Genomic DNA, 144,179 nt, shown 5'->3' with positions numbered 1-144,179 from the left:
ATATTGTATAATGTATAAGTTTTGATATAAAAAGATTTTCTAAAGTTTGTATAAACTAAATGAAAAAAAAAAAAAAAATAGGTGGGAGGATTGACTATTGCCAAGATTCGGGGATTTGTCACTCCTCACATACTCTACCAAACAATAAATGAAGAAATTGCACCCACCCATTTGGGTTCTCTTTTAGTACTATACTAGCAAGGCCATGACTGCCCAAGGCTCAAGATCCCTTGAGGTTCTTAACAATGTGCTGAATGGACTCTATTGTAAACATCAATAGCCGGTCAAGTGGCACAGCGAGTAGAGCGCTCGCTTTGACATCCGTGCAGAGCCTGCTAACTCAGGTTTGAATCCCGGCAGGGCCAAACTCAGCCTTTCATCCTTCCGAGGTCGATAAATGAGCACCACACACCGTGGGTAATAATAAGCAGCGCTCAGATACCTGAGGGTTCGTAGCGCTATATAAATGCCAAATTATTATTATTATTATTATCAGTGGCCACTCACCAGCATCATAACTTTCCCATGATTGAGTTCTGTCTTTTCCTACTTTGTCCCCCAAATAGAGTAGCCAATATTTTTCCTGAATAGGCTTTACAAATTGGCTCGATCTATCCTCTTTTGCTCAAGATAAAATCTTAAATATATGGCCACTCTTTTTACTCGGCAATGCGCTGATCATGTCTTGCCAATGCATATTTTTAACTGAGGTACGCCAATGTTTTAGCCATCCTCGATATTCATCTTTTATTACTTTGGCCTGATATTTTTTGTCACTCAGATCACAACCCCCAAATGGAGTTGTCTTCATTTGCTTCTCATTAGGCATCTGGCGTCACAAATTACTATATCAACTTTGTTAATATGGTTTTCAATTATAAAAGGGTTTTCACTCTGTCCTTTCCGGCAAAAGACGCCAAGCTTTTCATTTAGCTTTCTATTTCGTTTCCATTTGCCTCTGCCAACCAACCTTTATCTTTCGCAATAGCCTTATTAAAAAGCTGGTTTGCCCTTGTAACGTGTTCAGCAGTCCAACTAGTGCGAATTCCCGCATGGCTCACGAGAATCCCACTACGACAGCTTTTATCCCATTTTTTTTTTTATGGAGAGCCAAAGTCAGTGGCATGATGGCATGATTGCTGAAGTTGTTTGGTTCATTTTTAAGTTTTCTAGTTTTCAGAAAACAGGCGTTATTGCCGAAGAAATATTCTAGGGTTGCTCTACTTTTATTTGAACACCAAGTTTACTTTCCCGGCATGTCTCTCTCTGTTCTCCCGTTTAACATGGTGAGCTCCCAGGTTCTAAGGAATTTTACCCATTGCTTCCCTTAAAGGTTGCCCTTTTTTTTGCGTCATTTGGCATTTTTCATAACATGTCTATATAAAGGGCCTTCTTGGTCATCTATGCATCTGGCATTTAGGTCCCTCCTACTAGAGTTATCTTCTCATCCGCTGGCACTGAACCTATGTTCAGTAGCTCACCCAGAGCTTCCTGTATGACTTCAAGATAGTGGGTATCGGGAGTAACATACATATTCAGGATCACCATTTTAAGTTCCTTTTCTGCCAACTGGAGGGTTAACTCGATTCCCATCATAGAGCTGCATATAGATATGAGTGCCCGATGTCGAGTACCCGTGGTATAGCTAATGCCTATATCGAGCCCCCCAAAAGGCTTGCCCATAGGGCCCCTGTTAGCGCTTACATGATATATTATATATCGCTCCACAACCAGGGGGGACTCTAGCCATGTCTCCTGTTGCAGGGAAATGTCCACACTTGAAAGTAGTTTGGCTGACCCCTCCATGCTCGCAACGTGGGCATAACCTGTTGTATTACAGCTGGCAATTTTATAACTGCAGAGGGTCATGGGGCATCGCTCAGCATGGACATGGATACAAGTCTTCTATGCTCATCCCTATGTATACCGGCTTGGTGACCCTGGCTATTGACTCCTCCGTGTGCATTACTGCGACAAATTGTGATCTTAAAATCTAGAGATCTCAAACTATCTGCGCACATGCACAACGAGACAATAGCAGGTGAAACAAAATGTATCAAAGGCCAGTTTTCCACACTTGACCATGTTGGAAGGACAATTTGGAGCATGTCTTTGCTACTAATGGAAGACAAACTAGGGATGGAAGATCAAAAGCGAAGGAGCACAGTGCAGTTCAAAAAAGGGCTATCGACAGAAGGGTTGAGCTCTTCAATTTTTATCAAAAAGCCCTGGGTCAACCATTCTTCGCGTGCATAGGTAGAGGTTGGTAGGTTAGAGGAAGGAAGAACATAGGAGGGGGGTAAGGGTGTCATAGTTGTTACTGGTTTTGGACAAATGGCAGGGATTTGGTTATGTTGATGCAGGGGTGTTGGTCTGGAAAAGACCCGGGGCTATGCTGATGTTGGAACTGTCGGAACTGGGGGCTAGCTAGCCTTTTGGTTGTAGCTCCTGAGATTCTCCTGAGGTTGTAGCTCCTGAGATTCTATCCGGGGCTACAACCAAAAGACCAGGGCCTCCCCCTAGCAACGCCTCTGTGTTGATGCATAGTAGCATATGGTCAAGCTAACAAACTACTTATCGCCACAATCCCAATTCCACATCTTTTATCACAATAGGTAAGCATTGGGTCACTAGCTTGAGTTGGTAATAGGGCATCTCTACTGAACGCCTCACAACAGCTCACAAACGGTCCCCAGCTCTTTGCTTCAACAGTGGCCTCTTGGGTGGGGACACAAGGGGTGTTTAAAGGAACAACAACAGGTAAGTTAGATTTACAGGCCCATTTGTCCAGTGGGCCAGTCAGAAAGACCTGTCTTCTAGAGTCGTCTCCCAGATCTCGACTGACAATCTTCAGGGTCATATCGTGTCTCTTCAGGCTTGTGTCTTTATTTCTGGCTGGTTTAGGTGGTGCAAGAGGCAAGTTCGGGAAAGTAAGCTGCTTTGCAGGATTCGCTGTTGCAACCTTCCTTCCCTTATCCTTTGTTTCTTATCTTTCCATCATTGATAGCTCATTATATTTTTCACAAAGATGGTCAAGGAGTCAGAGTTGGGATTAGTAGCTTGCTGAGGGGACACTGAGGGGACACTAAATCTTCCAATGACATCTCCTTTTCAGGCATCTTTTTTACATGTGGCTTCTCCAATGTTCTTTTTTGATCCATGTTCCTATCCGCCCGAGTTGGCTCTTGTGTGATTTTTATAACTTCAGGATATGAGTCTAGTATAAAATCCGCAATTTCATCACTAAGTGATTTTAACTGTAGTTGGTCAGTTGCCATATCAATACAAAGATTATGTAGACTTTCTATTTTGAATAACATAGTTGCCATTTTTTGCAATATGGTTTCCACATCTGAGTCTGTGTTATGATCTAGTAGACGGCTTGAGGTGGTCACTTCCAGCACATCACTGGTCACATCATTAGTTTCTGTCCTGTTTAACAAATCATCCATATTTGGGGTATTTGCTAGTCTGGTTGTAATAGATTTTTCATTAGAATGTGAGCTTTGCTCTACAGGATTGTGCTTAAAAAATCTGCACATTTTGTCCAGCGAGCCGTTATTATCAATTGATAGGGTTCAGAATGTGTTTGTCGAATTCTTCACAGTCGACGGGATCTGAGGTTTTACAAAGAGATTTGCCTTTACTGGGGCCAACCTTTGCACCTCTGTCTCTGTTAGCATTTCTAACGTACATGTCTCTCCTCGCAAAAGCACATTCTCCCTTTCACCAAGCAAAAACACTCCCTGCAGAGCCCATGGCACTGCCTCCCACCTTTTCTGTCTCTGCGAACACCAGCCCAAGGCTGATTAGGCCTCCTTCTCTGTGTCTCTACTAAGGCAAAGGCAAACTCTTATCAATAAAACTGTTTATGAATTCCTTTCTTTCACAGTGTACCAACATCGCACTCCACGGCGCTCTGTGTCTCCATCCAGAATTAGCTTTATAATGCCAGCTAAATGCTTTCTAGCGTGTACTCTTTCACACAAACCCAAGGTCTACATATAATGCAGACTTCATGCATGTTCTAAGTGCACACTCAATGCGTGTCTCTCTACATGCATACAAAATACATTCTACATGTGTCTTGTGTCTCTACATGGCTCTACATTGCATACCAGGCCTCATTCTATAAGCAAATGCAAATGCTACATATATGGGGCAGAATAATGTGGATAGTCTAATGTTACTACATGTACTAATAAGAATGTATGATGGATAACTAAACATAATGCAATGATTCCTAAAGGGGTAATACTGGGTAACAATGAGTAATGATTCTCTAACAATAAGTAATGATGGGTAATGGTTCTGTAATGATTCTGTAATGATAACAAATCAGGATTCTCCATTCTATCAGGTTCTACAGGCCAGTTTGTTTCCAAACAGAGATCTTAGTTTTTCATATTTAGTTCCACATTCGAATGTGAGGTACCATTCTAAGTCATTGTACAGACCCTTAATCATATTGGTGAATTCATTGTTACCTATTTTCCAAATTGTTCCCACTATCTGCTCCCACAAGGGCCTACAGTTTACTTCTGGGATTGAAGTTCACCTTTAAAAGCAATCCACCCTGGTGAGTAATTGTCTCTGCAGTGATACCAAACCCAATTCTAATCTTATATATTCTACTGATGTGATCTTCACCAACCTCAAGGCTTTTTTCCAGAAATAACCCTCTAGTAGAGCAAGCCATCTTAAATCTGTCATTACTATGGCTCCAGTCCCTATAAGACCATAGCACAAAAACTTTGCTGAGATAGTGCCAATATACCCTCCAAGGAGTATCCAGCAGTCTCACGAGCACATTTCTTTACCAGATTTGACAATCTATGTCCATTGGTCATTTTGCATCAATAATATATCTATACGATGGACTCTGGCTCATGTCGAGGCCCAAATATGAGATCAGCATAGCCTTGCTTTTTGACATATTGACGGTCAGCTCGTTTTTTGAGGCGAAATGAACTCGGATTACAAACATATTGTTTATTCCGCCTAATGTGTGACTAAAGATGACCAAGTCATCAGCATAGATCAATCCCGGGATGGTAATCCCACTTATTTTTGGGCAACAGCCGGTGGACTGAGCTAAGGCCACAGGCAAATCATTCATATAAAGGTTACACAATAGGGGAGCCACGGTACAACCTTGCTTGACTGCCCAATTCAGTCTCAATGAGGCTGAAGTCAATCCAGCATCGTTCATCCTGATTCTTCCTGTTGTACCCTCGTGGAGACTTCACAACATGTCTAAAAGCCAGCTAGGACATCTCCTAGCTAAAACCATAGTCTAGTGGGGTTGACCCCATCGAATGCTGCTCTGAAATCTATTAAAATAATTTATAAAGCTGAAGCTATCTGTCAAGTGCTCTGAAGTTGTGCTAGTCGAGCAGCCCTGTCAAAACCCAGTTTGTGTAAAGTGTAACAACTAATTTTCCTCCACCCATGACTGAAGATGCCCCAAAACCAATGAGGAGAATACCTTGCCCGTTATGTCCAGCAGTGCTAATAGCCTGTATTTTTATAGCAGCATTCTATCTCCTCTCTTTTAAATACGCATAGATATATCAACCTGTATTAAAAAATGTAGTGACTCAAGAGCAGCAGGGCCAGATGGCCTATCAAACCTGATGTTGAAACAAAACATTGATGAATGGTCCGCGTTTTGCGAAAGACTATTTCAAAACATCATACAAGAGGTTAGAATCCCTGCATCATGGAAAGAAGGCATCATAGTGCCAATATTTAAGAAAGGATGTCGCCTGAAACCAACAAACTACAGGCCAATTGCCCTGCTAGACGTACTTGGGAAGATCTTTGCAACTATGCTCTTACAGAAACTGAATACATGGCTAAAAGAAAGTAAGTCAATTGACGTCCGACAAGCAGGCTTTGTAAAGGGCGTGGGATGTAACCTAAATCTGCTAATATTGAACCTAGTAAAAATGGAAGCAATTAGATCGGGCCAGAAAGTGTATCTAGCTCTGATTGATCTGGCTCATGCGTTTGATGGGGTAGAGAGAGAAACGCTATGGCAAAACCTGAAAGATCGTGGCTGCCCATTGAGCCTTATCCTGGCTATAAAAGAATTATATTCGCAAACATCCGTAAAAATTCGATTGGACGACCAGGGAAATCACTCAAAATCAATACCAATGGCCAGAGGGATAAAACAGGGCTGTCCATTGGGCGCTACCCTATTTAACTTTTATATATCAGAAGTGGGTAGGGTGTTTGAGGAAGTGCGAAGCACGCCCCCCACGATAAACGGAAATAAAGTTAGTTGGCTCCTGTATGCAGACAATATGGTAATTTTAGATCTTACACCAATAGGGCTGCAACGCAAATTATCAGCACTTAAAGAATATACAATAAAAATGGGCTTGGAGGTCAATGCAGAGAAATCAGAGATCCTGACCCTAGAAAATCTAAAGGGTACCACATCAAGAAAACGTCAATTCCAATGGTCACTCGGAAATGGGAAACTTAAAAAAGTAAAATGCAGCAGATACCTAGGGGTGTATATCAACTCAAGCCTGCGAGATGAACCTATGGTAGTTAAGACCCTGAGTAAATGTAAACAGCTGACAGCACAAGCCCGGGTAATCCATAACAAATATGGAAAATTCTCATATAAGCCAGTGATCAATTTCTATAAAAGCAAGGTAATCCCAGCACTAATATTCGGAGCGGAATGTTTGTTCGGATGTTCCAGTGAGATCTGGCCAAGATGTGAGGGGCACATTTGGAAAAAGATTCTGCAAATACCCCAAAGTTACCCGACCGCTTGTGTAATCTATGAAGTTGGTGTAGCAACGTTAGATGCGAAGATCACATGGAACATGCTAAACCTGTATAGGAAAACAATTGAAAATTGTGTCCCCCAATTCGAAATCTTGGCAGAACGGAATAGTATACAGCCCCACTCGATCCTCCAGCAATGGAGATCAAACTGTAAAAGGATTCTGAAAGAGATAGAAGTAGACGAGAAACAGCTTGTCAACAACCCAAATGGAGTGAAAAAAAAACTAATGGATCTTGACTGGATTAAAACAATAGAAAAAAGAAATTCACACAAATGTATGAAGAACCATCCTGGAGAAGCAAAAGGGAGAATGCAGCTAACCCAATACCTTGAATTGTTTCCATGTAAAGTCCTAAGGAGGGCATATCTGCGATTCAGATTGAATCTATATGAAACTAAAGAAGCCCAAATCTATAACAGGAAATGGCCAAACGAAGAGACAACATGCCGTTTCTGTCGAATAGAGTCAGAATCACTAAAACATTTGATACTTTATTGCAGCGAACTCAAGGAATTAAGAACAAAATACCTGGCAACGGAAAGAAAATTAGTCTCCACGTATAGTGAGGAAGAATGGTGGGGAAGGCTACACTGCAGTAACAACAAAAAACTGGCGGTGGCACTCACACTGTTCTTGAAACAAATAGAAATCATGTGGGGAAAAATGGAGGAACAAACACAGACATAATTCGTATACAAAAGAACCACTGAGTATGGATTCTCCAAGTGACTGTGGCGTCGATCAAATGTTTGATAAACGAGACATTGAGAAATGAGGACGATGCATTATAAATAGAGAAATTTTAAGAGAAAAATTTGAGCCTCGGATAGAGCTGAGGAGGCAATTGGACATTGTATATTGTATAATGTATAAGTTTTGATATAAAAAGATTTTCTAAAGTTTGTATAAACTAAATGAAAACAAAAAAAAAAAATAGGTGGGAGGATTGACTATTGCCAAGATTCGGGGATTTGTCACTCCTCACATACTCTACCAAACAATAAATGAAGAAATTGCACCCACCCATTTGGGTTCTCTTTTAGTACTATACTAGCAAGGCCATGAGTGCCCGAGGCTCAAGATCCCTTGAGGTTCTTAACAATGTGCTGAATGGACTCTATTGTAAACATCAATAGCCGGTCAAGTGGCACAGCGAGTAGAGCGCTCGCTTTGACATCCGTGCAGAGCCTGCTAACTCAGGTTTGAATCCCGGCAGGGCCAAACTCAGCCTTTCATCCTTCCGAGGTCGATAAATGAGCACCACACACCGTGGGTAATAATAAGCAGCGCTCAGATACCTGAGGGTTCGTAGCGCTATATAAATGCCAAATTATTATTATTATTATTATCAGTGGCCACTCACCAGCATCATAACTTTCCCATGATTGAGTTCTGTCTTTTCCTACTTTGTCCCCCAAATAGAGTAGCCAATATTTTTCCTGAATAGGCTTTACAAATTGGCTCGATCTATCCTCTTTTGCTCAAGATAAAATCTTAAATATATGGCCACTCTTTTTACTCGGCAATGCGCTGATCATGTCTTGCCAATGCATATTTTTAACTGAGGTACGCCAATGTTTTAGCCATCCTCGATATTCATCTTTTATTACTTTGGCCTGATATTTTTTGTCACTCAGATCACAACCCCCAAATGGAGTTGTCTTCATTTGCTTCTCATTAGGCATCTGGCGTCACAAATTACTATATCAACTTTGTTAATATGGTTTTCAATTATAAAAGGGTTTTCACTCTGTCCTTTCCGGCAAAAGACGCCAAGCTTTTCATTTAGCTTTCTATTTCGTTTCCATTTGCCTCTGCCAACCAACCTTTATCTTTCGCAATAGCCTTATTAAAAAGCTGGTTTGCCCTTGTAACGTGTTCAGCAGTCCAACTAGTGCGAATTCCCGCATGGCTCACGAGAATCCCACTACGACAGCTTTTATCCCATTTTTTTTTTTATGGAGAGCCAAAGTCAGTGGCATGATGGCATGATTGCTGAAGTTGTTTGGTTCATTTTTAAGTTTTCTAGTTTTCAGAAAACAGGCGTTATTGCCGAAGAAATATTCTAGGGTTGCTCTACTTTTATTTGAACACCAAGTTTACTTTCCCGGCATGTCTCTCTCTGTTCTCCCGTTTAACATGGTGAGCTCCCAGGTTCTAAGGAATTTTACCCATTGCTTCCCTTAAAGGTTGCCCTTTTTTTTGCGTCATTTGGCATTTTTCATAACATGTCTATATAAAGGGCCTTCTTGGTCATCTATGCATCTGGCATTTAGGACCCTCCTACTAGAGTTATCTTCTCATCCGCTGGCACTGAACCTATGTTCAGTAGCTCACCCAGAGCTTCCTGTATGACTTCAAGATAGTGGGTATCGGGAGTAACATACATATTCAGGATCACCATTTTAAGTTCCTTTTCTGCCAACTGGAGGGTTAACTCGATTCCCATCATAGAGCTGCATATAGATATGAGTGCCCGATGTCGAGTACCCGTGGTATAGCTAATGCCTATATCGAGCCCCCCAAAAGGCTTGCCCATAGGGCCCCTGTTAGCGCTTACATGATATATTATATATCGCTCCACAACCAGGGGGGACTCTAGCCATGTCTCCTGTTGCAGGGAAATGTCCACACTTGAAAGTAGTTTGGCTGACCCCTCCATGCTCGCAACGTGGGCATAACCTGTTGTATTACAGCTGGCAATTTTATAACTGCAGAGGGTCATGGGGCATCGCTCAGCATGGACATGGATACAAGTCTTCTATGCTCATCCCTATGTATACCGGCTTGGTGAACTTGGCTATTGACTCCTCCGTGTGCATTACTGCGACAAATTGTGATCTTAAAATCTAGAGATCTCAAACTATCTGCGCACATGCACAACGAGACAATAGCAGGTGAAACAAAATGTATCAAAGGCCAGTTTTCCACACTTGATCATGTTGGAAGGACAATTTGGAGCATGTCTTTGCTACTAATGGAAGACAAACTAGGGATGGAAGATCAAAAGCGAAGGAGCACAGTGCAGTTCAAAAAAGGGCTATCGACAGAAGGGTTGAGCTCTTCAATTTTTATCAAAAAGCCCTGGGTCAACCATTCTTCGCGTGCATAGGTAGAGGTTGGTAGGTTAGAGGAAGGAAGAACATAGGAGGGGGGTAAGGGTGTCATAGTTGTTACTGGTTTTGGACAAATGGCAGGGATTTGGTTATGTTGATGCAGGGGTGTTGGTCTGGAAAAGACCCGGGGCTATGCTGATGTTGGAACTGTCGGAACTGGGGGCTAGCTAGCCTTTTGGTTGTAGCTCCTGAGATTCTCCTGAGGTTGTAGCTCCTGAGATTCTATCCGGGGCTACAACCAAAAGACCAGGGCCTCCCCCTAGCAACGCCTCTGTGTTGATGCATAGTAGCATATGGTCAAGCTAACAAACTACTTATCGCCACAATCCCAATTCCACATCTTTTATCACAATAGGTAAGCATTGGGTCACTAGCTTGAGTTGGTAATAGGGCATCTCTACTGAACGCCTCACAACAGCTCACAAACGGTCCCCAGCTCTTTGCTTCAACAGTGGCCTCTTGGGTGGGGACACAAGGGGTGTTTAAAGGAACAACAACAGGTAAGTTAGATTTACAGGCCCATTTGTCCAGTGGGCCAGTCAGAAAGACCTGTCTTCTAGAGTCGTCTCCCAGATCTCGACTGACAATCTTCAGGGTCATATCGTGTCTCTTCAGGCTTGTGTCTTTATTTCTGGCTGGTTTAGGTGGTGCAAGAGGCAAGTTCGGGAAAGTAAGCTGCTTTGCAGGATTCGCTGTTGCAACCTTCCTTCCCTTATCCTTTGTTTCTTATCTTTCCATCATTGATAGCTCATTATATTTTTCACAAAGATGGTCAAGGAGTCAGAGTTGGGATTAGTAGCTTGCTGAGGGGACACTTAGGGGACACTAAACCTTCCAATGACATCTCCTTTTCAGGCATCTTTTTTACATGTGGCTTCTCCAATGTTCTTTTTTGATCCATGTTCCTATCCGCCCGAGTTGGCTCTTGTGTGGTTTTTATAACTTCAGGATATGAGTCTAGTATAAAATCCGCAATTTCATCACTAAGTGATTTTAACTGTAGTTGGTCAGTTGCCATATCAATACAAAGATTATGTAGACTTTCTATTTTGAATAACATAGTTGCCATTTTTTGCAATATGGTTTCCACATCTGAGTCTGTGTTATGATCTAGTAGACGGCTTGAGGTGGTCACTTCCAGCACATCACTGGTCACATCATTAGTTTCTGTCCTGTTTAACAAATCATCCATATTTGGGGTATTTGCTAGTCTGGTTGTAATAGATTTTTCATTAGAATGTGAGCTTTGCTCTACAGGATTGTGCTTAAAAAATCTGCACATTTTGTCCAGCGAGCCGTTATTATCAATTGATAGGGTTCAGAATGTGTTTGTCGAATTCTTCACAGTCGACGGGATCTGAGGTTTTACAAAGAGATTTGCCTTTACTGGGGCCAACCTTTGCACCTCTGGTTAAGCTATATTGTAGGTAGAGAAGCAAGTTGCATGTTTGGTAGAAAGGAGGATGGTAGGCAAATGTGTCTTCTATTTACTATTTCATTGAAGCCTGTGAGTAATGGTTGTATATGGCTCAGGTTTAGCCCACTAAGCTGTGGTCTTTCCTTTAATCCCTTCTCGTTTTTTAGAGCGAAGTAGGATGCATTTCGTTGGAGTCATACGGCTGCCAATGGATTTGTCAAGGATTTTTATTCACTACAATGACCCGGTCGACGCTGATCTATAGGTTTCTCTGTGGGGCGGTGATAGCCCATATTGCAGTAATTCAAATGCAAAAATACCAACCAACAGGGAAGGAAGGTGGTGAGGAGGGGCCAAGGATGGGAAGGGTAAGCAAAGGCAAAAAATAAAAAAAAGAAGTGAAGAGAAGGGGGGAAGAAAAGAAAGGGGAGGAGAGTTAGAGGTAGCAGACCAGAGAGAAAGTTAATAAAGAGGCTCAAAGGCACCAAAGGCCGGCAGTTGGCTTCCGAGTTAGAGCACAACAAAGGTTTTTGTCCCATGTGCGCAACCGGTTTGTGTCCGAACGGCCTCCTTCACTCTCGTTAGGGGCTGGGGGAGGAGGATTCAAAGGCTCAAACAGCCCGCAGTCACCTCCCGCCAGGAGTAGTTCATAGTAGTTTACAGCTGGATCCCCTACAGACACTGACCTAGCAGGCTGTGGCATGGACTCACTGCTTCTCACTGGCTGCAAGGTTAGAGTGCAGTCAGAGAGGAGAAGAGTCTGATCTGCTTGTACTGAACAGTGTTCACTCACCCTGAGAAGAGTGGCAAGCAGCGTTGCTGTCTCCCAGCTTGACTCTCAGTCGCTTGATTTCCTGGCAGCCCTCAATCACCACAATATTTGTTTAAAGCTGCTACATGCAGGGTTTGATATAGCTGCTCCAGCACTCTCTCTTCCTTTGCTACGCTCATCATCCTGGTGCTAGAGGAAAGGACCAAGTTGTTCAAGCCATTAAGCCGCCTTCGACAACAAGAGGTTTGTATTCTATGCAAGTTTGTGAAAAGTTAAGGTTAGTTAAATGCATGCATGGAATTAGAAAGCTCATAAGGACATAAGTCAAATTTGAATGGTCTTCGGGGTGTGTAGAGGAGTTTCAGTCTGTCAAGGACCATTTGGCAGGAGCACTGCGTTGAGTGGCTTCAGAAGTAATTTCAGAACTGATGTTCACACCGATGGCAGTGAGTTTGGTATGAGGGTGGTTCTGATGCAGTAAAATTCCAGGGGGAGAGATCACAGTTGCTTTTGCATCTGGGACACTCATGGATGTAGAAAAGAGATATTTGGTGATCGAGCAAGAGGCATTGGCAGTTCTCTGGGCAGTTATAAAGTTTAAATTATATTAATATGGCACGCCATTTGCCATGAGGACTGATCACAATCCCTTAATGAACATTTTCAACAAGGGTTGCTTGGATGAAGTTTCCAGGCAGATTGTGAAGTGGGTGACCAGAGTATAAGGTTTGAATTTGTTGGTAGAACATGTATATGGGAAGAGGAATGTGGCAGCTGATGGGTTGTCACAAAATGCCTTGGTGGAGGAGGGCTCTGATGGTGTTGAGGAGTTTGATGGCAGGATTAAGGAGATTTTTGCTGTTGAAGGTTTTTTGGATGAAATTAAATACTTTGAAGCGGGTAAATATAATTATAATTGCTCTTTAATAACACACTTAACACCGAAGATCAGTTTCTAAGCACAAGACCCAGATTCAAACCTGTGTTGCTATGTGTTGTCTTGCTTCCGAGACAAACGCATTGCCCCTGAGCTATCCTCCCGGCCTAAAGTTGAAATGATGAAGCATATCAGCTAGTGAAACGCCTTATCAAAAATAAGTGGTGTAGTGATGATTTTGAGTTGGGAGGAGGTATTAACAATGACATTTAGAGGTTCAAACGCATCAAGGTTGAATTGAATGCGTGTAGGGAGAACTGGTTTGTAGAGGGGATCGACTATTAGTTCCGGAGGACATGAAAGAAGTTGTAATTCAATTAGGCCATAAGACTCACATAGGCATAAGCATATCAAGGACCAGATTGATTATAAGGGCAGTCCTGTAGAACCGAACTGACACAGAGCTCATCTTATCTCAAAATGTTACAGGTTGTATCACAGAGAAATCGCAAATTAACAATATAATGATGAGTATGACATAATCCCACCACCCTCACTGGCTACAACCTATAGACCCCTCCCACATAGTCCCTGAACCAATTGGCCACATCTAATCTAAACCCATTCCCCTAAACACATGGTCCCCTACATCGTCAATTGCAAATCCAGTAACGTGATTGGTGTCTTCTGCTTATTGATACATTCATAAAATGAGCCCATCATGTGATGTTCACCGCTCCATCCCAGATGCGATCAATGTAAACTGGGGAGGCCAGATCTGCTTTGATAAGACAATAGGCCTTCTGATTAACCCAGATGGCACAACGCACACAAGCTGCACCCCAACCTTGTACTAAATGTATTGGCATCACCTGTGCTCCTCCTATCCCATTTCATGGAATGTTCAAGAGATGGACCCCCGTGTGACCTGGGCACCGATCGTGAGTCTGAAAGTCAGGGCTTTATTTATTTTTGGTTATGCGTGTGCTTGTAATTCAAATGAGATGATCGCTTGTATGTGAGTTCAGTACTGCTCTAAATCTCCTTGCCGATTGGCATCACACAACCTCATGCCCTATTCCCATGAATGTGTCCTTCAAAGGGTGCATCCCTTCCCTTACTTCCTTAAAATAACTTTTCATTCCCACCATGTTCAGACCCTGCAGCTGGATACAATTAACACTTATCTGTGTACCATGGTTGCGTCTGACCTTGGCTTCTTTCCTGGGGAATGGGAAAGGGGATTTATTTTTGGAGCTTAGCTAAACAGAAACATAGCTCCACATCAGGTCTGTCATTCTATTTTATTAATTGTGTGTGATGCATTACCATCCCCATGCCATTGGTGGAAGCATGTGAAGCAGTCACCTCCCCATACCCCCAGCCTCTCCCTCCCACCCCTCCAGCTGTGCTGTTGGCACCTGCATGAAAGACTTGGTCCTCTAACCTGCATTGTTGGGGCATGATCTGATGCTTCGGTCCCACTGACAGCCCCGAAGGTGCTAAGGTCGGCCGAGGCCAGCGACCTGAGCTTCTGTTACCTGTCTACAGACTACTGACTATGACCCACTGGTTTAAAGCATATTACTGAGTGAAGGGAAAATAAACGAGCAAGATTCCCTCAGTAACAGCGAGTGGGGACGGAAGTGCACAGTGCAAAATTCCATCTTGCAGCAGATGCAGGGAATGTGGCTACAGCTGCTGACTGTTCAACATCGCTCAGTGGGCACAAGTCCTTTTGATCGAGGATCATCCTGCAGACAGTGATAGGCAGTTATTTATTATTATTATTATTATTATTATTATTATTATTATTATTATTATTATTATTACTGTACCCCAGTGCAGTTTTGGCAGTTTAAGTCCAGGACCCTGGATGGTGCCCTTAAGGCAGGCACAAGCTCATAGCTGCACAGCCTTCTGGTCCTTCAGCCAGGCCCAACTGCCCATCTGTCCAGGGCCACCAGTTGGCCTTAGTTTCAGCACTTTCGTCTCCCACATTTGTCTCCAGCCAGGCTCCAGGCATCCAACTTTGTGCAGCCATAACAGTCTGTGCTAAGTGTCTTCCCCTGGGGTGTGTGGCATGGGAGCCAGTGGGGCTCAACCGTGCTCTCACCAGGGTGCCAGAGCATGTGTGTGTAGCAATGGGCTTGGCTGTAGTGGGAGCGGCTAAGCAAGCTTAGTAGTTGAAGGCCCAGGTGGGACAGAGGCTCTGGTAGGAATCCCTGCGAAGAGCTACTGAGCTCTGCTAGGCAGTCAGGGTCCTCAGGCCTCCCAGGAGGGCACTGCTCTTGGGCGGCAAAGTCGGAGCACCAGATGGCCAGTGGTGCCAACCCGCACTTGCATGCTGCGATCTAGATCATAGCTGTCAAGTTGTCTTTTCCATGCTTGACTCCTCAGTCCTGTTTGGACTATTTCCCACACTGAATTTCTATGCAGGCGCACAAGGTGATATTATGCGAGCCATCCTATGGTTCTACTGAAACATGTGTCCTGGGCCACTTCCCATGGCCCTGCCTGTTGGATACACTTGGGTCACTGTGGTATTGATATGTGATGTGGATGATTTGTAGTCATGTTTTTGTGGTCACATGTCAATGTGATGGGTCACATGTGCATGTCTCGTAATTGTCACTAATAATGTTACCTACTCTTGTGTGACTGCATTCATTCTGATTGCTTGACATTGGGGTGTGTGTGTGTGTGGCAGTTGATGGTTGACTCAAGCTGAATTCATGCTACTGTTACTATTGTGTATACCACACATATATTGTCACTGTTGACTTATGTCTATGTTTTTTGTTCCCTTTTATACAATTGATGTGGCTGGCAAAGCGGGTGCAAGCTGTGCAGTGAAGATGCACCCCAGGGACAAAGGCCTCCAGAACCAGACACAGACCCCATCAATGCCCAGTTATGACCACCTCTTCAGAGGGTAATGTGTGTGGGTGAGCATCACATACATTGGGCACGGCTACTGCAGGTGAGTCCCAGGTTAACATTGTTGTTGGGGGACAACTCAGTATCACTGGGACAGGATGGTGGTGATGTAGTAATTGGGACCACAAATCACAGAGACCTTTCTTGAGGGATCTGGGTTGATGGTGGCACAGGAGTTGGAGAAAAAGTAGGAGGGGGGCTCTGCAGCCCAGCCCATAGTGTCAGGTGGGCATACATAATGGGGTTAGCAGGCTGCACACCTCACCCTGAGACAGGGGGATGTGCAGTCCACCATGGAGGGATCAACACATCATCCTGTCCCAGGGCCATCTCCTGCAGCACTACCCACCTTCAACAATGTCTCCACGCAGAACAGCTCTGCACTTCCAGCTGATGTGGCCATCCAGGATGTGGTGCTACCCATGCTGATGGGTGCCTTGAGGTGACAGGTTTTGGCATGAGCAGATGGTCCATCATTTGGCACAATTAGCAATAGCCTGAAAACCGGAAAAATCTTTCCGGTTGTCTCTCTGGTTTGGCCACTGCAATGATAACCTCCTCCTCCTCACCTATGCCCCAGTCATCATCCACAAAGGCCTCTGTGCCAGCTGCCATCATGGTCTCCTGTTCACCAGTCCTACCATTGCCCAGTCTGGATGTGCCAGAGTCCCTGGTGGAGATGGAAGGATATACAATGGCAGAGGAGATGGTCGCACAGTGTGCCCAGGATCCTACTGGTAAACAAGCAGTTTGGGGAAATATAGGTGCTCTACTCCCCCAACGCCAACTGTAATCCAGTCAGAGGGATTACCTGCACCGCACACGCAGGACCAGATAGCAGGAGATGGTGACTCTGAGGTGGCAAATCCTGCAAGGCAATGGCAGTAAGAGGAGGCATGCAGGCCCTGACATGGCACAACTGAGGCAGGTGGCCCAAATGCACCTGCAGACTCGGGTGTCAGCCCAGGTGGACTATGTGAGGCAGCAGGTGGTGGATAGTCAGTAGACACATGAAGTGACAATTGCCAGGGCCAGGACTGAGGGGCAGGAGAGGTTGGTGAGTGGGTGGGATGCCATCCTAGGGGAGTCTTGCAGGGCAGCAGAGGAGATTTAGTCTCATGTGAGGGAGACCCTACAAGTGCTCCAGGCAACAATGGAGGTCTGCTTGCAGGCATCCCAGATAGAGGGGGAATTTGCCTTAGGTGAGGCATTGTCTGAAATCACATCAGACTAGCTCGCTGCCTGATGTCAATAGTTCTTTAATTTCAGGTTTCATTTTTTACTTATATTTTTTTCCATGGACTATTTTTCCTTACCATTTTTTTGTACATAGTTTGTTTTTAATACAAGTTCATTATCATAATTCTACCACCATGATTGCTGTCTATGTGTCCATGTGCACCGTTTGCTTGGCCATGTTCTCCAAGTGAGTGTGTCCTATGTCTGTCATATGGTTTAGGGCCTTACTCTGTGTGTCATGTTGTTGTTGTGAAGTTTGCTGGGGGAAATGCGTGGATGCTTTGAGTGTGTGATGGATGTTGTATCCATGTTTGATTAGCATGAGTGCTCTATTGTAGAAGTGGGGTGGTGACATGGTTTGGGATTCACAACTTTCACACCTTTGTCTTGCATACCTGGTGCTTGCCTACTTCTGTGCTGTGTAGTAAAGGCATGTTGGTCGATTCTCTATATGATGTGCATGGGTGTGTGAAACATGTATGCTGTGGTTGACTTTGATCTGCATTTGTGAATATGTTCATGGGTGTTCAGTGATGTTGTGTATTGTTTGTGCTTGACATAGAGGTATTCCTTTCATTGACATGGGCATGTAGACATGTGTTTGACATGTAGGGGAGGGACCATTAGACAGCTGGAGGTGACAAGGGTCTGTTGTCTGATGTCATTCTGTGTGCAGAGGCACTGCATGTTTGGTGTCAGTGTTTAAGAGTGGTGGTTGAGTGACTTTTGGGATGTTTGGGTAATACTGTTAATGTCACTGTTTAGATGTTTGTTTTTTCTGGGTACTGCTCATTCACCTCTATCCATTCTCTACTGAAGGTTCAGTTCATTATACGTCGAGTTCCTTTCTGGTTCAATGATGTGCTGGTATTTCTTTGCCACTTGCTTGTCAATGTGGATGCGCTCACACTTCATTGACAGGTATGGCCCTTTGGCATTGTGGATGTTGAGGAGAGATGTGGCCTCACTGTGGATCAGTGGGCTACACCCATCTCTTGTGCACTATATCCAGTGGACAAAGTGTAGCTGGTATAACAGTATGGGGGTCTGTTGATGTGCAGCTGAGTGTGGTGCAACAGGGAGCCATGGAAGAGGCTATCATTGTGGATTCAATGGCAGTGCTCCCAGGTGTACATGTAGGGTAGGTTGGTGATCCATATTGGACTTCGGCGAGGGCAAACTTGTGGATGCTGCCTTGGGTTGTGGGGTTGGAGCAAAGGTCAGTGGGGGCGCTGGGATGAGGGACGACTTGCGGGCGCTGCCTTGGGGGATTGGTGCAGAGGTCAGTGGGGGTACTGGGATGAGAGATGTCATGCGGGTGCTGCTTTGGGATGGGCCATTGGGGCAGAGGTCAGCTGGGCTACTGGTACAAGGGATGACCTACGGGTGCTGTCCTGGTTGGGGGTGTTGAGGCAGAGGTCAGTGGGGGTACTGGTATGAGAGCAGGCTTGTGGGGGCGGTTGGGGCAAGGTCAGTGGGGGTACTGGGATAATGGTAGACATGTGGGTGCTGCCTTGCATTGGGAGGGTTGGGCAGAGGTCAGTGGGGGTACTGGGATGAAGGCGTACTTGCTGCTGCTGCTTTGGGTTGGGCCAGAGGTCAGTGGGGAACTGGGACAAGGGCGGATTTTGGGTTCCTTGCTTGGGTTTGCGGGTTGGGGCAGAAGTCAGTGAGGTTAATGGAATAAGGGATGATCTGCAGGTGTTGCCTTGGGTTGGGGAGTTGGAGCGGAGGTCAGTGGGGGTACTGGGATGAGGGACAACCTGTGGGTGCTTTCTTGGGTTGGGCGGTTGGGCCAGAGGTCTGTGGGGGTACTGGGATAAGGGATGACTTGCAGGTGCTGCCATAGTTGGGGTTTGGGGCATGGGTCAAGGGGTACTGGGATGAGGCTGGACTTGTGGTTGCTGCCTTGGGTTGGGTGGACGAGATGCAGTTTTGAGTTAGTGGGATGAGGGAATAATGGTGATTGCTAGTTAGTAATCTTTGATTACTTTTTCCATGTGTCCGGTTGTTCACTGTCGCTATGTTCCGTTTGTTATGGGGCATGTTACGGATGCTTTAGGTGCAACCCGTTATTGTTTTCACTGCAGGTTTCTTTGCACTTTAGATTTAATGAATCGGCTCCCCACACTAATCTTTCATCCGTGCAATGTTCTTTCTCATGCAAAGTAGATAGCAGGGACTTAGCGCTTTTTTGTAAATTAGGACCATAGTTCACTGTCCAATTAATTTGTTAGAATGGTAGGAGAAAATTGGATGAATGAGAGCAGCAATTCTATACAATGTCCTTGTCATATCTGTACTTACTGTTCATATATCTGTCTGCCATAGTTTATAGGGTCAAGCATCATGTTAAACAAAGGCAAAACCTCTGAGTAAGGATGTGCTGAGAGTTTAATGAGATTAAAGAAGAGGTTGGTGCAGGAGTGCACTGAAGTCCAACATGTCCCATGACTAACCCACATGTAGATGTTCAAGCAAGTATCGGGCAGCGCTGCAGAGCGGGACATGTTATGATTTTGGAGTAATTAGTAATGCAAATTCCTCCAAATGAAATCACAGTTGAAACTACACCAGGGAAGGGACTGAGTCCACAGCAAAGTGAAAGAGAGCATCAGCGGAAATCTTCCTCAGCACAGTAGTAACAAGAAAACCACTGTCCACCAGGGAAGGGTCTGGGACCCCAACAGTGTGAAAGAGAGAATCAGAGGAAATATTCCTTGGCGCAGTGGTAACAAGGAAACCACTGGACACCAGAGAAGGGTCTGGGACCACAATACTGAAAATGAATTCATCAGAGGAAATTGTCATTGGCACAGTGACAATGAGGAAACCACTGTCCACCAGAGAAGGAGCGGAACCCCAGCACCGAGAAAGAACGGTGGCAAGTAATACCAGGGTAAGGGAGTCATTCTCCTGGTACACCAACCGATAAATGTGGTAAAGATGCCAGAGGAATGGAGTCATTCCCCTGGATGTGTTGTGAACTGAAATCACTAACACCAGGAGAAGGAAGTCATTCTCCTGGTAAAGGCTCAGGACTTGTGTTGAAGACACCTAGTCCTTCCTCCTGGCCATGTGCTAACTGTATCAAAAAGCACCAGGAGAAGGGAGGTATTCTATTAGTACTTGGCTAAGAGTTGTACTGGAGACACAAGGGCAAGGGAGTCATTATCCCCAGTTTTATTGGGAACTGCAGAAATCTACAAAAGGAGAAGGGAGTCATTTTCCTGGTTTTGCATAAAGACTTGGTGAAGCCCTTAAGCCAGTGAAAAGAAGTAATTCCCCTAGCATTTCTGTTTGAAGACAACATTCTTTGGGGCTCTATTCAAGAATGAGGAGAAGGGACTCATTGGACCTCATTACAAGTTTGCCAGTCCAGAATCAATGGTACTGGTAAGCTTACCGGTACCGTTGTTTCCAGACCAGAAAACTATGAGTTCTGCAAGCGGGTGGCTTTCAGCCCACCAGGTCTGACCTGGCTGGCGGAATGGCACCCGCACCCAGACCTTGACATATGCACCAGCACCATTCATGAATGGTGCCGGTGCATCTGTCCTCCCCATTCCCAATGAGTCCAATGGGACTCAAATGAGAATGGGGAGTAATATGCTATGGCACCCAGCAATGGGGAATTACCAGGATCGGCAGGGCTGTAATGCCCCAGTACGTCCCCATTGACGATTGCCAGAAAAAAAATGACTCCGGTAGCTACCGCCAGAGTCATAATGAGGCCCATTCTCTTCAAGAAGGAACTTTCTGTTAGTTTATCCTTTATTAATACTGTGAGGGTAAGAGTAGGGTTTGACACAGGGTGGTGGAACGTTGATTTGACAGACATTCTGACAATTCCTTTAGTTTTAGTTCAAGTCATGAAACCCCCTCTTAGAGATAAGGACAGTGAGGTTTTCTATATGAGAAATAAATATGCATAACCAAAACCACAAAACCATGCTACCTTTGTGTCAGCTTCCTTCTGCAACACCCTTACACTATGTAGGCAACTACATACTGGCTTTGCTAAATCTCGCCTTCCTTTACATTTGCTCAATAGCCATGAGTGATGTAGATCAGCACTGCTGTTCATGACGTGTTAGTCTCTGAGAAAACCTTCAATAGCATGGGACGCTAACTGGACACAATTTTCCATGATCAGTACATTAGGGGAAATGTCCCTCGTGAATATGGCCTGCAGGGCTGCCCTAGTTGTTGTTGTGTAATGTAAGACACAAAATGCCACTCTGTCCATTTTAACAAATAATCTACATTCACCACATCATATCTGCTGTCTGTCTCCAGAGGACCTGTGTAAGGTTGCCATACTCTGCGATAAAGAACCCCTGGGTTTTTAACATTGTGCTAAGGAGCTTGTCTGGTCTTCAGTCTTTTTTTTAATGTCATGACATTCGTTACTTATGTTTCTATTTTATTCAGCATATTTTGGGTAAAGTACCCATAAACAAATTGAAATAACATACGTCATGATACATGTTGATAGTAAAACAGCCTCTTAAATCAGATAAATAATACAAATCTTTCATCATATAATTTACCAATGAAAGGTAAACACATGTTATTGTACAAAAACTACCCATTCAAAGAAAGAGTACGCTGCTAGACAAATATCAGTTGAAAAATAAGGCAGTCTAAAATATGCATCCCACACATTTAATTCTCAATCTGCACACTCAGAGGAGCAAATTGAATATTGTAAAGGATATTACCTCACGTTCAGTACGCCTACAAAACAGTAATGCCTTGTTTGCAGTGTAAGCCAATTGTATCACAAATACATGAAGGGGAAGAATCGATAGATGGAATTGAAATGCAAAGATGTCACTGCAGCTGGTTCCACTGTATTATGACCCCACACTCTTTTGCAAGATAAATAGCTCTGAAATATAGACCCTCCCCCACATTTGGGCATATTGTTTACAACAGCCCAACACATAAAGGCACTCTTTACCACCTCTGTACGTCTAATTCTAATAGCGAATGGGTTGTGCCTTCAGTCCTTCTCAGCCAGAGCCAAAATGGCTATGGCTGAGAAGGACTCAGGACACCAGTGGTTCAGTTGTGCGCACAGTATTGTTGCAGCTATAGTTCACTCCACAACCTCAACCATAGCATAATCATATTCAATGCAGCTTAATTGAATATCTCTACATGGCCTACTTTGACACACAAAAACACATTAAGATTATTAGGGCCTCATTATGAGTTTGGTGTTTAATGGGTGGTAAATCCACCCATTAAACACCAAACCTGATTAAAGTTACTGCCACTTGGTCCTGCATATCTACCATGGGATTACAAGTGGTGGTAGGGCAGTGTTAATCCCTGTTTTCGGAGTCCATAGGACTCAATGGGGTTTTCAGCAGAATTACAGCCTGCAGTAGTTATGCTAATAATGCCGATTTATAGCAGCACGGTTGAGAATTTAATTCTATTTTTTTGCTGGAGATAGATCCCCCAATTTATCACCAGTCTTGTAGTAGAGCAGAGTGGCAATGCAGCTGGAATGTGGTGGCAATAGAATCACTGCTACATTACCACCATTTTTACTCACACTCCTGTACTTGAAATTAGGGTCTCAGTAAAGCCAGCATGTTTTTAAAATCCTGATATCATACAATGATTGAGTTTTTAATCCCCCAGATCTTAGTGACACAGATGGCTGTCAGGATTTCCTGGGCACAAAACATGTTAAGTGTTGAGGCTGTGGCAGGTCCCTGTCACAATATCTCTAGGCAAAATCAAGTATGGGATCTGTTTTGTTTGTTTGGACTCAACTCTGTCTTTCTACTTTGGGGTTTGCATGAGGTCCAAGAAAAATGAATACACAATCCTAAAATTCAACCTCTTTAATAAAATCTTCATCAGCTCTATACTCACACTGTGTCAAGGTCTCAACCAGCAATTAAATGCCATTGCTGTTACATATGATCACAGTTAAGGATATGTCATGTTCCATCTAAGGCAACCAGGATGCTTTCCTCACTCTGGGTTTAGTCAAAGTATTTCCCACATATCCTTTGTGATTTTTGAAGATTTGTAATGGCCAGAAGCTATCAGAAGCAATGGCTTTGCCCACACCAAACAACACTATTTCTGTCAGAGATATTTCTGGCGCTACTTGCGTATACAGTTGCATTGATATTGGAACGTGTTTCTAATCTCTCATCTTTCTAATGCATATTGCCCCCTGTTTTCAATGGCCCATCATTTTCCATGGCCATTTTCTATACACTTTTGATTATGTTGCCTGCTTTCCCTCTGACCCCAATTTTCACAGAGGCTACTGCACAATCATCTTCCAACAATGCTGTTCATGTATTTTGATCACATGGTAATTGGGATACAAATTCTTCCTGTCCATTGCCACACACTGACACATGTTCAGTGGTGAAGCTATTTTGCACAGGTTTGACTTCTACTCTTCCCAGGAGATCTTTGAAGAAGCCTTTACACTAGTGGTTTGTTACAAGTCAATTGGCAGAATTCCCAAATCTACAAGTACATTCAGAAAAACGTCATGTTGTTGCCCACACACATGTAACATCTGATTTTCAATCACAGTTTAATTCCCTTCTGACTAGGACAGTATTTCGAATGCAGAGAGACACTGATTATCACCATTCTCTTCTGCATCTGGGTGGCACCTAGCCATACGCCACTTGTAAAACAGTTATCAAATTTCAGAACAAAGCTTGTAAGACAGGATACGTAAATAATGTACAATTGTATGCTAACAAATGCTGAACATTTTTCCCATCTAAATTCAGTGCCTTTCTTCTGCAGCTGATGCACCAGGGTGGTTTGTGTGTGCTTCTCTGAGAGTCCCATAAATCATTTCTGTGTTTTCTTTTATTTCCAGAGGTGGGGCATCAGCAAAATATTTCAGAGATCAAACTATGATCATATCCCTTCTCTGGAAATGGTCATCAAGTTGTTTTGCTTGAGTCACCCCGAGTGGGCTGGGTATGCCCAGATGTGGGTACTGTGCCTGCTTAGCATAGAGTCCCAATCTACTCCTCACCAATGAGGCCCAACACTGCCCAGAAATGTTGGTGGATGCTAGTGGCCTTGTGCAGAAGAGATGTGACCAAGCAGTTTGGGCAGGACTGCTCCTTTTGGGGTGGGACCAATCCTGATTTGCATATGGTTTCCCCTTTTGTAATGGCTTGGCAGGCGAAGAACAGTGGTCTGGGGGGTTGCCCAGAGCAATGCCAAACATTTAGATGTATTCTTAACCTTCCAGCCAGCATCCCTTTTGTTTTGCTATAGTCACCCCGAGTGGGGTGGGTATACCCAGATGCGGGTGTCATGCCTGCTGAGCCTAGAGACCCATGATACTCCTCACTGATGAGAAGCAATGAGGTCAAACCATGTTTTCAAGCCACCAACCCTTTTGTTTTGCTATAGTCACCCTGAGTAGGGTGGCTATGCCCAGACGTGGGTCCTGTGCCTGCTGAGCCTAGAGACCCAAGCTACCCCTCACTGATGATGCCCAACAAGGACATGTTTGGGGATGCTTGTGGTTTTGTAAAGAAAGGATGCGACCAAGCAGTTTATGCTGGACTGCCTCTTTTGGGGTGGGATCAATTCCGATTTGGAATTTCACCTTTTGTAATGGCTTGGCAGGCAAAGATCGATGATGGACTGGAGGGTAGCCCAGAGCAATGACAGAGGTTAAGATGTATTCTAAACCTTCCAGCCATCACCCCTTTTGTTTTGCTATAGTTTACCGAAAGGGACGGGTATGCCCAAAGGTGGGTCACATGCCTGCTGAGCCTAGGGACCCAAGCTACTCCTCACTGATGAGGCCCAACAAGGCTGAAACATGTTTGGTAATGCATGTGTTCTCTTGCCGAAGGGAAGTGACAAAGCAGTTTGGGCTGGACTGCAACTTTTGTGGTAGGACCAAGTCTGATTTGCATATGGTTTTTCCCCTTTTGTAATGGCTTGTCAACCGAAGAATGATGGCCTGGACGCTTGCCCAAAGCAATGGCAGAGATTAAAATGTATTTCAAACCTTCCAGCCATCAACCCTTTTGTTTTGCTATCCTCTTTTATGCTGGAATATCAGTATAAAAATGGAATCACAAGCAATTGAAGATATTGATACTGATATATTGATGTGTACATTTAAAATGTCTTTCACATTAAAAAAGTTTCTACATTTTGAATACAATAAATGTAAACAATGTATTTGTGTCAGCGCAGTAACAGCTCCACAAATTCAATATCTATATCTATTTCTGGGAACTGATCAACTATATTCTCAAAGGAGATGTTCACAACTCACATGCCATTATAATCTATAAAGGTAAAAGTGTATGTGAAAATGTATAACAGGCCTTAATGTATATTTATGGTTTTTGCTATAGAATAGGGCAGGAATTTTAAGAATAGTTTTTTAACTGCATTTTGGCCAGTCCTTGCAACACATTTGCTGATAGAGTAGTGGTGCCAGGAGGTAACAGGGTGTATTAAAATTAGGAGTTGGAAGATCCATTTGGCCTATACTTTTCAACTTCCTCTTTTAGATTAGGGTGTCTCGACACACGCCCAGGCGTTGAATTTATAATCTGGAGACTTTATTACTAATGATCTAAATACCTGGATACCTGGAAGAATCCTACATGTATGCTAAGATTCCCTGTGCATTTTTAAAATGTTGTAGAATCTCTTTTTCATTTGAACATTAGCCCTCAACCCTAGAGGCTTTGGGAAATCCCACCATTCCTAAAACTGCAACAATATAACAATAAGGTACTTAATAGAAACATGCATATATTTTTTCTTTTGCGTCATTACCTGTGATGCTGGAAATGATTTTGGAGGGACAGGGCCTCCTTGTCCAAGTCCTATCACTTCTGGGTGTTTTCTTCACAGGAGTCCAGTTTGGACCCCTGGCGGTGCAGCTCTTCACCTTTACCTTTTGGTGGACAGTACCCATGGGATACCCTTAAGGCAACCATGGGTAGGTTTACACCCTTTTACCCTTAATGTATATTTTTGGGAACATGTGTGTTGCGCACAGAGCAGGTTATCAGCTTGTGGCAGCTACATACAAAGCAAGATGGCCACTGTTGGTCACTTGATTGCCTTCGCGTTTCCCCTTGTTTTTCAAAGTCCTGAGAAGCCCTGGCTCTGTTCCCTTCCCCTGAATGGCTGTTTGGTGGAAGGACCATATATGGCTCTGGGGCTCTTCCTGCCAGATTCCTGGAGCCTTCGCAGACATTGCTTGTTTTAGCGACACCCTTGGGGAGGTGTCTGAATGAATTGAGTGAGGAGGTAATGTGCATTCTGTATTGTGGGTGTCTGGTTTTGGTTGTAAGACACAATGGCCCTCATTACGACCCTGGCGTTGGACCATGGTGCTAACCATGGTCCATGCCGGTAACTTACCGACTCCGCCATGGCGGAATGGGGAATTACTGCCCCATTTCGAGGTTGGCGGGCGGTAATTCCCCATGCCGCCATGGCCCTTCCCCATTCCCATTTTTGCCCCATAGGGCTAAATGGAAATGAGGAAAAGGCGCTAAGTACGGTGCCGCAAATTGCGGCACGGTACTTAGCACCTGTCACGATCCCTTCCACGCACACACCTATACATCATGTGGTCCCCAAGGCGCTCCCCAGCCCCCCGTCTCACTCATCCCTTTCTCCCTCCCCTCTCCGGGACTCACGTGGATACTCACACGCCTTGCGCGCGCGCCCGCGCCTGGTCTGTAACAGGACTGCTGCCAGGCTACGGCCGTTTCTTCACTGGCAGTTACCTTGGTGCCTAGGATCGCGAAGGACTAGCATTGAGCTTCCGCGTCGGGGGACTGTAAGGTCACGTGACGCTCTTGCCCGATCACGTGACTCAGCCGCGCATCACGTGATCAGAAGCACGAGTACTTAAACAAGGAAACCCAGGTACTCGTTGCTTCACAGCTGTGCTCTGCATCCTGTTTGGCGTTACGTACCTTTGGATCACTGACTGCTCACGGAATCGACCTGGCCTGCTCTACTGGACTCTTCTTAGATCTACCCTTTGGATTTGTTTGCATAGTGATACTCGGCTCTCGACCACGGACTGTTATTGGATTGCCTCCCGAATCTCCTTCTTGCACCTTGGCTCTTTGGACTTCTTGTCTCATAGCTCCACAGTTCCTGCTAACAGGCGAACAACTGAAGACTACTCCTCTTGGGGTACTTCAGTCCACGTGGGTCCCGGACCTCTCCACGAGGTTCACCACCTCTTCCTTGACCCTTATTGGTAAGACCTTTCCGTTTTTCTTAAACACTGTGGTGACTGTTTATTGCTTGGTACTTAATCTGCATTTTCTTGCAGCAGCGTGGGGTCCCAGAGGTTCGCGGTCCCGGACTTGAACATCTTCGCCTGTGGCCTCCACGGCTGCACAGAAAGTGGCTTTAGGTTCTCTCTGTGCTGCATTTGGGGACGGAGGCCTCTTCTGCCTACACGACACTCAAGTCACAACAGCACCAATGTCCCTTTGCGGGTTGGTTTTTAATGCCTGCAAAAAGCAGCCCAAACAGAAATCATATTTCTGGGGTTTTCATTATCTGATGAGAGAAGAAGACTTGCTCTGTAATTCCTAGAGAAATGTGCACACTTGCAACACCCACACATGTTTTAGCAATTGCAGTCCATACTTGGCCTTTTTTTTTAAATTTGGGTGATCATGTGTGACAGACTTTGCAGCCCAACTTCCATCCAACAGACTAGAAGGGAGAGAAAACATGCCTCCTGCACCATGTCTACCAACAGATGACTCAACATAGTCCTCTTTAGGACAATAACACAGATAAGAACTTATACATGGCACTATTTCCAGGTCCAAAAACTCTTACATATGCAGTATGTAATCATTGAGGGACAAAACTCATAGCATACCATTCACACTCCTTCCATCCATCTACTCTTTCTCGCTCTCTATGGACGTCTCCTCCAAACAGGTGCTCCACTGCTCCTCCAGAACCATAAAGGACAACATTGCCTTCCTTGTGCCATCCTTGGCTGAGTTCTGTACTCACTCCTTGGCCACTGGCTCATTTTTCTGACCCTTGAGCACTCTCTTGTTCATCCTCTCCTCACAAAGCCCTCTACTAACCCCTCCTGCCCTGCTAACTACTGCCCTATCTCCATTACCCATTTCCTGAGCAGACTCCTGGAGAAGCTAGTCATCTCCCAACTAATCCAACACACCAAACCTGTTGGTTGTCTTCACAGCTACCAATCTTCATTCAGAACAACCAGAGGCACTGAAAATGCTGTACTAAAAACCAACAAAGACTTGTTCACAAATCTCGATTCAAACTCTCCTTCTGCTCTTATCCTTCTGGATATTTCCTCTGCCTTGAACACAGTCAATCGAGCCAACCTGACAAATCGGCTCTGTGACACCGATGACATTACAGGCCTGGCACTTGACTGGTTGTCCTCCTTCTTCTCAGCCCGTCCTTCACAGGTTGAACTGGGACCGTTTCTCTCCCCTATCACACTCTTCACCTGCAGCTTCCCTCAAGACTTTATCCTCTCACCGTGGCTCTTCAACATCTACCTTGCCTCTGGCCTAACTAATCTCCTCCTTTCTCCTCACTTTGAGTGTTAGACAGATGACACTCAGCTCTCCTTCAAGCTTCCCTTTATTGCCTCCTCTTCCTCCTCTCTTATCCCTGACTGTTTGACTGCTATTCAGGCATGGTGTGTTGCCATTGATCTTTGCCTTCATACCAGTAAGCCTGAGATCCCTTCTTCCCCCTATCCTCTGGCTGCCATCTATGGGTCCCCTCTCCTCACACCTTGTGAGACAAAAACCCTTGGTGTCACATTTGACTCCTCTCTCTTCTTCTCTCCTCACATTGCGGACCTTGCCTAGAAGGCCCACTATCAGCTGCACCTTGCCAGAGGCATTCCCCCTTTCCTAACCTTCCCCCAGAAACGCAATGTCTCCAGAGCTCTGGTCCTCTTTAGGCTGGACGACTGCAACAGCCTCTTTCTCAATCTTCCTTTATTCTCCCTTTGCCCCCTTCAACTAGTCCAGAAAAGGACTGAAAGCCTTATCCTTGCCCTCAAGCCCAGGGACCACATCTCTCCAGCCTTAAAATCTCTGCACTGGCTCCCGGTTACTGTATTGATCAAATTTAACACCCTCTGCATCATAAAAAAAGGCATTCTAGGAACTGGGAACCCGCTACATCCAACTCTCTCTACCTAAATACATCCCTGCTGAACCCTTTGGTCTTCTAGCTCCAACTCTCTGTAGATCTGACACTTCTGTAAGCAGAGAGTGTGGGTATATCTCTCTGCCCAGGAACCTGCCTCTTGAATTGTCTCCCTGCCCCTCTCAGGCTTGAGCAGGATCTCCTTAAGTTCTGGAAGCTCCTCAAGACCTTCCTTTTGTATTCTTCCTTCCCCCCTCCCCTGCTAACACCTCCATCTGCTGCAGTGACTGACTGTGTGGTTCCCTTTGAGTTCTACAGGGCACCAGCCACCCTGCCCAGCCTACCCCTCCTCCTCACACTTAGCATGTAGACCCTCACCCCCTACACCCCATGCAGTTCCGAGGCACTTGCCCGCATGGCCTCCCCCTAGCATTCGCCTAGCCCCTGTTCTCCTATTCGCCCCTCCAAAATGTATGATCTGGAATGGTCTCTACATCCAGAAGCAGAAGCAACAGTGCCAGACATCCCACTTTGGATGTTTGTAAACATAATATACTGTGATGGAAGTGCTGTTCCAGCATTTGGGGCATGCTCTACCTATTCTGCTGCCTTTGCTGCTGTAAAAGGAAGATTTAACCCTAACAATGAGTTTGAAAACCAGGATACACAAACAAAACATTTAGTGGATTCAAGAGCTCAGGTTGCTGAGTTACAGGGTCTCCTACGTGTACTACAACATCATTGATCCACATAAGCACACTCTAATTGTGTTTGATTCAGACTATGTAGTAAGAGGTTATAAAATTGACCTTTGATGGTGGCAAGACAACTCATTAAGAATTTCTAAAGGCAAGCCAATGTTGTCAAAACAATTCTGGCAACAGATTTGGGACATCAAGAGGGCTAGACCGACTTTCAATACCACTTCTCCCACTAAAAAGTGACACTAAAACTCTCACAATGCAAACTCAAAAGAGCAACTGCATATATGTTACTAAAGCATGGCATGTACATGGAATGAAAAATGTCAAATGCAATGTGTTTACAAATATTTATTTCAGCACCATTTCAAGTACATTTACATTTACAGCAGTGCTGTGTGTAATTGTTAATACATAAATGAACAAAAATGGAAACAATTTCTCCAACATATTGCAATAACACTCATTGTGTGCAATGTCATTAACTTTCACACAGATGCATACTTGCTAACATTAAGCTTTCTAATCTGTACATGATTATTGGCTTCTTGATCTTCCTCTGCATTCTGGGATTTGCAGTGCAGCTTTTTCTAATGCAAATGGTGCAACCACAACTCCCACAATACAAACAAAAGAACCATCATTTAAAAAGCAACTACACATTACAATGTATCCCATTAACAAGTATGCATGTACTGACAACATAAAGAACATTCACACAAGTGCCACTTAAAAGTGTTCTACAAATATTCTCCATCTACAATTTAAGTTATGCACAGTGCTGCTATAAATCCACAAAACCATCTTTTAACTTTCATGTACAGCCTCCCAAAAAGGACAGCTTTTTAAATGGTCAGCATTTTCCATTTTGAATTGTATAAACATCTCACATTTTCTTGATATAACCCTGTTGGGTATACTTATCACACGACCACCGGCCCTATTAGCAATGCTGCCAGTGCTCCTGTGTCTCCATTCCTGTAGAGTCCTATGCCACTCCACAAAAATAGGGACTAGCATTTTCTGGCACTTGACTTTCCAGGCCAACAGGGCCTGTAATGTCCTGGTGCCACTGGGAAACTAGCTGCCGGACAATTATTAAGAATGGTGGCAACCCGTCTGCAGCCACGGTAGGGTTACCACCATAATAGTAATGAGATCCAATGTGCTAACTCTTGTTCCCAAAAACTCCTCCAACATTCCAAAATAATGACTTCTTGTACTAAAATCACTTCACCATTACCATACATACCCACACACTTTCTTCTTTGCCAATTGCAGTGATGAACAACCTCCTGGAAGATAAAAACCTGAGGAAAACTACTGTTCAGAGCATACAAAGTAAATATACAAGTTTAGTAGTATTCTTTCTGTTACTCATACAGTACAGTACAGCTGCAAAGTAGCCTACACTATTCCATTCAAACCAACTACATGTACTCCACTCTTATTCATTGCAGCTCAGCAGGTGCACTCTTTGTATTCTCATCTAAACACCATTATCATAACACCCACTATTATCGTGAAAACATTGTAATGTCCTTACCTATTAATTTACAATAGCACTCTCTTACACACAAACACAAGCCCTGCACACATCTACACACACAACTACTCTTACAACCTTCCCAACCAGAACTAGCAGCACATTGCACAATCACAAAGACCTCTATTTATATCTGCCCTCATATTCACACACTCATTTACAATGCACACAAATATATTCCACAACTTTCAAACTCACAATTTCCTTTTTTCTCCAACAGACAGAACAAAATTCCTACTAAAAAGCAACTCTGTAGAAAACAAAGACAAAATAGAGCAGATCAAAATAAATGCATGCAAAATACTCAGCCACATCTATCAGATTTTATAACAAGTAATCAAACAAAACTGCTAATACAGTCAGTCAACAAAACTGAACCAGCTAGCACTAAAACAACTAGGGTCCCTCTTTCAAAAAGTAAAAATAAAAAAAGTATAAAGAAGAATAAAACTACTAGTAACCCTACCACTATATCTACCAATGTTAACATAGCCACAGTTAGGCATTCCAAGAAATGAATTTAGAAAAAAAAATGTTCCACCATAGAGTACTTCACAATCTTATGAAAACTACATAAAAGTCACACTCAACCCTTATAATTACAGCTGAAAACTTATCCTGCAAATTCTCATTGACAGCACAATTGTTCACAAAATAAAATGGTATATAATAAGTTTAACCAGAATGAAACCACTAACAAAATTAATCACTAAACTACAAAATGTACTTCTAAACTTGCACAATGTCAACATAGATACTTTTACGACCTGCTGTGAAGGTGAATAAATTCACACTAGAGCACAGAACCATATTTCAATGAAGAGTTGTAGAAATAAGAACAGAAAAACCCAATTGCCTCACATAGTAGTGGATAAGGGTATGAAATGCTAGAAAACACTATTATGGCACAAGAAACCCTTATTGAAAAAGTGTCCCCAACAAACTTGCAATCAACTGTTGCTTCCACCCAAACAATCCATCCAGTATACAAATGGCCATGCAGCCCAATGTGTAACAATGTGTAACATACAAAAAGAATCCTTCAAATCATCCTCAATCACTATGTGAAAGTAAAAGACAAAATTAGAATTAAAACTTTACAAACCATAGACTCTTGTCCAGTGCGCAATTACACTGGACTGCAAGGACATTCATTAGCGTGCATTTAAAGACTTTCCACCACATCACAATGTTAGCAACAGGCCATTCCAATATACAGAATCTTCTCCAAAGACTGTACTATGCAAAAAGTCCTGCTTAACAACTGCAACCTTTTAATAACATTCTCCTACATGGGACAGCCAAATAACTCCTTCAACAAATAGACCACATCCAAAGTAAACATTGTGGAAGTGAAGATGATTTAGAAAATTCATTAACTTCAGCGAACATTACCGAAAAATACAAATGCCAATCTTCTAATAAACATGTACAAAAAAGAAATAGCAAAGTTTAAAAGCACATCCAAGTATGTGTGTGTTGTCGCAGAACTTTTTATAAAAAGAGCAAAAAAATTGCAGATATGACTTACAAAATAGAAGACAATGAAGAATCCCAATGCTTCCAATTAGCTCTATAGCTTAGAACAGAAAACAAATACAAAATAAGCGACCCCTCAATAATTCACACATACTGTAATACAAAGCTTGATAATAACCAAATGCCTTCACAGGCTGTCACTAATAGCTTGGAAACTCATAGTAAATGAAGCAGAATTAGCCACGCCTGAAGTAGAGAACACCATTTATCAATATGAGCAATCAGAACAAAACTTTTCAGTGCTGAAATTGCAGGTAAATGATAAGCAATTTAGCATTTTCCTAGAAATGACTGAAGAAATTGCACATGGTTTAAAGTATGAAAGTAAAACATGCAGCTGTCAGAATTATAAATGTCTACTCCTCTTTGTAAGTGGCGAATTTTGTTCTGGAAAAACATTCTTAATAAAAATCATCAGCAAATTCCTACAAAGCTTAACAAACAACAACCTTTCAGCTGATGTAACAGCCCCCACAGCTTTAGCTGCCTACAACTTAGGAGGTGTTACTTTACACTGACTACTGCTCCTTCCAGTAGAACACCAAAACAAATTAGAGTAGTACAAACTATCAACAGAAGCTGCTACTGAAGTAGGTAGAATTCTGAAACAAATTAAAATACTCCTAATAGATGAGGTAAGCATGGTCTCCAGCCTAATGTTGCTTTAATTCACCGCAGATTACAAGAAGTCCTTAAAAAGCACTACGAAGAACTTTTTGGAGGAAAACAGGTTATTGATTTTGGAGCTCTCCTACAATCAACACCTGTGAAAGGTGGACCTATTTTTAAAACCTTAGGACACAAACAGTGCAGCGACACACTTGGCAGCATAAGGAATGTAAATCTCTGGGAACATTTCAATACAGAGAACCAAATCAAAACATGCTTCAGCATGCAGACCTCACTTATGCTAACATTTGCAAAAGCATTAGGAATGGTCTTCTTTCTAAAGATGCAAAATCTATCTTAAATAGTAGACTGATCCATGAGCTGGATGGGCATGACACATCTACTGCACATGCCATTGAACAATTAGCATAAAAAACATTTATAATGTATGTCCTTAATTCCAACCCTATCAAGCTGTAAACAATTCAATGTGACATTGTTAAAAAAAGAAATGCAACCAATAGTGCATATCATCCCCACAGACAAACTGAAAGTGCACGGCATTACAGTCCCTATGTGTCAACAAGTAACATCACAACTAAATAGCTAAGAAAAAAAGAAACTCCAACACAGGTGGTTTGGAGAAAATGTTAATGTTTTTAAACTGCAGAGTATTTCTGAAACGTAACCATGATGTGGAGCAAGGTTTAGTCAATGGAGCAATTGGTACAATTGTTGGCTTCCAGGCATATCCACTTTACAATACATTCAGTTTGTCAACATCCACTTTGACACACTTTCAGAAGTTAAAAGGATATGAAGCTCAACAGCATGATTCCTTCCTTTCAAAGACAAGTATGTATGCAGAGAGCAATTCTCTCTGTCTCTTGCATATGTAGTCACTATTCACATATCTAAAGGTCTAACCCTAGATCAGGCATTGATTGACATTGGAAGCACAGTCTTTAAAGTATGTATGCGTTATGTTGCACTTTTATGTCTACATACACTCAAAGGACTATTTCTAGTCAATGTTCATGCAAATTAAGTCAAGACTGACATTCCTTGCAACCTAGAGGACAACAGACTACATGCACACTACGCACCCCATCTTGATATCTACCCAGTTCCTGAAAAAGGTAATCTTTTGTAAAGAAAATGAATGCAAACAGAACTTATAAGAGATCTCCCAACAATGCCAGCAAAAAACTAAAAACATCTGCTACATTATCAAGTAGTACAAACACAAAACTATCCAGTGCAAACACAAGTGCGCATCCATCAGTAGATATAAAGAGAAATATTTCTTATAAAAAAAACAAGGGAGATCCAGCAAATGACAGAGAGACAGAACTCTCCGGTCCATTCACATTTTCCAACACAACTGATGTAAATTGCTATGCAGATATAGCAATCAATCTTCTGTTCCAATTGCCACCAAATGTTCAAAACATTTACTAGAACGGCTCAGACCAGTTGTGTTTACAAATGCTCATCCTTCATAGAAATGCCACAAATAATCCTGACAACAGTGTCTCGGGAATAAGGCAAGCATTGGACTACTGGACAGGAATGGTAGCATTCACCATAAATACACTGGAAGATCCACAAGAATTTCTAATGTACTTACTGCAAGTACTGGAAATCAAAAACATACCTATAAATGAAATCTTACAGATTTCATACTCGTGGAAACATACATGCACTCTGTGCAAGAGCACATCCCTAATGAACGATTTGTGTATGTATCTATACCAAATTGTGACTCTGCATTTCATCAGCTGGTGCAAAATGCAAATCATGGCAATTCAGATGATCATTCCACCTTACAAATAAACTAACATAGTCAATATGTAATAGTAATGCTTTTAAGGTATAATGCAGATGGCACCAAAAACAAATGCAGGCTTAATAGCTTCACACACGGGCAAGTATCTCTTGGCAAGAACACCCTCAAAAAAGTAGGTATAATCTACTACACTAGTGCCACAACCACTGAAGGTCACTGTACTGCATACATTACAAAAAGATGGGTTTGGTTTGAATGCAACAACACTTCCATTATTCTAAAACAGAGATTAACAGCAAATCTAACAAATGCCTACTTAATATTCCTTAAACCTAAATCTAGTCACTGACCTGTGAAACTATCAAGAGTTAGTGCACTTTAGATATTCCCTTAAGTGCTGCACAATTCAAACAAACATACTGTGAAAGTTAAATTCACATAAATGTAAATGGTTTTAATGCTGTATAGTTTTTTTCCCCAATGACCGAAAGATTATGCAAACAGAAACAACAATTGTGCAAAACACACATGTTTCAACCATAGTACTTAGAATGTACTGATTATGAGGGTCTACAATGTTGAGTCACTAACTTGTAGAAGTATCAACAGTTAGAATATGCCACCTGCTATCTAACTGCAGCTTTAGTACTCCAATTCTACTTGTGAATAGCAAAATAGCTGGATACACCACCAGGTATCAAACTGCTTCAAGAATTACCCTTCAGAACTATAAAACAATCAACTGTTAGAATACGCCAACTGGTATCTAACTGCATCCATAATACTGCAATGTTTCTTTTGAATAGCAAAATAGTTAGAATACACCAACATGTAGCTGCTTCAAAAAATACCCATCAGAACTGTAAAACTATCAACAATTAGAATACGCCAACTGGTATCTAACTACATCCATACTGCTGCAATGCTGTTTTTGAAATGGAAAAGAGTTTCAATACGCCAACAGATATGATTATAGTATGTTTTTGGTAATGCTGTATAGATTTTTATCCAATGATTATGCAAACAGAAACAAAATACACTGTAATGTTGTTTCAACCATAGTACTTAAAATGTACTGATTATGGGGGTCTACAAAGTTTAATTACTGACCTGTAGAACTATCAACAGTTATAATATGCTACCTGGTATCTGCAGCCATACTCGTCCAATGCTACTTTTAAATAGAAAAATAGCTAGAATACACCAACAGGAACTGCTTCACAACATACCCTTCAAAACTATAAAACTATCAACAATTATAATACATCAACTGGTATCTAACTGCACCCATGATACTGCAATGTTACTTTGCATTAGTACACATGTTAGAATCCACCAACAGGAATCAAACTGCTTCAAAACATACCCTTCAAAACTGTAAACATATCAACAGATAAAATACACTACCTGGTACCTAAATGCAGCCATACTACTGCAATGCTAATTTCAGTAGCAAAATAGTTGGAATACATCAACAGGTATCGAACTGCTTAAATAAATACCCTTCGGAACTATGCAACTATCAGCAATTAGAATACACCAACTGCTATCTAACTAAATCTATAGTACTGCAATGCTCCTTTTGAATAAAAAAAAACAGTTTCAATATGCCAACAGATATCTAAGTTCCTTCAAATCAAAGAGTCCGTCAGCACTTTCAAAAAGCAAAACACTTACAATACAGCAACAGGTATCTAACTACTTGTAAAATACCCTTCATTTCACTTAATTGCAAACACAGCATTATGATTATTCCTACTGCAACACTGCTTGTAACAATTAATACACGTATTTGTGCACCTTAAACATTAGTTTAAGTACTGCACAATTCAAACAAACATACTGTGACACGTAACATCAAATAGATGTACTAGGTTTTGTTTAATCTTGTATGGATTTTTTTCCCATTGATCCAATAATTATGCAAACAAAAACATCAAGTGTGCAAAATGTTGTTTCAAACATAGTACTTAGAATGTACTAATTATGAAGGTCTAAAAAGTACATTAATATGGGAGATTGTATGCAATGCGTTATTGTGAACTGCCTTACCTAGCATATTATGCTATGTTTTTTCCCCTGCATTACCATGTACAACAAAGTCAACCTGTACCCCCAATCATACAGCAAACATAAGTATCATTTGCACTTCAATTGGATTGTGTCTCCATGTTACAAATACTATACACTGCCCACACACTATGTATAATTACTATACACATATTATTATAATGGTTGTTTCCAATGGCCAGATTCCATTTCTGTACACATATCATTACAATGGTTGTGGCCAGTGGCCAGATTCATGGGGGTGCATGGCCGTATTATGCTGTGGTGGTTGTGGCCAGTGCCTAGATTATTGGGTGCATGATCTATGGCCTACGCCCTTTGGTCATGCACCCAAGAATCTAGGCACTGGCCACAACAGCATAATATGGCCATGCACCCAAGAATCTGGCCACTGGCCACAACCACCACACCATAACTTGCCCTTAACTTCCCAACTCAAATGGCATCTGCAGACATCGAAATAGACGACCAACCCTATGTTTCAGCTATGCCAATATCCCCATATCATCCACATTCCACTCCCTTCTCTATCCAAGCCCTCTTGTACTCACGTAATAACCCCAAATGTGTTTCGCAAACTGCCCAGCCAAGACTTATTATTAGAATGGTTGTGACAAGATTATTGGGTGCATGGCCATATTATGCTGTTGTGGTTGTGGCCAGTGCCTAGATTCTCGGTGAAAAGCCTATTTTTCACCTATGCAAATATCCTCATATCATCTAGTTTCCACTCCCACACCCTGACAAAGCTCTCTTGCAGTCACCAAATAATCTGCCCCCCAAGATTCTGGTGTGGTGGTTGTGCCAGTGTCTAGATTCTCGGGTGCATGGCCAGTTTTTCACCCATGCAAATATCCCCATATCATCTAGATTCCACTCCTCTACCTTGACAAAGCCCTCTAGCAGTCACCAAATATGCTGGCCGCCCAAGACTCTGTCCACAGACTGCCATGGTGTCTGAAGACTGCTGCACCCCATACACTCTGCTTCCACCTAAACAAATAGTCACATATCATCTTTTTTCACTTCCCCACCTTTTCCAGCCCCTCTTTGCAACACCAAATGACCCACAATGTGTTTCCCAGACTTGATCCAAACCGCGCTGTCCGGGGATGACAGCAGCTGTGCACGGATAAACCATGGTGTGCGTTTTGGAAAAGTATGATGCCCCTCATGCTTTTTACCAACCAATCAGTTTGTGCGTTGAATGTCCGTGGACATCACGACAGCCTGTTGGCTACTCGGGTGCCCATCCTCGGAGTGAACAGGGAAGTGAGTCTGCGGACCAAACCCAGATATTACTATTTTTGTTTTACCTACTTTTAGCCCGTTTTAAAGAAAACTACTGGATGAATGTACACCAAATTTAAAACAGCACACTTTCGGGATCAAGCCACCGCTCCTGGCGCAAATTTGGTGAAAATCTGTCCAGCGGTTTGGGCTATAAGCGTTAGCAAACCTTTTTACATTATGTCTGTGGGAAAAAAATTGGGGCCCCCCTATAACTTTGGCCCCCCTTAACAAAACCACACCAAACTTGTCAAAATGATTCAGAGTGGGCGAAATACGTTCTTTGCAAAGTTTGGTTAGGATTTATCCAGGCGGAGCGAAGTTCTAAGCCACCCAAATAGTGCTCTGCCCATGGGTTTAGCAACTTGGCAGGCCGTGTAATACATCATTTCAAATCCTCTTCACAACATGAATAACAAACTGCAACTCTGTGGAAAAACAATGATTGCATGCTGTTGATCCTATAGCATACATATGTTCTTTGTGTGTATTTTCTTGGGCTCACATTAATTTGTCTTCTGGTACTTGCATGCTTTCTTTGATGAAGGGGAAAATAAAGCTACATTTGAAGCCATCTAATTTTTCTTACATTTCAGTAAGGTTTTCAAAATACAGTTGTGTTTGGTTGTCATGTTATGTGTGTACTATTCACATCAGGTTTACCAAACAGGGTCTGCTTTTAGTTTAGGAAAGTCAAACAGTCATAAATAATTGTAACTTGCTGTACTAGAATAAATTGAAAACAATATATATAATAAAGAATAATGTATGTTTGTATACATGTGCTATGTTAAAGCGTTTTGGGTCAAATAAAATACTATATAAATAACACATTATTATAGATAAAAAACATTCCCAGAACGGACTCAAGCCCTAGCTTCTACATGTAATCAAAGTGTGTGATGATGGGCTAGGCCTTGTGACTGATTGTAACTGGCAAAGAAGATGACAAGACCCATGAACGTCTGTACAAATCTAGCAACCAATCTATTATGCCACCAACATTTTCCAGACATGTTGATAACCAGTACATTTTCAGTGCAAGTAACATGTGTGCATGAACATGGCATCTGGCATCAAGCCTCTGCTGCAACCAGGACCCATGCTCACTTTACCTCTAAGACTGAACGCTCAGAAAACAATTGCTTTACAACACTACAATCAGTGCATCACATGTGCCAGTGAAAACCCTGTGTTCCCTATTCTCAATGGGGTTCTGATGCCATTTGCCCAATCTTGCTCAAATTCCGGACTGTGTGAGAGCACTTTCCGGCATTTTCCTTTGCTTTTTTTTTTTTTTTTTTTAACGTGCATTTGGTTGACAAAGAAACCTCAAGCTCAATGTATTAATACATTTACAAAAACAACATTCCAAAATAAATATTACTATATTAAAACGCACAATGTGCAATATAATGTGAGATCAATAGACTCAATAATACAATAGTATACATAATTCATATAATCAAAGTACTCACTAATGAGTAAAATACACACACAACACAGAGTACCAGACACGGTTCTAAAAAAATGTGTTTAGGTAAGCATTAATATAAAAGCATCTAAAACCAGATATTAATGCCCTATGTATAGATACAATTCATATATATTAGTCTGATGACTCTACGAGCAACATCACAGCATCTTTCCATTCATTGAGCCCCACTCTTTCAATAACCATCGAAGTGGCTCCGCACAATGTACCCCACCTTTCCTCACATAAAATGGTGGACTACATGAGGAAGGGTGGGGTAGCTTGTCTCCATTGTATATTAGTTGGATTGTTTCTTCCCTTCAAGACAGGTCCCTCATTTTCCAAAAGTGGGAAGCACCCAGGTTTTACTTTATCCGCACAATGTACTCCAGAATTGATCTCCCTGTATATTCTCAGGACGGCTAACAAATGCTTGGTAGGCCTTCAGATATTGCTCAGCTAAAGAGGTACATTGTGTTAATATGTGGCAGTTCCTCCTCTCCACCTCACAATGGCACATCCTACAGAGTCTAGTTTCATAAGGTATTACAAACCAGCTTCCAATGTATTCACAGTGGGCAAAATGTTTAGACGGAGGAAGTAAATGAACTTCCAAATTTTCCCATCACAGATTTTAAGTAGATAGGAACATGGACCACCAATATTAAAGTCTTGCAGAATGTATTCACAATAAATCCTTTCGTTACTTAGCTGGTGAATACGGTCGGCCCGTTCCCATGTCCGGGTTTTGTTTTTAAATTGAGTTAAAAAATCTGGCATGTACAGTATCCTATCCACTTGGAAGTTGATGAAAGTGTTGAAAGGGCTGTCTCTGTAAGTGCCATTTAGAAGGGATTGGGATGTTCCATGCCTAACTTAGACACGATGAGTCCCAAAAAAGTATTACTATCTGGTGTAATCATTAATAATGATAAATATAGCATGCACCATTTAATGAGCCAGTTTGATCCGAGCGAATAAAGGCCTATCTCATATCTCCACCAGGGTTGCACTTGGTACACGCAGAACAGATCTTAGGATTTTTCCTTCAATCTTGTCCAACCACCCCACAAACGGTTCTGAGAGGAGTTCAAGTCCATAGGTCAGCCCTGGGATAATGCTATTACAGTACATTTTTATTAGGTCTTCCAAATTGTTGCCACCTGAACTAGCAACACAGTGCTTTATTAGTAACGACGTCCCAAGAATATTGGATGAGATGTACTTGCGATAATAGGAGGAGGTTGGTGAGGCGCGAAAGGGGAACCCAAGTACATATATCGGTCAGCCACTTCAAGAGTAGAATCATTACATTTTCAGATAAGTGTCAACTTATGCTTGGATTAATTGCCAATCACCATGACTTTGGGTTTATGTGTATTAATGCCCAAATCATTGAGTACTGCATAAGAGGATAGGGCAATAATAGAACACTGCAATCCAACTTGTGTGTGGTCAATAAGAGCAGTATCGTCAGCATACACAACCCATTGTTGGCTCTCTACCAACCTGGGGAGGACAATTACATACCCCAGACAGGGCCACATCCAGGTCCTATACATCAAGGTTGAACAACAGGGATGCAAGGACACACCCCTGCTTGAGACCTGTATTAGTACTGATTAGACTTGAGGTCATCCCCACTTGGTCCAAAAAATAAATAGCATTGTAACACTGTGCAGAGCTTTAATGTAGTGTAAATGTGTAGGATCAAGGCCCCATTGAGACACTTTGTTCCATAGATTCTGACGTGCGACCGTAACAAATGCTTTAGAAAACCTTCGAAACACATGTAGAACTTGTGTTTACAATAAATGTCTTCAGCCTACAAGTATTGAAGCTCGCAATTACGGTGTACAGTACTGTGTGCTCTGTGCATTCCAGCACCCGTGGAGTAACCAGAGAGTACTGTTTTGGCTGTGGAGTCTGTGGGACAGACCGGTGACAAGCAGCAAGAATGAAAAGAACTGCTTTTTGGACATTAAAAGGACATTTTAAAAAGCAATGTTTTTTAATGTATTTTTTTTATCACGGACATTGTCCATGCCCCTTTTTTTACCAAAGGTGCCATAAAACAGTGTCTGACTAGCACCTGGGTGCCCACCCCTGGAGTACCTGGAAAGTATTGTTTTGGCTGTTTCGGCTTTTCAGGTATAAGCGTTCTTACAGATAGAAAGTAAGTGCTTGTGCACGGTGATAACTGTTAGGCGACAAGCTAAGCTTGGAGATGTTCTTAGTAATTAAGGTAGCGCCTGTGGTGCTCTTAAGCAAATAATCCATTGATTGATACGAGGTTATATATTTGTGGGGCCATAATATACCTTTTAAGACTGTGGAAACGTGCTTGCAACCATTGACTAAAACGGACTCGCGGAATGTGCTGTTACAAGAATCTTGGATGCCATAGCGGTGCCGTTAAGAGTTTCTGATAACAGAGGCGCTGGATTCGTTTTTAGGATCCTAGGTTATTTCCTGCTTGCGCAAACATAAATACTTAGTAAAAATTCTGCGCAGTCAACATGCCGACGAAAAATCGATGTTATCAACTGTGCAGCAAAGAGAGGATGTGTGATCGTGCACTCTCTGTGGCCAAAGTGATTGCAAAAAAATAAAACAAGAAAAGGAAATAACCCGGTAGGTGCCACAGTGGCTGGCATAATAGATGCCCTCTGAGTGGAGAAAAACATGGAAAACAATGACAGAGGAAAAATCACTGCTTTCCTAAAACCTAAACATATGTATCCACCAATTGTAAACGTTGTGAGAATGTGCTGCCCAAGGTGAAAATCCCCCTGCCCTTGATTTATCAGTGGCCAATCCCATTGATAACAATTCAGTATTAAATATGGTGCTGAATTTACAGGCAGCTTCTAGCGGAAAGGTTATAGCAGATGATCTGGACCTAGAAATTTGTAGGGAGCTTGAGTCACTTACGGACTGAACAACAAATTATCAAACAGGGCCTGGCGAGGCGGGTAAATGTGGTTCTTGCTTCACATGACGCCCTGGTGGAGAGGAAATAGAATAATAACACTTGGAATAACCTTAATGATCCCAGTGCGCCTGAAAACAGGAATGAGGGGTTGGGTCGAGCCCGCCCCTCTCCACGAGAGCAAATGTCAATTGATGCACTAAATAAAGGAAGAAAAGATAAAAATGTGAACCCTAGGAAGCCCGAAGCTGAAGTGATAATAAAAATCAGTCAAGAGGCTGTCACTTCGGATATAAATTATAGACTCACTCCTCCAAATAGGAAAAGAAAGCATATAATGAACAAGAAGAAAGAAATAGCTATTAAAAAATGGAAGTGGAGGGCCTCTTTGGCGTCCCAAACCCTTGAAATTGCTTTGTCACTGGACATGATAAGTGTGAAGACTGAGAAGGGTTTTGAAATTATTAATAAGAAAAATCTGGTGCCTGGTAAGGATGCAGAAAGTCCAGAACCAGAAAAATAAAAGGAAGGCAAATTTAGACGGAAAAATAACACAGTGGTCCAAGACTTCACTGCTGGAGATGTGCTCAGAAAGTGATGGCTACCCCGACCAAGAGAAAAAAGGCAAAGACTATGCCTATATCTCCCATGCAGAATAATTAAGTTAGAGAGAATGTGAATGATAATGATATATAGCCTCCCAATGCCTCAAAGATATTACTGAATACAAATGACCATCTCATTATGTCCCTCTTCTAGAAAGATACGGTTCCATGATTTATATGACACAAAAGGAAGCCCCTAGCTAAATAGAATGAATGCACGGGAACGTATCCATCTAGTGCATGTGTTAAAAGCCATATCCTCACATGATCTTACTATGGTGGAAATTACCCATTTAAATAGCCCATTTAAAAAAAAGGGAGGAAACCAGTATGTACAATTTATCGAAAGAGGTGATTAAATATATTGTGGCTAAGATATGTGAGGCTTTATATGACGAAAACGCTCCGAAAATAGATAAGCAAAATATGGCAAGTGGGAAAATGTTATTAATTGTATTAATTAATTTAATGTTATACTTATAAAGCGCAGAAAGCCCACAGGCATTAGGGCGCATCACATAAAACTGGTTACTACAAACAACACAATCACCTAATCACTTTTGCTGATCTATGTACCTCCCACTCCAGAATCAGAGTTTACTTAAAAGCACATGTTTTAGGGTCTTTCTAAAAACCATATAATTAGGCTCAAGCCTGAGAGTAAGAGGTAGGCTATTCCATTTCCATGCTGTACAAATGGGGAAGGATCTGCCCAACCCCTTCGCACGTCTATGAGATGCCATTATGATCTTTCCCATTGCCTCAGATCTCACTGCGTGACTGGGATGGTATGGCATCATTTTTCCTAAGATATCTAGGAGCCTGACCAAAAAGCCATTTGTGAGCTAACATCAAGGCCTTAGACTGGATCCGGTCTTCAATCCCGAGCCAATGCAATGCAATCCTGTCCTTGGAGATATGTTTGCTACTTGTTTTTCCTTTAATGATTCTAATGGCGTTATTCTTTATGAACTGACATTTTTCCAGGCAATTCTTATTGTCCCCTAACATAAAGAAATTGCCATAATCCAAACGTGACAGGATAATTGCTTTTGCCATGGTAGCAATATTTTTTTTCGCTCAGAAAAGGCCGAATGGCCCTAAGAAGAAGAAGATAGTAAGAGCTACATGTGTGCAGATACTGCACCTGGGCCTCCGAGCCCAGCAATGCTTCAATTACCATCGCAAGGGTTTTTACTTGCCCTACCACCTGTATGTGGATGTCTTTAATGAGAAAGGATTTATATTTTTGCCCCAATTTTGCTCTTGCTTGTTGGGTGCCAAAGATCATTTACTCGGTCTTCTTACTATTGAGACACATCAAATTCCTCATCATCCAATTCTCAATGATGTTGTACAGTGTTGAGATTTTTGCCCTATCCTTTAATTAGTCACCATCCAACTCTACCACTAACTGAGTATTGTTGGCGTAGTTTGTAAAAAATACACTGACTCCTTCTAATACCTCACATAGAGATCTCATAAACAAATTAATAAAGAGTGGGGACAGACTTGCCCCTTGAGGAACTCCATGCTTAATAAAATCTGCCAAGGAGAAATTACTCCCCTCAATTAATTTTTGCTTCCCTATCCACCAGAAAGGACGCCAGCCAGGTGGCTGCTTCGTGGAACAATTGGCTACTTTTTCCAAGACCTGGTGAAGCAATTGATGGTCCACCAGGTCAAATGCTGCACTCAAGTTTCTGTAATTGTGTAATTGTCCTGTCACTATTTTGTCTAAAACATTCAGGATAAAATTACAGTTCATTCTGTGGTGTAAATTCCCTGAGTCTTTGGGGTCTAGGTCAGGCTTTTTTAAAAAGAGGAGTAATAATGACGGCTCTAATGCTTTTGGGAACCCTGCATTCGCTAAAGGAGGCATTTGCTATCCTTGTTAGGATTGGTATAAAAATGTCCTTGTTCTCTAGTATTATTTTTGGAGAAATAATATTCTCAGCACAAGAGATAGATTTCATTGTGACTAGTACATTCCTCATCTCTTCCTCGCTAATAGGGAGAAAAAGACATTTCTCTTCCTCCTGCTGTCTGTATTCCCTGACCAGTGTTAACATTTCTTTATGCAAGGTTTTCCTGGCTGTTACAATAACATCTCTGGCCTTCTGTATCTTCTGTGCAAACGCCTGCTGTACTCTGTCACAGTCCTCTTGGGTGGGGTCGAAGGAATACAACAGGGCTAAGGGCTTCTCCACCGATTTTAAAATATGGAACAGTTCTCTAGTGGAGTTTGACACAGATTAAACTTGTTCATTGAAGAAGTTTTTTTTCACTTCCTTAATTTCATCTCTGTATCATTTATCAATAGCCTTCCAGAGATCTTTATTCACCTGTGTGGGATGCTTAAGCAGTCTACTCTCCTTCCCTCTTTTCTCCCTCTTACGTTTTTCTAAATCACTTTGAAACCATTTTTGATGATTCTCAATTTTTCTCATCAAATTGAGTTTCAACGGATGTGCATGACCTAAAAATCAACATCTCAGGAAGCTGAAATTCATTTCCTGGAATACCAGAGGCTATGTCTTCTTTATTTTTAACTAAGAGGGACTCAAACATCTGTTGAGCTCTCAGATTTTCTTGCTGCAAGAGACATGGCTTACAAAGCCTTTCTGCTTGGACAGCTATCATATAGTACAAACACTAGCTAAACAAAATGCTAATGGCAGGCCTTTTGGTGGGTTGATCACAGGGGTGGTTGCATCTTTAGTGGTCACAGAATTTTTAATCGAGCAAAAAAGATGATAACATGCAAGCAACGCTGATCCAACTACCTGTGGGAGGGGGTATGTATAGTAAACTGCTTTTGATTAACATTTACAATCCCCCGGGAAACTGCCTAGATTATTTCTTATGCTGAACTACTAATTATGAATTGGGAAAAGGACCATCCAGGGGAATTATTCTTCATTGTAGGAGACTTAAACCACCAACGACCATGTTTTACCAAACTCTTAGACCTGAGGAGTTACGAGGGACCTATTTGATTTAATAGGCATTGTACCAAGCAATTGGCTTTGAAGCCGTAGAATTAGAAATCCCATGAACAGCTGGTCGAATTTCATTTGCACTGCTCAGCTGATTCAATTAATAGATGTGAGTAAAGATGGCCCACTTTTCACTTGGGCCAACGGATCTAGATGCTCTTAGACAGACTTCATCCTTACGGGTGAAGGCGGCTATGATTTTATTACTAGCTTCACAAAGATTTTAATCTCATGATCACTTCAACAATATCATCTGCCTCAATACCGAGCACCCTTAAATTGTATGGGGGGGTTAGTTGCCATGGGTTGGACTTTATTCGGGTCAAAGAAATGTGACTCAATATGAATAATCCTGGTTGCCTCTGAGATAGGATTCAACTCCTGCAATGACAGTCCGGTCAATTAACACCTACATTGTGACCAGAAATTTCTATTATCGTTAGTGTGTAATAATCTGAATATATACCTCCATTTGGCACTATGCAGTGCAAATTTGTGCTGGCAACAGGGGAGTTGCTAGGTCTGGAAAAGACCCGGGGCTACGCTGATGTCGGAACTGTTGGGACTGGGGGCTAGTCTTTTGGCTGTAGTTCCTGAGATTCTATCCGGGGCTACAACCAAAAGATCAGGGGCTATAGACCCCTTAGCCCCCCCTAGCCAATTTTTGTATTTAGTGGCAATTGAGGCGAGTGGTGCAGCATGAGCAGAGCATGACAAACCAGTCAATTTAACAACAGCTGCACCATCTCTGCAATATTCTTTTTTCCCTTTGGTGAATGATTACATCAAAAGGATGCCCTACATAGCGCCTCCACCCAACCTTCACACTCTGCATCTACAATTGTTCAAAAAGTGCCATCATGGTGGAAAGCATATCCCAATCATAATAAGGCAAACAATTCTCAATCCATGTATGATCATTGATCTATGTTCATTTCTGACCAACTGATCCGATTTCCCTGGTTGTTTATCATCACGTTTGGACAGGTTCACTTGCGTTAGGATTTACCAGTAGCTAGCAATGAGCATGTCCAAGTTAACAGACAGTGATTTCTACGAGTGTTCTTAATAAGGGTCATAGGGGTAAAGTGAGACCATGATTCGTATATAATGAACACACAGTCCAAACAGGAAAAACGCTCTCCGTAGCATGTGTTCTCCAAAGGTGCATCCTTTCTCACCTTAGCATTGAGGCACGTTAAGTCATAGGCACTCAAGCAGTGGCTCCACCCATCATCTTTATCCACCCTAATGGGACAACTCAGTGGTGGATTAGTAAGGCTAACTGTGCTAGACACCAATAAGTCTCTGTGATCTTTTGGTGAAATATGCTCATTAAAATCCCGGCAATAACCACCTTACCAGAGGGATGTCAACTGTACCAATGGGTTATTAACTCATCTACTTTCCCCTGTATAGAAGTGGAGTCTTTTGCTCCAGGGGGATCATATATGGTAATAATCAGATTTGGAAGGTGAGAATGAGCCGGTTCACATAGGAATAGGATGGCTGAAAGAACATACAGTGAATCTACGTCAACAATGAAAGGGTTAATGGAGAAGTGAGCTCTTACCTCTATCACCATTCGCCCATTGGGCTACCTCTAGGATTCTGCTTGGCAGGGTTATGAATGATATTATAGCCATCACTATAAGAAATATGACTTGGCCAATTTCTTGGAGCAAAATTACAAGACATTAAAGTGGCAAGACCCAATAGATTTTGCAAGAAAGAATTGAATCCTTGTAGGTTCCAGGAGGTCCAACTGACTTCAACAATCTTCTTGGAGATTCATAATGCAGTACACTTTTGCTCGGCAGCCTACAATCAGCACCAAAGAGTGTTGATTTTGTGACCATAGCAAGAAGACTTGAGCGTTTGGAGGAAAGTATATCCTAGCAATTAGGAACTGAGGTCAATGAGTGTTTACAGTGGGAGAGGAACTCCTGGTGAGGCACACTAAGAACATGCTTTCGACAACCCGTCAGCTGGTAAGCCAGTTTATTTAGCTCCAAATGGAGCAAGCTCAGCAGTGCAGTGATGGCAGGTGAAACAAACTTCATCACAGCCTGGTTAGTGCAGCTATGGACGTCAGGGAGTACAATGCGTGCAATATCCTCACTGTTGGTGTTTCTGAGGAAGAGTATGCAGTGAAATAGTCTCATTAAGAAGCCTGTGATCATAAACGTGAGCGCCAGAAGGAGCAGCTCTTCCAATTTTCCTATTTTCCCCATTGATAACTCTCTTTCTGCAAATTGGTCAGCCTATAAATCAGCTGTCTCTACTGTCCAGACAGCTGGAATGTTAAGTCTGGAAAAGCATGACTGATTATGTAATTGCAGGAATTTGGTTTCATCATAATGCACAGTCTGGTTATTAGATAGCCGGGAAAGGCTTGGTTGTGAAGAAGTTGGAGGGTAGGAAGACCCAACTGCTTGATATACAGAGGATTCCAATTGGTCCCCTGATGGTTTATTTTGTTGACCTTGTTGCAACCATTTTTTGAGGCACCCACGAAGATCAACTTGACGAATCGTACCATCACCCAAGGTATTATTCATTGTGGTTGTAGATTTCCCATCCGGTCGGTGCATTGCAGCACAAGTGTCATGCGACAAAATGCTACAGGAGTTAGTCATAGAATTTAGTTGGTTGGGAGTAATTGACAAAGGGAGCTAACTGGATTTGTTAGTCTGATGCCCAAATGAGGTTAATTTCTTAGAAGTATGGGACAGATGACAGCCTCTCTGCTTTCTTTTCCTAATGCATTTTTTTGCGGTGGGGGAAATTGGAATACTATCATTACCACACATTGAAGTGTGTTCCTCGTTTCCATCCAACATCAGGGCAAAGTCATGGATAACAATGTTTTTAGTTGTGGAGGCATTTCATCCTTGTGAGGTTGAATCAATAATAGGACAATGGGTTTCCATGACCTGCCCATCACTCAAAGAAATAGAAAGAGTAGGGCAAGAGGCTAATGCTCCCAAATGCTATTCATTACTCAGGAACGCGAGTACAATTCCTACACTGTGTTAACCATTTGTAGGTTACTCACAAGCCTTACATATGAGTCCAGAATAACGTCCGCAACCCTAGCTGGAATAGCCTTTAATTCACATGTTCATTGTCGATGTTTCTACAGAGGATAAGGAGAGTCTCAATTGATGCAGCAGCCACATTCAGGGTGCGCTGTACTTGATCCACTGGTTCTGCCCGAATGCTGGAGAGACACAAACATTCCAACAGGGCTTCCGCATCAGTGTCAGTATCACTGTCACTGTCATGTGAGCTGGAGGAAATAGAGGGTGAAATCAGCCACTCAAGATCGGGAGTCGCCAACAATTCCCTGCCAATGATGTCGTTGAAAATAGTGGAAGAGTTCAATGTTCTATTGGCTGTCGCCAATGAGTCCGTCTGCAAACCTAAACATAGGTAAAGCTGAAAGTTGTTTTGTCAATGGACGAGGAGAGCACTGCTGATTGCTCTTTTGTCACTGCGATGGATATAATAGGCGAGACTGATGAGTTGGCCGCTGCAGGGCCCACGGACAATGGTGTCACCCCAAAGTATAACCTGTGATCTTACTTTGGACCATTAGGTTGTTGACCTGTTTATCTTTTTTGGGGCGGAGGGGGGACTTCTGATTCTATTGCCAGCAAATGGACTTGCACTGCGCAAGCCAGGTTTCCACCACCTCTTAGCCTTCATTATTACAAGAAAAACAGAGCATTCGGCAAGGTGAGTGATGTTTTAGTATAATAGATGAGGTGCCACTCACTGATGCTGATCATGCTTCGGCCTCCACACAGATACTGGCATGTGCTTTAAGGGTCGAAGAGCTCACTAATAGCGACAGATGGTCAAGCTCTGTCAGTCCCGTCCAACCACGACTAACCACTCCTGAGCCACTCGCACCCATGACCTCAACAGCAAACTACGTGCGAAGGGGCAGGGGAAGGGCAGCCCGCTCCTTTCACTACTTTGGAACACGTGGCACACTTCCTCGTTACTTCACCTTGTGTTCCACTTTCACATACAGAAACTCCAAAAACACATATAAATACATATACAAGGCCTCCCTTTCCCTGTTTCTAACATGCACAGGGGCAGGTGCATTGGACCTGTCTCGCGCTCATGATTTGCTGCTGTTCGGCACACATTTATATCCCATACACATGAATGCAAAATGCATCTTCTCCGTTTTTTAAAAATAATTCTGTACATTGGGTAAGAGTTCCATTGTATAATATATAGAGCTTTTGAGAGTGTAACATTTTAAAAGGCGTCTGAAAAAAGTCTCATCATCTACAATGTCCGAATTGCTACATATGGGGTACGTGTTTCACACAAAGGTGATACTGAGACCAACAGCGACGACCATTCCATGGTACGGTGTTGCATAACAGCAGTCCAAATAGAATGGATTAAGGTGAAGCAGACCGTTAACATCAGAATTATTATATATATATATATTTTCTGTATCAAATTCAACATTCTAAAAACAAACTGCACTTGGACACAGTTAAAAACAAGACATATCATATCATCGTCATTTAAATATTTGCTCTACACTTGTCACAATGTATGACTTCTTGAAATAGCCTCTCTCACTGCAATTGCAAACAACATCCATTCTGTATGGACTTAAATGGGCCGGAATCAGTCATAAATATGCTCCACGACAGTGTATCTCTGTCACATGCATTGTCACCCCCTTTTTTATCACCGGTCCAAATGTCATCAATCGCTCGCAAAGTGTATTTTCCTTCTCTAAATTCCTTTGTATGTGACGAATGACACAGATCCTGTGCCCTGTCATCGTGTTTCCTGGAGCAGCACTCCCCTTGCTATGTCCTTGGGAGAGCTTTTTTTCACATATGCTCTCTCTTGCTGCCTTCTGCTCCGCTCTTGTCCTGTCTCTATTCTCAGCCTATCAGTATCTTTCCCACTGTTTTGCACGATCTTAAACAATCCCTGTAGCTGGTAGCTGCTTCCATACCACTGCTATCCACCCTGTTCACAGCAATTACTCTTTCAATATGTATTGACATGCATTGCATTTGCTATTACTGTTTTGTCTACGTTTGTTGTCCACGGTACCTATCACCTCTCATTCATTTTGTAACATACGGTGTACCTTTCTCCTTACCCTTATTTTCCATGATACCGTCTGCGTGTATTTATTAATCTGAAACACCCCTGGAGATCTGCGTTCATTCACTCTGCCCTAGAACGGTCATTAGTGTTCGTTCAATATTAGCAGGTCTGCTTTCCTCTCAGGTCTTCTTTTCTCTCCCTCCAATTGAGGACACCAATAGTTTGCAAGGAATTTAGCCTGTGTTCTGCATACGGAACCTGGCGCTGGATTACAATAACTCGGGTATTGATTTCCGAACTTGCGACCGTATGCCACACAACATGGGTGCAGCAATGCAATTTCAAAATCCGAAATGTGGCAACAAAATATAGGATTTAAAACCTTAACACCTGGATCCAAAAAGTGCAAAAACGTTCTCTTCAAGCCTACGGTATTAAGCTACTTTCAAGCAAAGTCATATTTTGCTTCATATTCTTCTACTTCATAGCAACATAGCATGCATTTCATTTAAACAAAAACAAAAAACATCAGCTCAATTACCCGCTAATATTGTGTACAACACGTGCAATTAGTCCATTTAAATGTGTACCTGCATTCGACATGTTTGACATCCCATTGCTTCAAAAATAATCTTTCCTTGGTCTATAGCGGTATTAACTGCGTACTGTAGGGTATTTTGTGGAGATTTGGGGCCTGACGGTATTTTATTACCGCCGAAAAATAACTTAGCAATAATCACTCCTTGTATTCAGATTTGGCCATGTGCAACAATAATACAGTGGACATGCATTATTTCAGCACCCAGACATGCATATTTGGTGTGCGTGGTTGGTATGCGTGGTTGGTGGTATTTTGGTGAGCATAATTCCCTTGTTTTATTTGTGACCCCAATGTCCAGAATCCCTTATCTTTGCTTAGATTTTTCGTGTAATCACTAGAGAGACCTCAGACCTACATTTTAGGAATACCACATTTTCAGTGTTAGTGTGCCACCATGGGCGATCTCACTGACTTATTTACGACAGAGAGCTATATGTGGTAATTTTGTGGTAATTTCCACTACCTTATATACGGTAGGGAACTATGTTCAGAGAGTCCCTCTTCCCGTTGGCTCATGTACCTCCAACGAGCTATGCTACAAACAATCACTCTCAACTGTCCATACTGAATATGATCATGCACACATCTGTCTTAAAATGACAATTGCATTGTTTAAAAATCTCCCCTCATCATCAGCACTGTATTGGTAAATAGAAGACACACCACTCGTCTGCTTTCAAATATTTTTCTGTATTATAAAAGTTGCATTTAAACACGATCTCACTCTTTACAGAAATAAATAAAATAGCACAGTAACAGCATTGTCTGTGATACACTGAAAAAAGAGTGGCGGAGAACAGAACACAATTTGCAACATTAACCTGTGATTAAGGCACCGGAATCTCTTTTCCTACTCTGACTGAATATTCTCGTACACACTCAGCTCCCACACTTATGTAATTACCTTATCTGTTCAGAGTTTTCTTCAGCTGTTCTCTTTCTGAATGTGGCTCCCTTGAAGATTAACCCCAGTGAAAAGGAGCGCCTTTCCTTCTCAAACCGGGTTCATTGCCTGGAATTCTCAGCTTTTGCAGATAGGAATGCTCCAACCAGGAAAAAGGTCCTTCTCCCAGCTCTGCCAAATCTTGACTGCCCTTCTCTCTCCTCAAACTCCCCCCAGCAGAACTCTGATCACTCCCTCTAGCATGATACTTGCTATGACGCTGCTCCAATCAGAATCAATCATGCCATCTCCTCCTTCTCTACACAATGGCTCATTTTTATAGTAATACTTTGTAACCAACTGATTTCCTGTTCTTTCGAGCTCTTTTGCTTCCTGTAATTATGTGGACAGGGCAGCAGAGAAAAAAAAATGGATGTGCGTTTAAAAGTTCACTTTCAGAATAGGCCTAATTCTGCAGTGGAGACACATTTTTATTAGTGGATTATGTTTCATTAGTCAGGTTAGTTATAAGTAATGTTAGTTATTATTTTTAAATGTGTCTCTCGCACCATAGGCATTTCAGGTGAAAAATAGTGTGCATTTTTGAATGTGCACGTGTGCTTTTAACTTTAAAAAAAGATTTGCATCTTATATGTTAAAATCGTTTTTGACTGAATAGCCTGTCTTTCCTTGTTAATCTGGTAACACATATAGCAATGCACCGCACCCTTGTGGTGGTGCTGCATAAAAAAATTGCTACCTGTGCAGTAGTGCTGTACCCTGTGCTGTTTGCTACCTGTGCAGTAGTGCTGTACTCTGTGCTGTAACACGCCAAATATCCTTACAGTACTCATTCCCAAACCAGTACTTCCCGTGCTAGTTGCAGTGGAGTGGACTATTGGGAACTCTCCAGATTTCCTGGTAAGCCTCTTGCCCTCTTTTCTGAGTACTCTTGGCCACTCTCCTATGCACCCCTCCCCTTCCTTTCATCTCCCCCTTACCCCCCAAAATCCTTTGAATAAATAATATGTTATAAATCTTCCAGGATTTTATTTATTTATTTTATTTATTTATTTTTGTATAGCGCCGGGCGGCCGTGGGCCATCGTAGCGCTTGTTACAGTAAGCTTAGGGAATACGTTGTTAATGCATACAAGATTGCAGATGTGCAGGACACGTTACGAGCTCCTTACAATGGTTACAGTGGAACAATGCATTGGTATGGCTTGAGTACAAGTAGTTATGCGGATTGATTAATTAAATGATTAGGATGATTACTAACTCTAAACAACTGTTATGTCAGATTGTTGTGATGTTTAACTACTCTTGAATTCCTACATAGGGACACACGTGCTTTCAAATCCATTCTTTCGACCTATTTTCCCAAATGTTCTTGCATGTGGAAACCACCCTCCCCCCAAATCATAATTAGAGGGCTTGAGCTTGCTCGTAAACTGTAGAATGGAGCCCCCTTTCAAACATTTCCAGTGCCACCTTTGGTTGTCAGTCCACCCTTGTTGGACAGAAAACATTTTCTCAATGTATAGTAAATATTTGGCCTAATTTAAACAAAAACTAAATCCGCAGAGAAGCAGTTAGCGCGAGCGCGAACAATGTCCAGCCCAAATGTACAGCACTGTGAGATGATCCATGGAATTAAATGCACCCATAAACATGCAGAGCAAAGAAAAAATGAGTAGCTACCGCCACACCCACAAAACGCCCCCAGGGCAAAATGAGCATAGTGATGACCCATGGGACAGAAATACATTAAGGCAGCACCAACAAGTCCTCCCTCCTCCTTAGTACCTCCTCTAATCTGCTCCCCATCACCCTACATCCTACATCAGGACAGCGCCGACAAGACCACCCTTATCCCAGTTCCTCCACAAATTTGCATCCCAACACTCTACATTAAGGCAGCACCCACACGGCCTCCCTCATCCCAGTCCCTCAATTAATCTGGGGCCCAACACTACATTAAGGCAGCGCCCACAAGTCCTCCCTAGTTTCAGTACCTCCACTAATCTGCGATCCCAAATCTGCATCACTCTATGGCCACTTCACTTCCACACAGTACTTGTCCCAACAATGTGCAACATCACAATAATGCACCCAAAATACACATCACCCCAATGCCCACTCTTACCCGTTCAGTGCACAGTACTGAATCCAGGATTCGGATGAAATGTTAAATGTCTGAGTGAATGCCCTTGACTCAGCTTACCTGCAGAGGTCCATGATGAATTCCCAGTCCACCTTGGTAGACCACATCCACTCCCATGTAATTGGCAACACCACACACTTGGCAACAACTCACTGGATGTCCCAGCTATAACCCTTTCACTTAGAAACACACCAATCAGACTCCCACATATGTACTAAAAGTGGTTGCTGCTAAACAGACATAACTGTATGCTGGCACACATTCATGACCTTTTGTGAACCTATACAGTCAAATACCCAACAGTAAATGATTCCTACACCCATTCACTGTCCCTACAAGGTGATGAACAGGCTTGCACACCTTGTTCAGTACGATGGTGCTGTTAGACTTACAACTGGAAGTGCAACAACACTTGCCAGATATGCATCTTGAACACCCATGGCCCAGTTTACTATGGAACACTTACCTTCCTCAATGCCTCTGTCCTGTTTCTTCCATGAACCACACCTGGGAAACATCCTGCTCCAACATGATCACCTGGAAGCAGTGCTGGTGATTCCAGGACAGTCACCTCTTCCATGGCCTCCCCTTGGATCACACTCAGCTGCACAACAACAGCCAACCATATTGTCGTTGCAGCTACCCTTAGGTCCCTTGGTGTTCAGGTGACATAATCTTCATTTGAGATGGATAGCCCAGTGAATTTAAAGTGATGCCACATCCCTTGTCACCATCTCCAATGTCAATAAACTATATCTGTCGTGGAAGTGTGAGCACATCCGCATGGACAAGCAAGTGCCAAAGGGAAACCTAAACTGCTGTCTCAGCGTAAAGAAACACTACACAGAAGAATCTTAAATCTGGAGAAGTGATCGGTCAGATATGCATTAGCTATCTCCAGATGCCTCAAATATCCCTGCAGTGAAGAACATCTGGCCAGAGACCTAACCAAATGAGTACCCATCTTCAATAAGTGACCCAAAATATCATTATTAAAAGACCTATTATCTTCAAATGTCTATCCAAATTGCCACCAGTAGGCACACAATCTAAATCATAGTCAACCAACTCTGGTACACCAAAGGAGAAATTCAATGCCACTGCACCATAAATGGCATCAGGCAAGCATACCTTGCTACCCACACCCTTGCAATGGTCCCTTCCCTAATTGGGAAACACGTCCATATGACCATATGGGCAAAGTAATGCCACCATGCCCACCTCCAACAACCCTCAATATGACTCAACACCCATGAAATCATTTCCAAAGGAAGTGCCATGCCAACAACAACATACCTGGTTGATACACTTAAGCACAGGATGTACATTAATGAACATTATGCCTGTACTGCAAAGCACAGAAGGAGCTAAGCAACAGATGTGTATGATAAACATGTGAAACACATGCAACTCCAAACGTGTCATCTCCCTACATCTATCATAGTCCATATATGTATATTGGCCATGAAGGCATCATGCTAAACATCACACTCACCAGAAGCATGCACACATGTCTCCCAGCAAATTTGTCAGTACCACTATAAAACACAGAGTTTGCCCTAAACCCACAAGACAGCCATAGTACATACTCAGTGGGAAATTGTGTTCAATCAAATGGTGCACATGGACAAAGACGCACAAAAGCGTGCATACACAAGCAAGCCAAGACATGTTGCACATGATACAAAGAGAGGGAAAATGGTGGGATTGAATATTAAAATATCTATGTATTAATGAAATACTATGTACAAACATGGATACAAATAATCCTCATGGAAAAAAATCTAATTAACAAAAGGAAACCAACAACTAAAGAACTAGTGTCAGTGGGCTAGTCCATAGAAATCTCAAACAATGGATCAGCCAAGGCCAATTCCCCTTCTTCATCTGCCTCTTGCAGGCATGCCTCTGTTGTTTCCTGGAGGACTTGCAGGGCCTCCCTTATCATTGACTCCATCTCCTGCCCTGCAGGACTCCTCCAGAATGCCAGCTTGCGCCCAGGCCAACCTCTCTGCAGCAGTGCTGTTGCCAATTGGGGCAAGAGACAGCCCATCTGACCGTGATGCTAAACAAGTAGCTCACAAGTCACATGAACCGCATCACAGATGGACACCTGTCACCACAATCCATCCACCAGCAGTTGCAGCACTGAATCACAGTTGGCCTCATCATTCAGAAGTGCTGGCTCTGGCTGACTGGGGGCATCAGCGAAGGTGGATAGTGCTTCAGCAGATGGACCTGTGACAGGAGGACGTTCTGATCCCTCCATGGTGGACTGCTCATCATCCTGTCTCAGGGCAAAATGTGCAGCCTGCACATTCCCCTTGGTAACCCCACCAGAAACTGTGGGCAATCCTGCAATGGCCTCCTACTCCATCAACACTGACACCTCTAAGGAGGTCTCCATGCCTTGGTGCCTCTGTGTGGTAATATCATCACCACTCTGTCCCTCTGTTGAGGTGTCCACCATGACAATGGGATCCTGGGACTCCTCCTCAACAGCAGTGCCATCAGAGGAGGTGGATATAATTGAGCATGCCTGGGGCCTATGTCTGCCTGTATCTCCACAGCACTGGTCGTACCCTCTTCTTCTTCAGCCACCACAACTGTGGAAAAGGGAATATGCAACATAGGAATCAATCAAAAGTGGCAATGCATGTGCACTCACCTCAATTGTATCAGTAACATGCAGTCATCATTGGTCAACAAGCAACTGCCTCACACACCCAGGCCCATGCTTGGAAATCTAAATAAATCCAGTCACATAAGTGAAAGCAAAATGACAAGCCACAATAAAGAGACATGCACATGTGAACATAGCACATTGACGTGTAGCCACATGCACAGCACATTAACTCATTTTACATCACAATAGCAATGTGACGCAAGTGTATCCCGCAGGCAGTGACATGGAAAGGGCGCCAATCCAAATGTGTCATTAGCACCATAGTCACATCTCCCTCCAACCACATCTTGCATCATGCACTGGTTTAGCGAGTTACGAAGTAACACACTTAGCAGGTGTGAAAATAACACTATTAAAGGGCAGGAGGGCTCTTTCTGATATCTGTGACATTAAAAGCTTAATAGAACTGATCCATAAATCCAGTTGCACAGGTAAGTATAATCAAACTTAGAGGTAGAATGAAGAGCGCTAAATAGGCCCCAAAATCCTTTTTCTGCTTTAAACGTGTGAGAACATTTTGTTCACGGCAAAGGCCGCTTCAGCTGATTCATTAGTACAGAGCGGCAAATCCCAAGCCATTTGTTGAGAGAATGACACAGAGGTTGTTATTTTTGGAGGTTAACTGATTAGAGCTTTCGCGGTCTGCCAGTGAAAGAGGAATATATGACCATTTTATAATTCAAAATAATTTATGATTTTCTAGTGAAGCCGGCACGAACCATGACAGATTCAAATCACCCCCAGACCATTTTCTCTGGGAAGAGGGTTTCAATGTTCTCAATATGCAACAATTGCACTGCAGTATGTCCGTGGTCCAAGGCTCTGATGGTGTCATGGTGGGTAACCGTTTTCAAGAGAGTCATGAAGAGGCGACCAGGGCAGAACAATAAAGTTCTGCTGGTCATCTCAAATGTTTCTATCACATACTTTGGTGTTGAAGGGATTGAGGGTGGATTGTGATGTCCCAACCCACCAGAGTGGGAAGGTTCATGGACCCAATTATCAATCGTAGTGTATGAATTCCATTATGGGTCCAGGGTTCGAGGGCCAAACATTTTTGTGTGAGGAGATTTTTTAATGTCGCACATTCGTAAATGATAATTATTTTGCTTTCTATACAAATAATTTTGAGGGCGGTTCTTTGACAGTGCCTTTTCATGCAGTTCTTGTCCAAGATCTGTTTGAATTTGCTGTCCCAACTGCATCTGGCGCCCTGAATACAATTGGGTTACTTCTTGCACCGGTGTGCACTCCTTTTTGACTACTTTTGTAATTTCTTGGTGAGTTTTATGAGGTGACCCCAGAGACACGCCCATGACAGTAAGCATGAAAGCATGCAAGATGTACATGTACCTGGTACTGAGGATAAAGTAGCAATGCTGTTGGGCCCAACACGAAAAACTGTTATGATGACATACCATTTTTGCCCCTCATTCATGCGTCCTGATGGGTCCCAATGTTGATCCGGATAGTCAAATGTACTAAATTGCCATGATCAGACACCAAAACGCATGTGTCAGACTCAACTGCTGTGTGGATATGATGCAATCATCATTCCCAATTGATCCACCCATAGTGTAAGTGTTCATGCATGTACCGTACATGGTCTCAAAATCTCAATCTGGGTCCTGTTTCTGTCTGAGGCCTTGCTGTCAGCATCTCACATGACATGCAGAAGGAGTACCTTTGTCACCCAAAGCGACCAAGGCTCATTACTACACATGTCTGCTTTACATATGTGTTCCATGACATACTTCCAGTGTCTGCATGAGGCTGCATGCCAGTTAAGAAATGTGGAACTGTCATGATGCCTACCTCCAAGGAGCCAGGTCCGACCCAGCGACCCCAGAGGCAGGCATCATTTCCCCCAGGGGAGTGCCAGCGGGCCCAAGCTGGGGCCCTTTGGACGCAGTCCTGGCGCCTTAGGCGCCAGGCTCATGTTGGACCTCTGTCCTGGCGCCTCAGGCGCCAGGCTCATAAAGCTAGACATGTGTGCAAGTGTTTTCATGTGCACTTACCTGATGCAGACCATGCTGCCACATCCAGGCCCTCCTGAGGCCTGAATGGAACTACTTTACCTGTGGGACTACTTTCCACCCGGGTGTGGTCGGGGAAGGATACATACCTGATCGGAGGAAGGATATACACTTGGGACTTCTTCCAAAGCTATCTAAACCACACCCGATCAGCAACTCACGCTTCGCTTTGTTCTGCTCCTCGCAGCTGGACGCTCACCGTGTCAGCTCCTGCTTCTGGACTTCAGCCACGCCTGTCAGCATCCTGGGTCACCTGCAAAGGGAGACAAGAGACCTTACCAGCTAAATCTGCACCACGGAGACATCACCGACGATCCTGAAAGGGAAGACATTATTTTTTAAAAGCATTTCGTTACGATCGCTGCAGCGCTGCATTTCACTCACCTTTCCTGGGTTCCTCCATCTTCAGCAGCGATCATCCGGATACACAGCCACTTCCCAGAGCCTAGAGAAAAAGACAAGAATAAGAGGTGAGAGAAGGAAGGGAATAAGACTTACCTCATTTCATTTCGGGTCTTGCCGCTTCCAGGCATTTTCCGGACCCCGGCCCCTATGGGGAAAAAAGACAAAGACATTGAATGAGCGTATGCAAAGTCAGTTCCCGAGCGCTCATCCAGAACTAACCTGCCATTTACTGGAACTGGAACTGCACGTTTCACTTCGGGTCGGTGCCATATCTCCGGCATTCCGAACCCCGGCCCCTAAGTGGAAAAAAGGACATAAACATTAGCGCTTGCTGCAAAAAGACAATGAACATTATTATTAAGCTTGGACTTTTGAACTTGCAACAGAACTTTTACAGAGCCTTACCTGAATAGTTAAGCTTACCTGAACTCCCATCAATCCTCAATCCAGTGAAGTAACTGGTTTCAACGCGCCCCTGCATCAGAAGCAGGATGGAGAGCTAATCCTTCCTGACCCTAAGGTGAGACTTCACGGGGAATCGTGGAAGGGTATCGTGGAGGGTTGGAAGAGAGTGGGAGGCTTGATCATAACTCAGTCAGTAGGTAATACTCCCTTTTCACGCACAGGGGAATATTCCTGCGAGCCGGAGAAGCCAGAGTAGAGGGCCCTTCCTGTCCATCTTCAGAGTCCTGTGCTTCACCATTGAAGAAGCATCAGCACTCAAAGCCAGACCTGCGCCTCCGTGGGAATCAGGTGAGCGTTACAGAACGCGAAGCCTACCCACAATTTCCCACCCGGGCGCTATGGAGACTTCCGAGACTGACCAGCTGGCCCAGCTTTTGGGGGAATTACGGGCAGAGGTGCACTCAGCCCGCCAGGAGACTAACGCTCTCAAAAGAGAACTGATCTTATCCAAGGAAAGAACAGATGACCTAGCCAAAAGGTTATTACAGGCCCAGGCAGGGCACACTCCTTTACCTAATTCCGGAGACATTTCCACATCAATGGGTTTGAGTAACCCGGTACAAATTAATCTACCTGGACACATGCCTTTGACCCCGCCTGAATGTTTTGCGGGGGATCCCAAGAAATATGCCGTCTTTATGAACCAATGTCGTTTACACTTTCTATGCAGACCCGGAGTCTTCCCTAACGACCAGACCAAGGTAGCCTTTATACTATCTTACCTCAGTAGTAGTGCTGCCGATTGGTCTATTCCATTGGTAAATCAGGATGATCCCATTCTCCAGAATTTTCAGGGCTTCCAGGCCAGCATGGAAAGATTGTTCGCTCGACACTCTCAAGGACAGGCCCTTGATAACGAACTGCTATCCTTACGACAAGGTAATCAGGATCTTCTGTCCTACATAGCCACCTTTAACAGACTGGTTGTGGAAACTGGATGGCCAGAAAGCAAAAGGATCACATTGTTTCATCGAGGCCTGCGCGGAGAGCTTAAGGATGTTCTAGCTCAGATAGTAAACCCACCCCAGGTCTGCGCAGACTACATTGACTTGGTGGTTCAACTTGATCACAGACTTCAAAATAGAAAAGCAGACCGGTTCAAGTAGGAAAACCGAACACCGATCAAAACCCACGCTAACTCCAACAGTACCGACGTATCTGAACCTATGCAAATCGGTGGTGTTAAAGGACCATTAACGCAGAAAGAACGAGAGAGAAGGCGGCAAATGCAACTTTGTCTGTATTGCGGGACTTCCGGTCACTTTCTTCGAAATTGTCCAGTTAAACCGCTTAAGAAGGTGGTTGGAGCTACTGATAACGAATTAGTGACACCTGATTCGGGAAACGACCTAGCCCGGCAAGCGTAGAGGTCCGCTTGCCGAGCTTGAAAACTAACTCTTTGACCTCGCATTTTGTCATGCCAATGGTGCTCGTGGACCCAAAACAGCCTCAGCAGTTGCATGCTATAAAAGCATACATCGACAGTGGAGCTATTGGAAATTACATAGACCGTGAATTGGCTTCCAGGATTAAGCTTCCTCTCCGCCCGAAAGTAACCCAAGATGTCATTACTATAGTAGATGGAACCGAAATAGCCTCAGGGCCTGTAACGCATTCCACTGTTGAAGTGACACTGGTGGGTCAGGATGGACATCGGGAAGCAATCGTGTTTGATGTGATCAAGGCCCCACAATTTCAAGTAATTCTTGGAATTCCTTGGTTAGAAACACATAATCCCAGAATTGACTGGCGAGCAAAGAAGATAAGTTTTCCTGATTGTGAACCAACTTGTTATCCAAGAAATCCAGCTATGGGTCTAGCCTCAGCAACTTCCACCCCTGTACAGCTACCGTCAGAATACCAAGAATTCCAAGACGTTTTTCAGAAAGAACAGGCTAACACGTTACCTCCCCATCGGTCTTATGATTGCCAAATCGATCTGGTACCCAATGCTCAACTACCTTGTAGTAGGATTTATGCTCTTACGGAACCTGAGAACCTGCATTTGCGTCAGTATTTAGATCAGTACCTAGCCAATGGTTTTATTCGCCCGTCCAAGTCTCCTGTCTCTTCAGCTCTGTTCTTCGTGCCGAAAAAAGAAGGCGACCTTAGAACGTGTATAGACTATCGCTCCCTAAATCAAATAACGATTAAGAATCGTTATCCTCTGCCCTTGATCCCTGAGCTTATCGACCAGGTGAAAGACGCTTGTGTGTACACCAAGTTAGATCTCCGAGGAGCTTATCACCTGGTGCGCATAAAAGAAGGCGACGAATGGAAGACTGCATTCCGCACCAAGTTTGGGCTCTTCGAATATCAGGTGATGCCCTTCGGTTTGTGCAATGCACCTGCCGCCTTTCAGTACTTTATGAATGATGTTCTTCGGGAACTTATCGATGTCTGTGTCATTGTTTACATTGACGACATCCTGGTGTACTCTTCTTCAGAATCTGAGCACAGAAAACATGTTAGGGCAGTTCTTGAGAAACTGCGCCAGCACAGATTATTTGCAAAACTCGAAAAATGCGTTTTTCATACCACAGAAGTTGAGTTTCTCGGATTCATCCTGACACCTCAAGGAGTCCGAATGGACTCGCGAAAGGTGGACGCCATCCTCAAATGGCCATCTCCAAGCTCGGTGAAGGGAGTTCAGAGCATGCTCGGCTTTGCCAATTTCTATCGAAGATTCATCCCGGAATTTTCCCGAACAGTCCAACCCATCACCGCTCTCCTAAAGAAAAACAAACACTTCGAATGGACTCTTGAGGCCGAACAAGCCTTTCAGGACCTGAAAACCAAATTCACCACTGCACCTGTATTGAAGCACCCGCACCCAGATCTCCCGTACATAGTGGAAACCGATGCATCCAGTTCGGCCATGGGAGCTGTCCTGTCGCAAAGAAACCCCAAAACTAACCAACTACACCCAGTGGCCTTTTGGTCCAGAAAATGTTCTCCTCCTGAAATCAACTACGCAATCACCGATAAAGAGTTACTGGCCATCAAATCTGCTTTCAAGGCTTGGCGTCACTACCTTCTCGGGGCAAGACACACCATCACCGTAATTACGGACCACAGAAACTTACAGTATTTAAAAATGGCCAAAGCTCAATCTTCACGACAACTCCGATGGGCTCTATTCTTTGCGGAATTTGATTTTGTAATTACCTATCGCCCTGGCTGCAAGAATGGAAAAGCGGACGCCTTATCCCGGATTGGCATGGAAGAACCTAATTCGAGCTTAGAACCTGTGCCCATCATACCTGAGCAGAGAATCTTAGGCTTAACTTCATTGCAAACTATTGAGGACATCCAAATGCAAGTAAAACAACTTCGAGACTATTCAACCTTACTGGAATGGAGTCAAAAGGGTCCTCATTACACCGTTAAGGATGACTTACCCTACTTCCAGGAGCGGTTGTTTCTGCCAAGTAAAGAATTGCAAGAACTTGTTATTGCCCATCATCATGAATCTTTAATGGAAGGACACCCTGGTATCGCTAAAACGGAGGAAAAAATCAAACGCCACTTCTGGTGGCCTTCTTGGAGAAAAGACATAAAGTCTTTTGTACTGTCTTGTGGAATTTGCGCCCAAAACATGGCTCAAAAGAAAAGGCCAGCCGGCCTACTTCAATCCTTGGATATTCCACCAGCGCCATGGCACACCCTGTCAATGGACTTTATAACAGATCTACCTCCTTGTGCTTGTTACAACACAATCCTTGTAATTGTGGACCTATTCTCCAAAATGGCCCACTTTATCCCTTTAAAGGGTTTGCCTTCAGCTTCCACCTTGGCCAAGGAATTCCTGGAGAATATAGTTCGCATACATGGTTTCCCTTCCATATTAGTCTCGGATCGTGGAAGTCAGTTTATCTCACATTTTTGGAAGAAGTGTTGCCAACTAGCACAAATAGATGTGCGGTTATCCACCAGCCACCACCCCCAGACCGACGGACAAACCGAGAGAACCAATCAGACTCTCGAGCAATATCTTCGGTGCATGTTACACCAATCCGAGTTAAATTGGAAAGACATCCTTTGGATCGCAGAATATGCACACAACAATTCAGTGCATTCTGGAACCGGACAAACCCCCTTTTATACTTTGTATGGTCACCATCCTCGGACCTCTGACCTAGATCCACCTCTGACCCTGGAAATGCCCGCAGTAAATCATCTGCATTCCACAATAACCCGAGCCTTCAAAGAAGCTGCAACTCATTTACAGCAAGCCAAGAAAAAGTATAAAGAAAACGCTGATTTGCACCGAAGTAAAATTCCTCCTTACCAAGTAGGAGACCAGGTATGGCTAGCAACAAAACATTTACCCCTCAAGGGTCCGCGAACCTTCAATCCCAGATTCATAGGACCTTATCCCATCAAAGCTTTAATCAACCCAGTGGCCTTTAAACTGGATCTACCGTCCAACATGCGTATTCATCCAGTTTTTCATGCATCACTTTTGAAGCCAGTACAACCAGGACCCGATTGTCCAAGCCTCCAGATCCAGTTCAAATTGAAGGGGAATTAGAATTCGAAGTTAAAGACATTTTAGACTCCAAGGTGGTAAAGTCGAAACTCTTCTATCTTGTTGACTGGAAGGGATATGGACCTCAAGAGAGATTGTGGGAGCCTAGTAACCATGTCCACGCACCTCGATTAGTACAAAGGTTTCACCGGAGATTTCCGAACAAGCCCAAACCCCCGGAGGGAAGAACCTTGGGAGGGGCCTTGAGGGGGGGTACTGTCATGATGCCTACCTCCAAGGAGCCAGGTCCGACCCAGCGACCCCAGAGGCAGGCATCATTTCCCCCAGGGGAGTGATAGCGGGCCCAAGCTGGGGCCCTTTGGACGCAGTCCTGGCGCCTTAGGCGCCAGGCTCATGTTGGACCTCTGTCCTGGCGCCTTAGGCGCCAGGCTCATAAAGCTAGACATGTGTGCAAGTGTTTTCATGTGCACTTACCTGATGCAGACCATGCTGCCACATCCAGGCCCTCTTGAGGCCTGAATGGAACTACTTTACCTGCGGGACTACTTTCCACCCGGGTGTGGTCGGGGAAGGATACATACCTGATCGGAGGAAGGATACACACTTGGGACTTCTTCCAAAGCTATTTAAACCACACCCGATCAGCAACTCACGCTTCGCGTTGTTCTGCTCCTCGCAGCTGGATGCTCACCGTGTCAGCTCCTGCTTCTGGACTTCAGCCACGCCTGTCAGCATCCTGTGTCACCTGCAAAGGGAGACAAGAGACCTTACCAGCTAAATCTGCACCACAGAGACATCACCGACGATCCTGAAAGGGAAGACATTATTTTTTAAAAGCATTTCGTTACGATCGCTGCAGCGCTGCATTTCACTCACCTTTCCTGGGTTCCTCCATCTTCAGCAGCGATCATCCGGATACACAGCCACTTCCCAGAGCCTAGAGAAAAGACAAGAATAAGAGGTGAGAGAAGGAAGGGAATAAGACTTACCTCATTTCATTTCGGGTCTTGCCGCTTCCAGGCATTTTCCGGACCCCGGCCCCTATGGGGAAAAAAGACAAAGACATTGAATGAGCGTATGCAAAGTCAGTTCCCGAGCGCTCATCCAGAACTAACCTGCCATTTACTGGAACTGGAACTGCACGTTTCACTTTGGGTCGGTGCCATATCTCCGGCATTCCGAACCCCGGCCCCTAAGGGGAAAAAAGGACATAAACATTAGCGCTTGCTGCAAAAAGACAATGAACATTATTATTAAGCTTGGACTTTTGAACTTGCAACAGAACTTTTACAGAGCCTTACCTGAATAGTTAAGCTTACCTGAACTCCCATCAATCCTCAATCCAGTGAAGTAACTGGGTTTCAACGCGCCCCTGCATCAGAAGCAGGATGGAGAGCTCATCCTTCCTGACCCTAAGGTGAGACTTCACGGGGAATCGTGGAAGGGTATCGTGGAGGGTTGGAAGAGAGTGGGAGGCTTGATCATAACTCAGTCAGTAGGTAATACTCCCTTTTCACGCACAGGGGAATATTCCTGCGAGCCGGAGAAGCCAGAGTAGAGGGTCCTTCCTGTCCATCTTCAGAGTCCTGCGCTTCACCATTGAAGAAGAATCAGCACTCAAAGCCAGACCTGCGCCTCCGTGGGAATCAGGTGAGCGTTACAGGAACACACATTCTGTGAAAAGCACTAACTTTCTCAATTCATACATATTCACCCTGAACTTAATGAATCTGTAGAAATGTTTGCCTTATAAGTACTCACCAGCAGCTTAGATACAAGCCTTTAGGTCACTGCCTGACATGAACCACTGGGTTGATCCTCTCTAGGAACCTTAGGTAAAGCGGTGTTACTCATTGGCAACCTGCATAGTGCCCCTCTGGGGAGGCTCCTGCCTCAATAGACACCTTTGCCTGGCTCTGTATCTTCAGGTTGTCCCATTGCTTCATCTTGTTGTCCACTATACGAACAGCCACCCCCTACGAGGTGATAGCAGCCTTGATGTCCATCCAGATCTTCTGAGGGCCACAAGTCCCAAGCTGCTTCTGCAGATCAAAGAGGGTATCGTAATGGGCCAGGACCCGATAACCTAGTATGCCAACTCATGTAGCATTGAAGTTGACAGTCCTTATCCTCATCACCTCAGTGGTGCTGGTCGATGTAGCTGACCTGCTGAACCTGAGGTTGGTGGGGTGATCCTGGGAACTAACAGAATGTGTACTGTGGAGCTGTGGTGGTGATATGTAGATTTGCAAGTTTGTATTTTGCAGATGAGGTGGTCACGGAATGTGACAGGTAACATACAGAAGAACAGGCTATGGAGGAATACCAGGCACTCCAAGGCAGTGCAAGTGGTCAGCAGTCAAAACACATTACTAGGCAGCAGGTGGTAAGGGATTTGAAGGCAAAAAGTGGCACAAGGTAGGAGGAACAGCAAGGCACCAGCGTCTCCACTTGATCCATGAGGCAGCAGTGAGGAATGGCCCAATTCACATAATTTCCACGACACATGCAGCACATGCATACACGTGTAATGCTGTAAATAATGTTCTCATGAGTATCACCAACCTGCATATATTTTTGCTGTTGTACGTGGACGTGGCAATATTTGGGGGTACCCAGTGGAATTCCTGGTGTGCACGGAGCAGCAATATTTGGCAGTGCACAGTGGAATTGCTGGCATGTGCACAGGCACTGATATTATGGAGTACCAAGTAGAATTCCTGGTGTGCACAGAGGTAGTGGTATTTGGAAGAGCCTTGCCATAAACGTGTTACATAGTACGTTGGGGAACTTTTTCACTCAACCATCCCATTGCAACATGAGTGAGAAGGCTACACAAAGAGGACAATTACCAGGACAAGGAAAGAAGGAGGGTCCACCAGCAAAACGAGGTGGTGAGGCTGCAGGTGCCCCCAGTTCCACCAAGGCCCACTGTGGCATTCGTGGCAGCCTGCAGAGCAGGCACAGGCAGTACTCCACAAAAAACACAGGCTATGGCGAAGGGGCCACCAATGAAGAAGTGGTTCACTGATGTCGACCTGTACCCATGGGCTGGCAGTACCCTTCCTGTGACGCAGTGGTGGAGGATCTGGCAGGAGGTCACAGATCTTTCAGATGCCTGTGGGGTGGAGAGGGTCACTGCAGAAGAGGTCCACAAGAGGATGCCTGACCTCACTAGGCAGACCAAGGGGCTCCTCAACAGAAATGTGGCCTCTTCCCAGTCTGCTGGAGGTGTATCACCACATGTTGAGGAGCAAACTACATTTGAAGAGGTCACCAGTGTCATCATCACAAGTTTGCAGGTGGTTTAGCATGAACACCTATGCAGCCACAAAAGGTAAGTGCCACGTGTGCATGATATATTTACTTTCCTCAACACATGATATACTATCAAATGTTGCAGTATAGTTGGTTGAGGCCCATCTCTCCCATTCATGCATACTTCAGTAATGCATCCATGCTCACTTCCATTTCATGTTGTGCATCCTTGAAGGTGGATACTTGATGTATGTTTGGGGTTGACATTTATCTTACAGCACATGTTAATGTATTCAGAATACTTTAGCATGCCAGTACACCTGCATCTGCCAAGGAACTGCAAGACACATGTCATAAGACACACACACAGTGTCATGCTTGGGAATAGTGCATTGTGAAAGCAACTTTAGCATCACATGGAATTACACGAAGCAGTGGATAATGTCAGAGTTATCCATTTGCTAGCCCTAGCTGCCAGTGGACATGGATGGGCCACAATGTCAGTGAGAATTTGCATGAAGGTGTGTTACAGACAGTAGTTGCAGTGGTTGTCCAAATGATGCTTGAGAAGTGATGTTCATTGCACATTTGGACTGTCAATTATTCAGTGATCATGCAAGTGCACACTGGTCATGTGCATGGCATAGTCTTTTTATGAAAAAATGACATTGAAAAAAAATCATTGAACATTTTTTAAAAATATTTTCTGTGGGTTTCCCCCATTCCCCATCCCTAGTATTGTATCCCTATCCCAAACCCTACCATGCATATCCTCTTATCACCCCTATATTTTCCTATTACTTTTTCAATGTAATTTTTTTCATAAAGAATTACATCGGAAAAAAAAATCCTACCAGTGAAACGACTGTATATCCTCTTCACACATGCTAAAGATGCATGTGAGCATGTTTAACTACTATTTGGGCCTTCGCCAATCTGGCAAAGGGTGTGATTGGGATGTTGCCAACACAAAACCCTGCTTGTATTGTCAGCAGGGGAAAATGTGATACTTGCACATGTTGTGTGTATGCATTTCTGAAGTTGAGAATGGGCTCAGCAATGAAGCATGGAACTCCATCAGACTATTCAACATCTTTCACTCTCATACATGTGTGACTTTAGGTCACCTACTCCTCCAATCCATGCATGATGCATGACACAATGTGACCCAGCATGATTGCACAGTGCATTGATTGTGACACAGCCATGTGTTCCACTTTACGGGATGCCAGCTGCATGTGTGCCAGGCCCTTTTGTTTCTGTATGCATTTGATTTTGAATGTGCATGTTCCAATGGAAAAGTTGGCTTCTGAATATTGTTGTCTGACTTGTTATAGGTGGTGATGCAGCAGATGAGGAGGAGGAGGAGGGGTATGAGCAGTAGGAGGCAGAGAATAAGGCACAGCCATCCACTAGTACAGCCTAAGATGTTTTGTCTGATGAGAATCCCCTCATGTTGCAGGCCATCAACAGCAGGCCTCCCAACTCATCTTATGATAATGCTGTCAAATCAGATGTCGAAGGCATATTGAGGAAAAATGGTGGAGGGGCTAGAAATGAGTGGTCTGGATTCCATGGAGTTCCTTGAGTTCCTAGAAGCTGATGAGTCTGAGGAAGAGATCCAAGAGATACTGGGTCTGTTAGTTGGGGGTCCTGCTTCAAGGGTGGATTCTTTGCCTACAACATTGCCTCCTGCCATCATGGAGGCAGCAGTGGAGTCTAATGTCAGTGGGAGCATTGTAGACCGCCAGCCTATGACAGTGCCTCACTATGATGGGCCCGGGCTCCGGCATCCAGGCTTTGTGTCCCACACACACATGGTAGACGTGTGCCTGCGGGAAACTTGGAGTGGGAGGAGGAGTTGGTGCATGCAAGTGCCCAACGGAGAGAGATCCTACAAGAGATGGCCGGATACATCAAATGCTTGATGTAAAATGTCATCGCCTCAAATGCCACACGCAATCGCGAACTGCAACTATTTCGGCCAGAGAGGAGAGAGGACATGCAAAACCAGTGTCACAGAACTTGTGACGAGGCATTTTTACTGTGCAAATCCCTGCATGAGTTGTTGTCCTCAAGGGATTTACCGAGGCAAGAGATGGCCACTTTGAGGCAAACCTTTTATGCAGAACTGTTGGACTCGAAGGCAGACACCATCAATGCACTGATTCATTGAAACAGACTTTGCATGATGACATGTTGGACCAAAGGGAATTCCGCCTTCAAGACATGGATTCTTTGAGTCAATTGCTGATGAGGAGATGTTGGCATCAAGGTTCCTCAACCACCAGGAGATGGAGTTCTTGCTTAAAACTTTCAACATGCAGTTGGACACATCAAGGGTCACTATGCATGCTGCCATTTTGCCGTTAGTTTTCCCGATATGCCTCTGCTCCCTGGGCCTCTTATGTGCTCCAATAGCAGTGGCGTGCCTGACTTTCCTTCTATTTTTTAACAAACACTTTTTTTAATTTTTTCGTTGCTGAAATGAACTTTCGTATTCTAGGCTGAGCTGTCTTCCTGAGAGTATCACTGTCAGGAAAGCCGTAGCAATTTGTCCTCCAGCTTCGGCATTGTGTAACTGACACACAAGGAGTGCTGGAGAGTTTGTAAAGGGACCAGAAACTAGCAGAGCTTCTGTTGCTTGGTAACTGAGCTAGAATGTATCTGTTCTGCTTACCCAGCCTGCACGTTCAAGTTTCTCATGGGCTGGTTGAGCTGGGGTTGTTGCAGACAAAGCATGATCTCTGGGTGGCTGTTCCATCCGACACTGGGATCCTGGCTCCTCTCATTTGTCTTGTGCGATGGACTGGCAATTAACGGATCTCAGGTGAGAGTGTGAGAATTGCAGTGCATGGGAAGTGGAATAAATATGACACATAACAGCCAGCTAGTTGCAAGTGCAAGGAAGTGCAGACGTAAGTGCTAGTAGGGGGGGACTGAAGGGATACAGGAAACGGTCCCAAGTGCAGGGGTTGCCAGGGAGGCCGTGCAGGTGGGTAATTGACGGGGCCTGGACCAGAGATCAAAAGGGTGGCACAGGTAGCCAGTGCAATTACGGTCAGGAATTCAGCAAGGGAGAGGAGGAGAGTAAGCAGAAGCAAAGATGAAGGTTTTGAGGTGTTTCCGGAACCGGAGATGGTTCTCCTCAAGTTTCAGGGAGGCAGGAAGGCTGTTCCAAAGAGAGGCCCCTGCTGAAGAGAGTAATCTGCCACCAACTCGTTGCTTGGAGAAGCGACTGACCCTCTGGGAGTTGGAGGCAGATGAGCGAAGAGCTCGAGAAGGGAGATATTTAGGTAGAGAGAGTTGAAGGTATTTCGGTCCCAGACCCCAGAAGGCCTTGTGTACAATGCAGAGGGTTTTGAACTTAATCCTCGCAGCCACTGGGAGCCAGTGCAGAGATTTCAGTCCTGGAGAGATACGATCCCTGGGCTTGAGGCCAAAGACAAGTCTCGCAGTCCTGTTCTGGATAAGTTGCAGAGGGCGGAGAGTAGAGGCAGTCAGATTTATATAGAGGCTGTTACAGTAGTCCAGCTTGGAGAGGACCAGGGCTCTGGAGACAGTGAGCTTCTGGGGGAAGGAGAGGAAAGGAAGAATACCTCTAAGGAGGTGCAGCTGGTAGTGTGACTTCTTGGAGACGTCAGAGATGTGAGGGGAGAAGGAGAGTGCAGAGTCGAAGATGACCCCGAGGTTTGTAGCCTTGCAGGTGGGAGTGGGAGGAGGGCCAAGAGAGGCCGGCCAGAGAGCTGCAGGGAAGGAGGGAGTGGGTGTGCCGATGAGTAGAATCTCAGTCTTATTGGCATTAAGACAGAGGTCGTTGGCGGCACACCATTCCTGAATGGCAGACAGACAGTCAGAGATCATGGAAGGCGAGGAGGAGGCTGGGGGTAGCCTGAAAATGAGCTGGGTATCATCCGCATAGCACTGAAAGTTGGTACAGAGAGTGGCGATGCAGTGGGCAAGGAGTGCCAAGTATTGGTTGAACAGCCAGGGAGAGAGGTTAGATCCCTGGGGGACACCACTGGTAGAGAAAAAGATGTCGGAGAGGAAGGACCCAAGTTGGACCTCGTAGGGTCAATCAGAGAGGAAAGAAGTCAGCCACGCCAGAGCCTGACCAGTGATACCCAGGTTATCATGGAGACGGTTGAGCAGGATGGCATGGTTGACCGTGTCAAAGGCAGAAGAGAGATCAAGCAAGATAAGAACTCAAGGGGTGTTAGAGTCGAGGTTGATGAGCAGGTCTTCACGGATGTTCAGGAGAGCAGTTTCCGTGCTTCTGGCAGCTCTAAAGCAAGACTGATGGTCATGAAGACAACCAACAGATTCAGTGTGGAGATTGAGCTGGGAGATGGCCAGTTTCTCCAGGAACTTGCCCAGGAAGGGAGTGATGGAGATTGGGCGATAGTTAGCCGGGCAGGAGGGGTCGGCAGAGGGTTTCTTAAGAAGAGGGTGCACAAGGGAGTGCTTCAGGGGGGATGGGAAGACTGCAGTGGCGAAGGAGTGATTGCAGAAATCTGCCAGGGCAGGCGCCAGGGAGTCGATATGATCCTTGATAGTTTTGGAGGAACAGGGGTGAACCTGTTTCGACGAGACTTTCATAGATCGGACTTGTCTAGAAACCTCGTCTGGAGAGAAAAGGGGAAAGGCAGAGAAAGAGGGAGGAGGGGTGGCGGCAGAAGGGCCTTAAGAAGAGCAGGGAATAGCGGAAGGGGGGTGAGAGAGGGATAGTGAGGACAGGATGTCCTGAGTTTTTTAAATGAAGTGAGAAGCCAGTGCTGTGCAGAGGGCCTGGGAAGGGACAGGAGAGGTAGAGACTGCGGCAGGATTGGCCAGTTCCTTGCAGATTTTAAAGAGTTCAGCCGAGTTGTTAGATGCCACAGGGACGCGGGCTTGGATACGGGCTCTCTTCTTGGTGAGCACAGAGAGCCGGTATTGCCTTTATAGCAGGCGGCATGCCATTTTGTCAGAGGATGAACCTGAAGCACGCCATTTCCTCACGGCAACCCTAAACTTGCGTTCAAGGGTGACAAGGTCTGAGTCATCCCAGGTTCTCTTGGGAGTCGTAGTCCAAAATGTGGTGAGCTGCATCTTGCAGACAACCGCAGAAGCTGAAGTACATTACTGCAGAAGCTAAAGGGTTTAGGGGGAGAATAAGTGACAAGGAGAAGACGTGTGCATCAGAGAGTGGGGCAGAGAGGATTTTAGTTCAGAGGAATGAGGCACACAGTAGTGTAATAGAAAAGGATACAGGCAACAATGGATTAGTATACAGAAAAGAGTTGAGTTTTGGAGAGTGACACAGGGAAGACTGGGGAGCATAAATAAGTGCAGATAAGGTAGGGGAAGTGTAGGCAGTGACGTCTTTATGGAAGGACAAAAGGGGCTGCTACAATGTGGGGCTGCCCTCGGGATGATTGGCTATTTGAAAGATATTCGTCATTGCACATGTTTTACAAAACATAAATTACAGATTTCATGATACATAGTGCACTGAGGCCATGAGCTTTCTCCCTGGTCACTGTTGGGAGCTAACTTCCGATCTTATCATTTAAGCCTATAATCTGTTCATTGTGCATATGTCTGGAACTGTCACTCTCCAGATGTTTGGGACTACAACTCCTATCGGCTATAGTGTGAATTGACAATGATGAGTACTCTTGGGAGTCGTAGTCCAAAATGTGGTGAGCTGCATCTTGCAGACAACCGCCGATATAGTTTGTTAATTTGCTATATGACTACTTGAGTAGCGTTTTCTCCTTTCTTGGGGGACTGCATTGATCATGTGCAATAACCAAAGTTAAAATGCATGTTGGTAGGTTTGAGTGACAAAATGGATTACAAGGTAGTTGAGAGCAAGGGTACACATTATACGTTGGAAGCTACTAGCCAGGGATAAAAAGTAACTTGCCCCTTCAATTGTCCACATACACCAACACATCATTTCTTACGTTCCATGCTTCATTTACCACTAGACAATTACTAGTTGCAAGTGCTCATTTTGGGTTCTGGTTCAGTGTCTTAATCACTTGTTGCAGGGATCTGAGTTCACATGCAAATTAAAGTACCAAAGCCAGCAAGGAGACTCAGCCTTTCCTCTCTTCCTGAGGTTGATAGCTTCTGTAAGTAAACGTCAGTGCTAGTAACATCTACTGTCCCACAAAATCACTTACCTGCACCAGAAAGCGCTTATCAAAAACTAACATAGCATCAGAAAGGAACAGGTCTAGAGCTTGGTTCCTCTAAACAAGCATTGATAAAACTGGCTCGCCACCCCAATGAAGTGCATAAAGCTTCCATTCGGACTGGGAGAGGTGGAATTGTGTAGAATCTGTTTTGTGGCTTTGTTACCTGACAATACTGTGATCTTCGACAAACCATTTTATCTCACTGTGTACTCTGTTGAATTCAGTGAAAGGTTTGCCTTTTCACATTCATATGGCACTGTTTAGCGCATCGATACTGGAGTGTAGGTGGGCACCACAATGTGTGTTCTTTATATAGGTTTCAACCTTTCTTAGATTAAATCTGTAAAATGCTTTGTCCTGGAGCTACCAATTTGCAGAAACACGTATAGCTACGCAAAACAGAGAAGATTTGCTTAAACCACAAACAAGTAAAAAAGAGACCGCAGAACCACTGGTTTTTGTATCCAACCATTCACGTCAAAGCAATAGAATTAAGTCTATTATAAAGAAAAACTGGAACACTGTCACTTGTGACAAAAGGGTTGAGCACCTATTTAAGGAAACTCCCATGTTTGCCTACCAACGTAGTGCTAACCTTAAAGACAGACTGATCCAAACCAGACCACCACAGAGGTAGAGGTACATTCCCCTGTTTAAATTTTAGTAATTGTGGCTATGTCATGAAAGGAGATACAATAAACCATCCATATACTGGAGAGAAGAAGAAACTGGCAGGTTATGCCACGTGCGATACATCAGGTATCATCTATGAAATTAAGTGCCCATGTGGGCTGTATTACATCGGTCAAACACAGCGAACAGCGAAGACGAAGTGGAATGCACACAGATCCTGTATCAGGAACAAAAACCCAAACTCAGCAGTGGCCAGACACTGGCAAAACAAACAGCATAACTTGGCACAAATCAAATTTGTGATTCTAGAAAAGGTCCAAAGGAGAGAGAAACATGAAGATTTACAAAAGCGACTAGACCAGCGCAAGACATTTTGGATTGACAGACTGAGCGCATTGACACCGAAAGGCATCAATGAAGAGATACATTACATGTGCTTCCTCTGAACAGGGGGGAGCACATATGGGTTACCCTCACTAGAACATTGTGAACTTTCGAGGAGCCTGAAAGATATATTTTTGATGTAATGATAATGACAGCATTATCTGGGTTTGCCAATTTTACTTATGTATTGAAGTTTTGGATAATTTAAAAAGTGAGTCCCCTTCCTTTACCAGGTATTTTCACAATGTGATTACTTTGTTGTCAATTGAAGGATATATATATATGGAGAGAACCCCGGTCATCACCGATCGGGCAAACAAGTAGCATTCTTTTTACTTGTGCTGTGGTTTCCTCCTCACTTAGAAAATGACATGGACGCAACATATGTTTGGTGTACCCCTACCACCCCCGACCATTCTATATTCCCCACGACATGGGGACAGACCATGTTACATTGAATACCATCACCCTCCCCCTCTATTATATGCACTACAGTGTTTTCGTATCTTTAAGATGTGCTGTGTGCCTATACTTTTTTAGGAGTGTTGTACAGATAGAACCTGTTCAAAGGGACACGAGATAGATTGTATTAACCATACATACACAGCTCTGCATACGCATCAACATCGCCATGGCGACAACCCCGCCTCTCTGTGTGCACACACAGAGGGGTGGGGCCAGAGGCGTATGCGCAGCAGCGTTCGCGCCGCTCCCCGTCGCCCCACCCCCATTGCCATGGCCATTTATAGAAACGTCGCGGCTCGCACGCATTTCGCTTTCTCGCGCGAATGCGCTCGAGTCCAGACTGCTGTCAACTAACAAGCAGGTAAGAATCCCCCACATAGCAGATGTGTTATTCTACTCGTACCCACGGCGGCACGCTTACAGACCCTTTTTTTTTTTACATTTAACAGCAGCGTTGGACGCTACAAAAATACACAACGTTACCATGTGATTATCAGCTACACACAAGGTACTGAATGTTTTAATAGAATTTAGCATGCATTGGGTTATTTCAAATAGCGGGTTCATCTTAAAAAGCGTAACCACATTATTTGCTCCTATTTTTTCTTTTTTTCTTTCCTTCTTTCAAACTATCCCGGATCTGCATGGGGTATGTGTTTAACATTTTATATATTTTCCCTTTCAATTGAAATTGTTGTGTTGTCCTATTTGAATTGTACAGTGTTTTGAAACTAGTTCAGCCCTGAAGATGGTCATAGACCGAAATGCATTGGCACATGTACTAACTCATGAAACAACCCACGTATTTATGTGATACCTCACTAAAAATGGGAATAGAAATGTGAATTCAACATTTCTTTGGTGAAAATTAAAGTGATATATATTTAAATATTTTTTTCACGACTAATCATTGGAAACATTGAAGATAAACAGATTCAGTAATTACATTTTTTCACTGTGCAACCCCGGCAAGGGGCAACTGTGAGCACGGTTTTAAATAAGGTACAGACACCTTATTTTTTACTGTTTAGCGCATCACCTTCTATTTCTTATTATGCAGGCCATTTGAGTGAAAAGCATGATACACATGAGTGCTGACCAAATGTCAGAGGCCTTTCAGATCAAGTTATTGAACAAAAAAAACAGTTTACTTGTTTTCTATCATTTCATGTTGTTCTTCACATTTTTAATAAAAATCTGCAAGACTGACAAACAATGACTATAAGCATGTGGCTTTATCACACATGACCTGAGAGAGTCCTTTCTGGAATCAAACCTGCGTCCTGTAGGGTGAACACAAATGCCCGAGGTGAATGCATAACGTATTGACCTATCTTACTGCAGAGCAAGCAGCAGGCAAAATAAGTGGAGGTGAGAGATAAGGGGAAAAGCAATAGACAGATGTGTGGGGAGACCGTGATTCAGGTGCATATTGTATGGGTTCCCTCTTTGTAGCCAGTTTTGAAGTAGTGAAATTGTACTGACCAGTGCCATCTAAACAGCCCTCTGACCCCTCCCCCCCCAAAGCCTGGCTCTGCCACTGTGAGTAAACTTAATAAGGGTCAGCAGCTTTGCAGGAAGCTCTGTCTTCCTACTGCAACCTATGGTGCAGCATTCCTGACTCCAGCAATAAAAAAATATTTTCACAATCTCTGAGTCAAGTTTGTTTTGGTTGCATGATGCGTTTTTCTTCTTTCAGCTTTCCCCCTAGTAATTCCCGTTACTTCCTATCTCTCCTATTGCTCTTTTCAGTGGAATTACTACAGGTTTCCACTTGGAAAAGGGAGGATGTGCCATAGATTGTATTCACAATTGCCACCGCCTCGCAGACAATTGGACGGCAGCGAGCCACATTCGCACCCTAGCACCGTCACTGTTCCTAATTTGAAGAAAACAGATACTCTCTGGAACAAGCTACATTTTACAGCCTACAATATACAGTGCTGAGTGGGAGCAGCAGCTTTACCACATAGTGTAAGCCTACTGGTCACCAACGCTGGTGCAAAGGGTTGCAAATAGCCACTGAGTTGACTACCCAACAGCTGTGGTCATAGTTTTATCCTTGAATCTGGGCTAATAACTGCACACTTGGGTTGTGGAAATACACCACTAGCTGCTTCACGCCACACTGCTGCTTTTTACTAGTGCCATTCAGGTCAACACACCCTCCAAAAATCATTGGTGCCTTTAATTCAAGAGCCAAGCAAAATGTTCCCGATTTCAACATAGGCATCGACAAACACTTGCTATGGCACGAAATGAGAGACTCTCATCTAAAGGCTGGCATTGTTTTAAGGCAGGATTCAAGGGTCAAACCCTCTGCTGCGCCAGATAAACTACAGGTGTACACATTTAAATGTTCTACACTCTGTGGAAAGTGCTGCAAAGAGAACCAAGGTGATGACAGTACACTGCAGTGCACCTGTCCTGTATGAAAAGTGCAGCTCTCTGGTTTCCTGCCACCACCTGGTTATAACACAGTACTTAGAGCTACTCTGCTACTGAATTTCCATAAACGTGCATTTTTCTTTTTTTTTTTTATATGTTATAGTTTAATTTTTTTAACTTTTCATTTGTCTCGATTTTGCAGAGTTTTGTCCTTTCAGTTTGTGGTGTGTTTGTCAAGTTTTAGTATTTCTTGCAGATTTGACAGATCGTGAGTATTAGTTTGTATGATTTGCCATTGAGCATCATTTTCCATCTTTCTTCTGTATCCATTGTCTGATCTGCGATCTTGTAGAAAGCACCAAAGCGAGTTCTTTGTTCTGAGAGATTGGTGCATTTCATGAGATGATGGTGGGATTTGCCTTATTTTTGCTAGATAGAAGCGGGTAGGTATGATGTTCATCCGTATTTTCAGATATGTTGCTCGGTTCTTGTTGTCCTGGAAGATGGCCATGGAGGCTAGAAGTTCATTGATTGCTCTTGTGTCTGTTTCACATTGTATGTTCAGGTTGTATTTTGTTTTTTGATTGTTTGTTTTAATCCAGTCCTTTCTCATCAGCTTTATTTCCGCGTGTTGGGGACGGAGCGTAAGCATTTAGTGGGAGATCTCCTCGGTGATCATCAGTTGTTCGAGATTATTTTTCCACTTACTGAGGGTTGTGTTGTTCATTGCGCTGGGATGAGATCTTTCGGATTTGAATGGCCGGTGTTGTTTCATCTGTTAACAGCTTTCCCTAGAGGTCGAGATGTTTCCACAGGACGATTGAGCTCAGTGATTGCACTGCTACTTCGTGTCTTATTCTGGGCATTGGAAAGGAGGATGGTAGTTGTAGGATCTTGCGCCAGAATCCGGCTTCTAGTTTTGTCCAGTCATAGGTGGTCGCATTCATCAGCGCTTCCGTTCCGTAGACTATGGTGGGGATGACTTTTTGTTTGTAGTATGTTGTTATCGGTTTGAGAGAGTATTTTCTGTACTTTCGTTGTATCACGCATCCTTGCCTCGCCAGTGATTGAGTTTTTTCTTCTAGTTTCCTGGTCCATTCTTTTTCAGATTTGGATTGGTTTATTGTGATCCCTAGATATTTGAATGTGGTTACTTCATCTAGTTCGTTGCCGTTTAGGCACATTTTTTATTGTTTTTCTTTTTTGTTGAGTATTCTGCTGAGTTGCATGACTTTCGTCTTCTTTGCATTGATTGTGAGTTTGTTGATGTTCATGTAATGGTCTAGTTGTGAGAGACTGTTTTGTAGGCCCGAAGGTGTTTTATCTAGGATGATGATGTCATCTGCGTAGGTCATGATTTTAACTGGCGTTGAGTTGATCTTTGGTGGGTTCAGGGCGTCCGGTTGAATATGTGTCTCAATGTCCGCTGTGTCGAGGTTGTAGAGGGTGGTTGCTAAAGGGCAACCTTGTTTTAGTCCATTGGAAGTTGGAATTTTCGATGTTGTTTGGCCTTCCCTTGTGAGTCTTATTGTTATCGAAGTGTTTGAATAGAGTTGTATGATCGGCCAGAGAATGTCATTTGGGCATTTCCATGTTTCAAGTTGTTCCCATAGTTTTTGTCTGGAGATTCCGCCAAAGGCCATGTGTAGATCTATGAATGCCAGATATATGGTTGTTTTGTTGTGGATTGCTTCGTGCTTGATCAAGTTCAGCAGGAGGAGATTGATGTTTGTGCCGACATTTGGAGTGAAACCAGTTTTTCTTGTTGCGAATCGGTGTGTTGCGGTTGCCCATTGATTAAGTTTCTTCAGGAGGATGGATGTGAATTGCTTCCCCAGTGGATCTAGTAGGGCAATTGGACAGAAGTTTGCCTGATCGTCTCTTTGACCTTGTTTGTGGATGGGTACTATGGTTGCTGTTTTCCACGATAAGCGTATCTGATTGAGATTGTTTATTAGTGTTAAGATGTTGCTCATGAGGTTGGCCCATGATTGTGGGTCTTTCTTGATCATTGCATTCGAGGTCCCGTCGGGTACCGAGGCGCGGGATATGTTGAGTTTGTGTATCATCTCCAGTATGTCTTGATGGTCGCAGGGTACCCTCCACTTTGTCTGGGGTTCTTCTTCGGTTTGTGAGTGTCAAGCTTTATATATGTTTGAATAGTGTTGGATCCATCGTTGCTCGGTAACGTTTCCCGTGAATTTATGCTGGTCAGCTGTGCTGGTGTTTAGGATGTTCCATAGATCTCTGAGATTGTGTGTTTTGTAAGTTTCTAGAATGGCTTCTGCGTCCGTTTGTAGTAGGGTCATACGGTGGGTTTTAATCCAGTTGTTGTAGGTTTGCTTTGCCGCTTTGATTTTTGTGAATGCTTGTTAGTCTTTGCTTTTCTTTAGTTGTCGCATGGTGTTTCTCACCATCCTTTTCCTCTCAACTAACTCCTTCTTGTAGGAGTGTTGGTGCATCTTTGTTGGTTGTTGCATCGTTTTCTTGAGTTGTGTGGTATAAGTAGCCATTGATAGTTGAGTTTCTGGGTGTCGGGGAGTGTTGTTTGGAGGAATTGTTTTGAGAGCGTGGTTGTTGCTTGTTGAGTTATGCGTAATTGTTTGCCCACTGTGCAAACTTCCAGTGGAATCGCTCAATGAGAGACGGGTTGTTGCGTCATGTTTTGTCCATGAATGACAATCTGGTTGTGGTCGCTCTTTGAGGTTTCCATTACACTGACTTTTTTAACTGCACCTCTAAGTTCTTTAGAGAGGTAAATGTAGTCGATGATGGCAGATGATTTCCCGCAAGACCATGTTGAAAGTATCTTATTCGTCTCGTCTGTGGGATATTCAATGAGTGATAGGTTACGAATGCTGATTTCTTTTGTCCATCTTTTGGCACGTATTGTGAGATCTTTGTGTGGAATGGGTTGTCCATCTGTCTGCCATAAGTGAAGGTTTAGATCCCTGCATAGTATGAATTTGGTTGTTTTGTTAAGAAGTTTATCCATTGCTAGGAAGACACCGTCCGGGAAGGTTTCATTGTTTATGGCCGCAGGATTCCAATAGAGATGCATGATAGAGAATATTATTTCCTGTTGTTTTTTGGAGGCAGAAGCTGGCCTGTCTTTTATTGTTATGACAGTGGTTTGTGTCCACGGGTTGGTATTTTCGGTTTCGATTATGGACCATGTCGGGTCAATTTTGATGAGGGTTAGTAGGCCTGAGGATGGTCTTCCTTTGAGTCTTGTCAGTGCTGGGTTGAGGAGAGCTAGGAAACCTCGCAGCATGGGGCCTGTGAGAGCCAAGTTTCTTGAAAACATATTATCTGGTTTGTTTCAAATTCTGGCGATGGTTTGTTAAACAGGTGTTCTTTGTTTCGATTAATTGTTATGAAATGTTGCTTGCAGTTGTTTCGGTTGAGTAGTCTAAGCTGTCTTCGGATTCATATTCTCGTCTGATCGGATGTTTATTGCTGGTATAGCTATTGTTGGTGTATTTACTTTGCGAGTTGTGCTTAGGAGGTTGCGTGGGATGTCCCGGTGGTGTGATTAGGAGATCATTATGTGTATCAATGTCCTGTGCCTTACATTGATTCATAGAGAGTTTTTCCCTTTGGGTTGGTGCAGGTGCATTTGTTTGTTTTCCCGGTTTGTCAGTTTGGTATTTACTGGCTATCGTGCTGGGTCTGCATCTGAAGCCGAGGTTGTATAGTGTCTCTTTCATTGTCAGTATCTTTTCCATAATCATTTTGTCGTATAGTTTCAAGGATATTTTGTCATTTGATTTTTCCTCTTCGAAGGTGACTATCTCGATGTCTCTGTAGCGAATTTTGTTGAGGTTCGGAATTGCTTGGAACAGTGTTAGGATATTCGTTATGTGCAGCACCAGAGGGGTTGGTCTATGAATGATATTTTCTGCAGACTGTATTTTCCGGTTTTCCTGTTTGCCGGAATGGGTTGGTGAATATTAGTTTGAATGGATCTGTGGGTTGTCTTTGGTTTTTCGTACTGGATCGTTCTTGAGCTGGTTGATCTATGGTTGTGGCATATCTGCTTTTGACGGTGTCCGTTGTTTTATTGGAAAACGAGGTTGTAGAGATTTCATCGTATGTTGCGCGATTTGTTGTATCATCGCTTGAGTAACTCATTGATCTGTCAGAAATTTCCTTGCACGACAGGGTGTGACTGACGGAGTGGCTTGGCTGATATTCATCAACTATTACTAGGCTTGAGTCATTTATTTGGCTTCTTGTTTTCATGATTTCTTGTGTTGGCAGGTCCTCATGCGTTGTTAAGTTGAGTAGCACGTCTATTCCCGGGCTTTGTTCCTTGTAGGTTATTGCGGAGGCTGCTGTCGGCTGTTTATCAGTGTTTCTTGATGGTAATGTTGAATGTTGGGGCTTGCTTGATATGGACTTCTTCGCTTGATTTTTGTCTGTTTTTTCTGTGGTAGATATCAGGATTATTAGGTTTCGTAAAAAGGCTCTCGAGCCAGTTTGTTTTTGCGTCTGCTTGGTTGTTTTTTTTGTTAGTTCTTTGGTACTTTTCTTTCCTGGAGCGAAAATCTCAAAGATATCATTTGTAGTTTTGTTTCCTATTGCATCATTAATCTTTGTTTTGTCTTTGTGGACGCTTGAGAGGTTTGCAATTTGATTTGAAGACGGAGTCGATGATTTAGGTGAGGTATGTGTCTGTCGGTCGAGGTTCAGTTTTTCTGGTATCAGGCAGGCAGGTAGAGGGTTGTCCGTGAGGTCTTTGTCTGTGTTCTGTGGTATTGGCATTTTTTGTTGTTGCCTTTTGAGCCATGCCATGAGTTCCATGGTTAAGTGTGTTTTTTCTTCTCTGTCTCCTCGTGCAATCTTGAAGAGTCTTTGTTGCCAGATGCGAGACTGTTCTGCTTCAGAATCTAGGCGCTTTTCTATGGTTGTTATGAAGTCTTCTGTGTGTATTTGTTTAGAATGTATCATTGCCAAGTGTGTTGCTTCGTCTCGTATGTTGTCTTTGGTTGCTTCGTGGAGTTTTAGGAATGGCATCATGGATTGCGAGACCACTGCAAGCAGCATGTTTTGAAGTTCTAACATAGTTGTTGGTAGTCCCTGGTTTTGAATATCATCGTTCGAGGAGCTGTTGTGTTTTGGCTCACTTTTTTTCATTCTTGGGTGGTTGGTGTCATTTTCCTGTGCTGGGGTGTTTAAAGATTCTTCGGCGTCGTACGTGAAGTGCGTCGTTTTCTGTTCCTTTTTTATTATTGAATGTGATGGGTCTCTACTAGATCGTTGTTTGTCGCAGTTCTGAGCATTGGTGTTTCTGAACAGAGGAGTGGAGGTACAGTCTGATGCTTCTAGGTGCATTGATTCGTTAAAGATCTCTTTCCTTCTTTCTGCACTATTCATAATGGATTCTATTTCGGTGATATCTAGTGATAAGCGTGTTGCTGTAATCGGTTGGATTTGTGAGGATTCATTGAGAGGTTTTTGGGCTGCATGAGCTTGAAGTCATTCTAGTTTTGCTTGTTTTGCTTTTTCTTTCTTTGTCATCCCAGCTGTAAACAGCCTTGGAGTCTGGGTTGGAGTTTGTTGGTTTGGCGCTTGTTTTTGTTTTAGTTCGTTGTGCATTGTAGAGCTCTTTTATGGTTGGCGGTGGTGGGTTTGTATCAGTCTTTTCGGGGTTGGAAACTGTTGATGATCGGTTTTGCTGATTGATTGCGTTTGATGTCTCGGGTTGTGTGTTGGTTTGGGTTTTCTTCTGTTGGTTCTGATTTTGGCCTGTGTTGGCTGTAGATAGTTTAATGTTGCTTAATTTGGCCTTTTTTGGTGGTTGTGTGTTTTCAGTTAGGTCCCAAGTGGTTGGGATCTGTAGGTCTTGGATGATTGTCGTTTCTGGCTCAGGAGATTTTTTGCTACGGTTTTCCGTGTCTGGATTTTTCGTTGGGTCCCATTCTGGTTGAACAAGAGCTTGGTGTAGGTTTTGAGGGTTTATCTTTTCTAGTTTGGCTGTTTGTTTGAGGGATTCACACTTTGTGGTGCTGGTTTCCGAGTTGTTGTAGTGGGATCGGTTTTCAGGGAGAGCTTTGGTTAGCGTTTTTTTTTTAATGCTTGCTCCATCGTTGGTTGCGAGACATCTATACCTAGTTTTCCTCTTAGTCTTGTGTTTGGACCTGTTGTCTGTTTTTTTGCATTCCAAGGTGGTGAGTGGAGTAAAAAAAAAGGGGGGTTTGTCTCTTGTTGCCGCACTAATAGATTAGTGTTGGATAGGATCGAGGGGGAAAAGGCTCTTGCAGTCTTCTGTGTTGTAGTGGGTTTGGAGAGTCTTGTGTTGAGGTCTGTCTCTTATTGCCACACTGATTTGTTAGTGTTGTACAGGATCAAACGGGGGGAGGCCCCTGCAGTCTCCTGTGCTGTGGTGGATTCAGGGATTCTTGTGATGAGTTTTATCTGTTGGTGCGGATTCTTGTGATGAGTTTTATCTGTTGGTGCCTCAGTGGTTGTTTTGTTTTGAACAGGATCAAAGGGGAGAAAGCCCCCGCAGTCTCCTGTGCTGTGATGGATTCAGTGATTCTTGTGGTGAGATGTATCTCTTGTTGCTGCACTAGTTGGTTGGTGTTGTACAGGATCAAAGAGGAGGGAGCCCCTGCTGTCTTCTGTGGTGTGTTCAGAAAGTCTTGTGAAGCAGCTCGTTTCTTGTTGTGGCTCTGGTTGGTTGGTGTAGTACAGGAACAAAGGGGAGGGAGCCCCTGCAGTCTCCTGTGCTGTGGTGGGTTCAGAAAGTCTTGTGAAGCAGCTCGTTTCTTGTTGTGGTTCTGGTTGGTTGGTGTAGTACAGGATTAAAGGAGAGAGCGCCTGCAGTCTCCTCTGCTTTGGTCGGCTCAGAAAATCTCGTGGAGCGGCTTGTTTCTTGTTGCAGCACTGGTTGGTTGGTGTAGTACAGGATCAAAGGGGAGGAGGCCCCTGCAGTCTCCTGTGCTGTGGTCGGCTCAGAGAATCTTGTCAAGCGGCTTGTCTCCTGTTGCGGCACTGATTTGGTAGCGCTGTACAGGGTAAACAGGGAGGAGGTCTCTTGTGGTTCCAGCTGCAATGTATTATTTTGTCGGTGAGATTTGGCTATCGTGGCAGTACTAATTGGTTGTTGGTGAGTGAAATAAAAAAGTGAGAAGTGCCTCTGCAGTCTGCTATGTTTCACGGTTGAAGGTAGTTGCAGCAGAGTTTGAATAGGGCTTGACAGTGGTAGAAATAGGAACAAGGGAGGGCGGTCTTTTGCAGTCTGTTTTCTGCTGTTTGGTTTAGAAGGGTCGGTTGTAGCGCACGCCGTGTGTGGCAGTTCATGTTTTGCTGTTTAGGTGAAACAGATCACTTGTGGCAGACGCCGGGTGGGGGAGGCGTGTGGTTGCAGCGTGTGGTGCCTTGTGGTTCAGGGGGAGAGATGCTCCCTATTGTGTTCCGTGGTCATTTGTTAGCATTGTTGCGGGCGAAATGTTGAGTCGGGTTTTGGAGATGCAGGCCGTCGTATAGTGCTTCTCTCGGCGGTCGCCGGGAGATGTACGAGGAGTGGTTCTGGGTGTGGGGCCAAAGTGTGGCTGGAGTAGGAGCACTAGGGGATGGTGCCGAGTGGGTTTGCGGGCGGGATATGCTCAAAGGATCGGTCAGTGTCAGGCGCGGGTCCCGCTTGAGGAGAAGGCCGTGCGGGAAGGCGCGGTTGGATTGCGAATGTGAAGTGGGGTTATCGATGGAGGCAGGCGCTGTAAGAGTGTACAGGCAGTGCTCGCCAGGAGAATCGCTCCCTGTCATGGACTGATCTCACCTGAGGGGAAGGAGGGAGAAGTCGGTGAGAGGGTTTGGTTGTGTGCTGGTACTCGCAATTGGAGGCGGGGGGCAGGGGGGGAAAGGGGTAGCCGTTCAGTTCTGTGTAAGGGGCACGGGGCTCGGGGTGGGAGGGGGGCAGGCGGAGACCCGCTAAGTGACGGTCATGAGTAAAATTTGTCCTTATTATTCACAGCAAAGGCTTGGTGGGGTCCTGGTGGGGAAATCATAACGGTGTGGTTTGATGAGCCAGGCAGCAGATTTATTTTGCAACGGGCGTTGGCCTTGGGCGTGTGGCGGCGCCGCAGAGCCTAAAGACTGAAAGACTCTGCAGCAGACTCCGCGGCCGCTCTGCGGCTTCCTGGGGATTTTAAACAGCAAGGCAGTAACAGTAGAAAGAGGACAAAAATGTTCCAGCAAGGATTGTAGCAGCTTCCTCTGACACTGACTGATACGGACTGAAAGACTCTTCCTTTTAATGATTTGTTATCATGGACCACTTTGGTGGGTGAGCAGATTCACACTTTAAACCCCACTATCAAATGTTCCAAAATGCTTCTGTGTGCTCTTGGATACCAGTTATCTATTCAATTTCTTTCATGTGTTATTCACATGTAAGTTATATACCCCAATTTAAAAATAAAAATGTGCAGTAAAATGCAGATTTTCAATACATTGCTAAACTTGGGCGCTCATGTTAATTTGGGGGAGATGATAATGCTCCTCCAATTAAATTATTAACCAGCCACCACTAACTTTGAATCATTTAAAATGCCATTCCACCTCCGGGAACCACCTCGTCCACAAACACCAAATGTTGCCTCTGTCTCTAGTGAAGACCCCTGAGGCACTTATAAGCAACATTCAGCCTCTGGATGCCCCAGGAGCAACTAGGCTGAGAGGATGAGAGGAAGGACAGTAAGTACCTATAAGAGATGCCAGCCATCAATCCTGGCCACATGCATGAGCTCCAATTCTCGACTGCAGAGGGTAAGGGATATGGATAGGGTGCCTTCAAGGACTGAGAGAGGTGGTCCAGGCATTCTCTTTTTCTACATGCATTGCGTAAACATTGGGAATCAGTGACATATTTGTCAGCCAGAGTTGTGAAGATATATGGTCAACTGTCTTAAGTACATCTGAGGCTTAAATCGTAGCTCCACCCTATCATTTTGTGTGATCGTGGGCAAATTATTTGATCTCACTGTGCCATATCTGGAACAATTGGCACATCTGGTGTCTTATTTATGTTGGTAGGGGGAGGCAGGATACCTGCCAAGGAAACATTTGCTTTAAAGTGCACACTTTTGAACCATTATATTCATGATGTGCTGGTAGTGTGAGTTGGGTTAACTTGGTTGGTGGAAAATGGGGGCCACCTTGAAAATAATTTCCAGGGCCACTTTTGCTTCCCAGTCCATCCCTGCCAATGGGGACAGGCTTATGCTGTGCGTGGTCAGAGTGCACCATGCCTGGATCAAGCACACCATGGGGGTTGCAACCCTACCCTCTTGCCACCACAAGCCCTTCTTCATGCATCCTGGTGTCCAGAATAATGTGAGTGGATTACAGATTTATCTATGTTTTTTCCATTTCCAAGGTGAACTGTTATCATGTTGTCCTCAAGACAGTGCAATAGTGTTCTAGAGTGCAGTGACTCAACTGTCCATGCTTCTGGACACATTATTGAGCTGGGGACTGGGCATAATGGGACTCGTAACACCTTTCCGGCACCTGATCTCCCGGGCCTACTGGGACATTACAAGTCCTGATGACCCGGGATGTCAGGCACCAGAAAATATTGTTCCCTGTTCCCTGGAGTGCCATAGGAATCCATGGGAGTGGGGAGACGGAAGCACCAGCTAATGGTGCCGGTGCTTCCCTGAAAACTCTGCGTGCGGGTGCCATTGCCCCTGGCAGGTCAGACCTTTTGTGCGTAACAGCCCCGGCCTGCAGTGTTGTAGTTTGGCGGTCTGCAAAGGGTGCTAGTACAGTGCAAATTACACCCTTATTCCCGGGACATGACATTTGTAATAATGCCCATTCTCAGGGAAGTCAACTTACATGTTCTTGTGGATTGCTACCGCCTCCCACATACAATTGAAAATTCCATTCAACATTGATGTGTATATATGCTGTCTGTCAGACAGACTCCTTTAGCTAGTCCAAACAAATGGCCAATGTTATTTCAGATTTCTTGCCTCATCCACTGCCCACACTCCCTGAAAGGACACCCCAAGCACCCTATTTCCACCCAAGTCCCCATTCCCACTGCTGGACAGTGTTCCTCCTAGCACCAATGTGAAAGCCCAGTGTTAGGTGGAGGTTGTGAGGGTTGCACAACCCAACAGCAGTACCACAAGGTACGTTTTTGTACTGTCATGCATCATCATGGCTGGTGATATATTCATCCCAATAGTAGCATGATCTGACGCAAGTAGGATTGAGCATGCATAATTAAATATAGTTATATTTGGATGATGGTCACTGTCACTAAATATGTGAGTTGTTCAATATAGCTGAATGCTTGCATGTCTCCTTGATGAGCTATGCATGTGCTTTGTGCTGCTGATTACACCTTCACAACACAGTCTCCTCAGGATGTTACAATGCACATGAGGAGTGATGCAGATACTGTGTTTTGTGTGGCATTACATTTACACTCCTGTGATGTCAGCCTTGCATGCCATCCCCCCTGACACATGTTATGTCAAGTAGCCACTCCTTGATGCATGAGCATGCAACACACCTGACTCTCACAATCCACATACGAGGATGTTCCAGATGACAAGTATACAAGTGGCTTATGTGTGAAGAATGCTGTGCATTTCTGGTGAGATGCAGATGTCAGTGGCCTAAATATCTTTCTCATGTCTCTTGTGTAATGTTGTTGCTGTGTTTATATTCATGTGAACAAGACATTTTAATAGTGAGGGGTGTGTACTTGTATAACAGGTATGCACATTTGTGTATTTTGTGAATGAACACCTTCTTGATGGCATGAGGGACATGCTGGTGGTATCAGAGACATGCATGAGGAGGATGTTGGTGGCCAGTGAATGCCCAACGATTGGTGCAATTTCAACTAGGGGAGGTAACCTGGGGATGCAGCTTGCACTGTCTTAGGTAGGGTGGTTGGTGGAAAGAGTATAGAGGCAGTTCTTATAGCATGCCTTTACCTTGAAGAGGAGGGTCACAATCTCTTTCAGGAACAGTGACAGTGAGCATAGAGTCCCAGAAGGATAGCTCAGCGGCAACGTGCTGGCCTTGGAAACAAGACGACACAAAGCAACACAGGTCCAATCCCTGCGTCCGTGCTTAGAAACCTCTGGGTATTAAGCACGTTATAAATACGAAACTAAGAGAATTCCTGAAACAGTGCCTTGATTAACCCGGGCTGTGTGAGCGCTTTATGAAAATACAAATAAATAAATCAAATAAAAATAAAAAATAAACTATTGTGGGGAGGTAGTGTACATATTTACTTAAATGGGCTAAGTAGGCCTGTCTACTGGATTCCTCATTAATGAGCAGCAGAGTATTCTACACGTGTTTTCACTTCAATTGTGATATGGGCCTACAGAGATCCTGTCTATGTGTTAGGAAATCATATTGATTACATGCTAACAGACTTGTAGATGATGCTGCATGAAGTGAAGGTGTAGTGCACTTGCAATGGGTCAGAGGGCAGGCATATGGTTGGACAATTCATGTGGCCTAATTTGCAGAGTACATTGATAGTTGGTGCAAATGTGGGACACATCTCAGGGTTAGGAGGTTATTATATAGAAGGGATTACCAAGGGTTGCGGCACACATCCCGGTTGCAAGCAGCCTCGGAAGCTGCATTGGACAGGGTGATGTTACTACTCTTTGAAATCAGATTTCTGTCTCAGTTATTGGTACTTTACCACCTCTTCCGATTCACACATACATGAGTTTTTAGCATGCAGGATCTGGTTCAAGGGTTCAAATGATATTTCACCTGACATTTTATGATAAATACTGCAAATCCGGGTGATACATGTAATTTGTTGGAACAACACAAGGAAATTGCAACCTACCTTCCAGTCCTTTCTGACTTCAGTCTTACCTGCAACACGCATCTTCTTTTTGGGCCATCCATAGAGGCTTGCTTGAAGGCATTCAGGGTGAGCAATGTGACACAGCTAATGTGTATGTCTTCCACGGCATTTGACAGTGAGGGTAGAATCCACTCTGAGACACCTTCGGCCAGGCACCTCAGAGATACATACCTGTATTGTCTTAGACAGCCACAGACACTGGACAAGTGTTGGGACACACACAAGTGTCATCAATCCTGCAGTGTAGGAGTGGCTGTCCTCACATTGTTTGAGTACTATTGCTAATCATCTTAAATTGTATACTATATTACACATGCTGTGCTACCTTTGACAGATCAGAGGTGGACCCACCTATTTGTTATGTACAGGCACAGAAAGAGGGCCCGGGGGAAATGGGAGTTGCGAAGCCAGTAGATGGAAGGCTCATTGTGTAGTGCACACAATGGTTATAGTTTGCCCTGAGGCGTGCTTAAAGGAGTGTGAAGGAGTAATGCTGCATGCCACATTTGAGTCTGCATTTTTGATGAGGCATTGTGAGCAGAGGGACTCTATGCAGAATCTTTTTTGAATTAGTGTGTGTTTCTGTTGCTGCGTACAGTGTAAGTGTGGATCATCCATGTCCGTAGGACGTTCTGGTAGACAAATGACGCATGTGCTTAAGACATGGACATCCAGGGGTAATTTATGTGGTTCTCTTGAGTTGCCTTTCACTATGGATGGCCTTGGCAGGATTGTCATATGGCACATTTGTGACTTCATAAAGACAGATGAGCCCTGTTGCAAGTCATTCTGAAGTCACTCATGGGGTGGCCGTTACCGGACAACAGCAGTGTGGTTGTAGTACATCTGCTTCTGCACATTGTGGCTTGGCTATCATAGAAGCATGCTCAGGCAATGGTGAATGCATGGTCTTTACAGGCAGGCAACACCTTTCACCATTATTGTTGTGCGAGTTGGCACAGCATGTTGTACATGTATGTTTCATTTGCAGTGATGTGTTGAGGCATGTGTGGATGTGTGATCTGAGTGCTGGTGCGTACATGCTGTGCATGATGGGTTCCTCAGGTCATGCAGTGCACTTTGTCATTCATGAATGATTGGAACAAGCACTCTGGCCAGGGACAGCAGGGTGGAGTCTGGTTGAGCACAAAGGGGACATGTCTGCTGTTCAGACAAGGTTTTGTGTACCGTTGGTCTGGGCTCCTTTACCTGTTAGACATAGATTTGCAAGCACAAGCTTGACATGTGTATGTGCCCGTGCAGCTGCAGTATCGAGCTTTGGTGGGAGTTGCTCCAGCAACCTGTCACAGTGCAGGCCCACCATAACAAGAGGGGCAGGTGAAGGAGGCAAGCATTGCCCTGCACATGATAGAGGAGTTGAGGGCAGGTCCCCATGTTACCTTTTCCCAGGGAGAAGGACAAGGGGACAACCGATGGAACTGTTATTGGCAGGGAGAGCCAACAGGGGATGACTGGAGGTGGTGGCGTAACACGGGCATGTGACATAGGGCCTGATCACGACCTCAGCGGTAACCCTTAAATCCGGCGGTAGCGCTATTACCGCCGGATTTAAGGGTCCGCCGAATCAGGACTTTGGTGGATTTCGCCCCAGCTCTTGGCTGGGGGGAAATCCGTCGAAAATTTGTGCTATTACTGCTGCCGGGAAATCCGCCGGCAGTAAGAGCGCAAATTTTCCCCATTGAGCCCAATGGGGAATGGGGCATTCCCGAATGGGCTCAATGGGGAATGGGGACTTCCAAGTCGCCCAACTCGTGATCCTGCGCTATTAGCGCCAGGGGCTATGGCGGTCGCGCTAATAGCCCCTGCGCTAATAGCGTTAGCGTTACCGCCGAGGTCGTGATCAGGCCCATTGTGTGGTTAATACCCAGGGGTGAATTGGTTGTGTTCATCAATGTTATTTTGCAACAATATCTTTGCCTACACAGACCTATGACAGTTGTTTTCTGGGCCAGTGGTCAGGGGTGAATAGCAATGGAAGGGGGGCATGGACCTCGAGTGACACAGAGGGTGTACCTTTGGCTGTGTTGGTGTCAACCATGACAGGTCAGGTGGGGTAGAGGACAGTGGGTGCCTCGGAGGTGGGTGCACTGACACAGGAAGTGCCAAAGTGGTAAGTGTCAACCCTTAGGAAGAGGGTGCAGACACATGGATAGAAGGCAGGTAAATCAAGTGGGTGGAGTAGGGGGATTTGACATGGAGATTGGTGCTGGTGAGGGGCTTGATAGGGGGCTAGGATACTGATAGAGGTTGTTGATTCTGCGTTTAAGGGTCATGGGGCAGGAGGAGATGCAGGGAGAAGTAGGGTTTGAGATTGGCAAAGGTACAGCAGGGGTTGTGGCTTATGAAGGACATGGTAAGGGGTTGTAGACACATGTGCCACAGCTGTTCATGTATAGGGTAGTAGGGTGTGCCCTGGGAAGTAGGAGGGTGAGTCAGTGTATAGGCAGGGTTCCACTAACAAGCGTGGCCAGAGATGACAGGAAAGTAAGTCATTGAACCCTGCTAGTGGTGGTGGCAAGGCAGCAGAAGTGGAGTGGGGCAACACCATGGTTGGAGACAGAGGTGGGGCTATCAGGTGTTATGGTCACTCAAGCCATTTGGATCAGGGAAGTGGATAGATAAATACTCACCCAGGTAGGAGCAGAGATGTGTGTGGATTTCAGCCCACCCTGGTGAAATATGGAGGAGACAGGAAGGGATGGGGGTACAGTGGTAAAGGGTGCTACAGTAGTCATGAAGGGGAAATGATGTATTAATAGGAAGGGCATGATGATAACTGGAGGGAGGAACAGAACATTGAATAGAGTTCCATGGTGCAGTTAGGATAAATAGATGTGAGTGGCATGGGTAGACATGTTATTGGGGGAAGCAGAGAGAGGGGCAAGAAGTTAAATAGATACAGTGGCTGGACAGCTGTTGATTTTCCCCATTTTTGGAGCACGTATATGGCAATGGTGAATGTAGGTGAGCAGGACAAGCAGCAATGATGCAGAGTGACCCAGCACATCAAGATGGCAGTCACGTGAGAATTGTTTGTTGCAGTCGATGCATGTCACTCAGGGTATCACATGTGATAGAGCCATTATGTCAGGGGGCTGGCTTTGCAAAAAAAGGAATTTTGAGTCTGTAGCATGCACACTTTTCTTCCAACTTGACATGAGTTTGGACATGGTTTGTGCACTTTATGTCAAGTATGTGAATGAGTTGGCAGTGTACTATTAATGTTATGGGGTACACAGTGCTTGCCAATCCAAGAGACACATTCTCAGTTTGTTTTTATGGGCAAGCTGGATTGTCACCAATATGCAGAAAACATGCAGATGTACATGAGGCTATCAGCCATTTAAGACATCCACAGACTGAAGGCCTGCCTCACATTGAGCCAGTGGTAGATGTCCAGTGCTTACCTGATGCTCAACCCCTCAAAGACAGAATTCATAATGCTGAGCAACAACATCAAACACATTGACATCCATCCCTGACTCTCCGCTATGAACCTCAAGTGCTTCACAGCACAGCTGGACACCTCTGCCAAGTATCTTTGGCGAAACATCAACAGACAACTCCCATTCAAACAACATATAGCAAGGAAAGCTAAAATGTTTAGGCAGCTACGTTCTGTGATGTGTAAAATGAAACCCAGTAAACAACTTCAGATCTGCTGTCCAATCTTTGTTACTCTCCTAAATGGTTGCTGTCACCCAGAAATCCCCAAGCTATCTCACCAGGAAACACAGCATCTTCAGAGGCCTGTGATCCACCAGAAGTAAGTAAATGTCCATCTTCAAACTCCAATGGTGAAGGAAGGAAAGAAGCAGTGCACAGGCCTTCTCTGTCTATGCTTCAAGATTCTGTAACTTCCTCTTCTTCAACAACAGGTGCGCCCCATTGTTTTAAGAGTTCAGGATAGAGCTCAATACCTTCCTCTTCAAGGAATGGCTCCTCCCTAACATGTAGGTTCACACACTCTGGCCTTGCTGCCCTACTTGGGACACTTAGATCTGCTCCCCACTGTCTCCTCCCCTGGTTGCTTGATGATCACTTGCTGCTAATTTCCCACCCTCATACTCCCGTGATTGCTCCCTGCTCCCCTTTTCTCTGCGTCCCTCACTGTATTGTACCCCCATGCTCAATTGATGCCCTTATGACAATTATGATGATGATCTTGTTTAATTATGTGTGGTGTCATTTCTTGGGTTTCTGTCTGTCCTGTGACTGCTCGTGTGTGCATGATAATTGATATTCACGATAAGCCAAATGTTGCCAGAGGTTCCAGATGCCATGCCCTGGTGTATTGGGGAATGCCACACGATGTAGCTATCATGTGTGCTTTTTGGGTAATTGGCATTCAAGTACACAATGTGTCCTTTGGCATCACCGATCACCTGTACTTTTATGGCATGCCATGTTTCCAGTTGTGAAGGGTTTTCATTACTACACGGTGCACTCAATGGCTCCCAGGACCCAGGAAAATTGTGCAGTACATAAAATTCCAGGCACACTCTCTGCCTTGTGTGCAGTGTGTGTGGCATGTCCATGTGCCTATGCTGGTGGGGGCACCTTGATTGGTTCCATGTGTTTATAACGACAACCAAAATAATTACATACATTTTCACTGACACTATAATAATGAAAACCGTCAGATTGGCATGCTCCTTTTTTAATTTGGGGGGTCCCCGCCAAGCCCCCTGTTTAAACAGCTGTTTTTACCCTTCCCCAACTACCCCCACCCCTTTTAATCCATTTCCCCAACCCCACATATATTTTTACTAAAAACGTTAGCTTCTATTTTTCCTTATTAACACTGCGTACCCCTTGATTGTGTAGGCTGTGATATACCCCTAATAATGGCTCGGGTACACTGGAATGATCCCGTGACCAGTAAGTGGAAGGTTGATAGCACTTTGACCAGAGGGGTCACAGCCTGTGAGCAATGATGGGTTATGCCAGGTAGTTCTCCCACTCCCTGACAAGATCTACTGTGACATGGGGTAGGAAAATGTATCTTCCATGCACTTCCTCATCTGGCATTGTCCTCCTAGCTTCGATGTAGTAATATCAGTGATAGCAATGGAGGATCCGGCATTGTGCCAATCGATGTTCATTGGGATTGCATTACACTTTTTGTGCCTGGCCCTTCATTGCACTTTGTGCTTTGCGATGGGTGCCATGTGGTGGTGAGATCTTTCTGCTTTGAAGTAAAAGTGATAGTGTAATCGTTTCTGTAAACATGGTTTACTTAGCTTGATAGGGCGTTTTTGTTGTTTGCACAGAGCCTCCTTCCACACACCCATGTTATTTCGCATTTTCCAACTTTAATGGGGATTTTGCATCTTCGTTGCGTTGGACCGTTCCGCATGCTGCTTTCTGCACTTGCGCAGGGTGCAAAGTGGAAAAAGACAGCCAAAAATCCAATATTTGATCAGTATAAGGCATTAATGGGCCTCATTAAAGGTTCAGTGGTAAAACCGGCAGGCTGCCGCCGAACTTGCATATTTTACTGGTGCCTGGCAATGGGGAAATACAGGGGCATTACAGCCCTGGCGGACCCTGTATTTCCCCATTGCCAGGTGCCGATAATAATTACACCCCATTCCCATGTGAGCCTGATAGGGACTCCTGATAGGGCTCAATGGGAATGGGGAGGCCGGATGCACCAGCACCATTCCTGAATGGTGCTGGTGCATCCGACATGGTCTGCACGCAGGTGACGGTATGCGCACCAGGTCAGACTTGGCAGGCAAAAAGGCACCCACGAGCAGACCTCGTAGTTTGACGGTCCGGTAACAACAGTACAGGCAATCTTACCGGTACTGTTGTTACTGGACTGGCAACCTTATTATGAGGCCCATTGAGTAATAGAACTCCTTGCATGCAGTAACAGCACAGGAGACGTTTTCATGATCTGACCTCAGTATTGCACTAAAGTGGGCATACAAACATGAACACGAACATTTCATTCTGTCACTGACGACTTACAACAAACAGACACATATTTTAAATTTCAGGGATGCCATTCCATTTTCATTTTTGCCGTGATAAGTATACAAATCTCAAGCGGAATAACCAATACAATGCAAAATCTGTCCAGCACCCAAAGCGGTTTAATTTCCGGATGAAGTAATCATGTTCACTAACTTCTTTGACGTTCATGCAACACAATCGTGGAAGCAGTCCACCTAGATAACCTTATATTGTGAAAGCACTGAGCTGCCTGCTCTGTAAGCTCAGTACCCTGTGGTGCACATCATTACTAATATGCAGGTTGGCATACACATCCATAAACTGCATTACATTCATGTTGACACCCAGAGTATATCTGACTCTCAGTGACAACTTATCTTAATAAACATATCCTGGAAACATTCCAAATCACAAAATAATACAACGCTTATTCATCAAACAAATCCTTTCCGTGCAAGTTCAACAGACAAACCTCTAGCTGTGTGTGGGTCAAGTAAGGATTTGTGTGAAAGCGCCAACACCAACAATAACAGCCATTAACACAGGTGTCCTATTCCGAAAGAACCTTCAGGAGTTCATTGAATGTACTGCTAATTTGTGAAGACCTAATGATTTCTTATTATATGTACAGTATTATATTAATGTAAATGTTTAGATATTTTTTTGTGCAAACAAGACACCTTTCTGCAACTCCTGAACCTTTTGTGGCAATGCAATCATTCTGAGATACCACAAAAACAGAAAATTAGGAACATGTAGATGGACAAAAAAAAATGTCACTATGTGGCTGGTACTAGCACCTTGATCTGAGGAAGGCACTGCCATCTTACAAAGAGGAGTTCTCCCACCTGCATTGACACATGCTTCTTTTTCTTTGGTTATCTCGAATGTCTGCAAAGTTGTTATATACCTTGTGAGTCATAGGTTTCTGAGATTATCTTTCTTATGGCACACTGTTTATGAACACAGTGATGTTGCACAACAATTCGGAAGTTTGTCCACTGCTCCTTGGAGAGAAGATACACGTTTTAAAAAGAGTCCCAAGTGAGCACTGTTGGTCTGTTCTGAATTCTCTGAAATGGTGACTAAGACATACCAGGGCAATGTCTTATCAACGGGATGCCATGTTCTTCATCTGCACTTGCACCCTATATTTGGAGAGATCAGGCTGGAGTTAATTGGAGCCTACTGCCTGGAAAGCAGTACTAGTATGTAACATGATCTTTGCTATGATTGGGCTTCCTCGCTTAGTGTTTCTGCAAGTCTGCAAGTCCTTCATTGTTCTGCATCCAAAACAAATTAGCTGACATGTCTGGATAGTCCTTTCCCCCTTCCTCATATCCGTCCCACCTTGTCACTTTCAGGTTTTAAGTCAAGAAGGGTGGTCTTGGAGTATTGGTGTCAGCCCCCAAATGGAAGCTCCCCCTTGCTTTGTTTACTCATTGGTGGACTGTGGTTGCTAAATGGCCCCTCTCAACAGTAAACAGAACTTTCAAGAGAAAATGATAGGGGCCCAAAATATCGAACAATCTAGCGCTTCAAAATTGCTGAACTCTGATCAGGCTTGTCATCAAAACAAAATAAATTTGCTATTTTTTGGGCAAATATTTATTCAGATTATTTTAGTAATGTACAAACACATACCCGTATAGCATAGATTTACATTTGTGTTTACCATTTTGTCTTGAAAATGATATCTTTCCACTCTCTATTTCACATTATATTTGGGTACTCGTTCTAAATTTGCAACTCAAACATTCACTGCCCACTTCCTTAGGAAAATGGGGTTCTCTATGAAATATTTCTCAAAGAACGCATGTATTTCCTTTGATGACAACTGGAATTAGAAAAAAAGAGTGTTTCCTCTCCAGCTTAGTGCAGATTGCTGTCCAATACCACTTTGAGCAATTTAGGCTTGACAGGTTTAACCTTTTGTAAAACATGTCAGGTATTGATACATAGGCTTAGCTCCTGCTGATGTTTTACAATATTGTGTGAACTGTAGATTAAAGACAAAACCATGGACCACTGGGAGGCTCCACAATCTGTAGATCGAAATAATGAAATCCTAGAAGCTCGAAATTGATCGACCTCTCAAGCATCACCCCTGAAACATACAATATCCCGTAGAAGATCAGTAATGGCAACTGTTGACATCTCTCATCGTGACTATTCCCATTTTCGGTATTGGAAGTTGAGATACTCTATCCTGCCAATGCATGTGAGCAGGAAAGCATATATCCTCCTTTCTATTAGTCCTTCTTTACATCAGTTACTTCCATGAATGGTGCTGAAGCGTGGGGGTCATGAAAATCAGATAATAGCTATTAGCCTTGTTTATGTTGATAAGTATTCCACATTTTTCTACTTTTCTGTTTGTCATTAATGAAAATGTAGGACACAACAGGTGATGGTAACAATGGATTGTGAATTACAATAGACCAAGTAAAAACACTGTAGGTGCAGGGTAGTTATAAGCACTAACCCGATTCTGAAAACATGTTGCATGACAACGCTAGAATGAGAGTGGGTATTTCATTCCCCCACCTGGTCCTGCACACAGCTTCCCGTTCCTTCTCAGATTTAACTTGGAGTTGGTACTTTGGCCACATTGGTGGTAGAAATAATACTGAACTTGAGATTTGCACATTCACATAAGAATACAATGCCTTGCAAAGGTATTTTCTTCCTGTGTTTTTTAGCTCCCCACCCTATGTGAAGGAAAAATGCACAACTATCTTGTAGTAAAAGGTTTACAATTCACGTGTATTTCTAACACAGTAATGCTTAATAAAATTATGTGCAAGAACACTATATGCAAAAAAAAAATATCACCTACTTTCTGCAAATCACAAAAGCTGTTAATTATCTTACAGTTAAACTAATATCAAAGTAGATGTGACTTGAAACCCAACTTGGAGAAAGCCTATCTCTGGCTTTCCTTTTTCCTTCCACCCTCAATCCGCTCACTGAAATGTTCCAACCTGAGATAATGGAAGACACTTACAGGCCGATTCATGGAATTATTGTGTGCCGAAAAAACGGCGCACGCGTGCGAAAACGTGCGATTCGCAGTGAAATAGCGAAAATCGCAGTCCAAGTGCGATTATCGCACAGAAAACATCGCACATCAATTCATGCAAGTCCGTGCACGTGCAAAATGTGGGATGTGCGCTGAAAAAGTGCGCGGCGCACGCTGAAGCACACTGGCGCACAGGTCATCGAACGGCGTGCGATAAGGCCACAGCGAATTCGCACATAGCGCGGCGCACAAAACAAAATTAGGCGTAACACGGGGCGTCACACGCAGAATGGGGATCAACTCGTGAAAATGTGGGCGTCACGGGGGAAGTACAGGAGGCAAGTGCGCAGAACGCCCACACGCTCGCCTACAACACGAATTCATGGAATCGAATAAGGAAAAACAGCGCACAGGCCCATACATGTCCGCCACACGAAAGCAGGCGGTAGCGTCCCTGCGCGGGAAAAAAATGTGCGCCAAAGTTCTACACGCGCGAGAAGGCCCACACGCGATCGGGCCTGGGGGAGCATGTGCATGTATTCCAGAGGTGCGCGAGAAGTTTCACACGCGATCGGGTCTGGGGGAGCGTGTGCCTGTATTTCAGAGGTGCGCGAGAAGTTTCACACGTGATCGGGCCTGGGGGAGCGTGTGTGTGTATTTCAGAGGTGCGCGAGAAGTTTCACATGCGATCGGGCCTGGGGGAGCGTGTGCGTGTATTCCAGAGGTGTGCGAGAAGTTTCTCACACGCGATTGGCCTGGGCGCGTGTATATCAGGGGTGCGTGAGAAGTTCCACACACGATTGGCCTGGGCGCGTGTATTTCAGGGGTGCGCGAGAAGTTCCACACGCGATTGGCCTGGGCGCGTGTATTCCAGAGGTGCGCGAGAAGTTTCTCACACGCGATTGGCCTGGGCGCGTGTATATCAGGGGTGCGCGAGAAGTTCCACACGCGATTGGCCTGGGTGCGTGTATTTCAGGGGTGCGCGAGAAGTTCCACACGCGATTGGCCTGGGCGCGTGTATTTCAGAGGTGCGCGAGAAGTTCCACACGCGATTGGCCTGGGCGCGTGTATTTCAGAGGTGCGCGAGAAGTTCCACACGCGATTGGCCTGGGCGCGTGTATTTCAGGGGTGCGCGAGAAGTTTCACATGCGATTGGCCTGGGCGCGTGTATTTCAGAGGTGCACGAGAAGTTTCACACGTGATTGGCCTGGGCGCGTGTATTTCAGGGGCTCGCGGGTGTTTTCACATGCGATCGGGCCAGGGGGAGCAGGGTACGTGTATTTCAGGGGCTCGTGGGTGTTTTTACATGCGATCGGGCCTGGGTGAGCGGGGTACGTGTATTTCAGGGGCTCGCAGGTGTTTTTACACGTGATCAGGCCTGGGGGAGCGGGGTACGTGTATTTCAGGGGCTCGCGGGTGGTTTTACACGCGATCGGGCCTGGGGGAGCAGGGTACCACTCACCGTCTGCCTTGCGTGTAGAAGAACGCGTAGCCAACACCCACCCGCTGTGAAGTAATAGCGTGTGAACCCCAACGCCTGCAAAACACACGCACCGCACCCCACAAAAAGCAACGCCCGTGCACAATACGTCACAGACACGCATACGCGCTAAGGGCCTTTGGTCCAATGGAATTGCGTATGCGTGCTGACGCACTTACGCGCTAAGGGCCTTTCCTCAATTCACACGCTGACGTGCAGAATTTTCACGTGCCAAATCACTCCGTATCAAGCTGGCCACGCGTAAGCACACGGAAGACCACGCTCCTGCCCAAAAGGCCGAATTACTGCCCCCCAGAGCCCCGAGCAGCCTCCCACGAGCCATCTGCTGCTGCCTGCCTGCTGCCACCGTGCCCTGCCATTTGGTGCCTGCACATTAGCCATCTGCAGGGGTCCAGTTGCTGTGTCCACCCCTGCTGGAACTGAACACTCCCGACTGGGATACCATCGCTCCACAGCCCAGCCCCAGGACCCAGTTGCCCACCCACGCCTGCCTCGGGGGTCGCCATGTCGGGGCAAACCCCATCCGAGACCACTGGCGACCCCCAGCCAGAGGGGCAGAGGGCCACCAGCTTCAGTCAGAAGGAAGTTGGTGTCCTGGTGGAGCTTGTCCTGGGGCATTATAATGCCCTCTTCGGATCACCACGCACCGACAAGGATGGACGGGACAGGTTCTGGGACGACTTTGTGGTTTCCATCAACGCGGAGGGGGTGGCAACCCGCAACATCAAGCAAGTCAAGAAGTGCTGGGAGGACTTCAGGTCTAGGACCCTCAGAAAGGCCCGGCGCCTCGTGGAGGGGGGCCGGGGCAGCATGAGTACCATCCAGCTGAGGGTCCTGGAACACGTACGCCCAGCGCTCCATGCCCAGATCCTTGAGAGGCAGACCCGTCTGGAGTCGAGCGCTAAGTGGCCAAGCATTGCTGTGTGAGACAGGGCATGTTGCAGCGTGCTGGTTGTCTGATACTTGCCTGTATGTGTGACATAGGCCATGTACGCGTGTGTGTGTGCAGGGACATCATGGTCATGCATGTGAGACCAGTAATGTGTGAAGCACACGGTTGGTGTATGTGTTTAAATGTAACATGGGGAGCCCTATGCGGAATGGACACATGAGAGCATGCCAGTCTCTGTTCCTGGACATGGGTGTGGGTGAGGGATGGGTGCTGATGCCATGTACATGTATGGTGTCCATGTCTGTGTTTCTGACCTGCGTGTCTGTGACTTGTGGATGCCATGGATGCATGACACATGTCTGTGACAATGTTCAGATTCACTGATGCAGCCTAGTTATCCTTGCATCCACTGTGTCCGGGGTGTACGAGTCCAGATGGATGAAAGTACGTTGAAGTGTGTCCATGTGATAGGCATGACCCATGATGCATGTGAGTCCAAAAACAACAGTGTATGCTTCAAGAGTCCCTTGGACATGTTTGCTTATGTCCATAGCATGCGTCATGCCTGTTACTGCATGTGTTTTGCCTGCACTGACCCATGTGTTGTGGAGGGACATGATGGAAGTGATCTTTGACAGTGCCACTCATCTGCTATTGCTTCCTGTCTAGGGGACCATTGTACAGTACCCTGATGCTTGTGTTCTATGTCTCCCTCTACACAGCGCAAAGTGAAGAAGAGGGCGGAGACGGCGCTGTGGAGCTAAGCGGCGGGGATGCCCCCAAGGCTGCAGCGGAAGTGTTGGGTGAGCCCCCACAGGGGCTTGCAACGGCGGAAGACGGTGTGGAGCCATCCAGGTTGGTGTTTTCCACAGAGGAGGAGGAGGCCGCTACTGAGCCGCAAATGGGGCCTGGTGGGGGCATCCCTGCTGGTGCAAGTGGTGCAGTCCAGGGGCAGGAGGCAGCACAGGTCGCCGTGCAGGTGCCTGTGCATGTGACTGTCCCTGACACTGTGACTGCACCACCATGCACCAGCAGGGATGCCCCATCCCAGGCCCGTCCGCAGGTAGGGGGGATGTCCATGTCATCTGACTCCCCTCCACCTGCGGATGAGGGGACCCCTGGCCGTATGGAGAAGGTCCTGATTGGTGTTGCGTTGCGCACGGCTGTCATTCGTGATAAGGTGCGTGCTCCCTGCGGGGAGCACGCATGTCATCACGAAGAGCACCGTGCCAACGTGGCCCAGTTGGGAGCGGTCATGGACGGGGGTCTCGTACATGTGTCGGGCACTCTGGCAACCCTCTCCTCCTCTGTGGAGGCTATGCGCCAGTCGTACTCCATGCCGTCTTCCGGCCCAGATGCCACCAGGGCCCCCTGTGGACCTGCCCCGACCAATGCAGCCACCTCGCTGGGGATCCCATCCCTGCCACAGTCGGGAGTCGGAGGTCCAGCAGGGGTGGACACACCAGCAACTGGACCCCAGCAGATGGAGGATGTGACAGCATCATCGGGCAGGGCACGTGCACGACGGCGTCGGTGGTTTCCATCAACCTGGATGCCGTCGTGCTGGCACAGGCAGTTGCGTCGGAGGCAGCGGCAGGCTCGACGTGGGAGGCATCATGGCTCGGGGCCATCAACATCAGGGGTGCAGGCATCGGCCGGAGGGCAGGAGAACCCTGGAATGGGAGTGGCTTCCGTGTGGGAGCGGTTGGGCCAGCAGATAGGTGCGGAGCGGCAGCGGGCAGAGGAGGAACGGCTCACAATGGTTAGGGCGGAGAACTCCATGCGGAGGGTGCTGAGGCGGGCTGAGTGCTTCGAGGGTCTTCGCAGGGAGTTGGAGCTGGACACTGCATTATCCCTGCGGGACCTCGGGGCCAGGGAACATGCCCGCCTCCAAGCCATTGAGCAGGAGTTCGATGATGCCCTGGCCCATGACAACAACCAGTGAGCCGTCGGACTAGCCCGCTGTCCTTGTAAATCGTTATGTAGTTAGTGTTAGGTTTCCTTTGCTTTTTTGTTTATTTTGGACCTTTTGGACAATGGGCCACATTTTTGAATATAGTTTTATTTTATTAGGTAGTATTTTTATGTAGGTTTCATTTCTTCAGTTGGGATCATGGACCCTGGTTTGTTTATCTGTATGTAGTTGACTGTTGTATTTTTTTTTTTTTGGGATTTACCCATGGAGCAATGGTTTTCTGTTTTGTTTTTACCTTGGATTTACTTTCTTGAACTGTGACCTTGGACACCTTTCCTTTGGATTATGATTTGTCGTTTTTCATTATTTTACGGACATGCTGCTTTTGGTTTTTGATTCCCATTGTCATTTGTTTATTTTTTATTCCATTTATGCTGTTTTTAATACATTTTTTTCATCAAACTTCAATGTGTAGTATTATCTCATTGGTATCATGCATATCATGATATGGGTTTTGAGATTCACTGACACCCATTGGGTGTATGTGAGGGCCATGTGTTCATTTCCAAACTTTCTATTGGGGTTCTATCATGGCATTGCCATTTCTAAGTGGGTGGATGCAATACTCGAGTGGGTGTTTTGCATTTGGAAGCTGACCATAAGGGCCAGGGATCTAGATTGTGATGATATGTTGGCTGGGGGACATGTGTGGGGGCCTGCTGGCTGGTGCCCCGCAATGCTGGGGGGTGGGGGTGCAGGGGGACATGGGTGGGACATGAGTGGCGGCCTGCTGGCAGATGCCCCGCAAAGCTGGGGGGTGGGGGTGCAGGGGGACATGAGTGGGACATGAGTGGGGGCCTGCTGGCAGGTGCCCCGCAATGCTGGGGGGTGGGGGTGCAGGGGGACATGAGTGGGACATGAGTGGGGGCCTGCTTGCAGGTGCCCCGCAATGCTGGGGGGTGGGGGTGCAGGGGGACATGAGTGGGACATGAGTGGGGGCCTGCTGGCAGGTGCCCCGCAATGCTGAGGGGTGGGGGTGCAGGGGGACATGGGTGGGACATGAGTGGGGGCCTGCTGGCAGGTGCCCCGCAATGCTGGGGGGTGGCGGTGCAGGGGGACATGAGTGGGACATGAGTGGGGGCCTGCTGGCAGGTGCCCCGCAATGCTGGGGGTGCAAGGGGACATGAGTGGGACATAAGTGGGGGTCTGCTGGCAGGTGCCCCGCAATGCTGGGGGGTGGGGGTGCAAGGGGACATGAGTGGGACATGAGTGGGGGCCTGCTGGCAGGTGCCCCGCAATGCTGGGGGTGGGGGTGCAAGGGGACATGAGTTGGTGATCAGTAGTGCAAGGAGACATGTGCCTTTGCTGGGGGGCATGCCCATTTTGGGTGGGCTGCCTGCGGGACATGACCAGGGATACAGGGTAGTCCCCTGTGGTGTGGGCTGCCTGCAGGGGCCGTGGAGGGTGTACAGGGGACACCTGGGAGGACCCACACTGCCAAATTACATGTAGGACTCCCCGGCACCCCTGAAATACACGTACCCTGCTGAAATTGCGTGTGAAAATTCTCGCGCACCCCTGAAATACACGTACCCTGCTGAAATCGCATTTGAAAATTCTCGCGCACATCTGAAATACACGCGCCCAGGCCAATCGCGTGTGGAACTTCTCGCGCACCTCTGAAATACACTCACACGCTCCCCCAGGCCCGATCGCGTGTGGAACTTCTCACGCACCCCTGAAATACACGCGCACAGGCCAATCGCGTGTGAAACTTCTCGCGCACCTCTGGAATACACGCGCCCAGGCCAATCACGCGTGGAACTTCTCGCGCACCTCTGAAATACACGCGCCCAGGCCAATCGCGTGTGGAACTTCTCGCGCACCTCTGAAATACACGCAAACGCTCCCCCAGGCCTGATCGTGTGTGGAACTTCTTGCGCACCCCTGAAATACACGCGCACAGGCCAATCGCGTGTGAAACTTTTCGTGCACCTCTGGAATACACGTGCCCAGGCCAATCGCGTGTGGAACTTCTCGCGCACCTCTGAAATACACGCGCCCAGGCCAATCGCGTGTGGAACTTCTCGCGCACCCCTGAAATACACGCACACGCTCCCCCAGGTCCGATCGCATGTGGAACTTCTCACGCACCTCTGAAATACATGCGCCCAGGCCAATCACGTGTGGAACGTCTCGCGCACTCCTGAAATACACACACACGCTCCCCCAGGCCCGATCGCGTGTGGAACTTCTCGCGCACCTCTGGAATACACGTGCCCAGGCCAATCGCGTGTGGAAATTCTTGCGCACCCCTGAAATACACGCACACGCTCCCCCAGGCCCGATCGCGTGTGGAACTTCTCGCGCACCTCTGGAATACACGCGCCCAGGCCAATCGCGTGTGGAACTTCTCGCGCACCCCTAAAATACACGCGCCCAGGCCAATCGTGTGTGGAACTTCTCGCGCACCCCTGAAATACACGCACACGCTCCCCCAGGTCCGATCGCGTGTGGAACTTCTCACGCACCTCTGAAATACATGCGCCCAGGCCAATCGCGTGTGGAACTTCACGCACACTCCTGAAATACACACACACGCTCCCCCAGGCCCGATCGCGTGTGGAACTTCTCGCGCACCTCTGGAATACACGTGCCCAGGCCAATCGCGTGTGGAAATTCTCGCGCACCCCTGAAATACACGCACACGCTCCCCCAGGCCCGATCGCGTGTGGAACTTCTCGCGCACCTCTGGAATACACGCGCCCAGGCCAATCGCGTGTGGAACTTCTCGCGCATCCCTGAAATACACGCACACGCTCCCCCAGGCCCGATCGTGTGTGGAACTTCTCGCACACCTCTGGAATACACGCGCCCAGGCCAATCGCGTGTGGAACTTCTTGCGCACCCCTGAAATACACGCACCCAGCCCGTTCGCGTGTGAAACTTCTCGCGCACCTCTGAAATACACGCACACGCTCCCCCAGGCCAGATCGCGTGTGAGACTTCTCACGCACGCGTGTTCCCGAAACCCGTAATACACGTTCCCCGCTTTGCGTTTGCTGTTTGCCAGTCCGGTAAACTGGTACAGGGTTGGTGCAGCCCTTTGCGATGGTTTTGCGATCTTGATGGCTTTTCCTTGCGCGAGGGAGTTCTTCGGGGCGTAACTGGCGCTGCTGCAGGGTCGCTGCGCCACTCTGCGCCACGTCTGCTTTTGGAGGCGAGAATCCATGAATACGCTGTGCGCGGAAATTGATTTTATCGCATGCGGCTGGCGCAGACATTCGCTTGGGCACGCTGTGCGCCAGCCGTGTGCGACACTTTTGTGAGGAATTCCATGAATCGGCCTGTTAGAAAGTTGACATAATACTATTCAAATAGCATCACTGTAGAGCCTCAAAAGTGAATAGCAGGTCTGCAATGCAGTGGATGCCAGGGCTACCTGACATTAGCTTTTCTTTTGCCAGAGTCAGCATGTTGAAGGAGCAATGACAGCAATCCACAGATATCCCTTGGAACTCTGATGTTTGAGGCTTAGACAATTTTAGTTCAGGCATCCTATACAGTGAAAACCCCTCTTCTTTGAAATGCATTGTTTTGATGGGGGCTATCCTTTATTCTGCAACAGATTTCCCCAGTGCTCCCGAGACAGTGATGCTGTGCTCTGCCACACACCAGTATCCTCCCATCTCCTAGAATCAATTCTCCCCAGATGAAAATGGCACTCCTCTTGCCAAAACCTCCCTAATTAACCCCTATGGTTGCCTCTTGGATGGCAATTAATGGCAATAAAAATAGGTAGCAACTGACGAGTCATGGCAGAAATTTTAGAAACACTCTTGTAAATTCTTTTAGTCTCACAGTTTCCATTTCACCTTTCATTAAGCCCACAATGGATCTGTCATCCAAATTTCGAAGCAGGTCCATCTTGCTACTCTCACCTTGACTGCTATCTCCCATCCCAAGCTTTATGTTTTTACAGTATTTGTGGATTGAATGTGGATTTAGTGACATTTCAGCTTTTCAATTGATCATTGTTTTCTCACTTGGCAAATCATAGTCTTTGTTTCGCTACTTTCGGACCTGCCAGACTTAAACCATGCAAGCTTCTTGATAGGTCTGCTAAATAGAGGCTAAAGAGACAGGAAGGAAGTCTGCAGCCTTGCTTTACTCCTCTTGCAGTTATGATGTTTTCGCTGAGACTTCCTGCTTTATCCAGTCTGATTTGTAATCTAGTTTGATTGTGGAGCTCAATCACTATCGCTAGGAGAGAGCTTGGTAGGAGAGAGCTTGGTATCCCCCAACTTTTTAGCTCGTTCCACAATAGGTCTCGATTGATGGTATCAAAGACTTGGAAAAAATAAATCAATGCTGCAAATAGCATGTTACCTTCTTTTTAGAATGACTTGCTGGTTATTAGACTCATTAGAGCACCATTTAGCATTGTTGATAGCCCAGTGCGGAAAAAGATTTGTTGTTTTCGTAGGATCCCCTTGTCTTCTGCCCAATTTCAAGTTCTATTGCCATAAATATTGTGCTTTCTCCATCCAATACGGAGATAGGGCAATAGTTCTTTCAAGTATTCCCGATCAACATTTTTGTAGATAGGAATTACTACCAATATTTTCCAGGACTCTGGAATTTCTTTAGTTTCAATTACTTCTCTGAATGACGTTGTCTGAACATCTGACCATATTGCATTGCTCAGCCCATTTGGGCCAGCAGACCTAGATGCTGATTATTATTTTTTAATCAGATCTATCATTGTATTTTGTCAATGGGTAGGTCACAGTCCCCATTGTATAATTTATCTTCAACAGCTCTTGTGGATCTTTTAAAGTGGTCACTTAGGTATATTTGCCACATTTCTTCAGGGATCATATCACTTTGAATGTGGCTTTGTTTAGTTGTCAATGAGTTGATGACACCAGAAATACATTGGGCCTCATTCCGAGATTGGAGGTAGTCATGGCGCTATTTGCGCCATGACTCCCTCCAATAACGGTACCGGCACCAGTGTGGTTCAATGGGGACATACCGGTGTAGTCCGACCTTTGCAGGACCGGTAATTCCCCATTTAAAAAGCCATTCCCCATTCCCATTTGAGTCCCCATAGGGCTCAATGGGAATGGGTAAGGAGCTAATAACGGTACCGCAAATTGCGGTACCGTTATTAGTTCTAAAGTCCCTTAACGGGTACCGTCCATAACGCCTGTTGAGATCAGGCGTTAAAGGGGGGACCCGCTAAGGGACCTCGTAGTAGGGCGGTAAGGGATTACAAGCACCGGTCTCCTTACCAGTGCCCGGTATTCCTTATCGCCCTACTCGGAATGAGGACCCGTGAGTTGGTATAATTTACTGCGTGTAGCATACATTCTCCTTCCTTCTGTAGATTATTTTGTTAGTTTGCCCAATTTATTTATTAGTTTTTCAGTTTGTGGAGAGTAAGGTCGTACTGTGATCTATTAAGATGCATTTTTGTGAGTTCACACCTAGCTTTTCTCATTTCCTTTTTCTTTGCCCATGTTGCTTCATTGAAAGCATGCTTGTGTATTCTACAAGCATTACTCTGTTTCCTGTTCTGTGGTGTATTTAAGTCCCACAAAAAGTCTACAAAGTTCTGTAGGTTGCATAATTTTGTGATCACTCAATCATTTAACGTGTCTAGGCAGTTTTCTAATTTCTTATTCAGTGTTGGACACCTTTTTTTGAAGGTGGCCAATTTATTTTTCCTGCTCTTTACTTGTATCTGAATGGAATGGTTATGTTTGGCTATTTCTATTTTACAATCTATGGAGCTAGTTAGCATATTATAATCACTGTTTTGATTTTCCTTGATACTGAATTGTTGACATTTATCAAACAGATCTCTTGATAGGAATATAGGAATAAGTAGTCAATCACTGTGTTTGAGCTTTCATGTTTCCATGTTGGATTTGGTGGAATGTCACCTTTGATACTGCCATTTGCCATGACAAAGTTCTAATCTGTAAGAAAGGTCAGCCATTTCTTCCCATTCACTGTTGGTTTCCTTGTGAGACCTCCTATTTTCTGAATAACGGTGATGCATTGAGTGTTTAGATTGCTCACTACTATGGTGTAACGTAACCCTACTAGAGCTTTCACTTTTGTGAAAATGTATGCAAGAAGAATAAATTAATTTTTCCAGTTTATCTATACAAATACCTCAAAAAGAGTAGATTTCAAACCCGTGAAGCATTGCTTAAAGATTAGAATAGCTGTAACTGTTGTTATCTTTTTACTTTGGTGTTTGTCATGTTGGGATGCCAAGCAGGAACATCATGGTGGTTGAATATTTATCGTTGGATACCGAGGGGCCACATTAATATAGGGCACTAAGCAGCAAATCACATTCAGGGAATATTTAATTTGGGACACCAATGAGCAATTTTGCAGAGGGGAAAAAAGAAGGGAGCAAAGGCACAGTGGGCAGACATTAATTGAACAGTAAGGAGCACATCTAATTAATGTGATAAAAGTCAGAATGGGGCAACAATGGAAGTGAGACATGTAAGTCAAGACCTCCAGACAACCAGACAATAAAAAAACACACAGGTAAAAAAAAGGTCTGGTACTCTGTTTTGAAAGGAAAACAAGAGTTATTCTGTATACAAAAAGGAAAAAGGTATCAGAAGGTCCAGTAGGTCCAAAATGACATGGAGCTCTCTGTTAGTTCAAAGCAGGTATATGGCTTTAAGAAAAAGACTTGTCACTCATGAAATAAACAATATACAGTGTTATCCCCTCACGCTCTGTGGCATCAACTGATATACATACTACCAGTCCCCTATAGTCCCTTGACCGAATGAACACATCCTAATCTACCTCTACCCTCTAATGCATGGTCCCGCTGTTCTGCCACCTTGAATCCCAGCTATTGGAATGGTGAGTTACCTGGGATGTTAGCCGCCTCATCGGCCTAGTCATGTGGTGTGCATCTGGTCATTACGTGAGCTCAGTGGACAAGTCTGAGGTCAAATTGGCCCTTTGAAATAATAGTGCACTCCTCTTGATACCAGACATGCATGCGCTCCAGCAATGCCTCCCCAGCTCTGGACTAGATTTGTTGGCCTCATCTGTTGCTCTTCGTATCACAAATCACAGGATATTCTGATCCTCTCTCCCCTTATCAGTTGCCCCCCGCTGTAAGCCTCCTTGCTTTCTTGATGACTACATTAATCAGCCCAATTCTGATGCAAGTATGTACTCTTTTTACCCAGCATCGTGGTGGTTCAAATAGGACAGTCATTGGGCCTCATTACACGGAAGGCGGTAAGGGTTAACTTATAGCGCCATGGTTACCGCCTACCGTGTAATGAGGCCCATTGTCCCTGTGGGCACTAGAGCCCTACATCCAAACAGCGGTGGCAGCTCGAGACCTGTAACCTGACTCCCATGGATGTGTCCATTCGGAAGGCTGCAGTCCTACCCTTGCTCTGCCATTCACATTCCAATCTTGTTCCACAGGCCTACAGCTCGATACAATTATGCCATTATATATTCAGCATGAATGCCACTATTTTCAGCTTCACTCTTGGGTCTTGGGAAAGGAAAATAATGTGAGCGCTTCATTATGCACACTGCTACACTTCTGACAGGGAATACAAAATGCTAGGTCTCGTGCCCAATATAGCTATGCTTCAGTATTTCCCACACCCTGACCCTGTGTCAGCACTATTTTTGTTACACATTATATCCCACTACTCCTACACAAAATCACCCTATACCTGGGCCTACCTAAGTTTCTACAACTACCTTAAAAATACATTTGTTACTTAATCCATATTTTCATGTGCAAACTTATCATATAACCAGCACCCAAGTGCTTTCCCCCTGCCTCTGCTGTCACACACCTTCACTTTATTGTGCACTAATAGATTTCCTTTAGTCTGAATCATTTGGCCGTGCATGGAAGCTGCATATGCATCCCAACATTCCCCCTTTAGCTAATCCTCTGTTAACTAACCCAGAAGCTTCCCTTCTTCTATAATCATCATCTTAGGGCACCGATACCCTGCACAAGTAATGTAAACTTACCCCATCTTCATATTTTTCTCGAGTACAAGTAAGGGAAAGAGAATCGCTATACCCAGCTAAGTCAGCCCAGTGCTACACATAGTTTTTCAGATCTGGTAAAGGCAAATGTAATGTCCCCGGGGATCTATATAATGTTCTGTTCATGTATGGACAATTGGGACTGTCTGTTTGTGTATACAGGGAACAAAATAAAGGGTGCCTGGCAGAGTCCTGATATGCCCAGGAGGGTACATATATTTAATAGCAAAAATAATCAGGATGCAAGATCCTCACAAAGAACTCCAGCGCCGCAGTGAACACAGCAAGAACTCCAGGAATGCTAATCAGATCGATGGCTAATCACAAGTTGAGTGCCGTCTGAATCGGTTTAACCCGAAATGGCAGATCCACAATTACTGGTGTATCCATCACACCACCAGCCCTAGGACTGCACCTCGGATAGCTGACAGCACAGCAACACCGCCTCACTCCAGTTGGACGATCTGACCCACAGACAGACTCACCAAACAAGTCTCTCCTGATGAAGGCCACCACAGCTACAAGCTTCCACCAAGCCATTGTGGCTGAAACACAACTGTGTCGATCAGCTGTGGCACAACTGTGACAATACCCTTTGTTGTATGTTTCCATTTTAGTTTAGTGTACACCGTTTTTGTTTAAAACACACCCTGGCTAAACAGCAGCCTCGGGCAGCACTCACATGAGCTATTTGTTTCACCTATCTCCTATATTCATATGTGCTTGTCATTAGGGTACTCATCCTCCATATCCTGATGAGGGTGCACAGCTGCACTTCCCTATGTTTTGTTGTATTGAAATCTGTCCGTGATCGCTTTCGTGCTTAGCGAAAGCAGTGTAATAATTAAAGACACTAGTTTTTGAGATTGAAATAAATATGTCCAAAAACTGTGGAGTTTTTTGTGAGGATCTCGCATCCTGATTATTTGTGTGTATACAGTTGTTTTGTGAAAGGAGCACCACCTGCCATCATCATGGCACTGTTTGGGCGAGTCTTAGTGCAGGATCAAAAGGGCCATCTTGCACTTGCAGAACATTTCTTCACTGCTATTTCTTGCCAAGTTGGGTCCCAGAAACATGATATTGATCCATTCACCAGCTTGCACTCATACTCCTGTCTCCATTCCTGTCTTCAACCTTTGTAAGGCCCCTATTATATAGTACAAGGACCCATTGTCTGCATCATTTGGGGGGGGCATATGTGCAACATGACAATCCAATCTTCTTGCAGACACCTCTTTCCATGTCTGTCAGCAAGTCCAAGATGTACCAATTCTGCAGGGTTATCAGCCGTATTGTTTGCACTTTTGCTCAAATTCAGACTCTGCTCTATGTCATTCTCCAACTGGATCATTTCCTATCACATTATCTGCAACAATTTGTTGTTGACTGCAGCCAGGACACCTGCCACCAAAAGGGAGGCAAAGAACTTCTCTGTCTTCATAGAGGGGCAATATTTGTCTAGAATGGCATTCTTCATACAGGTAATTAGATCGTTGCCGGTGTCTTCTCCTGATTGAACGTGTCTTGCGCCTTACTTGCATGGGTTGGGATGGCTCTGGTTCTTGCATATTTACAAGAGACAGGTATGCATCAGGAACCACTAAGACACCTGAATGCAGAGTAGTTAGTGAACAAGTACCTCTCCATGATGGTGGGAGATGCAAGTAGTCTTGCTGGCCACAAACCCAGAATATGTCCATAAGAGCAGCTGTTCCTTTGCTAAGATCTGGGCTGAATAATGTCTTCTTGGACTTGCTGTTAGTTCCCACGGGTACAGTGCCATTTCCTTGGAAGCAATAGGCATATTCTACTATTGTCTGTATGTTCACTGGAGTCTCATTTGCCTCGATCCACATTAGCTTCGACACATATGTACCTCATATGGCAACACAGTTTTTTTTTTCATGTTAAATATCACTTCTTCATTGAATCCCAACAAACCATCTGCTGCACAGATTACTAATGTTTCTTCCCATTTGTTATCAATGAGCAGTACTCCTTCCACCTTTAGCAATGGGCGTGTCCTGAACCATGGGTCCTTCTCTTTCTGTGCACATTCTTCACCATCCCTGTCCATCAGTATAACTTTTACTTTGTGTCCTTGGAACATCCTTTGTACCCTACACAGTGCCAAATTAACTAAAGTCTGGGCTACCAGAGGTGGCATCTCTTGGGGTATTAACAGCTTGGGTGCCCTTGAGGCATGAGTGATGAGGGAGAAAACATAACAGCTCCCATTTGGGCTTTCCTTCCCCACTGTGCGCATGTTACTGTACCATAGATTACTAAATTCTGGATGGTGCACATCGGCCACGGTATCAAACACCACCTCTTTGTACTGATCATATTACCTATCTTTTTAAATCCCCTGCTTAATACAATATTTTCTAAACCAATTATTCAAGTTCTTGTCATATTGACAACATCATTTTAAAAAATATCACTACAAACACAATACAAAAAAAAAGATTGAAAAAAAAATGTAAAGGTTATTTTGTTAACCAAACACAATAAAACAAAAAATCACGTTGTCCACACCCTCTAGACCCCGCCTTTATATGTCCTAACCTTATACACTGACCCAAAAATATACACAATAACCTGCATCAAAATCTAAACATATGTACAATATTGACAATATTACCTGACAATTGTGGTATGAAACCTGGAGAGGAGGAGAAGAAGGAGACAAACATGCTGAGATCACAGTATTCTACATGTTCCTTACCACTAGAGCTAGTGTTTTATACAACTAAAGAAGATTGCATACTCTTCTTAAAATGCTTTCTCTAAAACATCAACGCTGCCTTAAAATAAAGGCATGTCACATACAATGGAGGTCTGCTTGCCGTATGGCTGCCTTCATAAATATAGCAAGCAGCCTGATGTTATGCATTGTAGCTGAGCCTGATTGAAAGCCTGTTTGGTATTTATAAAGAACATCATTTGTCTGTGCCCAAACTTGTAATATTTTTAAGAGAAATGTACCAAACAGTTTTCCTGTGATGTCCAACATGGAGAGCAGTCCCTAGTTGTCCAGAATATTTCTGTCATCGTTCTTGAAGATCAGGACAAGTAAACACTGTCTCCATGAGGACGGCACATAATGGTCAATACAGACTCTCCTGAACAAAACAAGCTGAATTTCAGCCCATGCCTCAAGTTCCTTGTTCAAGACCAAATTAGCTAGCCCGTTTGGACCTGGGGCCCTGGAACTTTTCAACTTCTTAATTGCAAACAGCAAAGTCTCATATGTCAAACCTATGGGCCATGGCTCTCTACTATTAGGGTCAACCCACTTGTTTTCCCCAATTGCCTCTGCTTTATTCAAATGGCTAAGCCATGCATCTTCTTTAATTGGGTTAATGATCTATTTAATTGCTACCCCCTTGGCTTCTGATAAAATGTGCCATGTTGTGCAGGTGTGTTCTCCCACAAAGCACACCTAACATTGTTTTCTGTAGCACATTTTTTATTGAAAACCTCCAGCCTCTAGGCCAATTTTTAAATCTACATTTTTCTGTTATCACTCTGGCTATTTTTGTCTCAAGTGGTTGCTCAGAATTTCTAACCTTTCTTACTGCTCTTCTTCATTTGTGTTTCGCATCTTGGATCCCGACATCAAAAATATTCAGATGCCTCTTGTCGGAGATAGTAGTACACATCCCCTTACATGCTCCAGTACCATTTGCAACCCACTTCAAACGCTCCTCAAATTAATTGGCTGAAAAACTGGTCAATATCTGTATTTCGTATTGGGTTGGATGCCATGACACTCCTGTAACCTTGTTTACATTTTTGATTGACAAATATATGCGGTTTCCTTCAAAATTACAGTCAAGACCCACATTTATCTCCCGGATAAATTCCACCACATAAGACTGTATAGAAAGAGTGAGTACTGCATGATCACCATTTTTTACAATGTTGACGATGAGCTCCCTGACTCTCTGCAGGTCCAAAAAGATCCAATTTTGCCCAACTCCCCCTGTTTTCCAAGCAGGCTTACCAGAGACATCCCCCTTGATTCTCCCATTCATTAAGAAAATATGCCACTCTTGCGTAAATTCAACCCATAACTTTCCATTGTGATTTCTCTTTTTGTGGAACATGTCTCTCTTACTCTCTATGTTCATGTCAGCAGCACTTTCGGTTTCATCCACACATCGGGCATTTAAATCCCCTCCACCAGTATCGCTTCCTGCCTTCCCCCCACCGCCCCACTTGGCACACACATTATCAATAGTGGCATATATTGTATCTAAATCTGCAGTTCCAGACGATACGTAGACGTTTATCAATAGCAGTTTTCATAACTTTTGCCCTTTTTGAATCGGACGTCTACTGTTTTGACAATATTGTTAGTGGTAGTTATCATTACACTATCAGAATTTAACTCATGAGAAACACAGATGTTAAGATCTCCATAGGACTGACCATGCAATCCCTTCTTTGCCAACACTTCATAAAGCTGCTAACCATACACACCTATAGAAGAAGTCAACCAGGCCTCTTGCATCATAAACATATCATGCTTTACAAGCATATCAAGAGACCCTGGGCCTCATTACACGGTAGGCGGTAAGGGTTTACCAGTACCGGTAAGGGCACCGGTACCGGTAAACCCTTACTACCTTACTACGAAGGCCCTTTGCGGGACCCAACCTTAACGGCTGGTTTTACCAGCCGTTAAGGAACGGGCCCGCAAAGGGACCATGGGGGCAAAAATGGGAATGGGGAAGTGCTTTGGTGAATGGGGAATTACCACCCCCGCTCACCTTGGAGTAGGGTGGTAATTCCGCCATCCACCAAGGCGGACACGGTAAAATACCAGCGGCAACCATGGCGCTAATAGCGCCATGGTTACCGCCTACCGTGTAATGAGGCCCACTGACCTCTCCATGCCCTCTGGTACACCAGCACGCAATATGGATGCTTAATTTAGTCTCTACTTCTTGTGTGCAGAGAAAACAGTTATACCAAGCCCAACCCTTTTCATTCTCATCCGATGGCACATAAGATACCACCGACTTAACACCCCTTATATTTTGCCCTTCCAGTACTCCACTTTGGCATCTCTCACAAAACCCATAACTTCATCCCATAATCCCGCTTTATATAGGGCATCTCCTAGATTTCATAGGGTAGGTTGATAAGAGTGTATCAGGCTTGTTATCTCCAGAAGTGCGCACTGAATACGAGAGATTAAACCCTTTTTCTGGACTTTGGGTTCAACAAAGTCACTTGAGTTAAGCACTCTTAAAAACTGAATTGGATGCAGAATACACAAGAGTACACTACAGTCAATCTTCCCCTTCTTGAAGTTCATTGGTTCTACTTCGATCGTAAAGATCGTAGTGTCCAACTCCTGTTTGGGTTCAGTCACTGTAACAATATTTTCCTTTCACCTTAGAGTAGTCGGTGCCCGGTCTATATTTTGTCTGCTAACCAACAGCGCAAACACAGCATCAGTAGTATTAATCGTGTTACGCTGTGTTTGGTGAGCAGGAGATGAGAAACCCGTCACTCTCGATTTCTTCAATTGACTGTTCGTATTTTTCTTCAACAGCCAACTGGACAATGTCCCAGGCCCCCTAAGGGGCCATCTTTTGCACCTGGAGTCCCTGTTTCTGGACTTCCGTGATTTAATCCAAGTCACTGGTCCTCATTAGGACTGTGCCGGTCTGGTAACACCGGTACCGGTAATCCTACCGGCACCGTTGTTAATGGACTGGCACACTCCGAGTCTGATGGCGACTGCTGTCCCGCCTGCCAGGTCTGACCTGCCGGGCGGAATGCCACCCGCCTGCAGACTTTCACAGAAGCACTGGAACTGTTATTAAAGGTCCGGTGCTTCCTAAGGGACTCAATGGGAATGAGGATTAATGATTTTCCGGAGCCTGACTTCCAGGCACACCAGGGTCGTAATCTTCCAGTGTTTCCGTGAAGCCAGGCGCCGGAAAAATTCACAAGGCCGATGGCACCCTGCCCGTTTTACCGGCCCACGGTTTAAGGGGTCTTTTTGGATATTATTTTAACAGTATTTTTGGATATTATTAAGTGGATGTTTATTCCCCTCGACCAGCTCCATTTTATGCTTTTGACAGTGCTTTGCCACCCGCCTTTTCTTTCTTGTCTGGAAGATAGTTGATTCATCTTCTATTTCAAGTCTCCCAGAACAAGTACTGATCCAGTTGGCTCAATACTTCAGGGAATACTTTTATCAACCCGGGGATTAGGTATATGTGGGGTGGAAGGTTTACTTCTGTCACCACTTTTCACCTTCCCCTATTAGACGTTCAATAGCTGCACTCTGTAAATGAACCTCTGGTAAAATGGTGCCGTAAGTGAAGTGTCTCCAAACTCCTGTCTGGGCCTGCTTTACTTATTACTGTGCACTGTAAAATGTAGGTTGTAGGTTCTCCGTGCCTTCTTTGCTCCCTATACTCCTGTTTCCATCAAAGTGTGGATTTCGTACTGGGGTTGGTGACATTCTTTATATATTTGACAGCACCTGAGGAGGACGGAGGGATGTGGGGGGGAGTCTGCTGGGGCACAGAAAAAGGCAGCTGCTGCACAGACTCACTTATATGCACTTTTCACTGCTGGGTTTCCATGGCACTTCTACTGTTAACAACACGAGATTGCAGTGTGTTGTGTAGAGTACAACACAAGGCATGTAGTGAGTTGTTGTCATTACTGCCAAAATCTGTACCAGAAGCATTTGTAGTTTATGTTCTGTCTCTTCCCCACATTCTCCACTTGCTTTGGGCCATAAGTTCTTGGCATACCTTTGCCTCCCGATGGAAGAAAGCTGTAATCCTTGCATGAGTACTGATATCATCAGCTTGATCATTTACTTTTCATAATTCAGTTTCCATCCCCTTTTCACCTGTAATTACAACTTTCTCTGACCTAGTAGTATGCATGTTTATATATGGTTTACACTGCCTCTGTCTTGTTATGTTCACCGTGTTTTCTGCTTTTCAAGGCATTAGCAGAAACACGTGACTTCAACAATCACAGTTTATACTAAAATAGCTGCTTGTAGCCTGCTGGTTTTACCAATAATCAATAGCTATAATTTAAATTCTGTGACCTTTGTCGTGTCACCTCAGTATTTCCTCCACAGTCTGCGCCACTGTTTATGCTTATGGAACCGGAGCAAAGGGTTTACATGTGCTTTTCACAGCCTTGGAATAGCCCCCGCTCTGGTCCCTGGCCAATATCACTAATGGCTCAACACTCTCATAATACGTGGCGGGTGAGGCTAAGTGCGGTAGATAACACAGTGATGGAGGCGGGGGAGGAGGGAATGGAAAACAAAAAACAATGTGCGACACAACACTAGTTGTTACCTTGATTTGTTTTCAAACCGAAGGATGTCTCCTGTCACCAACCCTGAAACACTTTGCACAAGACATGTCATGCATGTGCTTTGCTCAATGTGTCTGCTTTTGTGCTCTATGAGCCTTAAAGTGGCAGCTCTTCTATTTCCTCTGGATACTCACTTTTTGCAACTATGAATGTTACCAAAAAAACAAAATGTCAGCTCTGAACCGCACCAAAAGTCTTTGCACAAGTCATGCACGCATGCGCTTCACACACTGTGTCTGATTTTGTAGTCTATGGTCCTTAAAGTGGCAGCTACTCTATGTCATCTGGATCCTCGCTTCTTGGAACTATGACTGTTGCCAAAAAAATACACCATCTCTGCACCACAACAAAACACTTTGCACAAGACACTTTGCGCATGCGCTTCACGCAGTGTCTGCTTTTGTAGTCTATGATCCTTAAAGTGGCAGCTACTCTATGTCATCTGGATCCTCGCTTCTTGGAACTATGACTGTTACCAAAAAAAGCACCATCTCTGGACCGCAACAAAACACTTTGCACAAGACACTTGGCGCATGCGCTTCACGCTCAGTGTCTTCTTTTATAGTCTATGATCCTTAAAGTGGCAGCTCCTCTATGTCCTCTGGGTCCTCGCTTCTTGGAACTATGACTGTTACCAAAAAAAGAAATCCCAAGGTCTGCACTGCACCGACAAGCTTTGCACAAGACACTTTCTGCATGTGCTTTGCGCACAGTGTCTGCGTTTGTAGTCTATGATGCTTAAAGTAGCAGCTGCTCTATGTCCTCTGGATCCTTGCTTCTTGGAACTATGACTGTTACCAAAAAAACGAAACACAAGCTTTGCACTGCACCGAAACTCTTTGCACAGGACTCTGTGCACATTACAAGGAAGAATAATTACATTGGGAAACAAAGAAGAAAAGTCACATTATTGTGGGGTCACAGATGGCACAATAACTACTCCAAATTGTTGAGGTGGTTCAATGATTTTTTATATATTTTAATGGGCCCTAGGGCAATCCCTCTGGCTAGTGTTGATATGAACCTTCTCTCTAACTCAGGCATCCGTCACCACAGGTTAGTGCTGTCGATTTTTATATCCTACTGTCTAAAAGCCTGCTAGTTCTATAGGTAATGATCTAAATGCGTGCAGTCGAAACTCCCTCTGGGGCCTTAGGACCTCTACTAACACATCCGCCTTTCACCGTACCATACAATTCACAGTCAGTCCTTACACTACATATTCTACAAACAATTGCCACACATTTGTGCACTCTCATACAGCAATATCACCTCCACTCAACAACCAATACTTCAACATTTCCACAATTGCCTTCACACTCTGCAATCCTTCCTCCCTCTTGCTGTGGTCTATTGATTGTACAACTCCTCCTCCTCTGGTCACACCCAGATAACCCACACTTCATATTTCCTGTGGGCTGAACGTCTACCTGCAAATTTTTGCTGGCCAATCCGACCCTGCAGTCCCCACCTGGGAGGGTTTGATTTTGGAAAAGAATGTCAAGTAGGAAGTTAAGTCCCACCCAATTCTTCTGTGTTGCTTCACCGTGGAACAAATGCAATGGATGCCAGAAAGGGCAAGGTTACAATTTGTTTTCCTGTTGCAGGAGATCATGGTAAAGTTCTTGTAGGTGAGAGGGAGTTGTACCTTTGCCATTTCTTGATGGTGTAGGGATTTCATAAACACTTATGTGTGCTTGCTGGTAATTCCCAGTGTCACTGCACAGCTCTTCGGAGTGCTGCACCATCTCACAGCTTTACTCTGCAGCTCTTTCTCCCCGGTTTGCTTGTCAGATCTTTCAGCACTGGTTTCCCATGGTGATAGGGTGCTGTCCATGTGTTAGTGTTGGGTCCCTGAGTGACCAGCAGTGCTGACAGCTTTTAGTCATGTCTGCGGCTGAAAGGTATGGGTCTTTAGGTCAGGCTTTCCTTAGTAATCACTTGGCAGCTTCTCTGAATTGGAAGCCATCTTTCAAGAATGAAAAAGACACTGGCAAGTCTCTTTTAAAGGAGGCATCATCTGAGTTTGGTGGCACCTGGAAAATCCAATGCTGCCCCACAGAGGTGGATTACTGGAATTGTACCGCACATTTCAGGTACATCTGATTTAACAAAGCTCACAACCCTGTATCACTCTGCCAAGTGCCTTTCTTGCTGGTTTTTCAAAGGTGTGTTAAGACCTGGTTTTGGACTCAAGTTTATAATTGCACATATTTTGCGATGATGGCGGTGCAGCATCTGTGACTTCTAGGAATGCATACTTATTTACTTTTATGCTGTTTTAAATGAGGTCCTGCCACTGAGGCAGCCTGACCCACCTCTAAGTTGGCACTCCAGGAAAAAGTTTAAATGAAACAAAAAACACAAAATATATATATTTTTTAAAACGAGCAGCAACTAGCAGTATATATATGCTTAGGTTTTGGAAAGACCATGTAGGAGGAAGGTAGCATGTGTGGTTCACTGTTCCATCTTTGACTCAGTCTCTGTAGACTTGCACTAACCTCCTAAACTAGGGTGTAAATCACGGTATTGTTAATGCCAGTGAGGAATAATAGAACAATATCAAATCAGAATCATAGGAAATGTTTAAGCAATCTGCCGTGATAGCTGCTGAGTGAAAGCGTTATGGAATGTGAATGAACTGCCATAAAAAAGCAGCATTCAACTTTCTCTTTTATATGCCATTAAACTTTAAATTCTGCAATCAGCCTGGCAGGCAAGCACTGACTTTCTGCACAGCTTGACTAAGACCGAGAGTGTCCTGGAATTATCCCAGAATGTCACACTCTGTTTTCTCTCTTAATCTCATTATGTCGATATCCTCTTGGTGTTTTTGTGGCACGTGCAGTGGGGATGTTGTATCCTGCAGCTCATCACCAAATAATCCAATAGGAAACCAGGCTGCAAAAGTGTAGGCAAGGTTTATTTCTAAACAAAACACCTCTAAACAGCTGTGCAGAAATTGACAGAGAAACTATTGTATCCTCCCTATCCCAAAAATGATGCCACAAACAGGACTGGACTGGGAACCAAAAGCGGCCCTGGAAAATGCTTTGTAATTGCCCCCATATTTAACCAATTAATGAGCATAGCAAGTGAGGCAATTATGTGGAAGTAAGTTAGAGCCCCATAAGAAGTCCTGGAATTACTAGATAAATCACCCAATTTTTTACTAACATTTACCAGTGATTTTCAACTGTAAGACTCTATCAAATGAATATCAATCTTTACTGATGATAACTGTTGTGGGCTGCCTCCGGTCTCCGGGGCAGCCCACAGATGCGGTCGGGATCACCCGACCAGGTAGACTCGCCGGTGGGCAACCGGCGACTCGAATGTAGGGGTACACCCTACGGCACCCGGATCACCGGGCGTGGTGTTAGCAGTGTGGAGGGTTCACCCCCGGTTGTCAGCAGCCGCGGCTCCGAGTGCACTCGGGCCGCGCTGCACACAAGGCCACGACCACGTGGCGATCACCCCAAGACACAAACACAAGTTGCCACTTCCTGGGGCTCTGCTGCTCTGCCCTCGCAGGGCCAGCAGAGCCCCTTTTATTAAGTGAGCGTCATGACACAGCCACAAAGCTCACGTCCGAACAAACACTAGACCACCACACAACAACAACCATCAGAAATAGCACCTCCATAGGGGCATTAACATGATGGCCTTCAATTCACAGTGGAACGAGTTCTCTTCATTCCACTGTGTAGTTGGTATACCCATCTTGCATTTGCCTATTAAAGTTTGTTGGGTCTGAAATCTCTTTTTCTTTTTCAATCTTGCACTTGTGGTTTCTTTCTTCTCAAATAAATGCTTGTGGTGCAAATCATTCTACCAATTGTTATAAACATGTATCAAACTTGATAGCGTAATATTACAGTTATGTACTGAGGCGAAGATGGCACCAGAATAGTAGCATAATTGGCTGCAGGGCCAGTTGAAGATGTGTCGCAGTTCATGAAGGTCCATTTCAAAATGATGTTCACGGGTTCTTTGTCAGTCTGAGATACGTTGACACCTTTTGAAGAGCAAGTACATATTTAAAGGTATACAGCCTTTAGTTTGCCAAGACTGCTTCCTGTGGGAGCATACATCTACATGCCATCAGCCTCACATTGACGTTTCATTGTGTGGTCAAAAGGTGCTAGGGTTATCCTCCTTTAATGTGACTGATTGACAATGTATTTTCTGCGCAGGAAAATGCCAAAGAGTTACCTGCAACAAACTGGCAGGAGTGAAGGCTAGTCTTAGGCGTGCGAGTTTTTGCAAACACATACCGAGAAGTACATGTTTCAAGATCATTTTACATATCAAAAGATCCTGTTTTAATTTAATATAACAGAGTGTTTACTAGCTTTTCCTTTGTCTACTTGTGAATTTAAAACAAAATATCCCCAATGTCTGTACTGGCAAACAAACTCAGATTACATTGACACTACAGGGATTGAAATCCACAGATAGAGCACTTCATGCATAAACTTCAGGGACTTTCTCATGCAGCGAACTACAGTTCTGAGCAAGCTGGGATTAACCGAAAAAAGATTTTTGGGAAACCCCATGTGATGTAAAAATGTTTTTAAATAGAAGTTTGGCTACAGACGTTAGAAGAAATGCATGCATATCAATCCCTGTGCCTCTTAATCGCCCCTTATTTACTGCGACATCCGAAGAGGCACGTTAGAAGGTCGTTTTTTAAATTTAAATTCAATATGTACTGCACTAGATAAATCCTGAGTGAATATGGAAGAATCGTGGGGGGAAAATGTATTTGATCATTTATGTGGTGGTGTCTTACATATTGAATCCCTGTTCCACTTGATCATACATTGTTCAGTCCTACTAGGGAAAAAGATGGTCTTCTTAAAAAAAAAAAAACATATTGACTGGAGATGACCTTATAGTGTTAATGACTATGAATTCTTGAAGGCATGCCTTGCAGGTCGAACTACCTCTTTAGTAGTAGCCAGATATTTCTGGATAGTTTACACTTAGAAAATTCCACGTTATACACATCTTGAGGAATTGGAGGAATGGAAATGTTTCTCTTTTATATAACATGATTAGTTTTAGTTCTTCTTTAATATAATTGTATTGCTCTTATCCATATACATTGGGATTTTACACTGAACTGTTCTGAGCAATTGAATTAGGTATGAATCTTTATGAATATGCCAATTGTCCATGTAATAGTTGTGGTCATAAGATTGAATTGCTCTTAATATCATGGATTGGGATGCTATGCTGCATAGTTTTGTGAAATTGTGTTATGGATGAATAAAATATGAATATTTTGACCGCTTTTTCTTTTTTTAAAATATTTTTTGGTCCAAAGCTATTTGTTTAACTATTAGTCCAATAATGACAACAACAACAAAAACACTTCTTCTCAAGCTCAAGTTGGATATCTTCTGTAGGAGTGATAGAGGAACTCTTGACATCACTACTCAATTGCAAGGTAGGCATAGATAGAAGCCAATATTATGCATTTCATTTGGCAGACATCAGTCCGTTCCTGGTTTAATTTTGCATTTTGGGACTTGTAGCTCTAGATTTCCCCATTACAAATCCAGGACTACAAAATGGAATGCATATGTATGCTGAGGTCTTTCTTAAAGGCATCAGAGCAAATCTCCAAAGAAATAATTACAAAAATTAGTCAATTTTCAATGCATTGAGATTTTAGTCTCTGTACTTTATTTGAAAATCTGTAAGTGAAATCCCCATGTGGCAATTCGTCAAAATGTTTTCAGCATTGATCCTTGCATAGACCAGGGGCTTCAAGCCCCTTTCCCAATGCCACATTGTTTTCATTTTTATTTACATTACATTTTATGTTGTTCTTAATTGTGTTAATGCTTGGTACAATTAAAAGCCGACATATATATATTGAGATAGTAGCTTGTCATGAGCACACAATAGAGCCAATCGTGTTTTCTTACGCAAGCTTAAGGGGACACATGTAATGTTTGATATTGAACCAGGTAAGACTACCAAGTAAAGTCCACATCCATAATAAAAAGGAGAGGCCGTCTACAGTGGAAGGGGCTGGGATCCAGGTGTAAATACATAGCAGTAGATTATCACACTGGACAGGTTTATTGGAATCCCTCTACGCTCCAGAACAAAGGCAGCCAGTGAGGAGCTGACAGAAATGAAAAATGACCACTTAAGTAAAAACGTTTTCACTTTTTGGCAACAGGCATATAAGAGCTAGGGCTTTGCTGGATTCTGTCCGCAAGGTCGAAGACCAATGTAACAGCAGTAGTAGATGGGCCCCCCTTTTTAAATCTATCACATTTTGACTGGTGGGTACGCCCCCTGCTTCCGGTATTAGTCCCATCCTCCATGTGATAGGATTTTTTATAAATCAATTTAATGTAAGTTTAATATAAAAATGATACCAAATGTATATCCAATATATATCAGATTTATATGAACTGAATATAAGTGGGTTAGTGTACTTTGTTACGATGTTGAGATGATTTGCTATAAAGTTTATATAAACTTTATATAAAATCTATATAAAGATGGGAGAGTTTGTGTGTGCTGTTGCTTGATTGCTTGGTCGAGAGCAAAGTGAATTGTGAGTGTTAGGGTTTGGTTATGCAACGATGAAACGGGAGGGGTTTTGGCCATTAAGGATATTTAATAGAACTGTAATATAAAGCTAGGTGATGTCAAAATTTGATTACAGCTGTAATATAAAGCAGTGCTGGGCCATTTGAGGGCCAATGATATGCTATTAGGACACACATTATCATTTTATAATGTAAAGCAGAGGCTTTTGAGGGCTTTGAGTATTGCAATGCCAATAAAAATGTTTTCTATATTAGGTTGTTCCAGGGCAGACATGCCCGGACAGAGGAGTTAGATGGCAAGTGTTAGGGTTTGGTGACACTTTGATGATGCGGGAGTGGGTTTGGCCTTTAGGGCTTGATAGAATATTTAATAGAGCTGCAATATAAACTTGGGTGATGTAATACAAAGTGGTTCTGGGCCTTTTAAGGCATGGTGATATGCTATTTTATAGATGTAATGTGCTTTTTAGGGCACACCATTATCATTTTATAATGTAAAGGAGAGGCTTTGGAGGGTTTCATGTATGTTAATCCCAATACAAATGATTTTTATATTAGGTTGATCTGGGGCAGACATGCCAAACTTGGCTGTTTATTCTTGAATCAGCCAGGGCGGACACGCCGCATTATGGGACGAACATCAAACCTTTGAAAATATAGACAGGCAAAGCGGAACTTAGAGGTTTAAAAAAAAACTGCTTAGTTGCAGGAACAGGGAATATATAGTGTATTAACATTATAGATGATAGAATGAAAATAAGGGGTTTTCAAATGAAAAGGGCAGGTGTAGTTTCATGGCTACAGAAACAGAAGCCTATGCAGGCAAAATGATGTGGCACTGGGGTTTTGTCATTTTAAAAATGCAGTGTTCACAAAAACCACAGACCTATTCTTATAAGGGGCATAGAACCATTGAAAACTGAGACAAAACATTTGTAAGCTCTTGCTTGAGACTTTGTAAAATATAATTATTCAGTGTGACACATTATGTATATTCAAGTCAGTCAAAAGTGTCTTTTTAAAAAATACAGTGGGTTAGCCCCACTGTTTCTGCAGGCATGAAAACTCACATGCACACACACACACACACACATACAAACACACACACACACACACACACACACACACGCACACACACACACGCACACACACACACACACACACACACACACACACACACACACACACCAGAGACGGTGCTCTGATTTATGAAGCTGTCTGTATGAAGCATCAGCTGATGACACAGAATGTCCATTTGTGCTGACTCAGCTATTGGGGGACTCATACTATCAGCTGCTAAGTATTAAAATATTTTAAACTGGCGATGACATAATGCTGCAATTAGGACATGCAAGCCACAAGGATAATGCTATCTACTGTGGAAATGTGTTGGGTGGGTCTAAATTGCATTTTAAATGTGCCCTTTTTGTTTGCAAAGTCATCGTGGCTAAGGAGCTATAGCGGGGTGGGGTATTTTGAGTGTCGCATATGGTGGGTAGGGAGCTGTGTTGATAAGGGGGATGGGGTTCGGGGCTAGGTGGATAGAGGGTGTGGGACCAACTGTAATGGGATTTAAACACAGACTTTGGAAGCAAGCCAGAATAGTGCTGTGGATTTCCAAGAGAACAGCAGAATCTTTGGACCACTTGGCAGAAGTGAAGACCCAGTGAACTCCAATTGTCGGAAGAACTCTTATTTGTTTTTTGAAAAAGTTAGTTGAATTTTATTTCATGCACACTTGTAGAGCTGTGTGACATCATTACTAATACATGGTATCATGTGTTTAAAAGTGTGAAATATGTATGCAGTCTTTACATTTAAAAATAGTATTTATAGTGCTGAGAGTTTGTTTTAAGGCAATGACGTGCTTTCTCAAAATGGAAAAGTTGTAAAAATGTTTCTAAGTGTTTCTAGCCATGCTATTTAATGTGCAATATAAATAATATATATTAATATTGGGAGAACATGACAGAATGAATATGGGTTTTCTTTGTCAAACGCACATGTTGTCATAGTGCTTGTTAATATTTTTAAAAGAGGTGTTTGTTGTGGATACCAGCTTTTAAAAAAGGTTTGATTCCAGAATCTGGCACTGTGTATTTTTATTTAACAGGGATAAATGGTGACAATTTAAAACAAAATGTGTTTATTCTTTGGGGGACATGTTGGATTAATTGCCCAGCCCGCATATTCATATGGATGATGAAGTGTGGTTCGACATTGTCAGGCTAGGGTTACGTTATTTGAGAAAACGGCCTCTGGAATGTGACTGGTGAGGAAAGAATGGCCTAATCTATAATTCTATTTGTTTTAAGTCTTGGTAGTATTTAGAGCTTATCAGGCACGGCCTAACAAGCTCTTCGCTAGCCTGTTACAGACAGGACAATATATCTGCAAGATTTTTTATTTTTTTGTAGAATAAAAAGAGAATGACAATGCTGATAGCCGTGTCCTATATATAGGTATAATTTGCTTAAAGCAGGCTGAAATGAATAATGTTAGAGGCAGGGACGGCATTCAATGTGAGCTATATGAGTCAGGGCAAAGGGACCATAGGACAGCTTTGTAGAGGCCTTATTCTTTGTGGAAAAACTGCAAACAATTAATTTTGTGCGTAAACAAATGCACCTGTTGCTTTAAACTATGTTGCATATTCTCATATGGCTAGAACATGTATGAAGCAACCACTCATGCATGGAGAATGTTAAAACTAGGGCTTTTATTTTTAAAATACCGAGGCCTGACTGTAACTAGATTGCAATGCCAGTTCCAGATGTTTTGTGAAGTGTGGTTTTCTTATCGTGGGCCATTAATTAATTTTAGAAGAAAAAAGACCATGACAAAGTGAATAGTCATGACCTTAATATAGGCATATTGAAGCTCATTTAAAGTAACCACAGTGACAAACGAAAATGTGACATATGCACTTAGGGCTGGAAAATGTATGAGCGCGTTTACAAGAAAAAATAACTTGACAAAGCAAATAGTCATGGCCTTTAAATAGACATAGTGAGGCAGAAGTGTTTGTTGAAGTAGTGTTTATACCAAATATATTGTCTGCAAGCTCTGAGATTTGAGGTGGGTTGTGCTTACAGCCAGAATTCTAGATTGATGTATTCAACTATGCACAGGTCTCATTGGTTCTTTGTTGGATATGTGGCCCAAGTTTCCCTGATGATTTTGTGTTCGGCGCACAACAATCAGGACAGTTGGACCATTAAAGCAGCTATGACACCATTTATAAATGGAGCCTACTGGGGTTTTTGGTTTTGTGTCCAATGTGTGGCCCTATTGTCTGATATGTGGCACCTGGGAGCTGATTTGTGGGCCTATTGTCCAATGTGTGGCCGCTTGGGTCCAGCGTTTGGTGCTATAGTCTTATGTGTGGCCACTGGTGTCCAATGTGTGGCCCCAGATGTCCAATGTGGGTTCCCATTGTCCGGTGTTTTGTTGTTTCCTTAATTGTGTGTCATGATTTAAAAAAAATATTGCTGCAATATTGACACTTTTGCCAAAGTGTCACAGATCATACTGACGGTTGACATTGTTTAAGGTCGCTGAGATGCATTATATTTTGGCTCAGAGTGTTAATATTAATATAATAATGAACTGATTCTATATTTGTTATATTTTTTGAAGCAATGGCTCTCAAAAATTGGATTTTGCAACAGACTGCTTCTTGAAAAACAGCCTGCTGCTTTGGACAACTCAAGGACGTTGGAATGGTGCAGCCTGTTGTTTCTGGATCAACAAACCTTGAATCTTTTAATGACCCAGGAATGGGGCCACATTTTTGTTACAGCAGCAGAAAGGGCTTATGGATTTGGGGGGATCACCGTCACAGAGTTTTTTTGTAAATTCATCACTTGGCTGGATGTCTCTGGAGTCTTTGTAATGCTCGCTGGAATGTTTGGGGACCTAATAAGTGATATAAAAGTCTTCAAGGGGCAGGCTGCTTTGTGTAGATCTGCAAATTCTGAATGTTTTGAGAGCACAGGGATGGGTTTGCCTGCCTCTACTGGATCTCTTGGGGGTGTTGTGATGGGGCCTGTTTTGCACAGATCCACAGCTTTGGAATGTTTCAATGACCCAAAGATGGGGTCTGACAGTGTTGTGACAGCGATAAAGCCCTATGGATCTGCAGTGCATATGCCCCAAAGTTCTTTTGGGAATTCATCAATGGGGCCTGTGATTCTAGAGTTTTTGTAATGCCTGCTGGAGTGTCTGGTGGGCATTGAGCAATACACTCTCTAAGGCCCCAAAGGTTTTTTATGACTATTGTTCTGTTGCAGCATTGAACCGTGTGACTGAGCAACTTGGACATGGGTTATCAAATGATTCTATACAGGGGGAACAGTCATGCAAGATATCCCTCTGGGTTCTGCCGGCTCACGTCAGCGTCTAACATGTCAGTGACCCTCGAGAAAAATAGGGAATGTTCTGGTTTTAAACTCTGATTATGGAGTTATTCCCACAGTGCTTTGACGCTCAAAGGCTGTGACGGATTTCACCTACCATTTGAATGTTCACACAGCTCATGCCAATGCGAGAGTGAAAGTTCACACACTTAAAGATACTTTGCTTGCTGGCTTTGGGCTGTAAACCTCCTTTAAAAGTGCACAATTCTAAAACAGGACCGGTGTGAAGCAGGTTTGGGGGCTGCTGGTGTAATTATTGAATGTTTTAAAATGCAAAACACAATGCATAATGTTCAAAATGATCTAGATGGGGTAAGACAACTGTGGGGTTGGGGGGTTAAATGGCAAATGTAAGAGCCCTCCCTGTCTTACCACTTGCAATAGGAATAAATGAGACACACCCCAGATGGGGAATGAGGTTAAGAGGACATGTTGCGAAAGTTCAAAAATGTTTTAGATAGAATTGGCATCCAAAGAACTCTGCTGCCTGAGAGCGCTCTGTTCAACATTTCCTTTACATGATATTATAAAGAGAAAAATCAGCATAGATGACACAATTAACATAGAGTACTAAATCAGTGCAGGATTGGATAGGCATTATAGTGCTATATGTCCATGGAGGCACTGTCTCATCCGGATTGGTTGCTCCTTTGGCGGGAGGGTGAACATCACGTGGTCCGGCCATCAGCATCCAGGAGGAGTGAAGGTCAGGTTGTTGCAAAGCAGGGTGGCCAATAACTAACTAAGCTAACATAATACATCTTAGTGAAGCATGTAAAAATCATTGCAACACTTTTGAACAAATCATTGTAAACCTATAAACTTCATTCATGTATTTACAACATTACTTATTGAGGCTTGTAAGGGGCATCAGGTTAAGGGTCTTGACTAGTATGATAACATTGATTGAAGCAAGGGTCTGGACTCGTAAAGAATCTAAGGCAGATTGGCGTGTGTTAGTAGTGAGAGACAATATACTGCAACAGAGGTCTATTGTTGGTTGGGGGCCCGCTAGGTGGGCATCATGACAAGGTCGCATATCTGGTACATCAAGAGAATACCTTGCAAGGACACAGGGTTACAATGGCAGTAATTTTCCAATAGCGACCATGAGGGGGCATGAACAGATGTGTGGAGATGGATGAGCTACATGGCCTGGCTCAAGCCTGTTCACACGCGGGGCAATGATCTCAGAGGAAGAGTGAGGTGTTAAATTTGTTCTTTGTTGCAATTACCTCCGGTTTGAGCGTGAGAATGGAGCCGCAAAGGTTTCCAGACACAGTGAGAGAAAAGGTGGGGGCCATGTGTGCTGTATCCGCGAAGCTGCGAAGGGGAGAGAAGCCTTTTCGTATTATCGCAGTGAGGCCTAGTTACCAAGATGGATGCCATGTGTTCTGCACAATAGCCCCATCTACACAAATGCCAGCCAATGCCGGTATTACATAAGGGTGACGGGGGGCACTCTCCACCATTGGAGTCACATGGTCCAAGTTTGTACTAAGGAAAGGAAGGACGGGAGGCCTACTGGCCCCTCACTCCCACACACGACTAAAGAAAAATAATGTCCCTGGGGTTGATAGTACAAACAGGGCTGCTCAGTTGGGGTCTGACACAAGCGTAAATAACAGTGTCATCTTGTGAAGCATTCAAAATCTAGATAACCTATCTAATGCAGAAGTAGACCCCAATGAGACCTCATTTGTGGGGCTTTCACCTGAAGAGCTGCAAGAGGTTTTAAGGTTTTTGCAGAAAGACATTGGGGCGATGATGAATGAGGGAAATATGGAATATACATAGGATGGTGGTACAGCTGTTATGTGTGATGACACAGCGTGAATATTCGCTATGCAGAGGGATACAGAGTTTACTAACAATCATATATCTCTGTTGGTGCTTTTAAAGGATGCTGACATTGTTAATACAGTTGATGCAGCAGGTGTAAACAGCAATGTGGCTGTGAGTCAAAATGTTGGGGTTATTAATACTGCTTCCCTTGATACTCAAGACGGCTGTGTATACTGGAATGGATAGGAATGCAGCGTTGGCCCTGATAATATTTCTGCTCATGTTCAGGAAGGGATAACACTCACAGGGTAATTCATAGAATTCAGCGTACAAGTGGCGCACACGGCTGGGGCACAGGGTGCGCGTGCGGCAGCCTGCGCCAGCCGCGTGCGCCAAAACCCATTTCGGCACACAGCGTATTCATGGATTTTAACATCCCTAATCAGCCGTGGCGCAGAGTGGCGCAGCGACCCTGCAGCAGCGCCAGTTACGCCCCCAACCCGCCCCATGCGCCATGAACAGCGCACAAATCCAGTACATGGCACACAGGCCAGTGGACTAGCATACAGCCCCCCAACCACGAAAACACATGTAAAACTCCCCGCGCACCCCTCGGAATACACGTACCCTGCTCGCGCTAGGCCAATTGCGTGTAAAACTCCCCACGCACCCCTCGAAATACACGTACCCCGCTCATTTCGGGAATTTTCTGTGCGAGTGCAGTATGCGTATTACTTGGGCTCGCGGGAAGTTTCACACGCGATCGGCCCTGTGCGAGTGGGGTACGTGCACAACTGGGGTTTGCGAGAATTTTCACACGCGATTGGCCCTGTGCGAGCGTGGTACATGTATTTCTGGGGTTCGCAGGAGGTTTCACACGCGGTAGGACCTGTGCGAGCGGGGTATGTGTATTTCTGGAGTTCACGGGGACTTTCACACGCGGTAGGCCATGTGCGAGTGGGGCACGTGTAATTCTGGGGTTCGCGGGGAGTTTCACACGCGGTAGGCCCTGTGCGAGTGGGGTATGTGTATTACTGGGGTTCGCGGTACGTTTCACACGCAGTAGGCTCTGTGCGAGTGGGGTACGTGTATTACTGGGGTTCGCGGGAAATTTAACACACGATAGGCCCTGTGCGAGTGGGGTATGTGCATAACTGGGGTTTGCGGGAATTTTCACACGCGATAGGCCCTGTGCGAGCGGGGTACGTGTATTTCTGGGGTTTGCGGGGAGTTTCACACATGGTAGGCCCTGTGCGAGTGGGGCACGTGCAATCCTGGGGTTCGCGGGGACTTTCACACGTGGTAGGCCCTGTGCGAGTGGGGTATGTGTATTACTGGGGTTCGTGGTACGTTTCACATGCAGTAGGCCCTATGCAAGTGGGGTAAGTGTATTACTGGGGTTCAAGGGTAGTTTCACACGCGATAGGCCCTCTGCGAGTGGGGTACATGCATAACTGGGGTTTGCGAAAATTTTCACACGTGATTGGCCCTGTGCGAGTGGGGTACGTGTATAACTGGGGTTTACAGGAGGTTTCACACGCGATTGGAGCGGGGTACGTGTATTTCGGGGGTTCACGGGAAGTTTCACACGCGATAGGCCCTGTGCGAGTGGGGTACGCATCTTACTGGGTTTCGCAGGAAGTTTCACACGCGATTTTGCTGTCAGAGCGGGGTATGTGTATTTTGGGGGTGCGCGGGGAGTCCTACACGTGAATTGGCAGTGTGGGTCCTCCCAGGTGTGCCCTCTACCCCCTCCATGGCCCCTGCAGGCAGCCCACACCACAGGGGACTACCCTGCACCCCTGGTCATGTCCCGCAGGCAGCCCATCCACCAGGGGCATGCCCCCCAGCCAAGCCACATGTCACCTTGCACTAGTGATCACCAACTCATGTCCCCCCGCACCCCCACCCCCCGCAGTGAGGGGCACCTGCCAGAAGGCCCCCACTCATGTCCCACTCATGTCCTCCAGCACCCCCACTACCCAGCAGAGAGGGTCACCTGCCAGCAGGCCCCCACTCATGTCCCCCAGCACCCCCACCCCCCAGCAGTGAGAGGAACCTGCCAGCAGGCCCCCACTCATGTCCCACTCATTTCCCCCAGCACCCCAAACCCCCAGCAGTGAGGGGCCCCTGCCAGCAGGCCCCCACTCATGTCCCACTCATGTCCCCCAGCACCCCCACCCCCAGCAGTGAGGGGCACCTGCCAGCAGGCCCCCACTCGTGTCCCCCCCACATGAAGTAAAGATGCACAATCATGGCCCACTTCTACACCCAAATACCACAGCACGCAACCCCATTCTTGAGACGCAATGATTTCCCAATCCACTCCACACTGACATGCCTATCTCAAGACACAAACCAATAGTCAACTATGTACATCAACACATGTCCATCACACACACACACTGGTTGTCATTGATTGTGTAAACCCACATTTTCACATGCATCAACCCAATGAGCAAATCCCACACATGGAACTAAAATATGAAAATGTATTATGTACAAAAATAAAGCAATGAAATGCAAGCATAACAAAATAGCAAACATGAAATGAAAACCATGTGCAAACGATGAGTAAATGAAAAGTATAACCAATCCAAAGTAATCCTAAAGAAAAATAGTCAAAACTCTCCCTCCACCAACGCAAATCCAAAGGAAACGTAAAAAGAAAAATCCATTGATCCATGGTTAAATCAAAAGAAAAAGTTCAAAATAATCCATTGTCCAACTATGTACTATCCATTGTCCAAAAGAAAAATCCATTAATCCATGTTCAAAATCAAATAAAAAGTTCAAATAAATCCATTGTCCAACTATGTACAATCCATTGTCAAGGGTCCATGAGCCCAGCGAAAGAAATGAAACCTACCTAAGAAACTACCTAATAAAAAAACTATATACAAATGTGTGTGGCATAGTCCATTCACCACAAATCAAAGGAAAAGGAAAAGGAAGCCTAACTCTGAAAACTATTTACAATGGCAGTGGGCTAGTCCATTGGCTCACTTTTGGATGTCCCGGGCCAGGGCATCATCGAACTCCTGCTCAATGTCCTGGAGGCGGTCCTCTTCCATGGCCCCGAGGGTTATCAGGGACGACGACATGTTCACCTCCAACTCCCTGCGAATTGCCTCGAATCACTCGGCCCGCCTCAGGGCCCTCTGCATGAAGTTCTCCGCCCTGGCCATTATGAGCCATGCCTCTTCTGCCCGCTGCCGCTCCGCATCTATGGCGTGGCCGAAGCGCTGCCACACGGAAGACACTTGAAATCCTGGGTCCTCCTGCGCTATGGCCGATGCCTGCCCCTCTGATGTTGAAGGCCCTGAGCCATCATTGCTCCCACCATGTTGATGCTGCTGTGCCTGTGCCTGTGCCTGCGCCCTGGCTGTTGCTGCCTGCACGTCCTCCTCCGGCTGGGGTGCAGTTGTCGTGGTGGCCACCCCTGCTGGACGTCCGACTCCCGACTGTGGCAGGAATGTGTCCTCCACCAGCCTGGCCGCTGGGTCAGAGGCAGCTCCACAGGGTATCCAGGTGATACACGGGTGGGAAGATGGCATGGAGGACGACTGGCACGTAGGGGGTTCAGGTGAGGAGGGGGTCGCAAGAAGGTCCAGCACACGGAGGAATCCAGCACCGGTGACCCATCCCTGTAGGTCAACGTGGTCAAAGAGGCATGCGAGATGACGTGCAGTCTCTCCACGAAAAGACTGCAGGTCACCTCGCATGCCCCGTTGACGCAACGCTATCCCACTCAGGACAGGCTCCACACGGTCCCGGATAGCAACGTCCGCAGGAAGGCCAGTTGTTGTGCGCTCATCCCCTCCCTGAAAACGGGTATGGACGTAGGCATCCCTGCTGGTGCCAGATGATGCAGTGACAGGATCAGGGACAGGATTACACACATGTACCTCTGCGGCTGCCTGTGCTGCCTCCTGTTCCTGCCCCTGCACTGCACCACTAGCACCAGTGGAATCCCCACCTCCAGACCCCGTGTGTGCCCCTTCCGCGGCCTCCTCCTCCACCAAACCCCCCACCAACCTGGATGACTCTGTGCCATCTTCCTCTGTCGCACCCTGTGGGGTCTCAGCTGCCCCTTCTGCTGCCGAGGAGTCCACCTCCGACCTCCGCCTCTTGGACCTATCCTGAGCAGCTGTGGCCTGGGACGCGGCACCAAACTCTTCACTCCTCAACGAGATGACAATCTGGGAGGGGAGCCGGGCCTTGCGTCTCCGGCTGGTGGTGCGATCCCTGCCGCTGTGCTCCACCGCATCCTCTCCGCCCTCTTCATCAGTTGATGCTGCAGACAGGGAGAGATAAAACACAGGCATCAGAGCACTGTACAATGGACTGATACACGCATGACAGTTGTACATGAGTGGCAGTGTCATACTTCAGACATGGTATCACACTCCCCAACACACATGTCATTTGTACTCACACACATGAGCAATTCCACAGAAATATTGCACCAGCCAGCACCATCCATACACATACAACAGCATGAGCATCCGAAGGTGAGCCTTACGTCACATGAAACACAGTGAGTGCACAAGACATGCACACACGCCACCACACTTACATGCATGTGTACATGTCCACCAACTGTCACAGTGATGATATCGCCATCCATGTCACATCTGGCATTCAGCCTTCTACATGTCAGTGTCACATGCATCCAAGTTGCATCACAGTTGCACACTTGTCAAATACACACACATGCACATGTACACAGTGCAGATACATGCAGCAGGAACCACCATCCATGTGTGACACCACAACCATGCCAACGTACATACACAGAAATTCAAACATGTGTGCTCCCACACCTCCATTTGCCCAGCATGCTTACCAACACATACAACATCGATGTGTCTCACACCTGAGAGGACTCACATGTGGCAGCCTCACGACCATGTTCATACACATCCCTACATGGCCCTACAAAAACACATGTGCAACCTGCACACTACTGGCACACCACGACATGCACAGCGTCCAATCAGTATGCATGTACACTTACCACTCGACTCCAGACGGGTCTGCCTCTCAAGGACCTGGATGTGGAGCGCCTTGCATATGCGTTCCAGGACCCTCATTTGGTGGTCAGACAGGTGGCCCCGGCGCCCCTTGGCATCCACTGCCTTCGAGAGGCGCCAGGCCTTGTTGAGGGTCCTGGACCTGAAGTCCTCCCAGAGCTTCGAGACATGTTGTAAGTTGCGGACTGCCACCCCCTCTGCGTTGATGGCAGTCATGATGTCCATCCAGATCCTGGTCTGTCCTTCATAGTTGGCGCGCAAACTTCCAAAGAGGGCATCATACTGCCCCAGGACTTGCTCCACCAGGACACCAACTTCCCTGGCACTGAAGCTGGTGGCCCTCTGCCTCTCTAGCTGGGGGTTACCAGTAGTGCCAGATGGTGTTGGGCCTGACATGGCAACCCCAGAAGCAGGAGTGAGTGGGCAACTGGGTCCTGAGGATGGGCTGTGGAGCGATGGTATCCCAGTCGGGAGTCTTCGGTTCCAGCAGGGGTGGTCACAGCAACTGCACCCCTGGCTGACATGCAGGCAGCAAATAGCAGGGCACGTGGGCAGCAGGCAGTCAGGCAGCAGCAGATGGCAGGTGGGAGCGTGCTCAGGGCTTTGGGGGCAGTAATTCGGCCTTCTGGGCAGGAGCGTGGTCTTCCGTGTGTTTTCGCGCGGCCAGCTTGATACGGAGTGATTTGGCACGTGAAAAATTGCACGTCAGTCTGTAATTTGAGGAAAGGCCCTTAGCGCGTAAGCGCGTCTGTGACGTTACGCGCACTGGCGTTTCCCTCGTGACGTGACCATAGTGATTCAGCGTGCGTGAAAAAACTGCACGTCCGCGTGTGAATGTGTGTAATCCGAGGAAAGGGCCTACGCGCGTAGGTGACGTGATGCATGCAGGCGTTTCACTCAGCACGGGTTAAAGGTGAGCAGGGGGGGCGTGGCTAAATGGCCACGTAGGAGGACGTGTCCGTGGAGAGCTCCCGGGATTCGACACTGATCCTTGCAGAAACGAAGTTTCCAATGGACCTTGCATGCCGGCGACACAGCCAAGCGCTTATGAACATCTGAGGAGCGTCCCGAGCGCGGAAGCAGGGTGATTGAATACCGAGGCGGGAAGCCTCAGCCAAAAAAGAAGAGCGGGGTGCCCGCGGCTGGGACGCGAACAAGATGGCGGCCCAGGACAAAGGGCCATAAAAGTGACCGCAGCGTTCGTTGGCGCCGAATAAGGGAGCCCGGCTCTGCGACCCGTTGCCTCCTGCGAGAACGAAGGTTCGGCGCTGGATGGGTGGAGGCACCTTTTGGAGGAGCTGAGAGGAGCGGACTGGCCGGTAATACAAGCCCGGCGGCCCTGCAGAAAGATCGAGATCTCTAGGAAGCTTGCGGCTGGCTCGTGGCTCTCGAGTGGAGGCGCGACCCCCGTGAGAGAAGCGGCGAAGACGGGCTCCGGCCAGCAGGGAAGCAGCAGGGAGAGTCAGGGCATCCCTGGTGCAGCGGGCTCCAGCGGGCTTAGGCAAGCCCGAGCCCGGACAGTGAGGTGGCTTCCGACCATCGGCGGGTCATATGAGCCGCTGCCTGGAGGCCACCAGCGAGGGCACGGCCAAAGTACAGGAAGCCGGGGAGTCTGGACCCGGCGACAAACCCAGAGCGTCCCGAGGCCGGTAGAGCTACGAGCAGAGTTCAGAACGGTACTGCACTGCACGGCCAAGACGGATATGGGCCTGAGCCCCTACACAAGGGGAATCCAGCAGTCCCACGGGCCACCACGATACGGTTCTGGTAAGAGAAACTCTGGGGCACCAGATAGACTTTTGAGTGGACTGTGCACGGGCCGGAGGGGCCGCACTGGCACTGGAAGACAGGTCAGGGCCGGAGCCTGGACCCTGTGAATGAAGGATGCAGACACAAGCGCACGTGGGTGGACATAGCCCACACTGGTGTTGCGCTGGGCCAACGGGATACCCGGGGAACGGTTGGGCCTGGCCCTGGCAATTTCGGGGGAACTTAGTGCGGCTAAAAGAAGACTGCATGCGGTGGGGTGGGCCCTCACGATCCCAGTGCACCAAGATGTCTAATAAACCCCCCAGACTGAGAGTCAAGCAACCCACACTAGATGACTTTGCCAGAACACCAACAAGTGTGGAAGAGGCCAGGAAGATAGAAAAGTCCCCCAAAATGGGCCCTAGCCCCACAGGCAACCAAGAAGTACTGGAGGCAATTGCAGATCTGAAGGAGGCCTGGGAGACCAAACTGGGCCTAGCAATGGATAAACTGGAAGCTGCACTTGAGCTCAAGGTAGGAGCAGTGCAAGAAGACGTGAACCTCCTCCGGCAGGATGTGCGGTCTCTGGCTGAGCGCACAAGGGCCCTAGAAAAAGAAGTGGCCCCAAACACGGCGGCCTGTGCGGCCCATCGTTCAGAACTTCATGCCTTGGTGCAGAGGGTTGGCAATCTGGAGAACAGGGCAGAGGAGGCGGAGGGACGTGCCCGAAGGAACAACATCTGCATTGTTGGATTGCCGGAAGGTGCTGAAGGAACTAACCCCACCGAGTTTATCGAGTCCATGCTACAACAGGAGATACCCGGGGGAGCCCTATCCCAGGGGTTCGCTGTAGAAAGAACGCACAGGGCCCTGATAAGGAAGTGGCCGCCGGGGAATCCCCCTAGGCCGGTGATTGCTAAGATCTTAAACTACAGAGACCGCGAAAAAATCCTGGAACACTTTCGAAAGGGAGGCACGATACAGAGGGGGGCCGCGCTTATAACAGCATACCGAGACTACACCTTGCAAGTACAGCGGAGCCGTATGAATTTTGGGGCGGTGAGGAGGAGATTGCGGGAAGCCGGCCAGAAATACATGCTGCTCTACCCGGCTAAACTGAAGGTATTCCACGAGAGCAGAGTCCTGTTCTTTCACACTCTAGAGGACGCTATCGGATGGCTGGACTTGCAGAGCTGCCCCCAGGAACCGGACATCCAGGAGAATGTTGGCAAAGATAAGTAGCGTGTGGTTGGGGCTCCCCGAGCGCTGTATCGAGCAACATTGGGACTTGAATATAGCATTGCATATAAATGGCTGGTGTATACGCCTGGCGCAACAGTTATACTTAACATCCGGGGATACCGGGAAATTTGCATATTAATAGGGGAGCAACACGGAGCCCGACCTACTCACCCCCACCGAGTAGTTTAGGTAGGTCACTGGTAGTCCGGTGACACCCTGCTGGGCTCTGGGCCTGGGATTCCAGGGCAGAGCCAAACGCGGGAGGGCCTGAGATCCAGGGATGGAGCTGGGCATTTGTGGGGGTTGGGGCCGAAGTTGGGGAGGGAGGGGGGAGGATTGTAAGGGTGTGCAGTGGTTTGTAGTTGGGCATTTGGGTGCTGGGCGTTGGGTTAGAGGGAAGTTGGGCGGGAGGGAAGGGGTAACGAGCCAAAGAGCCGGAAAACGGATTAACAAGGGGAGCATTAAGGGTAGGGTCATGATGGGAACAGTCTGAACTGATGGCATCGGGTAACCTCAAAATTGTGACCTGGAATGTACGGGGCCTTAACAGCTATTTGAAACAAAATAAAGTGATGCTGTACTTAAAGAGGATGCGTATAGACATAGCCCTGCTGCAGGAGACTCATCTCACTAGGGAGAAGCTGGAGGTGGTCAGGAGGAAATGGAAGGGCAATGTTGTGGGTGCTGCGTACTCGGCTTACGCTAGAGGGGTTATCACTTGGGTGGCACCGCATGTGCTGTTCCAGGTGCTTGGCTCTAAGACAGACCCGGAGGGCAGAATGGTGGTGGTAATGGGTCTCCTGGAAAACAGCGAAGTGCACATTATAAACTTGTATGCCCCCAATAACGACACAGCGGCTTATTTTAGGACCCGTTACAGCAAACTTGGCACCCTGGCAAGGGGTACGGTGGTGTGGGGGGGACTTTACCTGTACCCTGAATCCCAGAATGGATAGGTCAGTAGACAAGGCAGGGAAAAAGTCACCGGCGGCTAAAGCGCTGGGGACTTTACTGAAAGACCTAGGCTTAGAGGATGTGTGGAGAAGGTTGCACCCTATGGATAGGCAATATTCACACTATGCAGCACCACATGATTTGTACACGAGGCTAGATTATGTGTTTGTAGCGCCCGAGATAGTGGGAGACATAGTGGGAGCGGAATATAAGGCCCGAGTATTATCTGACCACTCGCCCTTGGTAGTAGAGTGGAGACACCAGCCCCCAACATGGAGACTCAGGACCGAGGCTCTGCAGGATGAGGGGTTCTGGGAGGTTCTGAGGGATGCCATCGAGGAATATTTCGATATAAATACGGGTAGCGTACGCTCTGTGGGAACACTGTGGGAAGCGTTTAAGGTGGTGGTGCGTGGGGTAGCCATTTCCAAATCTAAAGGGCTCCAGGGGGTATCGAAAGGGAACTTTGAGAAACAGAAAGGGAGCTGGAGGGACTCACACGTTGCGAGAACACTGCCCATGATAACAGAACCAAGATAAAAGATCTACAGTTGTCCTACAGTGCACTCTGGGATAGGCTGTGTAGACTCAATTACAGGAAATACACGGCGATGATCCACGCAGGGGGCGACAAGCCCGGCAGATTGCTGGCCTGGCTGTATAAGAGTGAGACCCCCCGCTCAGTGATCAATGAGATTAGGGATGAGGGAGGCTGCATCTGCAACACCCAAGAGGGGGTAAACGAGGAGTTCCTTAAGTTGTACAGACAATTGTATGAGGAAACAGGGGAGGATATGTGTCAAGACATACGAGACACATTAGAGGACATGGAGCTGCCCTCCCTGGACGACCTAGAACGCGTGGAGTTAGACGCACCTGTCACCTCGGATGAGCTGGAGTTGGTGATTCAGAATCTGACCACATGCAAGGCGCCCGGTGCAGACGGGTTGCCCAGTGAATTTTAGAAGACATACAGGCAGGAGCTGCTTCAGCCACTACTGGCCATGTTCAATGAGGCCTATGAGCAGGAGGGACTTCCATTGTCCCTCCGCAAGGCTGTGATCATCCCACTCTTAAAACCAGGCAGGCCGGCCGTGGAGTGCGGGTCTTACAGACCATTGTCCATGCTCAAGCAGGACAGCAAAATACTTACGGCAGTGCTGGCTAATAGGCTGAAGAGGGTGATTGGGAAGCTGATCCACCCAAATCAGACGGGCTATGTCCCAGGCAGGAATATCACGGATAACCATAGGAGGCTACACCACATTATTGACCAAACTGAGGAAGATACGGGCGAGTTGGCCATAGTGTCACTAGACGCGGTCAAAGCCTTTGACTCGGTACGGTGGCCTTGGCTGAAAGCAGTCCTGAGATGATACGGAATGGGACCTGGATACCTCAGGTGGGTCCAGTTGTTTTACAGCACCCCGATGGCAAGAGTCAAAACGGGGTCCACAGTCTCAGATACTTGGCAACTCAGCAGGGGGACCAGACAGGGATGCCCCTGGTCACCCATATTGTACATACTAGCATTAGAGCCGTTGGCAATATGCCTGCGGCAACAATATGGGGAGGTGGGCATTAGCACAGAAGGTGGTAGGCACCTGGTATCACTATATGCAGATGACATGCTCCTCTATTTGCGTTATCCGGAAGAAAACCTGCAGTATGTGTTGGAGGTGATGGAACGGTACGCTACCCTCTCGGGCATATCGGTGAACCCTAGAAAGTCTAGTCTGTTTCCCTTGGGCAGGTACAGGAATGTCCCGTTACAGAGGCTGCCTATCCTGCCAATACCATGGCAGATTGAGACATTTAGGTATCTGGGAGTAAATATTTACCACAAGATTGATGCGGAGCACAAACATAATACGGAGAAAGCAATAGAGGGGGTCAAGAACAGCATGGTGTTCTGGTCTAGATTGCCCCTGACTATGATGGGGAGAGCGGCCTTGCTCAAGATGGTGGTCCTGTCCAGACTCTTGCATTTTTTCGTGAATGTCCCGTTTCTTATATCCAGAAGCCTATTTGTGAAACTCCATAGCGTGTGTAGGGGTTTCGTATGGGGTAACTCCAGGAACATGGTGGCCCTGTGGAAGCTTCAGAACACGTTTGACAAGGGGGGTATAGGCCTGCCAAATTTTGAACTCTATTATCTGGCGGGGCAGCTACTGTATGTGGCCAGGTGGCTTTCGGATGAAGACTCGGCAGAAGCCAGGCTTCTGCGAGGAGACTCAGCCCCATACTTTCTGAGGGAAGTTGTGTGGTTGCGTAGGGACAAACTGCTGGGAAGGGGGCGGCTACTGCGGCTGGGCTGGGAGGTCTGGCACAGAACATGGAGGATGATGGGGAATTCGGAGCTGTACTCCCAGCAGGCCCCATTGGCGGCGCTGTGCGGGAACGACTCTCAACTACTTGAATCGGTCCGTAGATACTGGGAACCGGTAGGCTTGGCCACCCTCGGGGATATATGGCAGGAAGGGGAGGCATTGGAATTTCAGAGGCTGCAAGAAGATACAGGGGTGCACGTAGGCCAATATATAACCTACGCTAGGCTTGTGATAAAGGTCAGAGACAGATGGCCCGAGACAGTGCGAGCTGAGGATCCTGATGCCTCCCTGGAAACTATGTATGATGTTTCAGAGGGTGGGCACGAAATATCGAGGATATACGAGCTCCTGCGAGCAAGGGCAGGGAAGGAGCTGCTTCAATTGAGACAGGAT

Source organism: Ambystoma mexicanum, chromosome 11 (genome assembly GCF_040938575.1).
Source record: "Ambystoma mexicanum isolate Mex_15411 chromosome 11, UKY_AmexF1_1, whole genome shotgun sequence".
Lineage (NCBI taxonomy): Eukaryota > Metazoa > Chordata > Amphibia > Caudata > Ambystomatidae > Ambystoma > Ambystoma mexicanum.
Note: the sequence above shows the minus strand (reverse complement) of the source record.